General features: G+C 43.5%; 2 protein-coding genes across 2 annotated transcripts; one reads left to right on the forward strand and one right to left on the reverse strand.

Annotated features, from left to right (window-relative positions):
- Positions 1 to 19728: 19728 nt before the first annotated feature.
- Positions 19729 to 85955, forward strand: sh3pxd2aa (SH3 and PX domains 2Aa). Its single transcript, XM_084565744.1, has 12 exons — positions 19729 to 20479; positions 22854 to 22930; positions 25277 to 25368; positions 40936 to 40961; positions 51369 to 51497; positions 65904 to 66017; positions 70236 to 70319; positions 75229 to 75346; positions 77812 to 78215; positions 78600 to 78649; positions 78988 to 79107; positions 79457 to 85955. The coding sequence occupies exons 1-12, from the start codon at positions 20404 to 20406 to the stop codon at positions 81464 to 81466; spliced, it is 3300 nt and encodes a 1099-aa protein (XP_084421870.1). The 5' UTR covers positions 19729 to 20403; the 3' UTR covers positions 81467 to 85955.
- Positions 85956 to 95148: 9193 nt separating this feature from the next.
- neurl1aa (neuralized E3 ubiquitin protein ligase 1Aa) lies at positions 95149 to 131914 on the reverse strand (the record flags this gene model as incomplete). Its single annotated transcript, XM_084567525.1, has 6 exons — positions 95149 to 95412; positions 96906 to 97055; positions 106495 to 107220; positions 119864 to 120185; positions 120337 to 120587; positions 131881 to 131914. 6 exons carry the CDS (start codon positions 131912 to 131914, stop codon positions 95171 to 95173), a joined length of 1725 nt encoding a protein of 574 aa, XP_084423651.1. The 3' UTR covers positions 95149 to 95170.
- Between the last annotated feature and the right edge of the window lie 12265 nt (positions 131915 to 144179).

A 144179-nucleotide genomic window follows, 5' to 3' on the forward strand; every position in this document is an offset into this window, starting at 1 on the left:
ATGTTTTGTATCTTGAATATATTTTATATTCCTTTTTCTCATCTTATTTGTTAGTTTTATCTAACTTTGTTTGCACAGGCTTGCACCTGTAATGCCTAAATTTCCCATTAGGAATCAATAAACTCCTACCCTCGCACAATCAGACAGAGAAAATACAGAGAAAAAAATACATCTACATGCAATACGATAGTCCTACAGCCAATCAATGCCCTTTTTAGTTGTATACAAATTCAACTCAATGTCGCTCAGATGATGTGTTTGACTACGTTGCTGTTACTCTTCTGTCCATCACCACATAAAGCCCATGCAATCGATTTGATTGGCTTTGCAGATCTTAGCATAATCTTTTCCCAGCACACTCCAAACCAACCTGCTACCACAAGAAAATGTACGTGCAGGGGAAGTCAGGCTAGCTTCCAAGCTGTTTGTTGTCATACCCTCCTTTGGTAGTTCTTCTTTTCACCTCGACCTCCCACAGCCAAGTTGTTTTAGTTCCCTTTATTTAATCAGTCATCAGTCTCGGCAGTGGCTGATCACACAGTGCTCACATGAATTGTTTCTGAAATGGTCATATGAATTTTGGGACAAACACCATTGTCCTGCTGATAACCACTGAAGCGCCTCAAAAGAAGCTTGCATGGTTTGTTTTACAAGGCAGAACTGTCTGTTTGACTTGGAGGGTTTTGTTTTACTGGATAGTTGTTTTTTTTTTAACGCTGATGAACATTTCTTTATATTTTAATGGTGTGCCCATTAAACCTCAGCTCAAGCTTGCAGCCTAATGTTATGCAACAGCTTATCATCTTTAGCAATTTCACATCCACCTCTGAGCATATCTACATATCAGCAATTGAGGGATCCCATCTGCTTTTAACATCTCTGATGAAAATTTCCTGGCCCCTGGATCTGTTACCTTGGTTATCTGTTTTATTAGATTAGAGATGATGGCGGCATCACTTACCTCCTCTTGACGGATAAATGGACTTTATTTCAATCTTATCAGTCCTCTCAGGGCTGCCGCATTGCTTCATCTGTAAAGACCAACAGGTCAGCGTGCTGACAAAGGAGGGATGATGTCAACATCTGGCATGCATAACAATGATGGATTTGTGACCGTGTGTCATTGCATAGTGTCCACGTTGGCAAGTGATTGTGAGTAAGCTAATACAGCCATTTAACATTTTAGCCAAAGCTGGTATGATTAGCTGAGTGTCTTATTGGCAGTGTCATTGATTATCTGACATTCATCTTATAGTTGAATGTCTTGCGCCAGTGCCATTTTTTGAGTGTTTCAATGTATGTCAATGAAGTGACCTCATGGTTTCATTGTGATTAAAATGGATTATTGTTGTTGTTCATTTTTGTTGCATCAAATTTGGACCTGAATGCTAATCAAAAATTTCCCAAGTTTCTTCCATGCATATCCAGTGTTGATTAGTTTGGAAAATACTAGAGGATTAAAATTAAACCAGTAAAATGACAAGCTGCAGCCTTAACTGTGCCTTTCTTCTCTTGGCAGGTGTATCTCATCAATGTCACCTATTCTGACAACACCTCCCACATCATCTACAGAAGATACAGCAAATTCTTTGACCTACAGGTAATCCTCCATCCTCCTGCATGCTCTGTGTGGACCGATTTACTCTGAAATCCTTCCACTATACAGTTGTTGCTGACGTATTGTATGCGGTTTAGACTTCTGCGCAGACCATAGCTGAGGTGCACTTCCCCAGAAATGTAACTGTGTGCCGCAGCAACGCAGACCGCAAGAGCTGTGACTGGTCCGCTTGGTAGTAGTGTGTTTCGCTTTAGTATTTCCGTCTGCTTCTCCATCTCCGCAATTTTTGAATTGATTGTTTTGGATCAATAAAGATGGAACACATCGAGGAAAGGTTAACTGAGGAGCTTCAGAGATACAAACATTTGTATGACTTTCTGTCGCCGTTGTTGAAAGTCAAGCTGGAAATAGCAAAAATGAACCCGACTGGCAAAAACGACACCGCGCCAACTAGCGTTTGGGTGGCGTTTTTACAGAGCAAGTCAGACTGACAAACGTACAAGTATAAATGGCTTACATGTGGGTAACTTATGCCGTCTATGTCCTGAAGTATTCTAAAAGAGCCTTTACTCACCAGGTCAAAGCTGTGAACCTGCAGCATTGTTTTGTATGTAGTAATGTGTGCTCCTCACAAGCGTTCACTGCCGCCGTGTCTGCCACACCTGGTCGCCTCACCGTGTGTGTTATTAATTGGCCAGGGAGCGGGGAAGACATGGTTCGTATTCCTCAGCCTCACTGACACTCAGCAATACACAGTGCGATTCTCTATTTCTGCTCTCTCTTTATCTCCACCCCTCCCTTTTTGCACTTCTTCCTTTCTTGTCTCATCCCTGCTTTGCCCTCAAAACGTCAGGGAGCTGACAGGCCTTTTTTATTGTACAAGCAAGAAATTCCCATGGAAGTCAGTTTAATGTTCCATGCTTTAGAGTGGGTCGCCGTTAGATTCTATAGCGTGGGCTGCTCTGATTGGTGGGTTCTTTAAATAGAGTCCTACATGGTGGAGGTCTTTTTCTGATTTTTCCTTGGCTCATATGCTCTGCTCTCATGTTAAAAGTTGCCGGTGCTGTCCTCAGGACTATTTGTTTTGGAATGAGGCAGGAGTTGCATGAAAACCTTCCCTGTGTCTCTCAGACTGACGAGTTCACACTGAGAGAATGTTTGTGTGTGCCCCTTGCTCCCTTGGTCGACTGCAAGCTGATACCATATGTATGTTGCTTCAGAGGTCTATGGGTCACCAGTAAATATAAAAAGGCCGTAGAGCGAAAGTTACACGGGGCACATCTCAATAGCACCAGTGTACTAGTCCAGCAGGAAATGATGTCTCAATCAGTAGAGGAAAGGTCCTCTCTGAAAGGTCCCATTGATGAGCAGTGGGGCAGTGTGAGGTGGAAAATAGACTCCCCCTGCAACTGATTAGTCCCAATGTGGAATAAAAGGCAGAGGTAGAATGATAAACATGGAAAAGCAGAACAAACAGGTGAGTGCGGTGGTTCGCGTGTCTGACATTGAGCCATTTGCGTACACAAGCGTGGTCCTCAAATTGCTAGGGAGGAAACTAATTAACCTTAATGGTTCATGGATGGCTTGGCACAAAATCACTCCCAGTGAGCAGCAGCAAGATTGATTTTGTTGGGTTTGGTAGATGGCGCAGGGCAAAGGTCACCTAACTCGTTGGGTGTTCTACCGAATTGTCAAATAAAGGAGCTCTCATGTGGAAAATTCTCTACTACATATTCCTCCGGTTTACCAAATGCCTCTTTGTCCCAAATGCATCAGCACCTCGTTGCTCATGTTGTTGCTGGTTCCTTGAGGTTTCCATTTGCACTGTGACACCACTGCCAGTACTGGCAAACCAGCTTTCTAATACTCAGTAATCCTCTCTCTCTGCCGGTATATGAAGTGAAAGTAAAGACCTCTCTGCCAGGCTTTGATCTTGCTAGACGGCTCTGATGGCCCCGTTTGATCTCATTGTTTTCCGAGCAACCCAGAGCCTCTGCTGTCCAAACATTTATCTGGTGCAGAGACGCTGCTGCTCTCAGCTAAACCTAAGGGAGACAAAACATGGACGGCCGCTACGAAACTGTTGGAGAGTGATTTAACCAAAGCTTTGGCAACGACCATTGGGGATTCCAAGACAGTTTCCTAGTAATACCCGGTGATGTCTTCCTGGAAATACACTGGCCCTGTTTCTAGGCTCGCATCCAAATTGGAGGGGCCACAGATGTTGTTCTGGCCGACTTTATTTAGGTTTTGTGCCGAAAACCAGCTCTTTATGTTCTGTGTAGAATGGAAAGTAAATCTTGCATGCTTTGATGCTGGACTCACATGAAGAGTGTTTGATGTGCTGGATGTAGTAGTGCTGACCATTCAATGTATATTTGTCTCTTTCTGCATCGGCCGTACAAAGCGTTATGCTCGCTTTCCTTGTGCAAACAGATTCAAGATGGATCTGAGCGAATCCAATCGCATATCTTTATCCAGCAGTGAGGTACTTCTGTCAGAGTATTAGTATACAGCATTGGTGTTATTTAGTGTACCTTCAGAACAACAGAGTGAGTATGCTAATACAAAACATTGTCAGAATCGCCCTGCAGGGACCCATTTTGTGTTTGGGGAGAAAGTAGCACCCTTCTCTCTGCTGTCCTTCCATTACGATTTTTTGATGGTTATTTCAGGTAAAGCTGTCCTGCTGGAGCAATTGACAAATTCAAATCGTAAAGGCATATGCATACCTGCTGCTCGCATAAAACACTGCGCCCATTGTTTCTTTCCCCAGATCATCCCTTTCGCCAGGATGTGAGTAGCTCTCCCCGGCTGCTGTACACTGATGTGGTTTTGTTCCAGTGTCACTGACGAACGAGTCAAACTGTTGTGTCAGAAGTGAACCAGGTCAGAAGGAAGGCCGGAGAGGAAAGGAAATGCAAAATCATAATAATGAGGGTGATAATGAGGCAACGGAGGACAGCGAAGAAAGATGTGAAAGCTATGATGGTAACGCGAATGACTAGCGATGGCGATTAAGTTTCAGGCTGCGGATGCTGACGCCACTGATGATGCGGATGGAAGAACTGAATGATATTTTGATAATCTGGGGTTCTTCAGGGTCACTGCTTACAAAGAGGCTTTCATAGGCATGTTTCAGGAAACTGTGAGGAGTGGGTGATTGTGCCCTGAGTGTCCTTGGACCCAAAGCGAAGTTTATATATTTAAAGCTGCGGCATGGCTCACCATCTGAAAGAAGAACGCGCTCTGACTCACACTTTTTACGAGGGCCTTTGGTTTGTATTCCGTCCGCACGCTCGTACACAGGCCTCTTTTTCTTTTTCCAAGTCTGCCCTCGCATGAGCCTCCCTACAGCAACTGAATATTTAGTTTGTGGACGTTTTAATGCTACAGCTCACCAACAAGCCCCTCTATTAGTGACTCCATCTCAAGGCTGATATTCAATCTTTTTGAAAATAGCTTTACGGACGCTGGCAGCAGGCTTTTGACAAACAGAGGCTTGTGTTCATTTATGTGGTCAAAACGCTTAAAAGGAAGGTCACTGAATTGTGAATCTCTAACCTCCGTGTGCGCTGTTTGATGGAAACATTCGTCTAGACCACAAAGCATTATCGGCATGCCATCCTGAGGACAAATTAGTGAATAGCCAGACCCCTATCTCAGTCTCTTTGTCCTTGAGGCATTCTGTTGACTTACAGTAGCTCGAATGAGGGACCCCTTTGTTTCAGGTCGAGGATAAAGGCCTGTTTTACTTTATGTATGGGTGTGTCCCAGAGAGAAAAGAAAGGGAAACATGGTTTCAAGCCCCCTGCACGCCAGACACTGGACCTGTTCTTGTGATCTACAACGAGGCGCTTGGTAGGACGGCCCTGGCCTGGTCTTCGCTGGGCTGGGAGCAGAGTGGGGGAAAGTATGCCGTGTTTCCCACAGCCACAGCGAAGGGATCAGGAGTCCGGACTAAATATAGGATAAAGGAGCACAGTTCAGTCGTTTGTGGGACATTTTCATGGCTCGAGAAAGTCCCAGTGTGACTGGAAAGTGTCTCAATAGGCAGACAGGAGACTGAGGATGTGTGGAGAGCTGACTGGAGCAATTTCAGGTTGAATGTGGGTTGACAGACTCTAGGAAACGACCTATTTGATTTCAGTGGCCTAAAGAAAATAATAATAATTAAAAAAAAATTAGAAAGAAAGCGGCCTTAGAGACGACACCCTCATTGTATTTTCTTATTTTAATGGTACAGGGGTACAATGGTTCAAGGAGAATATAGATCTGGGTTTGCAGAAGAGAAGGCAAAACAATGTGATGACAATATGAAATATCAAACTAAAATGTGCTTTTTTCACTGCGATTTCCTGAGTGAATTTCATCTTAACCAACATAACAAACAGCCAAAGTGTAAAAACTGCTGGGGTCAAAGCCACAGCGCGGCATAACTATAGGGATCAGTTAGGAGCTCGGGTTCTTGCCGCATTGATGCCATATTTTTACACACATTGTTTAGGCTGGTCTCTTTGTGTGTGTGGAGAAGAAGGGTGTTTCTCTCTGTGTTCTTTATGAGGTGACTGGCAGCCTCTGCATGTAAGGGCAGAGGCAGAGGTGCTGAGAGTGCATGAAAAAGTGTCCGTCACTTACTCTCTATTTTCATGTCTTTTTCTGGCAGAACTCTGAAAAAGGTCACTGCGTGTTTAAAGAGCTATTTTTACTGTAGAGTCTTACGTGTCTGTGCAGCTATAGCATCCCCCTCTTGTTTCCATCCATCTATTATGTGGCTGATACATTATATTAAACGGATGCGGTATCCATATAGAAAGCCTCTCCCCTCTCCCCGTGTTTGCTTGTTGACACTGCTGCCTGTTATCAGGAGACGTATGTGGCAGCTGACAGATCTCCGTCATTGCTCTCTGTACATCTCCCTCTTGTTTTCTTTCTCCCTCTTCCCTCTGCGCTCGGCCGGTCTGTTCAGATTGTTCGGCTCGACTGAGACGGTGAGCCGAGTCTATGAAAATTTTACGGCGTTCCGACGGCTCCGCCTCGATCAAAGAGGAAGCTCAAGGTTTTTGTTTTTTCTTTTCTGTTGCATTTCTGCAGAAGCCTTGTCTGCCTTTGTCGGCCATTCGATAAATCACACAGTATTTATTTTATATTCCTACTGTGTATGTTGCTCAGAGAAGGATGGATTGTGTTACATGTGCGGATATTGTTGAAGGCTGAACAGCTTGCACTGTAGAGTGACTGAAAGAGCGAAGTTATCAGCGACATGTGATAAAAAAGGAATATGAAAATATTTAAAATTAAGTCAGGCGCTTACTTCTTTTCCTCAGCTGTTGGCAAACACATTAAGTATCCTGGCATGTTCTCTCTCTTATACAATTCCGGCTTGATTATTGGACCCGCTTTAATAATATGATCATAGCCTCGTGTAGCCGGACTTATTTCTCATCGGAATATGAGTCTGGTAACCCGCTATTTAGATTTAATTATGGGGCGGGTTTCAACTCACACAGAGAAGAAAATACTTGTGCACCCAAATGGATAGTCCTCCAACCAATCAGAGACATTTACTTGTAAACATATTCAGCTGCATGGTGCTAAGGGGACTCACGTTGTTGTTACTCTTCTGTCCATCACCACTTAAAGCCTGCACAAATGATCTGATTGGCTTTGCAGATCTTTGCCAGAGCATAATCAGTTCCCAACAGAGAGGTTCCTGTGCACATTCAACATGTTCTTGTCCTAAATATTCACTTTTCAGAGCCACTCAATGTAAAATTTTGCAGCCTAATAATGATATCATTAAAAAAAATGGGGATTATTTGTGTCAAAACACAAATCGACAGATGCAGATGAAGTCCATCTTATTATGTGTTGCAGATGCTGCTGCACAGCCCCCCCAAAAAACAAACTGTAAGACCCTGAATGTGCTATGTGGAGACATCATTAATTTCATTCGCAGCAGCAGCATCATGTAATCTCATGAACATTTTGAAGAATAACCTTGGAAAAAATATCCAGACCATTACTTTTGAACCAACAAATTTGTGATAAGAATGAACAAAACTATGGCGAATGGTAATACATTTATATACTGCTTTTCTACCTATTGGTACTCAAAGCGCTTTACAGTCACAGTGACACATCTACCCATCCGCTCACACACATTCACACACCACTACCAAGCACTGGAAGCAACTGTGGGGTTCAGTGTCTTGCTCAAAGAGGTTTATAAACAGAGATCATGTGGTCTAAAAAAAAGGTTCTGACGCAGAGATCTGCTGTTTGAGGTCCCAGAGTAGAAGTAGACAATACGCAGCCTAATTTATATGCTCCACACTAATAGATGCGCCTGTCGCTCACCAAAGCCTAACACACGTGTCCATTGTATTTCCTTCTTATACAGATGTAAAATCATGTTTGTTATGCTTCTATTTTCTAACTCTGTTGTTGTGAGACTGCTACCACACAGACTACTTTTAGGATAGTGGTCCATGATAACCTCATGAAAGGAAAATACACCAGCTTGAAATTAACTGGATTTATCCTTTAGGTGCACATAGGCCTGACTTGGAAACTCTGAGAATGAGTGACAGATGAGCATCATTACTACGATTATTACACTTTGATGTACAAATTTAGTGCATAAGAATAATTTGATAAAAAAAAAAATATACTGTTTGTGCCTTTAAATATTGGACTGAAATATGCTTGTCCCATATATTTGAAAGTAAATTCACCCAATGTTCTTATTGGTAACTATCTGATGCTGTGCTGTGTTCTTCTGATGCTTGAATCTTCTCCCATCACATTGTTCAAACACAAACTGCAGAATCCACCACTGAAATTCACACGCTACCTCTGCTTATCTACAGTATCGGTGGCCATGGCCAGTCGCAGTCCAGCCAATGTCCTGCTGTGCCTCTGTCTGTAGGTTAATGAACAACGACTGGATAAACATTGGGCTGGACAGGACACATGGGGCTCAAGCTTTTAATGCCACCTAGTCTGGTAGAGACTGATGAGTGAAATCCGGTTCTTCTCATCATTGTTCTGCCTTTCACTCTTTACCTCCCTGCACACTCCAGGCTCGTTGCATCCTCCATTTCATTCACATCGAATTCCTTCAATCCTCACTCTATCCCCCCCCGCTGCTTGTATATCTATCCCCGCTCCTCCATCTGTCTCTGTCTCTCTTCAGAAACCCTTCCCTGGCTCCGACCCTCACCACCAGCACCCCCTCTCTCCTGGCTCCCCGGCTAATCCGCCACGACCTGCACATTCCCGGGGTCAAGTGCATTAGCTCGCTTTCTGTTATTGGTTTCTTAGGCTGTTCTGCATGCATGCATTTTATCAGTTTGTATGAGTGTGTAGGAGTGTGTGTTTTGCACTTGTATGTGTGTTTTCTGTGTGGGTGTATGTGTGATGCATTGCTGCTGTATCTCCTGATTACCCAGGCAGTCTTTCTATTACATGATGATCCAATTTAACTCCACTGGGGCCTCTCCATCTCAGTCAGATTACCTTTTATACTACAGACACCGGAGGAGCTTTAAAGGAAATAAAAGATCTTCAAATTAAAATCCTTTAGAAGGCTGTGGTGCCATTTACACTGATAAAGTTGGTCTCTCGGGAGTGACCCCTGTGGAATTATTTATGTCAAAAAAAATAAAGAAAGAAAAGCAAAAAAAATGCATACTTGTGACAACAGCAACCCAAAACTATTAGTTCTGCAAGTTTTAGTGTGAAATTCACAGAAATAACTGTCCATAAAGTTTTAGCAGAGCTGTCTCACATTCCTGAAAGTTATTTAGTATTTCTAGTTCTCAGTATTTGTATTTTAATTTTATTGTTTGTGGCATCCCTTCCCTTCTATGCTAATTTTAATTTAAACCAAATATCCTACAATATCAAATATTTGTGCAGTTTTATTTATGCTAGGATTTCTGCAGTACTAAAGCAAATTACTGCCAGCCTATTGATTGTGTGTGAATGCTGGCTAACATGCTAGTTGGTTAGCAAAATTGCTGGCTAAAATAAACAAAATATGAAGTTTATATGTTGTTATGACATTTATTACAGCACACTTTCAAAAGAAAATATGCAAGCTCAAGGTGGACGTAGCAAACATGGTTGGAACTGAGCACAATGACGGTGCCTGCCACCGGAGCAGACGCTGGTGTGCATTAGTGCTTCTTTTTGCCGGCTTCACCATGGGTTTACACTCAGCCCTCACTTAGTTTTCTAAATGTAAATCCTGCAAATATAAAAATTCTTTATAGAACGAGTTTAATGCCACCAACTCCATTACCCACCTTACACCTGGTCCACCTTTGCCATATCTGACAATAATCTGTGCAATTCAAAACCCTGTATACTCTTTGTATATATGCCAGTACTTGTATTTTTTTTTATCCTATTTTATTTTATTATTTATCTTTTATACCCTATACTTTTTACTCTGTATTTTTGCTGCTCTTTTGTATGCTGTTGTAAACTGCAATTTCCCCACTGCGAGACAAATAAAGGTTTTCTTAATCTTAATTTGTGTTGCAATACCACAAGTTACCACTGGGTGAAATTAGCGGCGGCTGGCCTGAATTAGGTCTTAATACGTAAATGGTAGCAAGTCTCTCAATTTTTGAAGCTTAGTTTTGCGTAGTACAGAATGTTTGGTCACTCATTAGACACTTTTTTAACGTTACTCTTGTTTCCTTGTTAATTTGGTGTTACAGGAAAGATAACATGTTATTGATCCCCAGGGTGGAATTTGGGTGTTACAGCTGAATAGATAAAAAAATTAAATAGAATTGGGTAAGAAAATAAAAAGCAGTGTGTATGTAGGTCAGTTTTCTTTTGTCCTTTGTCAGTGTGAACAACAAAAGGTGCTGCAATGATGAACAGGTAATCCAAATAAGTAATAAATCCAAAAAGGGAAACAGATACCAAGGCACTGGGAATACAGTGTGGAAACACTGGGGAAGGAATTATACCAAAAACTAAACTCAGTAACATGACAGTACATGAGATATATGTGTATCACTTGACAAAAGAACAAATATTGCACACAATGAAGTGATAAATCAATACATTTCTTCGGATCCTTGGTCCTTTGGGTGTGGGTGCAGCAGTCTATGGTTGAAGGGGCTACCTGAGGTCCCACCAGTCTCATACAGAGGGTGATGTTTGACATTTCGGCCAACATCCTGTCCAGGTTGGAGGTGGCCTTCCTTGTCCGTTTGTCCAGTCTTTTTTTCTCTCTTTTGTTTTTGTCACTTTTTCTCTCTCAGCCCACTCATGGTTATAATCCAAACCTCGGTTCTCATTTCCCTTCCACACCCTCATAAGTGATCTGATCTCCAACTCTCTCTCATAAACACTGCCATCCGACTCAACCCATCTGTGAGAGAATGCGGTATAGTCACACGGCCTGAGGTTTGTCCTGGCTGTCGGCGTGGAAACTTCAGCGATGGCTAAATTAGGTTGTACGCGCCCCTCTGTTACCTTGGCGCAGGTGAGAGCGTTTCCTTCCTGCCTGAGCCTCTAGTGTAACTGTACGTTGGCTGGCCTACTTACTAACCCAAACTAAAGCAGCCCGTGTGTAAACCGACACTGTCCTCCTCCTCATAGTGTGGCTACGGCTGCTCTGGAAAGGTTTCTCACACCGATACTCTGCCAAGCAGCTGAAGTGGTAAATGGCCTGCAAGAGGAGCATTTAGCCTCTATGAAGGAAGGCCAAACTTTGGGCACAAATGAAGGTCAAAGTTCAAAAATATGAAATGATCTGTCACTCTGATTAAATTATTGTATTTCATCCTTTCAACACTGTTTGTCATGGATTAAAAATAATATTTCACTGTGAGCAGACGAGCAAACACAGACTTGAGCCCTATTGGTCCGGGACTAGTTTTACCTGGGAACCAGTAGTAATGTGTAATAGTTGCAGAGGTCGTCTGTGATCTCAATCCCGTGCAAATTGACCATGTCCGTAAGTTGTAAAGTAAAAATGACACTGCAAATTGCCCTATCGCTATTTCTCCTAACACAGAGGTCCTGCGATAATAATAATCCAGTTTCTTTAATTTGCATCTTTTTTTTTTTTCTGCTTCTTGTCACTTAAGAATTATGAAGGATGTGCCATTTGGACAGATGTTAGGGTGCAGTGTTAAGATGTTTTGATGTGTTGGGTTTTATCAAGTCAAGCATGAATGCATTCATCACATTGGTAATGGTGGGGCTGATTTAAATACTCGCGTGCAGTTCATACATTCTCCCCTGGGATCAATACAGTCTCATCACATCATGTTTTATTTTTAAAAATATATTTTGTATTATTTCATTCCGAATTAGTAGTAACTAAAGCTGTCAAGAAGTGTAGAGGTATAAAATCTCCTCTGACGTGTAGAGTTTATCCCTAATGTGCAACACCAAGCACAAACGTAGAGGTGTAATTTCTAAATCACACAATGTCCCCAGGTAATACTAATCCTGTGCGAATAGGGCTTTAATTTTCAATCTCTTCTGCTCATGTTTGCTCACTGGACCTATTCAGTCTTCGGGGTTTTCCCACTATCTCTTTCATTTATGCATTTTTAATGGCGCGCGTGTGAGTGAAGCACCCACTTGTCAGAACTTCAGCAGCACTACATCTGCTGAACTCAGGAGATTTATGGATTGTTCCAGTGATTAGTAAACTCTGCATTTGTGAGCTCCTCCTCCAGCAGGCGAGGCTTTTCTCTGGTGCTGGAGTTAACGCAATCTTGACACACAACTGGCAAATTGCCTCACGAGTCTTTAATTCATTTTAGCGTGTTTGCTGGATTACATCATAGGACGTTGCTGCATATTCCATGGTCATTTTTCATCCTTACCAGAAAATTGGTGTTGAAAAAAGTGGAAGCGTTAACCCTTTCCGTGCTCGAAGCCCCTGTGAAGAGGCCACCTGGCACTACAATGATTACATTGGATGCAGCGATGTCGTGCTTCATTTCTGTTGCATCGAATTTGGTAGAAAATGTTCCACGTTCAGCAACATTTTAAAACGTTTTAATTACAGTTCCAGCCTGGTACAGAGACCTAGTCTGGAAGCCAGACCAAAGTCCGTGCCTACATATTTTTTTTTGCGGCGGAAAGTTGGTTTGGAACCCCTCGGCTGGGAACAGATTATGCTCCTGCAAATATCTGCTCGGCCAATCATATCCACTGGCTGGGCTTTATGTGGTGGTGGACAGAAGGACAGTAATGTAGTCAGTCTCACTGCTGGGTGACAGAATGGTTGCTGTCTGAGGAGCGAGCTGTTTAGAGTCCACTATCTAAGTTATTGACAGAGAAATGACTTTAAAGGGCAAACAGTTAACAGTTATTAGGGCATTTGTCGAGAATGTCCAGATCACTTATGTCACATGTTATTGCTCTGATTGGTTGTAGGACTATCCAGTTGCAGGTATTCTTTTCTCTGTATCAGTTAATGATGAAATCTAAATGAAGTGTTACCAGACTCACATACTGATATCAATTCTGCTATACGAATAGGACACACAGAGGACTGAAATTACTACTGAAAAGATTATATAAATAATGCACATATGGTATGACCTATATAAGACACTCTGCAAGTACAAGAACAAAATGAGGCACATGAGGGTTCGACAAACAAATGTTTTTTTCAGAATAGGAAATACTGAAAATAATTAACAGTGTTCAAAGCACTGAATAGGTTTGTTCGTGTTAAAGGGGAACTACCGTTTTTTACAACCTGGACCTTATTTCTGGCATATAATACGATCGTTTACTCACCCATATAACTTTGGTGTCATTTTTAGTCCTTCGAAAGGTATTTAGCTCCAGTGGAGCGCCGTGTATATCCATATAGTGAGAGTGATAGGGGCACCGAAACGCAGTCTCTATATAACGCATTATCTGCCGCGAAACTCGTTCATTTGTTATGATACGCTCGTGCTATTCCCCGTTGAGTCCGTAGTTACCTGTTCACGAGGTTTTTTTTGAGAAGACGTTTCAGACAGACCTATACATTGGGGAAGCTAAACAACCCATCCACAAATGCATGTACCGACACAGGAGAGCCAGCTCATCAGGAAATCATTCAGCGGTCCACCTACAAATGAGGGACACTCCTTTGAAGATAACAACGTCCAGATCTTATCCAGAGAAGACCGATGGTTTGAAAGAGGACCATCTAGGTCAGACTGGAAAAACCTTCTCTAAACAGAGGAGGTGGCCTGAGATTTAATCTGCCATCTATTTACAATACAGTTTTAACTTCTGTCCCCAAGAGATTTCAACCCCATTCACACCTTGACACTGGAGCCTCCGACGGACAAGGGTCGTTAGAGCACCATTCATAGGGAAGAGGACAGGGACAAAACAGTCCCCACCCCCTCAGCGACAGGCAAATATCTAAAAAAGGTTCAAAAAAGGCAACTGGGCCTGTAGATACCATGACCTGGATGACTGAGAACCTTCACAGACGACAGGCACCCAAACCGTTAATGGAAATTAGCTGCACCGGTTTCTGGTTGTTAACACAACAAGCAACTTTCAGTAGGAGTTCCTATTTAAACCCTCAATCTTCTCACCAGTCCCCTAGAACTGAAGAAGCTACTCGGATGAGTGGTGAAACAAAATAACTCTACAAGTTCAGTTGCCTTTTGTAAACCTTTTTTGGAAGGGCCCAGGGTGTAAAAAACAGTAGTTCCCCTTTAATACAAAACAGTCTTTACTCATGTGACCACAGATACTGTAGGTTTTAAGATAAGCTCTGAGTTCCGGTTCATCCCCCAGAGAGAACAGGATCCCATTCCATTGAGGGAGTTTCCCAGTCAAAGTCCATCTCTACAGCCTTGCTCCGGAGGCCACAGCAGGCTGCAGCCTGGGACTGTGGACAGACAAATGTTGCCACACCCCTGCACCTGTTGTTCTAGTGAAATTGAGGGGAGGCTGGCTCGCCACATGGGTCATAACACCCAGCAGTGTTGACATACATTCAAGAACATGGCTCTTGATTTTAAGACAAACTGAACCCCCTGCCTCACTCCCACACATACTTTCACTGCATAAAACATGCAGGATATCATGTTCCATCCCAATAACATGTGCCAACCATGGGCAGGGATCTGTCCAGATCTGGTGCCAGGATGCCGGTTTATATTTAGAGCCACAACTGCCAGTGATTGTGGTTGGAAAGGAACGCCTTCCCCTCTCAAACTCATCTCAGACATCTGCCTCTCTGAAACTGAATACCGCTGGGTGCTAATGCATGTTCAGACTTGATTCATGTGCTCCATTAGTTTCTATCCTCAGGATTTGAGCTGTGTTAAGAAGATAAAGAAATAAAAGGCTGGATTGCTTACATGTCATAGACTCCATGTTAAACTATCCTTCCTTAACTTCGTGAAAAGGATTAAGCCTTGAATCAGTCCCATGTGTAAAAGTGACAGGTTTACATCATGCAGATATATAGGATTTATTGTTTGCTGCCTTTATCCTTGACTCGATGTTTGCTTGCTGACACTACAGCAAGAGGAGTGACCTTGCCTTGTCATGCCCCGAGTCCACTGACAAGAAGCATGTTGAGTCTGTGGCCTTACTGACTTCTCACCACGTTGCCGTGGAAATGGTGGTAAGATCACATGGCTGCCTTGTCATGCTGGTCATGAGTTGTTCCAGGGGTTCAGTGAGTTTGTGTTTATTTCCATTCTGTTCCACCACTGTGAAGCCCGGGGTAAACCCTCGCAGTCACATGACCACCAGCAGGCATCAATCCACTGCACTGTAACAGTATGGCATCCCCCACGTTCATGCCAACTGACTCGCACAGCTCCTTATAAAGAGACTCTATTCTTAGCACATGTGCATGATATGAAAGCGCACAGTTACTGTTGTTCCTGTGTGGCTCCATGTTTCAGACTGAAATGATCTCAGTAGATGATACTGAACAAATATTGTTCTTTGGTTCTTTAGATTAGACCCAACTTCATTCAGGTTCATTGTTTAGGTCTTTCATGAGGCAAAGAGGTGAGACCTCTACGGGTTACAGGTACTGACTGTATAAAAAGATGCACAAACCCTACGTGATTCCTAAAGAGCGGCTTTTGAAGCTCAGCGTGGTGTCTCCTGCTGTCTCAGTCTTGGCATTGCCTGACTCCACCGAATACTCTGAGGCAAGCTGCCAAGGCAGACAGCTAGCAACTGCAGTGCTTGGCAGTTCAACCCATAGACTGTAGAAAAAGTGGGCGCCATCAAAAGCGATGCCAAAGCATGTGGAGCTCCCCCAGGTGGCTGACTGCGGTATAGGTCCCAAGCTCCACCTCCTCCATATTAGAGGATGGGACTTGGGCCGAAATTAAAACACGTCAAAGTACACGTGTAATACCTTTCTTCAAAGATGGTCTCTGTCATTTTAAGTAGTTTATATAATGCTAATGCATGTTCAAGTGTCCATTTTCCCGAGAAGTTTTGTTTTAGTTAGTTTTAGAAAGCAGCGCTGTAGGCTTGTGAGAGTAGGAAAAAAAAAACAAAATAAGTACAGTGTACAATTACAAACTTCGCTTTCCAAACTCTGTGCCCTCTGACTGACATCAAAAACAGGCAGAGGAAATTAGCAGCTACCTTGTGCATTTAGCAGCTAAAGAGCTAGATATTTCGATCAGTATTTGGAGGGCACCAAATTAGTAGGGTTGGGTATTGCTACTAACACGCATATCTTTGGAGGGTGGGAGGAAGCTGGAGTACCCAGAGAGAACGCAGACTCAGGGAGAACATGCAAACGCCACATAGAGAGGCCTCAGTCAGCTGATGGATTTGGACCCAGAATCTTGTTGCTGTAAGGCATCAGTGCTAACCACCACACCACTGTGCCGCCCCAGATTAGAGGTAGAGCACTAGAGTTGCATTTGTATTGGCTGATTGGTATCAACTGTTTCTAATTATTCCGTTGTGTGGCTGTTAATGTCCAATCAGAACAGAGATCAGATAGCATTTCTTGACGGACACATAACATGACTGAATGGACAGCACGATGAGATAACACGAGGGGGGGCATCTTGCTCATCTGTATGTGTCCTTCCACAGATGCACACTCAGCAAGAAAATAGTAATTTCCCTTGAGAATTGTTGTTTAGTTTTGTTTCTTGAGAACAAATGTCAAACATTTCATCGCAGTTCCAAGTTTAAAAATGTTTTATTGCATTTTATTTATTGCATTTGTGGGCAAAAATGCCATGAATGATTATTTCAGTCAGTCACCGCCAGCTGCACTTACGCCCCAGCCCTCTGCTGTGGACCCAGCCTCCTCCCTGTGTGCTGTAGTTTTGGTATAGCTGATTAAACTAAAACTGATGGTGATGTATGTTAACTGAGGAGGGATTAGCGATCTCAGCAGGATATCATTTGCTGCTCGGATTCTTTGGAAGCTGCGGAGCTTTCTGCAGCGAACCCAAATCGAAACCTGCGTAAGATTTGCAGCAAATTCCTCGATGCTGATGATTCTGACTGACGCAGTACAGGAGTTATTTGCCTTAGTTTAATTGGCTATTATGTCCCTCGCAGATTTCCTCGTCGTGCTTTGCTCAGAGTAATTCAAGCAAGCAAACACAGGCTTTTGTCTACAAGCGTAATGGGTGAGAGCTTTGCAGAAAAGCTTCAGTCTGAGCTGGACTGTAGAGTAAACATTACGTCATAGCAAACCTGGATTCAGTCTGACAGAAGAGATAAAAGAAGCTATTTTTATTTTTTTTTTTCACCTGACTCCCAACATTTACACCAGTGGTCCAGAGCTGCACAGCATCATCCAATCACGTCTCTTCACAATTCTTCTTCACACTCTCTCTGTGCTGGTTACCAAGGAGACAGTGAAGTCTGAGAAGTGGAGCAATGGTTTGGCATGAATGTTTTTTTTTTTTTTTTTATTTATTTAGTTTCTTTTCTTCCTCCCTTGGCATCCCAGGAGTGGAATATTACCACCTGGACTAATGATTGTGTTTGTTGTACTACAAGGAAGCAAGACTTCTTGCGTGTCGGCGTGCATACCGGCTGTGTGTGTGAGTGTAAGCTGCATGCATGGATGTAAAAGAACAGTCATGTCGCATGCTGTGTCACCTGATCCCTGCCATCCCACCTGTTCTCACCACTTTCTCTCGGTGTTTCCACAATCCCTGAAGGGTCGTGAGCATGCTTCCTCCTGCCAGGAATCTGTCAGCGGCGAGAAAGGAGAGCGTGTATTTTAGGGTGAGCCTCAACCGACCGGAGACAATTTTGAATAATGAGCTGACCTTGATCCAAGTAGGCCGGTTCGGGCCGCGCTTGTGGAGTTTGAAAAGAAAGGCGCTGTGGACTCATCTAGTTTGTTTTAACTGATAAAATCAAGACACGGCCTGGAAGCTGTCACGGTCAGCTTCAGAGGTGTTTCCGTCCTATCCAGCTCTTGCACCTGTGCACACATGAACCCACACACGCACGAATATGCTTACACAACTGCGCACTGTGGGTTCCGACTTTTCCCTCGCCTCACCTTCCAGCTTATCATTCACTTTTGTTAAGAGAGTGGGGAAAAAGCAGTGCAGTCATATTTTAACTGCTGCACATTCAGCATCCGCCAAATGTTTCGCTGCCAGTCCATCATACATGCGTCCTTGTGCACCTTGTCGGTTAGTTCATAAATTCAGCAGGATTTTTTTTGGGTGGGGAAGCAGTGGTGGGGGCATTTTTTAAAAGGCTGCATCTGCTGCGAGTTTATTGCTGTCACAGCAATGGATGTTACACTGCTACATGTTTGACGTTAGATATGAATGCAGAACCCAGGCAGCTTAAGAATCGTCTTTCTTGGAGCAAAAGGAGTAAGAGACAGACCATGAATCTGGATCATGACCTCTCTAGTGTTTCCTCTAAGTCTCCAGCTGGGTTTATGTGAGTGAAAAAAGACATGAGTTCATTGACAAGGTGGATGCAGATTGATAGACGCATGTTGGATGTTTCAGGAGTGGGCCCTGGGGATTGATAGATACAGACACAACTCATGTCTGTTTCCTTGCGCTCCTTTCGGGCCCTCCATCCCAACACGCATTCACTCATGCATTTTTTTTCCCTCTGATTTCTATAGAAAACTATTTGCTGCAGCGTCGAGCAGAAGGTCTTCATCTGTCCTCGGCTTCGCTTTCACTCTCCCTCCAATCCGTCTCTTCAGTATTTATCTGAAGGTTGAAACCGGGCAAACACAAAAGCTGGCATCTGCTACGTCTCTCTCTTTGTCTCTCCGTTCGTTTTATCCCATTTTTCTCCCCCGTCCTCACTCTGCGTCTTTCTGTGTGCACCTCCGGCTCCAGTGCCAGTACTTCTTCCCTCACTTTGTTTGTGTTGCCCCGCTTTACCGATAGATCGCTGCTCCTTTGACTCCTGTGAACCCTGCAGCTCGTCGAGCCGCCGCTGCTCTGCACCCCCCGAGGAAAAAAGACGCGTTGGCAGACGTTGATTTTCAGAATATGTGTTATGGTTCCCTGCAACTGTCAGATGGAGTGTATATGAAAGGCGTCAACCCCAAAATGCTGCACATCCAGACTGAAGAAAGAAGGTGTGAAAGAAGGGTGATGTGGCAGAAAAAGTAGAATTTCTTATGCTCAAGGGAAACTTCCTTACAATATAATTAATAAGGAATCAAATTAAAGCAACACCGGGGAAGCAGATGTATGAAAGAGGCAATATTTGCCCTCCATATGATCAGTAATGCCAGAAAGCCTTTCTTCTTCTTCTTGTCATTCTTTCTTTGGGTTTTTATCAATACCAAGTATGCAAACTTCAGACATGCGTACGTGTAGTTTTGACTTGACAAGTTCAGCTCTGAGTTTAGACTCTGAAGGACGGGAGGATTGATACTTGCCGTCCTCAGTCTTCTTTCTTCCGGCATTTCTCAATATGTCTTCTTGTCTGTACTTGTGATCTTAAAAAAATGTCATAAAGAATGTTCTTCCTTTGTTCTCCGTATATGTACCGCGTGCAGCACGTGAGCACATGATGCACATGGAAGACTGTGTGACTGTGTGAAACTCAACTCATTCATAAACTAAGTGGCGCTTTCCCAAAACTTCACTATGAAAAGCCACAGCGCTCCAAATAAGCCCATGTATATGAGATGAGACTGTAGTTTAGTGGGATCATTTTTATTTTTATCTCTTACTCGGGGTCCATTCCAGGTGGTATCAGGTTACTACTGCAGGATTAAAAGAACAATACCACACAATGAAATACTTCATCTGTGAATTTTTTTATGGCCCAACTTATGCAAATCCAAAATTCTTGCGTGTGAATGGTCAGGGCAAGCACACAAACCATGTGGTTATACAGTTACATATTTCTTCACTTCACCAACAGATGCAAAGCTCTAAAATATCATATTGACATGTTGTGTGTTCAGTCACTGAGGCTTCTGATGGTCATTACACAAACTGTGATACTATTAGCTCAGCATTTATGTTCGTTTAAGGTGTAAACAAACTGAACTGAATGTTTGTGTGTGTGTTTAAGAGCAAATTCTCGATAAATATATCCGCTACAGCAGCACCTCTGCAGCATGTCACTGCTTTCAACCAGGAAACCGTAAAAAACAAAAGCAAATAAGCTACAGAGTATCAGGTAGTGAGCTGGCAGGCCTTTTTCAGAGCTTTGAAAAGAGCCAGGTTAGCTGTGTTTACGCTAAGCTAATTGCCTCCTGGCTTCAGGTCTCTACTCAGCATGATACACGACACTGATAACGATCGTCTTCTCTCACGCAAATCCCAGAATGTTGAACTGATCTGGACACAAATCTAAAGCGGTTTCCTCTCCTCGTGTTCCTACAGATGCAGATTCTTGACAAGTTCCCAATCGAGGGAGGGCAGAAAGACCCAAAGAAGAGGATCATTCCATTTCTCCCAGGTAATAGCCTGCTCCTGAGCTCCAGTTATCTGAACAGTCTCTCATATTAATAATGTATGACTGGCACTCGCGGGGCGTCGATACAAGCTGGTTACTGATGCCTGCCTGTGCTTGCTGCATGTGCGTGTGTGCTGACAAAGCACTATGTGTGACTTTCAGACGTGAGCGGCGTTTGCGAGACAATGCTTGAAACGTCTCTGACACAGGTTAAAGTTATGCATGAATTTGCTCATTTGCTCACATGAACAGTACACATGTGTGCGTCCTGGTATTGATTCGAGTCATGCCGCACACACGTGCTCCTCTGCCCTGACATTCAGGTTCATGGCGACCTACAGCACCGTGCAGCCGGAGATCAATGGCAGTGTTTGTGGCACTTCACTGTCCCCTGCAGAAGGGCTGATAATGAAGTTGCACATCACACCGATGTCTTGTGTGTCTGTGTACGCCTATACACCGATCAGCCACAACATTAAAACCACTGACTGGAGAAGTGAATAACATTGACCATCTTGTGACAATACAGTGTTCTGCTGGGAAACTTCTGGACCTGGCATTCGTGTAGATGTTACTTAGACATGTACCACCCACCTAGGCCATAACAGGCACCCGCACCCCATAGCAATGACACTCCTTGATGGCAGCAGCCATCCCCAGCAGGATGCAGCCTGGCACAGGCACACACACATACAAAAACATGAAGAACATCATAATGTGTTGACCTGGCCTCCGAATTCACTAGATCCCAAACTGATCAAGTATCTCTGGGATGCACTGTAACAAGCCTGATCCACAGAGGCTCCTCCCCTCAACCCATAGGACCCAAAGGCCCCCACTAACAACATCCTGTTGCCAGACAACACAGGACACTTCTCAGAAGGCCCATGTCCATTCTCTGATGAGTCACAACTGTTTTCGAGGCACAAGGGAGACCTACACAATATTAGGAAGGTGGTCATAATGTTATGCCTGATCGGTGTATGTTTGTTATGTAGATTTCTGTAGATTCATGCGTGCTGATGGAGCAGGGTACGTTTGTGTGTTTGCAGCAGTTTGTTTTAGTAAATGCTCGGTTTAAGCTCGCGGCCAACATATGGTCCGAGCATCAACTGTAAATGCTCTCGATCTTCCCTCAAGCTCTCTTCCTCCTCTTCTTGGTCTCTCCATCTCTTTCACGCTCACAAACAAAAACATTCTGTAAACCTGCTAAACACCCAGCGCCCTCTTTTCTATCAAGCCAGTGGTGTCATGTGCAAGTGTTACTGACTGTGGCAACGTATTTTTTAAAGTCCATGACAGTGAATGGACAATATCAAATTTCACCTTATAAACATAAGGAATTCCCAGAAGGAATTTCATTTTCAAAAGCAACTGAGCACAAAATTTGAGTTGAAACGGAAACTGCTCAACTCACAGCACTGAAGTGTTTCAACCTCAGCTGGTCTAAGATTTAAAAAATTCCTGTTGGTCACCATTGGCTTGGTGAAGGTTACGATAGCACGGTTATATTTAGTGGCAAAAACTGAGCTTCCCTTCTGAAGTACTAAAAAATCAGATATAAAATATTAAATATATATAAAATATTTCAGTGGTAGGCTCCTGTAGGAGGAGTCAGTACTTATCAAAATATGAGTCACACTCCATTGGGATTTCATTATGGGGCGTGTTTCAACTGATAGAGAGTCTCAGTTGGTTAGTCCTCCAACCAATCAGAGCCGTTTTGTTGTAAGCAAATTCAACTCCATGGCGCTCAGATGACGCGTATGACTACATTGCTATTACTTTTCTGTCCATCACCACACAAAACCTACCCAAATGATTTGATTTGACTTTCTGCCACACCAGGTTGTGCGCAGGGAAGTGCGCAACATTTAACATTTTAAATTGTTGGTTTCTTTTACTAAATAAAAAAACCTTATATTCCTCTAAACCAGGCAATGCTAACAGACAAATGAAAATAAGATGATTAAATGGAAAAAAAAAAAACTCACAAATTCTGAAAATGGATGCAGCGTATTACTGTGACTGTAAAGGTTGGTCTCATAGTCGTGTCACTTTGCCTGTGTCTATAAATCTTATATGTGATTTAGAAAGCCAGGCCGTGGGCAGAGGTCATGGATGCATAGGGGGACAGCTGGGGCCTTGAGTGCAGGACCTAGCTCCATGAAGGGTTACGGCCCCTCAGTGCTGACATCTCCTGGTGGATTTGTGTATTACATGAGGCATTATCAGCTGACATTTGTCTTTTAGGGAAGGCTGTATGCATGTGTAAACTATTTACTCTTCTATTTACATTGGCTGATTTTCCATCCATCATCACACCTTTACCTTCTTTATAATTTATATTTTTTCTCCCTTTCCTCCCCCCCTCTAGGCAAAATCCTGTTCCGGAGGAGTCATGTGCGAGACGTGGCCATGAAGCGGCTGCGTTTCATCGATGACTACTGCAGGGTAAAGGGGCCTCACTGTAAACATCCCTCACTTCTCCATCCAACTCTGGAGAGCTCTCCCAAGCCTGTCAGGGTTCAGTGGTCACTGTCTGTGACGTCTTTTCTCATGCTTCAAACATGGGACGTGAAGTGTAGACACAGTAGGGGACACTGAAAACTTTGCAGAGAGTACTCTCAGTGGAGGTCTCTCTGAGGAGTCTGTAGTGTGCTCCGGTGCTTCTGTTTCCTGAGGCGTCTGTTTGGAAATGTTTTAATCTGCAGAAGAGGCAGGGTTGAGCTAATTGTGACTGACTTCCATGATTTCAAAGCTCCACTCATTAACTACCTTATCCCCTCATCTTATGAAAGAAAGTTCTCCTCCAAATTTTCGCCTCCTTCCCATTAAATAACAAAACAGAACTTTCAAGTGACGGCCTTTTGTAATTCTTCAGATCAAGGTCAGCTCAGCCTTATCACTTCCTGTTCCCACTCTTATTACTTTTTTTTATTTATCCTGCATTCAGATCTTTTCCTCCAACATGCCCCTCCACCCCCCATTTCCTTCCTTCCTTCCTTCCTTTTGGCTCCAAGCCACGCTAGCAGTAGGGAAAAAGAGCATTGCAGCAGATTTGGGCTCTTATGTTTGCCTCTGTGCACACAATTAGGGAGCGGTATTCTTGGCCCTACATTAGGAAGGGTTAGCCACGGTATCAGCTCAGTAATTGGGGGCAAAAGAAGTTTAAAAAAGAAATCAGCAATACAGAGGCGAAGGTTCATTAAAAAGAAATCGGCCTCTTCATTATCCAAATAACCTGGAGGCGCTTTAATGTGTACAGTTGCTACAGCAGGCCTGTCTTTCTCAGCCAGCTCTGAGGAGTGTGCCACGCTGTTTACTTCCTACATCCTGTTTATGAGAACAGAGAGGAAGCGTAATTACCCGGCATTCTCAAAGGATCTGCTCCCTGGAGACTGCAGGATGGAAGTCCAGCCAGCTGTGGGTGCACAGCGTGATAGGACCCCCCCCCCCTTCAATTGCGACGCAAAACTCTTTTAGTATATAGGATCCAATGAATGAAATGTTAAGGTAGATGAAAGCACTACTCTTCATATATTGTCATATATCTTCGCTGCTGTGCACACATGGGCTTTGCCTTTGCCGGAGCCGGTCAGGTGATTAAATATTGATGCTTAGGCAGTCATATGATCCTCTCTTTGACTGGTGGCGTGGCTCTGCCTGTGAACATGCACAGAGAGAATAGTGGAGGAAGGTTAGCTGAAATGTGGCGCTGCTTGGTGGGAAAACTAAGCCAAACAAAGCTTTTCCACAAAGCCAGAAGTCAGTGTGATTCTCAGAAGTTATATTGAAATCTTACTCATCACACAGTTCCTGAGAAAAACTTTTTAACTTGTCAAAGCTGCATTTTTTGGTGCATTTCCAACTTGTTTTGCAAGAAAACCCATTGAATATCGTCTCCACTGGTGCTTGAGAGAAAATCTTTTTGGCTTTAGCTTTTCCCTTTTTTCCCGTGCATGGCGGTAAGTCCTTCTGCTGTTTAGTGCCGGGAAGCTTTATCTCTGGAATGGTTTGCTTCATCAAGAAACAAGCTGAAAAAAATCAGAACAGTCAGCAAAAAGAGGGGCCGTGATTCACCAAGCTGGCAGTCTGCGTTTTATTTTTCTCAGCGTTGGGCCGTTAGCGAGCATCTGCTAGTCTAGTTATTGCCGCGCATCCTGCACCGCTGTGACCAGTTGGACTCCTGACTGTGACTTTTCAGCCGATTCAGCGCGTTGAATCGGCTGTCAGAGCGTATCGGTTAGAGACGTCTCATCGATTGGCTGTTCGGCTCAGAGAACCGGAGCACAAGAAGAGAAGCTGAAGTGACGAAAGTAAAACGATAAAGTTCAAAGGAAACGCAGAGGCTCTTTTCAGGTTACATCTTCGCCTCATCTGAAAATTCAAACATGTAATTACTTTCCAGAACGACTAAACTATAGAACAACTGATCGGTATGTTTGAGGAGAGGCTAGCTTTGTATAGTAGCTCTTCCTGTTTCCCCATTTGAACGATAAATACCGACTACTGCCACCTGCGCAAAACACAAAGTATGTGCCAGTAGCTGGCTGTAAATGTTGTGGTGTGTTCAAATGCAAGTTGTTGGTCCAGACACAGTTTTCTTGAGGCAATATCACAGTTGGCCTTCGTTGTAGATCAGTAGATCTTTGATGACTGAGTTGGGCTGTAATTCCCTGTGGGTTTGTCAATCTGAGTAACCTATTTTAATTTGTGACATACTGATAATAATACTGATAATAATGCAGCTTTGAAACATACTTCCAGTCACACTCTGTTTTCCCTCCCTCTCTGTAGGCCCTGGTGCGGCTCCCCCCTCAGATTTCTCAGAGCGAGGAGGTGCTACGCTTCTTTGAGACAAAAGCCGAGGACGTCAATCCCCCAGTGGAGTGAGTGTCACATCCCGTGTTCACACACACACACACACACACACATGCACAAACTCAGTGTATAGACTAATCCGCTGGCTGATCTGTGTTGTATTCTGTAGCAGCACCATCATTACTGCGGTGGCTGAGATGTGCACGGTTGATAATGGCCTCCCCAACCGACAATGGGAGCAGATGTGGATGTGGGTGTGACCTCCTCCCAAAACACGAGTCTGAGAATGGTTTCGAAATTAGCTTTGAGAGACAAATAGCACTGATTTCACGTTTTTATCCGTCTTGCGCAGGATGGATGTGAACGTGTCACGTAGTAATACATGACACGTAACGCATAAAGGAGGAAATATAACAGTCGTCCTCCACAAAATGAAAAAAAGGATTAAAAGGTAATAAAACCTACTCTTTCTCAGGGGTTTTATTGCTACAACTTAACTGTGGTATAGTTTTTATTGGCTGAGGTTAGCTAACTCAACATACCTAGATATTTCAGTGTAGCTGGTATCACTGAGCCAGGTTACTGCAGTATGTCGCCTCTCCACTCGTGATATTTTTATGTTTTAGAATGTCAGGTTTTGAAATTCATTCCCTCAGCACATTTCCAAATTTGAATCAACATCACAAATGATGGAGAGGCAGCTTTGAACTCCATCATTTATACCGAGTCTTGTTATACTGTATTGATCCCACATGGGCAAGCAGTCGGGCTACCACCTGTGCAGCACCTGGGGAGCAGTTTGGGGGTTAGGTGCTTGCTCAAGGCATCTCAGGCATGGATGTGGTGGGATGCATACCTGTGACCCTTTGGCTCTTTACAACAAGGCAACAACAACAAGACTAAAAACAAGTTGAAGTCCTCTGTGGTTTACTTGTACTGACATGAAGATATATATTTTTTAATACTCACCTGTTTTTCAGTTTACAAGTGAGGTGCTACGACAGTAATGGCACCCTGCAGCCTGGATTACTCTATGCACTGGAATACACACACATGCATAAACTCGCTGACACGAATTACAATGCTCGGCGCACAAACTCGATGCTGACGTTGAATTCAATCACGTGTCGATGGATGGTTTTTTCACACTCAAGTCCATCCCAGAAATCCTGCATGGTTGCACACTGGCTAAGGAGCCCATTGCATCTCTGCTTGTTCTCACTTTCTAGTCTATTCCCAAATCAGCTCTTCTCACTGAGTTTGTTAAGACCTCCTACCAGGCCAGGCAGAGACAGGGGGTGGGGGGTTGGTGGGGGGTTGGTGGGGGGTGTGTGGTACAGAGTGGAGTTGATGGATGCGAGAGTGGGAGGAGGAGAACGACTTGTTTCATAGCAAGAGATAGGCCCTTTGGGTAGTTTTTAATTAGAGAACACACTCTCCTCTCCAAACCTCAGATGCCAGCATCGCACTGTTCATTTGTAATGTGTTCGTGTATGCATGGAGACAACTGCACCCGAGGCGATGGAACCCAGCGCTCTTGCTAGGCACAGGCTATATCTTATTTTGTATTTTAATTACTTTTCTCAATATTTCTCTTCTCCTCCTCTCCTCTTCTGTCTTAGTGACCTCTGTCTTCCAGCAGCATAACATCCCTCCCTCTTCCTCCTCCTCCTCCTCCTCCTCCTCTAATTCTTTGTATACAGCTCACCCTCATAAATTCAAGTATGTTTAATTGACAAGACAGCTCAAGGTTACGAACACCACCACCAACGCAATCATTCTTTGATCAACCGTGTTTGCTGTCCGCACAGCTTTCCTTTTCACCTGCGCTCTCATCTTTCTTTTACTGTCTTTCCGTCTCTCCGCCTGCCTCTCATTTGACATCTGCCCTTCATCTTTTCTCTCACAGTCTTTTTTTTCCTCTAAATATCACTCTTTCTGCCTTTTCTCTCCAGCTCTATTTCTATGTTCTGTAAGCGGCAGTGTATTTTGATGCATAGAGAAATTGCATTAATCTTGTTGTCAGAAGATGTTGGAGATGAAGCTGTACATGTGGAGCATCAGTAATGTGTGTAAACCCCCACCCACACAGTGGTGCCCGCACTTATCTTAAATACTTAAATTAAACAGATACGTAAAGTTGATAATGAGGAAGAGCCCAAAAGGAAACATGCGGAGGTGGAAAAACAGAGGTCCAAACATTAACCCTTGAGGAACTCCACACTCCCTAAAACCATCAAAAGACCTCTGTCTAATATCCAGATACACTAAGTTCAACGAGCAGTACTTTATTCTATCAACATTACAGTACATTTTCTCTACAAATACCAAAATTTACAGGCCTTTCTAGTATTTCACAAGTGCAACATAACACTGAGACAGGTTTCTAGTTCTGGAGTGAGCATTATAATGTGAACTGTCAGTTCATGGGTTTAACCATGATTAATCACGGCTTTTGTTCCTGAGACGAAGTGAAGCATGTCACAAAGACAGAGGGGAAGAATGAAAGAGTAAATATATATGGAGATAAAGACAAAAACACCAAAACCTTGCAGCACAGTTTTTCATTATATACTGTGATCCATGAAGGATAAGAAAACATCTCCAGTGTCACACGGGATCTATTATAATTTGCAACACCGTGGCACACTTTGATCAATTAGAATGCTTAATAGGATTGGATGTGATAATCCCTCTGATGACCAGCACAATACTTACGGAGGTGTCATCTTGGGTGGGGTTGGTCTGGGATATGATGTCTTGGGTGGAGACGGGTTGGGCCGGGAGTTGACACATCGGCAGTTGTGTACCTTGGCGTCATCAGGTTTGTCTGCCTTTTAACTACAAGATACACAAATTGAGGCAGGCCCAGCGCAGGCTGATCAGGAATGGGTGTGTGTCGCACTGGAGGCCCCAAGCGGCCACCCATCAGCCCAAACTGTGCCCTTCTGACCAGTGACTGCCCCTTTCGGCTGCTCTGATTTGTCCTATGTGGTGTCAGAGCATGTTGGAACCGTACAGCAGAAGTGAGCTGCTGTCCACCGAACAGCTCTGACATCCACATGGCCCCCTGGCAGCCCAAACCGTCTCCTTCCGCTTTCCGGAATATTAAATAAAATAGAATAATACAAACAAAATATGCTATACTTTAACTGAAATAAGAGGTCAATTAATTATGTGCTATATAAAGCGACAGATGCCGAGTTCAGATACACGAATACACCTCCTGAATACAGGAGGTACAAAGAAGCTACACTGAAGCTGTTATACACATTAAAATGTCATAGTTTGAAACTAGAGGTGATGCAGATGTGGAGACCCCAGCCCAAGGAAACGCTGCACTCCTGTCAGATTCAGATCAAATGAAGCCACAACCTCTGCTGGCCTCTCTGTATCCCTACAGGCTCTCACTCCATCTTGATAACCGAAGAAAATACTCAGGGGGTGAGATGTTAGACGTCATGATCCTGAGCACTCGACCGGTGTGTCAGCTGAATTGGATGGTTCCCCTTCCGTTCCCTACCCATAACGTATCCGCTAAATGAAAGTGAATCATGCGCCGGGAGCCATTGATTGGCCATTGATTTAAAGTCCGGATTGGAGTGTGCATTGTGGAGGAAGAGAGGTGATTTGAAGAAGAACAGACTGCTGAAGACTAATGCTGAGCCATTGCTTTTGTGTGTGTAAAGTTTGAACCCACCAACTTGTGTTTCATATTTTTGTATTTTTTGTGATTGTCTTATTAAATTAAAGACAGAAAAACCATCACATTTGGATATGGAATTTGGGGAAAGCCTACTTTTGTTTAAAGATACCTTGAAGGAAATAACCCTAACATTTACTTTTTGGTCTTTCTCTACAAAAAAAAAAACAACAACAAAAAAAAGCAAAGTATAAATAGACTAAAACATTATCATGAATGGGTCACACATGTTTGAAACAAAACAAACAAATGTGATGCCAGAAGAAACTATTTTTAAATTATAATCACACTTCCGTTGAAAAGTATTTTCTTATTGCCACCTCTGGCAACCCTTTTAACAAGTATCCACGTGACTGTACAATAGCTCCTCTCTGCAGTCATTACAGCGGCTTGTTTTTTTTTTTTTTATTGCATGACTTGCTGCCAGAAGGTGTTGATAATCTCTGTATATTCTGAATATCCTGTATTTATCTCCTTTCCCACTTTTCCTCTGACCCTGCATAATAACAGGGCATCTTTTGGATGAGTCAGCACAGTTTACTACCAGGTGTTAATTAGAAAAGATCCTCTGCAATTTTGAGCCACAGAAAAGCAGAACATGAATGTGTGGAAGCTGATAATAAGTGTAAAGAGTCCAGCTGTGGCTACAAGTTCACTTCACTCTTCACTTCGCCTGATTTCCCAACTCCATAATAAATGAAGGACCTTCGGGGACTTCCAAACAAGATGTGCAGGGTGTTCTATATCACACTGGAAACGCGGACCCATGTACACAACAGCAACCATTGGACACTTTAGCACTGAAAGTTATTATAATTAAATACAAGCATTAAACAAAAACTGGTGTTACTCAATAACCACAAACACAGCAGAGTTTGATATCTCCTTCATGCCTTAAGAAAAACGTTTATGAGTGAGTTTAGGAGCCAACTGTAAAGAAAACAGCCACAGACCAGCAAGGAGACCTTCTGTTAACTTCATGAACGGAGTGATAATTTCCCAAAAAGAACACACACACACACACACACACACACATATATTTGAATATTAGAAATGTAGTTATTGATACTGTCTTGACACTTGACTATTCCTGACTTATTCCTTGTGATAAGTTGACAGTTTTTGGGGCTAATGATGTTGTGGAGCCAGCATCTAGCGGCCAGCTTTAGGATAGGTTCCCAATGCCTAGGGCCTCAAGCTGTTGTAGTTGCGTCTTGATGATACCTTACCTGCAACTCATTAGTGTGCCGTGCCCCAAGGTACTGCACTGGGTCCCATTCTGTTTGCAGTTTTTAAAATATATACACTATACTTTCCAGTGATTTTCCTCCTGCTTATCTAATTAAAAGTTCTTTATTTATCATGCTTCTCTGATCTGTGGATTTCCTCAAGGGTCACTCTTTGGGGCCTGTGTTTGTCTTCCTCCATATGCTTCCTTTTTGGCACTACGTCAACATCAACTATTCTTGAATGTCATCATGGTGAATGTCTACAGTGTATGCTACTCCTGGCTAGGCATCCATTTAAACTTAGGGGATGTTAATAAAGTATTTAATGTAAGCCAAGATGGTCTAGATTATCTGCCCTTGACTGTTGTTGTGTACGCGAAAGATGTCAACAACACAGCAACAGTAGTGCCTTGCTTTATAATAAGAGTTTATACATCATATATTGTGGGCATGCTGCTGACTCACTAAGTTCTGCATGTCAAGGGGTGAAAAATAAACTTAAACTTCTTAAAGTTTAGACTTTTTTTTATTCCCTGTATATTTTGCTGTAGTTTATGCCTTCATCCTGTATTAAAGCATGCTGCATTCTGCTCAGAAGAGTACATTTACTTCATCTACTCCTCCACTAACTCCTTCAGTGTTTTTTTTCTCCACACTTTTTAACTTCCTGTCTTGCACTCATCCATTTCTCTCGTTGTCCAGGTGTTATGAAGCATCCCTTTCCTCTGTCCTCCCCTCCTCCCAGTATCCCACCTCCTTTTCTCTTGCCCCAGTCGTCTGTCTGTTCCACTCCATCTGCTGCGAGCTAGAGGCAGGCGGCAGACTCACTCAACCTTAATGGATAAGCTTCTTCTCTCTTAGGATCAGTAGCACTCACTGGAGATTGCAGTAAAACACGAGCAGTGAGCCATGCTGGCATCGATGGGGTTAAGCTTTTTTTTAAATTTGTCAGAGTGGTGAGTGAGTGGCCGGTGGGAGGGCTTGTATGTGTGTGTGCATGCATGAGCATTTATTGATCCGTCTCAAATGAAGAAGTTGTATACTTTCAAAAGGTTAGTGTTCGTACCTTAAGTGAAACGGATATTTTTTCAGGTCTAAATTTTGTTTTTTTTCTTGAAGTATGCAGCATGTTTGTAGTTTCCAGGTTACTCCAGTGCTCATCTGTCTCTATTCCACGGTCTCAGCTCTATTTTTTCTTTCACCATCACCTTACATGGATGCAGTGATTCTCGCAAATGCGGTGTCTGACTCACTTGTGCTGTCTTTGCTCACACACTTACTCACTGGGTGTTGTCAAGCCGGGGCTGGGCTCGCTACAGTAATAGCTTTGGGAGGGCCAGACTGTGCATGAGTGTGATGAATAGAGCGGGCCATGACAGCTGTAGCTACCAGGGTGATGAAATGTGTACACTTTATCACTTCCTGGAAAATGAGGAAAGAGAGGGGGAAAGAAAGAGGGATGGGGGTTCTCCTGGGAGGTGAGGAGGTCAGAGACGGGGAGGTAAAGGCCAGCGGTGCACTGACCATCTGCTGGTTTCTCTGACGCTACAGGAGACTTAAAAATGGTCAAAAGCAGGTGGAATATATTTGCAGTGTAGGTTAATGCAAGGTGTATGGTCTGACCATAGCATCATTTTTATGATGAATCCAACCGTGACATCTTATTTTTTACACATCTGCCATAAAATCTCATCACAGCCTCAACGATATCCAGTGTGCTCCTACTTAGCCATGTATGATCGAATTTTGTAACTACGATGTGATTAAAAAAAAGGAGCCACATGCCTGGCAGTGCATTACAGGAGTCAATCTCATTAATCTGAGCCCACAGACCTCGAGCAGATCTCATCAGAAACAGTATTCTCTCCCCTCTGTCTGTTTTTTCTGCCTCTGTGTTGCGATGTCGACCCCTGTCTGCCGAGAGAAGTACAGCAGCTCAGGGGAAACTGAGCTGATGTCACTCTCATGCAATCAGTTGAAGTCCAGCATGTTTAATGAATGGACCTTCGTCTGGATCTCTGGTCTTTTTATTTGCCTTTTGATGCGTTGAAATGTCCTGCAGAATACAAACTACAAAAACAGAGTTTGCTCCTGTCGATGAAAAGCCTGAAACCAAAGCAAAGACGTAGTCACTGCAGCATGGTTACATTTTTGTGTATAGAAACACGCACTTTGTGTGAATTCAAACAGTTTTAGGCACATTCCAACGCATGGTATCTGTTTAATGTAACTCATGTATACAGGACATCCTCAAACCATCACAAAATGAATTAAGGGTTCGATTATTACTGGAGGAAGATAAGAAAAACTGGGCAATATCAGCTGAAATCTACGTCATAGTTACCCTTGGTAACGATTAATGAGTGATATCTTATTGAATAGACAGACCATCCTCACACTGGAGCTCGAATTCACTCTCTGTACTGAACAATAAAGAGATTAACATGCCATATTGAGTGGTTAAGATAATTTTTAAGTATTTATTTTAACTAGAATCTGCTGTCATGTGCCTTGTACTATGTCCAGTGGGTGGGTGGGTGATGTACATTCATAATTATATGCATACTGCAGCTGCAATCTGCTGGTCAAACTATTTAGACTGGCCTTATAAAATAGACCTACATCCATCATTTTGTATTTAGGCTTGTGGAAATGCCACCATTTTTAGAGGGTTGCTGACAGGTTGACAGTGGGGAGGCTATTGGTAGGTACTGTATGACTCATTGGTATAAGGCTGTTATTTACGGTCCAATTTCTCTTTACTGGAGATTTACTGTATTTTTTCGGGTTTATAGAGCGCAGGTTTGTTCTCAGTAGTTGTGGAGCTGTTTCAATGTGGGGATGCAGGGATGATTTAATAAAATAGCCATAATCAGCTGGAGGAGACACCGTCCGAGCAAATGGAGAAGATTCAGTGTGAATGTGCTCTGTTTTTGAAAAATACGCACATAAAGTTGCGAAGGCTCACATTAATGTTGGATTACTGGTCAGAACAACACATATGGAAGAAACATCAGTGAAATCATTAACAATGTTTATTGTTCATTCGGTCGTGTGAGTGTCACTTAAGGATAGACTTTAAAAATCTGAATCTGTCCTTTAAAGGATCACAAGCAGACAGACAGGCCTAAAATGGCATACGCCATTGACGGAAATATAACAAATCCCAGTTTGTCGCCACGCTGCATTAGTCCTTAATCTACTCTCCAATAAGTCTCCACATGGTGGCGTACTTCACAATGCAAACATGTCTTAATGGTGTTCTTTGCACCCCCAGTTTATGTGTGCACTTCAGCCACCGGCCTAATCTCGAGTTGCTCACATAAACCTCCTCAGGGCTTAGCTTTATCTATAAAAGTATCCCATGTCTGGACTCACAGCCGAGCTTTTCTCTCTGTGTGTGTTTCTATCTTTCTGTATTTCTTTCTCCCTGCTCTTCCTCTGAGAGATATATTTCCACTGCATGGAATTTCTCCCCCCCCGGCCCTCCCCATCTTGCTTCCCTTTTCCTCACTCAGACATATATTTTTTTCTATTCTCTTACTTAGCATTTTTTCCTTCGTCTTGCATTTTTATCGAGTCAATTTGCATGGGACGTGGGCAGTGATTTGTTTTATCTGTCTGGGCCCACGGTTGGTAATCATATAACTATCAGCCTAAATGGAATTATCTGTCCTCTGCAGACCACAGCGTTGACAAATTCCACCATTAATATGCGCATAACACATTTGAGCCATGATGAAAGTATTGGCCGCTGCCCCTCCCCACCTCCTCCATAGGCCACCGTAGTGTTAGTGACGGGTGATGTTATCATCATTCATCATGCCCCCTCGCAACACTCCCCATGAATAACAATAGGCTCTGACCTTGGCTTGTGCCTGTAGGAGAGAGATGCTGCAAGATTATCAGATTATTACCGGGATAAGACATGAACTCGTGCGATTGGTCGGCTTTTGGGCTCTCGACAGGGGACTTCTTAAGGAGCAGGGTGATGGGGTGAAGACAGATTTGGTGTTTTTGAGCTAATCAGGAATAAGTGGGTGATAATGTGTTTGTGTAACTGAGTGCGTGTGGAGCAGCAGGTCAGTGTGTGTCACTGATACTGACAGAGCACAGCCTTGTTTCTGACATGTTTGTTCACACCGTGTTCCTATAATTTATTGATATGAAATGTGACTGTGGCTAAAAGACGCAGTTATACACAGAACTGTAAGGAGAGGTCAGCTGAAGTGGAGCAGTGAGTTAATATGACTCAGGATCTGAGTTTAAAATTAAAGAAAAGGAAAAATGATTGCATGAATGCAGAAATGACTAACATGCGGGATTAGAGGAGGTCTCAGACAGCGGCTGTCTGTCACCTTGTGAAATATACAGATTGTGATTGGTACCTGTAACCTGTAGCGGATGGTACACTCCGCTGATTGCAGCACCCTCTGGAGAGCTCGCCTCTCCTGCTTGGTGCTGCCATATTTCATAGAAAACTGAATGTGCATTGTGGGTTTTCAAAGAAAAAATTATGAGACCAGTTGAAGGTATTGTAATCACGAGGTGCTGTCATGCTGTTACCTGTTGTTTGTGCTCCACGCTCCTGTGATTTTGCATAGCATTCGATAATCAGAAATAGTTTGGGAGAAATTAACTAGTGCTGCTGCTGCAACTGTTCATTTTCTTTCTTAGCTGTCTTTTCTTTGGCAGCTGCAATTATGTGCGTTCGCCGAGCGTGTCTGCGCTCCTGTGTACAAAGTGTCGAGGTAAATTGATTCCTTGAACCCCATCTGGGGTGTTAATGTGCACAGTGGGCCCTTAGTCTTGTCATGGCCATGAGGCCACAGAGACAGGGGACGGCTGAGGGCAATTTGGGGCTCCTAAGGGGCTTAGAGTAGGGCACGTGGGTGTTAAGGTTAGGGCAGAGGCTTAGATTTGACAGTGCTCGGGGATGACTTGGGGTGTGGGGTGCAGGGATGAAGGGGAGGGAGGGGCGTGGGCTAAGGCAATAATCTGGGATAGTGTTTATTTACTTGCTAGTCTAGCGGGAGGCCACTGAGAGGCATTAGGATGCATCCATTATGCTAATACTTGTAAACATATTGATTAGCTCCTTATCTGGCAGCCCACTCACACATGTACTTTTAATTAGTAAATCCATTGACTTCATGTGCCGGATTTGACATTTCAATAAAGAATGCCATCAACAGTAAACAAATCAGATACTAATAATAAAAGTTTCGCATTTTTTTTAGTTTTTAGAATTACTTCGGTTCTTTATTTTCAAAAAGTAGACAGACTCAAGTCTTATCAGAATGTGAGTCTGTCAAGGTTTTCAGGGTGAGGTAGGACCCAAACACTGGACACTAGTCGATGAGGCAGGAGTTGGCAAAAACGAATTTAATCAAACCGAAAGTAACACAAGGCGCTGCACAAGGCAGAAAATCCAAAAACAAAAATCAAAACCTTCAAAAAAGACAAGAACATAACAGGACAAGACTAGAGACTGAAAACACAGGGAACACAGAGAAACAGTGGAAAACAGTATGTCAGAGGACAAAGGGAAAGGCAGGGCTATATATACACAAGGGCAGAGGAGACACAGGTGAAAACAATCAGGCAGGCAATTACACAGGTGAGAAGATACAGGAAGGAACACAAGACAGGAACTTAACAAAATAAAACAGTAAACTGAAAAAACATGAAACATGAACGAAAGCAGAACCATGACATCTCCACTGGAATTTCCTTATGGAGCGTGTTTCAACCAGTAGAGAGGAAAAAATACCTCTGCACACAATTGGATATTATTGGAAATATTATAATTATAATTACTGGATATAATAATATATATCCAGTTATATATATCTTAGCTGTCTTTTCTTTGGCAGCTGCAATTATGTGTGTTCGCCGAGCGTGTCTGCACTCGTGTGTACAAAGTGTTGAGGTTAATTGATTCATTGAACCCCATCTGGGGTGTTAATGCGCACAGTGGGCCCTTAGTCCCGTCATGGCCATGAGGCCACGGAGACAGGGGATGGCTGAGGGCTACTTGATCAGTTTGGGATCTAGTGAATTTGGAGGCCAGGTCAACATCTTGTGCTGTTCTTCATGTTTTTTTTAGATGTTCCTAAACCGTTTTCATCTGTGTGCCTGTGTCAGGCTGCATCCTGCTGGGGATGGCTGCTGCCATCAAGGGGTGTCATTGCTGTGGGGTGGGGGTGTCTGGTCTGGTCTAGGTGGGTGGTACATGTCTAAGTAACATCCACAGGAATGCCAGGTCCAGAAGTTTCCCAGAAGAACATTGTATTGTCAAGATGGTCGATGGTATTTACTAATCCTGTCAGTGGTCATAATGTTGTGGCTGATTTTCGTGGGTGTAATTGAGAATTCGAGGAACTGGCTTAAAAAGATTTCTCCATTCACAAAAAAACCTCCTTCCGTAGTCATCTGACAGCAGAGCTGACCTGCCTGACCCAAACATCACATGGCCGGTCTCAGGATGCTCACATCTGTTTTGGCTTTGACAATCAATGTCGAGAGTTCAGAGCTCTGGAACTGATAAGATGTATGCTGAAGTGCTGCTGCTGCTGCTGCTTCATGGAGCCGTGCTCAGTGAACACACTGTGACGAAACGTCAGTATGTGATGAAAAGTGCGACAAAATGTGAGTGAGTGTTGTGTGTTTTGTATGTAATGGGCACATCTGCTGATGTTTTTGTTCAGGGGGCGCAGGCCTATTTTTGTGCAGCTTGTCAGACGGATATATGAACACACTCTAACAGGAAGTTGCCATTTGGTCACTTCGTTTATACTTCGGGCAGGGTGTAATTAAAACATTGTTTCTGCCACAGTAACATCCATTTTTAATTGTGCATGTATAATCGACAACAGCATCTGTGCGTACAATAATCTGTCACCGCAATTTTTTTCTCTAAATTTCTGGAACACAGGAAAACAAAGTCTTTAGTAAATAATCTGAAACATCCTGCTGTTGTCAGAACCAGAGTAATACGTATTTACTGGCTGCAGAAATTCCACCTAGCCACATAAAACACCTTCTTCTCCACCACTGCCGTGTGTATTCTACACATCGCCTTTCACCCCTCGCTTCCTCCTCTTCATACCTCTAGGAGATGGAGGAAAAGAGCTGGCAGCCAGAGTTGGTTGCTCAGTCCTCGAGGGAAGAGTTTGATTTCAGCCTTGGGGACTTGGGTCACTGGCGAGACTCTGGACCCTGCATTTCTGCTCTGTTCCCTTCGTGCTCCCACCCTTTCTCTGGATTCTGCCCCACTCTGCCCCTCCTTCGCAGCCTAATGCTTTACAGATGCCTTCAAACCCATACCTCTAAAAATAAAGCCAAAAATAGCCAACTGTGCTCCCACCGGCTTGTCCTAATGTCATGTTAAAGGTAAGCTGCTTTGCTAACAACCTGAGCCTTTGTTAGAGGAATATTGCCCCTTATATCTTAATTTCGCTGCTAATGAGTTGCTCCTGTAAAGAGCTGCTAATTGCTAATGTGGCTAGTGTTCATGTTTACTGACTGATATTTGCCCCTTTAGTCATTTTAGTGTGCTAATGCCAGGCAACCTTCAATTCTTAATTATAAAAAATACCCACACATGAAACAAGCTAAAGTTAATATTGACCTGCAGCAGTGAAAGAACATGCTGGTCTGATCAGTAGTCACTCTGTGTACCAGGAGCAACAAAAGGCTTAACAGTTCTGACTTTATGGACTGCATCAGATCATTAATCAAGAACAATTAACCTCAAACAATCAAATACAGCACAGCTACGCTTCAGGCCTTCAGTTGGAGGCTGAGTGATTTGTGTCTACAGTTGGACCAGAAACTGCTTACGCGTCAGCTTCTTCCCTGATTGGAACTTGTTTATAGAGTTTGGAGGTTGTGTTTGCCTTTCAAACCAAGCACAACATGAACGGCTTAACGGGCTCCCTGGGAGCTGGCTATGGCAAAGTACTTTTCATGCTGCTGCTGTTTTCCACCAGACTAAACTCATTCATTGGGCCCTGTCCTCACCTCCTTGATAAGTTACAACCAGACATTTCCAGGTCCCCACACTTGCACCTATTATAATGTCACTCTGTGTCGATCGTTTACTGTTAGGTTGTTCAATTAAGCCAGCTGGGATGCAGCATGCATCTAAAACTATGTTTGGAGTCTGGCTCCTGGGAGGACAATCCTTTTTCCCTTCGGATCTATTTGTTACAAAATCCTCTAGCATTCCTGCACTGCTGAAACACAAACAATGAGAAATACACCGATCAGTCATAACATTATGACCTCCTAATACTGTGTAGGTCTCCCTTGTGCCTCGAAAACAGTTGTGACTCATCAGAGAATGGACATGGGCCTTCTGAGGGTGTCCTGTGGTGTCTGGAAGCAGAATGTTAGTGGGGGGCCTTCGGGGAGGGGTCTCTGTGGATCATCCCGCAGATACTTGATCAGTTTGGGATCTAGTGAATTTGGAGGCCAGGTCAGCTGCCATCAAGGAGTGTCATTGTTATGGGGTGGGGGTGCCTGGTCTGGTCTAGGTGGGTGGTACATATCTAAGTAACAGCCACATGAATGCCAGGTCCAAAACTTTCCCAGCAGAACATTATATTATCACAAGATGATCAATGTTATTCATTGTACCTGTCAGTGGTCATAATGTTATGCCTCACTGGTGTATATGAAATGTTGTACTGTTTCATGACTGTTTTCCTTCTGTTCATTTATTTAGTGTGTGTTAGTAAAGCTTGCTGGTTTATAAAGGGGGAAATAGCTCAGGGTCTTCTTGACCAATTGGCCTTAAGCCCATAAAGGTTAGGGCTTAGATACACAACAAGGATTAACTTGGATGTAGTTTGCAGGTTCAGGGCAGAGCCGTTTTGATGTTTGGAAAATAAATGAGTAAACAGCAATACAAGGGGATTAATGGGATAGATTTCTGAGGAACCAATCGTGTCATCTCCAAAAATGAGTCAGATCTGGAATAAAGCCAGATTTTGTACATTAGCTTACCTAATTTGTACGTCTGAGTTAGTAATATGTTGAGATTGGGTAAGGGAAAAGTAGTGGGTAAACAGAAATGTGAGCACAGCAGCTGACATTCAGTGGAAAACTCTGATGCGGGACATCAGCATCTTTAATGCCACTGCGGCAAGCCTGGAGTGAAAAGGACAAACATCCTGACAAACATCTTTCTCACTCCGAGGCTCGGTCTGTGTCCACGGCATAATTTCCACTGAGACACATCCAGACACTCTGAAGTACAACCAAGTTGCAGCTGAAGTTGTTGCCCATGGACAGAAATAGAATCCATTCCTTGTGTGTTGGCTGGGGATGGATGGGATGAGGCGGGGGGTCAAGTCCCGCTCTGTCTGACAATGAAACACATTCTGGTTGCTAGCGGTCACAGATCTTGGTGGAGAGGTCGGTATAAAGGCTTTATTCATCCTCTGTGGCCAGTCACATCAGATAACAGAGGGGACAGATGGAGGGATGGGAAAAGAGAGCGCAGCGGCACAGCTTGTGTCGGGGCACGGCTGGCGAAGGTGTGATTTAGCAACCAGAGGAGGTATTCATTAACCTCATGCAGTGAGAGCATTACCTTGACAAGCCAGACCCTGAATCACGGGGGAACAACTATCATTTGCTCACTTGTGTGCACGTATTCATTGATTTTATAAGAGCACAAGAGATACTTAGCTCACACATCCCTCCATCGGCTGCTATCTCTTCATTAAAAATGAGCCGATAAGTCATCCGCAAACTCAAATTCATCTCTCTCTATATTCCTCAGTGCTGCCTGGGGGTCGATATATAACACCTTTTTAAGGAAAACGCTTTATTTGGCTTCATCTCCCGCAGCATCGTCCTGATGTTGTAACTGCGTCTGATTTTCAGCTGTGCTGCAGCAGGGATGACGTGGCTAGATCAGGGGTTTGATTAGTGTTTGGGACAACTGAAAAGGACACCCTGAGTCTAGCAGAAGAGAAGAAATGGGAGGAGGAAGGTAGGGAATGAGGGAGAGCGAGGGGTGGCAGTGGACAGAAAGTCAGGTCTGTGTTTCTATAAATAGACCGTCCTGTCTTCCCCTGATCTCTACCTACGTCTGTCCTTTTTAACCCAACTGCCACGCCGCCGCCTGAGTCCAAAAGTCAGTATTGACAAGCAGAAGCACAGAAACCTCACACACGACTCTGTCATCCCCCCTCAATCTATAGCTCAGCCTTGTGGCGTAATCCCATTAGGATCCATTAAGCAAGCCATCTTGAACTGATCCTCCTTCTTTCCGAACGTGGGGAGAGGTCGCCGTCTTCTCTAGCAGGGCGACGGAGGGAGGGAGGTAAGGAGGGAGGGTAGGGCGGAGGAGAAGAAGGAGTATAGGAAGAGGATGGTGGTGCCGCTTTAGAGTCACATGATCAATTTGTGTCTGTTGCGGGGAGTACGGGCAGCTGGCCAGTCATCCCTCCCTCTCTCTCTCTCTCTCTCTCCCCATCTTTCACTCTCTGTCTCTCGCCCTGTTTCTCCTCCTTAAACACATGCATTTGTTAGTGCGCTAAAGCCGATTGCCTGCATGTGTTTCTGCATGAGTGCAGCTGCCAGTTTAGCAGAATCAGAATCCACATGCGGTGACTGTATGCCTTGTTATTGATCGAGCCGTATCTGCTGTCACTAACCATGTCCCTCTTGTGTTGTTTCTCCCTCAGGGACTATGGCTCCAAGCGCAAGTCGGGTAAGTCATCTGTTTTTCTTCACTATCCTTCCCAAAGCTTCAGCTCCTCTCCTGAAACTTGTTGCTCTGACAAAAAAAAAAAAAAAAACCTCCCTAAGGGGCTATGCTGTGTGACATATGAGTCTTGAATACGTCTCTGTTGTCCATGTGATGTCAGTGTGTGGTTTGTTTACTTGTCACAATGTGGGACCCTGACTTACTGTCGACTTGGTGTGGGTTCAAGAAGCTGTCAAACCTTTTTTTTTTTTCCTCTCTGGCCAAAGTTTTGCTTCACATTTCTGGGTGGGGTCTCAGAATTATCTCGTGGTCGTTTCAGATGTCAAAATAGAGTCATTAGATCTTGTTGAGAGAAGGCGTTACTCTATGATGTGGCAGTCTTGACATTAGAGTGTTGAAGTTCGAGGCAGAACGTTTTTTACAACACATGTTTATTATTCTTAATAATTCAATAAGGAAGAATTTTTTTCTCTTTAAGGGAGTTCATTTGAAGGTATGTGCTTGTAAAAGGTTTGTTTTTATCGTGGTCTGTGTGGCTTTATTTTGTAAATCCATACAGAAGTTGTCATACATCCATTGGATGCAACGCAAAATATGAATGCATTATGGTCTAATGCTGTTTCCAGCATGTGAATCTATGGGCCAGTAAGCTGGAACAATGCTAACAACCTTGTTTGACTGGAAGACTATTCATCCATTCTTTACTGGGAAGGATCTTTAGCCTTATTAGCCATCTTAGCAAATGTATGGCTTTTACACGGTATTAGCTGCAGAATAGCTGCTTAACAAAAGCAGCGGTACATGTGAGTCACTAATATATGCATCCTGGAGCCCTGCTTGTTTAAGGCTGGGTAGACTGTGGAAATGTTGGGAAATATCAGTCATACCTCTTATGAATTATTGAAGAGAAAATTTAGTAAACAGCTTGTGGTTTATGGAGAATGTGATTGTGTTGCTATGGATGCCTTAAAAAGCGACTTTGTCCCAATATTCAAGTGTTTTGAATGTTGCTTTTGGGACTGGTAATGAGAAGGGGAATAGCAAATGTCTTTGTATGTTTCAGCTTCTTGGTTTTGTCCTCATTTATAAAAGTTTTGAGTAAAGTCAAGGTGATTTCCTCTGAGTGACTCGACTAAAAGCGCAAGAAGTCTTTGATGGTCCTGCAACCAATCCCAGAGAGAGAGCGAGCTCACTACCAATTCAATTACATCCACATTCCTCAAAGTGATTTGATTTCTTGGAAGCTGATTGCTTCTGCAGATAAGCCAGCTAGTGATGTTTCACTGCACCACCCGACAGTGGAGCGCAGTGTGCTTTGAAAACAGGTGGCTGTCCGTTGTGTCAGCCACCCTGAACCTTTGGGCTGTTGTCCAGTTGGACGCCGCCCCACTGACACACTGATCTCTGCTACGACCTCAAGTAACGTGATGTCAGTCAGTGTAGCAAGAACCTCTTTGAATCTCCATTTTTAAATGTCTGCAGTGTCTCTATGAGCCAAAGTTATCCAGCAAATTTCCGGTTTAATGATCCATCTCTGTATTTGTGGCGTTTTCATTGAGCTGCGTCTCTCAGAGCTGCTTTTCAAAGCCTTCCAGTCGAGTGTTTTTGTAACCATTACAACCACCACACTATCTGCTGTGCACTGAGAACCTCATCTATTTCTTCTCATTTGATTAGAGTTTGATTAAACTGTGCATTAATGCCAACACAGCAGCTTCTTCTCTTCTGAAAATCCTTCTGGTCTTATTGTTGAAATCTGAAGGAGAAGTTCAACATTTTTGTTGACCTTCAATCTAGCTAGGTCTGTTCAGTCTTCAAACAGCATCTCACTCATTAACAGGGCTCTTTAATAGACAGTCTGTGATTTGAAGAGTTTCATGTCGTAGCATTTCCTCGATGTGTTCCATCTTTATTAGGTGTACTTCAGGCAGGGTCTGGGCTATGAACATACCTACAGCGTCAAATTGATGCAGAAGCATAAACCGTGCATGACTGGTGGGGTGTTAGGGATTTAATACAACGGAATTGACTGGGGTCTAGATTTCAGCTGTTCCTAGTAACTCCCCACTGGAAGACGCAAGAAGTTTTTTGGATGTATTGGCCAGCTAATTTTAACTTAAGATAGAGCTATGCTACCTGAGTTTAGTCTTTATGCAGCGCTAGGCACACCTCTCCACACTTCACACACGGACATAAAGCTGATTTAAATTTTCTCATATAATCTCATTAAATAAGCTTCGTTTCCAAAATGCTAAACTGCGACTGCTGTTTGTCGGGCTGTTTATTTTGTGTCTTCAGTTCTGATGGTTGTCGCTGATGTCAGTATAACTGCCCTTCTGTTAGTTTGAAACAAACTGTTTGTGGTGGTTCTAGAGTGTGGGGCAAACATGTTCCGAAAAAAACAGATTTATTGCAACCAGAGCTCCAGTGTTTTCATGGTTGTTAGGACATCATGTTTCTCTATTCAACAGATTGTCAAAAGGTTTACACCACCCCTCTTAATCAGAACCTCCAATCAGTCCAGTCTGTTCTGATTGAGGTTGTTACAAGAGGTTGATTTATTCAGATTATTAGTTGAATACTACTGTCCATGTAAACACAGCCACTGATTTATCTCACCTCAACTTAGCAAGGAACACAGATGTCACACGTGTTTTTTCTTAAACATAGGGTCAGGTACAGGGAGTATCAGGGTCACGGATCTTTATCCCTACTTCCCATCCCCCCACCTCCTGCTGCGCAGGGTGCAGATGGAGCTCGTCCTCCTCCTTGTGAAAGCCAGATTCGGAGGAGGGTGCTGTTTGGGCTGCAGAGGCCACGGGGGTTGAGACTGTCAGACAGACGCTAGTTTGTTTACGTGGCACAGTGGATAAGATTTCAGACTGACATCAGGAAGGCCAGTCGTATTTAGCTGGAGGAGGGAGGAGGGCTGTGTCTTTATGTGTGTGTTTTAGTGTTCTTACAAGTGTAGGTGCACTGGATAGGGGCAGTTAGTGTGTTTACAAATCTGTAAACATAGCTGTCAGTGCTAATAAGGATCTTAGAGGCAGGCTGCTGTTTGTGGCATCAGGAGTTCGACACTTTTATATGACACACCCTCTGTTATCTGCAGCCGTACATGAAGCCATAAGAATCTTTCTCAGTCCTGACTTTTACACATTTAACATGGCAGTGACGTGATTATTGATTGAGGTTGAAAATTTCTAATCATCTTTCCTAGCTTTGTTGCTGCCTTGTCTGGAAGTGCAGCAAGAGCAGGGAGGGTTGTTCCCTGAGGGGTGACGGTGTGAAACTAGAGAGCGAGGTAGAGACTGAGAGTGACAGTCCTCAGCATGGAACAGATGTGGCCTGCGATGTGATCTGACTTCACCCGGAAGGCAGCACCCACTCTGCATCGCTGTCCCGGCCAGGATTTGGAACTGTTTGTCATCGCTAACAGGCTGCAGTTGGCTAGCACTGGGCCACAACTGATGCAGAGGGTCGTTCACCCGCCGCTCCTCCCGCCTCCCTGTTTCCACACAAATGTCATTTGTCACCGCAGACACAGTCAGAGATAAATAGTTTATTCTTCTGTGCTTGCTAAACATGCCATCAATACTAGTTAGCTGCTGCCTGCGGTTTGACATTGTCTGCGGCGGTGTCGTGCTTTTTCACATGTGTCGAATCAATACTGGTTACCTGTAATTTGTTACTGGTCGCCTTTATCTTTGCGGCAAGGGTTTGTCATTTAAACTTCCTTTGTCTTCCTGTGTGGTGGCAGAAGCTATTGCTATCTGTGGAAATTATTTAAAGACAGTTCCATGCTGTGGTTGGAGGTTCAGTTTAAATTGTTTATCCACTCATAACAGTCAAACATTTCTTCTTGCTATGTGTTTGCCTGCTGTGGCCAGACTCAGCTCTTATCAGAATATGAGTCTGGTAACAATCCATACTACTCCACTGCCACTCTTCTGTCCATCACACCATAAAGCCCAACATCAGCCCAGCTTCCAGGTTTTCAGCTTGTTGATGGTCTGTCAGACGGGATGTCTGGCAAAAGTTGCTTTTGCTGACAATACCATTTTTCACCCTCCATAGTTCCTTCGTAAAGGACTCTTGGCCCCTTACTGAAAATTTTGGCAGTGTAAGCAGAAAATTAAGACGCACACCTTAGATAGACCTGCAACACAAGTATTCACATTTTCCCCACTTTAACTGTATTACTGTCTAATGCTTTGGTAATAAATATACATAACTTACAGAAATTACAATGTGGCATTTTATTTTAAGTTCACATGGATGTGGAACCACAGCGTAATGAATGTACATCCATAGGTCCAAGCAAAATATGTGATCAGTACAAAAAAACTACTTCATTCTTCAAGCTGCCGTAGTGTGCCATGTTTGAACTGTTCAGTGTCTGTTGCCATGGCAGACTTGGTTTTCATCCACATTTCAGACCACATCAAGAGCATAAAATACAGTCCATGGTGTTGGTGTTAGTTTCTTATCCTTATTATAAAAGGCAGTTTCTGTTTTACACATTAGCTGCTTTTCACAGTTCAATGTTCTTCCCAAAACCATGTGCTATTGTTTTTAACATTAACCCTGGAAACCAGCGTCTGGCAGATGTGGGTTTTGCCTCCAAACAGTTTCTCTCACGAACTACACGCTAATGCAATTAGAATATGTCTATGACAGTTTATGTTCAATATATTCCGCTAACATAGCAGTTAGCGTACATTTTCCAGCAACTTCCCCACCCCCAGTTGGTCTGGAGTCGCTCCGTTAGGAACTGATTACGCTCCGGCAAAGACCTGGTGGACAAAATCAAATGGTTTGGGGTGGGCTTTATGCAGTGATGGACAGAAGACTAACAGACATAGTCAACAACGTCACCTGAAAGTCATGCCTCAGTTAAATATGTTAACAACAAAATGGCTCTGATTGGTTGTATGACTGTCCAATATGCTGTATCGGTTGAAATATGCCCCATAATGCTTTACTGGACTTAATTTCTGACAAAAATTGATGCCAGTCTGAATGCCAGTTTACTGCAACTCTGGCATTGTCCTTTCTCATAGTGTAATCCAAGAAAAAGTTTTGAATAAAGTTTCTGACATTAGCATTGACACATAAATCTCATCTGATTGGTTACTCTGAACCAGAGGAAACTGTCTGATTTGCCTACTTCACTGTAAATCAGAACTTCTGTTTTAACCCTTACGTGCTGGTTATCAGACCGGTTTTCCACTTAGACTGGCCGACGTGATCCATACTCATATTTCAAAATGAAAAAAGCAATCCAAATTTGCAGGTCGTGCTTGCGTGACTAATTATAAGAAATGGTCACTCTGTCTCAGAAAACTGTCGCAAACGTTTTGTTTGCAGTCTGGCGCTGTGTAATCACATAGTAATGGAGATGTCTGGGATTCTCTGACTATTACCCGGAGCAACAAAAGGACAGAGGAAACACTGCTGGTGTGTGGCGTCATCACCCGAACCTGAAAAGAATTAAGCATCCGCATGTGTGTGTGTGTTTTTTTCTGAAGAGGGGGTGGCTGCTCGGTATGGAAGGCCTGCAGTGGAGAGGAGAGTTAATATCAATCAGATGTTTCAAGCTACTTTAGGAGAAGGCGGGTGGGTAACAATCACGGTAGGACGTTAGTGCGCAGGACTTGACCCGGGCTGACCTGGGACCAGCATGTATCCCTCCCTCTGGGGCTAACATCAATCCACCAAAGGTCCAGAGGCTCTGGAGGATAGCAAGATGGGGATTTGGCTTTTATTATCTCACGTGAGTCAACCGAGGGGAGCTGTCGGCCGCACAGCGGGGGCACCGCTCGCCAGGGTCCGGTACAGCACGTTGCTCATGGAGAATAAAAACACGGACTCTAACAAAAGTTAAGCTGATTATTTAGGAAGCAGTTCAGACTGATGACCGTAAATTCCTGTTTTTATTTACACGAGGGGAAATGAAACATAGACACAAACTTGCAAAACTTCTTTTCAGAAAAATCTACATTTCTACCACTCTCAGTTAAAGTATTGGAAACATCTTGCACTTTGATATAGCAAAGATGTCGCGGTTGTAAATGGTGTGAATTATAATTCAGATGAGTTTGATGTTCTCTCCACCACCATTATGTCCTCTATGTTAGGTCTGAGATGTTTTCACTCACATCCATATGTGAACCAAACCCTTTGAACAGAAGATTAGTCGCTTTAAAGCAAGTACTGTGTCTTTAAGCAAACCACTATTTTAAAACCAAATACAGGTGTATTGTTGCAGAGTACGCTCGTGTTTATTCTCAGTAGCCTCTCTGGCTCGTTCCTTCATATTGTTACGGCTTGTTTCTCTCACAGTGCTGCACTTTAAATTCCGGCTCGCATCCAGGAAAAGATGAGCATCAACCACACAGACACTGAAAACTTATTTCGCTCTGATGGATCTCAAATCAACACTTTTGAACTTCAGAACTTGGTCACCGCCACCTCTGTCCCCGTCTTCCCCAACGCATGGGGTTTAATTTCCTGGTTGGGCGCTGATGTTTTTTCGAAGGGGGGTTGGCAGGAGCGTCGCCCATCTCGGACATTCCAGGAGGTCCGCATAGAGGGATGGAATGAATGAAGAAAGATATGAAGAGGTGGAGGAAAGGACAGCTCGGGAAGGGTGGAGCGCTCTGAGATGGGGAGGGGTGGTGGAAGTGATTGTGAGTAGAGGGATGTGTTTGTACAGTGATAAAACTCTGGCCACTTACTGACCTCAGATGCACTTATTCACTTCAGCATAAAGAAAACACAGCCGTGGAGTTTGAGCATCACTCCCCGATGAGCAGGAGTCTTTATATTTGTGTGCAGTGGGTGTGTTAAAGGTGTGCTCGACCATACTGTTGCTTCTGCATGCTGTCAGACTGAATAATCTCTCTCTGCTTCTTTTATCTCTTCTCTCTGTCTGCAGTATGGATGTACGGCTTTACAGACAGCCCGAGGAAAGAGGCCTCAGGTAGCCTTGTGTGTCTTTGTCAACACGTTGAATATTCATGTGCGAGAATGACATGTCAGCTGCATCCCTTTTCTGTTTTCCAGTTTATTTCTTTTCACATTCCAGCTTTCTCTCGACATCTGCTTTGCATGCACCGCCATCAGCCTGTTTTTCCTAAACCCATCTGCTCAGATCCAGCCTCTCTCTGTCTCTCCTTCTCTCTCTCTCTCGCTTCTGCATGCTTTTCGATCCATCTCTGGAAGGATAGACCTGTTCGGCATACACAGAGCTGGGCAAAGTGCTACAGGGCCAGAACGTGGGCTTAGACTGAAAAGAGGAGTCAAGTCTCCACATTTGTTTTGCTCAGTGCCGGTCCGCTGGGCTGATGAGTCAAGAGAGTCAAGTGAAATGTTCTCTGTTGCAAATAAACATCCCAGGTTCTTAAAGATGTTTAGCTGTAACTTGAGCCATTGCTTCCATTAGAACGATCAGTGCATCAGTCCGAGTTTGGAACAACAGAGAGGAAAAAATGTTTCTGTACAAACTGGAGCAAACCTCCAACTCTCTGATAGGCAGTTAAGTCTGTGACAGGTCTTCAGGATTCATGGTATTTCTCAACAAGGCATTGACGCCATTACCCCAGCATAGAGCTCTTAAATAGCTGGATCTGTGCTGCTTTATTACCTCAGACTTGCTTTGATTGCTCTCTGCACTCAGGCTGCTGACGTCCTCCCCAATATGTTCCTTTTCTTTATCTCTTCCTTCTGAATCCAAAAGGAATTCAAAAGGAAGACAGAGAGAAATATTCATTCCCAAACATTTGGGAACTCAGATTATGAGCGTTCCCCCGGTGTTCACTGCCACTTTACTTGACATATAGAGTTGTGTGCACATGCGTTTTTCAATTTTTGCAGGCTGCTTAAATGCATGAGTGCGCTGCCACCTGTTTTATTGTCACAAATCAAAAGGTGTCTAAAGGGGTCTAATCCCATTCAGAAAATGGCAATGGGGCTGAATGCAGAGAAGCTACTATCTCTGTTTTCGCTGTACGAGTTGCTGATGAACTAAAGGAGCTGCCCTAATTAGACCAGCGTTTTTGCTCACAAGACTCCACATTGTGTCTCATTGTGCTGCTGCCGACCTGCTTTTCCCCTTTTATATATGGTGTGTTGCATTGCCATGTATCTTTATTTTTGCAGCATCTTCCATAGTATGTCGAATCCTGCCCGTTTATGTCTAATAAGGGTCGGCAGAAGGCCAGCCTCCGCCTGCCTAGTTTCATAAACAAATTGCCGACTCAGCAGGATCTGTAGCTGTCCTCCGTCCACTGCATGTTCCCTGTTTTAACAGTCTCCCCTCTCACCTCCCTGTCTATACATCACATCCAACTTAGCAGAAACCTTCGGAGGTATTTTTTGTGTTAACTTTTCTGCTGCAAACTGGAAGTCAGAAAGTAGAAACAAAACAAAACACTTCAGAGTTTCTTAAATGACTCTTAAATGAAAAGAAACAGTGTGATTACACTAATATGTATGAGGCATAGTCCTAATGTCCTAATGTACAGCACAAGAGATACAAACTGCCCACCTACGAATATTTTGGTGATGGTCTGGAGTCGCTCAGTTGGGAACTGATTATGCTCCTGCAAATGTCTTATCTTTACGTGGCGATGGACAGAAGAGTAACGGCTCAGTGGAGTTGAATTCGTTTACAACAGCGACCTGTTCAGAGTCCACTGTCACCTCTGTTGTAAAAGACACTGACAGCGATTAAGACTTTTTTTGAGAATGCCTTAATCAATTAATACCACATACTTGCTGTGATTAGTTACAGGAGTATCCATCACACCTCAGTACCACCTACAGCACCGTCTGTCCTGACTTGTGAAAAGAAGTCATTTTGTAACTCAAAAGTTTGGACACACCTTCTCATTAAGTGGTTTTCCTTCATAGATGTCTTCATAATTAAAAAAAAAGAAAGAAAAACCACTGAATGAGGAGGAGTGTCCAAACTTAGGACTGGTACTGTACATTGAACTGTTCGTGTGACGTGTAATGCAAAACTCCAAAGTCAGAAAACAAGCTGCCTTTTAACGTACTCCTGAAAGCCAAATATACATGTTACCAGAAAGACACTGTCTCTGCTTTCAGATTTAGCCAATAGGAAGACTTTTTGGGTTGCGCAAGTGAAACATGAGCCATCATAGACATTTAAATGAGAGTTACACATGTAGCTGTGGTCCAAGAAAGGCAGCTGACTGTCAGATTTCCTGAGTATGTCTGGAAATGTCAAGCTTCATTACTGCTTCTGTAAGTCATCTCCAATGCTTAGCCATCTTAATTCGGCAACCTTAAGCATTTATCCATTAACATCTTCATTAATATACAGTTTTGAGTTGTCGAATATCAGTGTTTGGAGACTGGTTTGCTTTCATTTAGTGATTTGTTCAACTCAGCATTCAGTTCCCCCCTACAGTTGTTGCTATGGAAACAGGTTTTTCATTTCTTAACTATTTTTTGACTGTTTCCTGATAATGTAATGCGACCGGTACACAACAGGATGTGAAGCGTATTCTGCAGAACAGTCCCCCTGAATATGAGTGGGTCATCTCACTGCGGCCAAACAAGCAAATAAGCATCTCAGATCAGATATGCAACATGTGAAGTCAGTAAATGAAATCACTGCTGGCGTCTGAAAGGTTAAACATGAGAGAGAAGGAGAGAGAGAAAACAGAGTGGCCTAACCCCAACTGAAACGCTTTCTTCTTTTGTTTCACATAAACATGCACCCAACCTCCTTCTCTCTCCCTCTCTCTCCTCTCTCCAGTCCACTCATATGTTTCTATTTAAGGCCAGCAGTGCCGACTACCATGATTGGTGTGTTCACCCCCCCCTCCGACTCTGTGTCCAACGGCTGGCTCCCAAAGGCAGTGGAGGGGAGGCCTTTCCTCTCAACCGCACTGTTGATTTTCCACAGGGAAACTTCACCATTCTTCTACTCATTCGCTCTCCAGTCTCCCACTCTCAGACCTTCAGCAGCTCCTCTGTTTCCCCTTCTTCTTTCCCCTCCCTGTCTTTGGATTTTCAATCTTGGTTCTGGTCATGGATCCTCAGTAGGCGCGAGATGAAGCCCCTACAAACGGTCTCCTCCCGCTCCCTCCTTTTGTTTTGATTCCTTCCGATGCTCCTCAGTGTTTCGCTGGGCGCCGGGGCTCGACTCAGCTATATGGCCAGACGTTTGGAAAAATGCAGCCGAGACGTGAGGTCGCTATCTGATTGGTCAGGGAGGCACAGCGGCGGCAGGGAGCGGGGGTTGGCCCATGGCGGCGCACCGGGTGCACAGCAGCAGCAGCAGCAGCAGCAGCAGCAGCGGCGTGTTAGGGTGCAGCGGGCGTTCGCGGGGTGCCACGGCAGGCAGGTGGCTGACAGCCTGTTTCTTCCCCTCAGGGATTGACAGCTCGGAGCCCATGGTGCTGGAGCAGTACGTGGCCGTAGCCAACTACGAGAGGCAGGAGAACTCTGAGATCAGCCTCAAGGCCGGAGAAACGGTGGACGTGATCGAGAAGAGCGAAAGCGGTGAGTGGTTTTTATTTCTGCACTGTGGATGTTTGAGTATGTCTGAGAACCATCTACACACAGATCCATACCTCCACTTTGTTACTCACATGTGTTGTTGTTGTGTGGAGAAGTGACACAGAAGTGTTCTTGGAACTTCTTGACATTCAGTTTGTTTCTTTCTTTTTGTGTCTCCTTCTCTCTGAGTCAACTACAATAGTATAAACACAGCCTACACACAGAGTCATGCTCTCTCAGCTCCTCTGCTGTCTTTTCTCTTTCTCTTCATTTCACTGCCTCCTTTTCTAACCCCCTGCAAGAGTCCCCCACTCTGCAGAGCCTCCCTCCCGCTGCCTGGCTCTCCCTCCATCTCTCCCTTCCTCTCCCAGTCTCCCGGCTGGGGGCTTGGCACCACCTGGAGGTGCTGTTTGGCTGACTGAAGCCAGGGTCCGTGGAGGAACGCGAGTGGATACGGATGGAGGTCACTGTTGCTTTTATCGAGTCAGACTTGATTGATTTTGACTGGACACACTAAACGGCAAAGTGCGTAAATTCAACATTTGTGAGGGGAAATACACTAATATTCATAAACAGTATTCTGTAAAATGAGTAACAGTATAAACAGCCGAACCCTGATTGCATTTCATCAACAGATGCTGCACTTCAGTTTTCACCTTCTTTTCGCCCCTGTTGAAATTCCGTTTAGCAATCTCCACACTCAGCCTTATTTTACAAGCTAACAGCCGCTGACAGCCAGCAGCTTTCACAACTCCAGAGAGCTCCGCAGAAAGTTTGGCACAAACATAACCGCAACGCTGTCGTTCTCCCGTCTCTTATCTATACACTGATTACTCATGTGAATCCTTTTATCCGAGTTATCTTGGCCCGCACATCTTTGAGTGATTATGCGCCTTAATGGGGCGGTTTACGCGTCAAACCTGCTCGTCGTTTTGATGTTGTTTCTGTGCATTATTCACACGGCATTTGGTACGCACAAACGGGGATGATTGTGAAATGAAAAGTTTTGATTGAGCAAATATGTCCCATGTGAAATTATTTCCTCTGTGATGTGGCTGTTGGTCAAACTCAAGGAAGTCAGTTCCAGAAATTGGCTCCACTCTGCTTTGTTGTTTGTCAAGTTTTCTGGTTAACTCTTGTCTATAATCTTTAGTGAACGTTCACAATTGCGTCCAAGCTACGCAGTCATTTTCACATGCGATACTATTTCTCCATATCCGGCTTGGCAGCATCTGCTCACCAGACTTGTTTTGAATGTTCACATTTAACGTGGACTGAAGCACCAAGAGCAATATGAACAACTTCCGAACTCTGAGGGAGCTGGATTCGTGTGCTGTTGTCATCTACTGGGGCCAAAGAAGTGAAGTAACAGCCGTGATGATGATGATGATGATGAGGATGATGATGATGATGACGTCACTCGAGGCTATGCCAAGACAAACACATCTGAGAGCTTGTATAATATCTCACAGCCTCTTTCCTGCTTCCAAAGCTTTTGTGCAGCCTCCCGGTTGTTTTCTATGTTTTTAAAGACACAGACAGTCTGGCTGTTAATTTGGGTGCCTTTTTTTTAATCCTCCCCTGGAGAATTTTACCTCTTTCTTATTTACTTCTTCAAATTCAGATTGTTTTTTCCTTTACGTATTGAGCACAGACGCTGTCATACAGTACATTAATATGCTGCTATTTATTCCTACACAGAATATTTCAGCTGGTTTTGGCAGGCTTGACCTGACATAAATATCGGTTCATCTCCGTTGGATGTTGTTTTTTTTTGCCCCTTGAGAAGTTATTGGCCTCACACGTCAAGATCCAGCTGTTTCACTGAACCGGTTAAATCATAAGCTGTACATGCGGGGCAGTTCTTGTGGGTGGTTATATCCTCGCGTTCGTTAACTCCATGCGTCGCCGCACAAGTATCCTGCAATTTAAGAGCTGCTGTCGCGTACAGTGAGATTTACGAAGCACCGAGGCGGTGGGGGTTAGCCGGAATCATCCCTGAAAGAGGGCTAGAGGCCTCGTCTGGGACACTGTCCTGGTTTTCTCCCTCTGGTCCCTCCTCGGACATGGGAACCCAAGAGCCTCTGGAGGGAGGAATGTCCCAGCTGGAGAAAATAAATCTGCATATGTGGCCAGTTGGATTATATGGTGTGTTGGACTAAGGGGAGGCAGGAATGTGAAGGAGACAGAAAAAAAAACGTAGCATGAGGTAATTAGCCACAGATCTGTATTACTTGATCAAAATCATAAGCTCTTTTGCCGTATTAGACGTTTAAGGTACATAGTTGTTTGTCTATTATTCAGAATTTACCTGATGGCGTTTAGATTGGGCCATTTCAATCAACTGTATTCATAATCCAAAGTCTATGCAGAGATAAACAAGACTCTGTTAAGAAGGCACAACAATATTTTGCACTAATTGCCCGTGTTAATGTTTTAACTGAGGTAGTGCATGTTAGCACGTTACCAAATATTAATTAGTACGGCTAAGTAATTAATCACGAACCGAAATCCAAATTTAGTTCTATGTTTGGGAGACGGAACTGTCTTTTGAACCTCTGGGGGTCCCACCATGATTTTTGATGAAACATTTTTCACATACGCTGCGAAACAAAAAAAAAAAACAAGAAGAAAAGTCAAAAGATCAGTATGTTTTGTTGGATCAGCTTTTTTTCTTTTATTTTACGTTTGTTGCATGTAATCGCTTCCCTTGTCTTTTCATTTTCTGCTATTGCACTAAAGGCAGAGACCCCTGATGTTGTTTAGGTCACATGTAATTATACAGATGTTTTTTTTCCGACACTTTCTGATATCATCTCAGAGGCACGGTGACAGGAGTGGAGAGTATATGTGGAGAAAAATACCCTTTCTTCCCCTGTTTCATCAGCCGAGACTAATGGATCTGCCAGCAGGACCTTGCCTCCATTCTGCAAACAGGATCCTTTGGGTTAGTGTGCCGCCCGAGCCGCAAACCCTGCCGGAGAAGTCATTTGTCCAACTATGTTGCACCCCCCACCCCTTCCCTGTTGCCAGGTTTCCGGGGGCATTATGTCACAGTTGATTAAAGGCGATCACACAGATTTGCTTGCCTTTATGCGGACTTGACTCTGCAACCTCACGCAGCATATGACCTCCTGCTGTGTCCAGATAATGCTAATCCCCATGTTTTGGAAAATGATCCAGTCTACATGGAAACATAAAAGCCACCACACTGTTAAGTGACGATGCTTGTCAACTCAAGAAATGCTGTCAGAGGCAGAGTCAGTCCCGGGATGTTTGGCAGCATTTTTTCCGCCTCATCTTTCCCAGTGCCCAGGGGATCTGATGAGGCTGACAGCAAAACCTGGTCCTCCGTTCTTAGTCAACCAGTTTTGCAGGGAGAAAACAATGCGCTAAAGTTTAGTGCCATAACCTTGCCCAGCATTAGATCATCTGGAGTACAAGCTCCTGTTGGCTTCAGGCTATGAAATAATTGCATTTACCTGAGAAACGTCAAGAAATTCATGTGGAACTCAGCACTGATGTGTTCAATTTTTCCAGTATATTGGATTGGATGCCCCTTAAGGCTTTAAGCCTTGTATTAAAAAACAACGGGCCAAAGGTGACCATCACACAACATATTAAATTTGCATCTATATAAAATACTACCATTTCTGCACGTTATATGTAATATTTAAATATTGAGTGGATATTGAGCTCAACATGCGCTTAGCCTTAGGATGTCAAATGTAGCCTATGTCTGTAATCAAGGTGCACCAAAGATAGCTTAAAAGATGTTCAGGATTAGAAATGGCTGTATCAGACAGAGCTCACAAGGGAAGCTGGAGGCAAGCCTTAGCATTGACAGCCAGCATCAGTCAAGGTTAGGTTAGACCTGATCCAGGAAATGGCTTGCTATCATTCTCACAACACCCTAGCTTAGCTGCATTTGCTTAGCTTCACCCTCGGGCAGTAAAAAGGTGTTAAAGCGCTTCACTCGGTTCATTCTTCAGAGTTTAGCTCAGACAGTCAAGGGACAGCGGAGGTTTAGAGGTGATGCTGTACTTTAAGCTTGCCACGGATGCACCCTCGGGGGTCGAGGTAAAAAAATAGCCTGTTTGATTATTCGACGTAGAGGCACTGGGAGGTAACTGACAGGCTGCCGTATCACAAATGTGGTGTGTGGCTGCGTGTTTGTCATAGGAGGCTATTTTAGCTGACACGTGGAACCATGCTATGCTAGCACTCACACAAACACCGTACTGCGTATAGGGTCAGTGCAGAGGTCTAGCTCGATTCCACCTAGCGTGATGTTTAGTGAAAACCGGTTATTAAAAAGTCCCACTGCCAGCTATCGCCTTTCACTTGTAACCGGTCTGACTCAATAACAGGAGCTCAGCTCTTGGAAACATCAAGCAGGTAACATGAGCTTCAAACTTGGATGTAATGCTTCCATCCTAGAATGTCAGTAAAGACTAGAACCTTGATGTTGACTTTCTAGGAAGAAACTGCAAGAAAAGAGTTGCATGCCGCTCATATGGCTCATTTTAACACCGAGACAAGGCTTTGAATTGTGTTAAAGTTATACTTCACCAAGGCTCAAAAAGATATCCCAGCAAGGACAGAGAGGAGGAGAACAACACGAGGAAGAACATTTCCATCCCCTACGTGGCTGGCGTATCGGAAAAATTTTCAGGAAACACTGCATTCCTATTTATTTCAAACCCAGGCAATACGCTTAAGCAAAGACAAAGACAAAACACCCAGGCAAAAACAGAGTAATGTAGTTTATGCTGTTCAGTGCAGTGAGGAGTGTACAGACTTGTACACTGTGGAAACCAAACAACCCATCCACAAACGCATGTCCCAACACAGGAGAGCCAGCTCATCAGGAAACGATTCCTGAAGGACAAAGGACACTCCTTTGAAGATAACAACTTCCAAATCTTAGCCAGAGGAGACTTATGGTTCGAAAGAGGAGTAAAGGAATCCGTCTATGTCAGATTGGAAAAAATTCTCTAAACAGAGGAGGTGGATTGAGATGTAATCTGCCATCAATTTACAACACAGTCTTAACGTCTGTCCCCAAGAAGTTTCAACCCCATCCACACCTCGACACTGGAGCCTCTGACTGATAATGTTGTTAGAGCACCATTAATAGGGAAAGAGGACAGGGACAGTCCCCCCTCAACGACAGTTAAGGATCTGGCCGTTAATGGACACTAGTCGTGCCAGTGTCTGGTTGTTTACAGAAACAAGTCAAGCAAGTTCCTGATGGGCTACACTCACAGATGTTCCCATTTAAACCTCAACTTTTTCCGTTCTACAAAAGTTAGTAGTTTGGTACTTAAAGTTTTAAACGTCACACATGCTGAATGCAGCTGACACGTTTTCTTAAGGTTTAAATTTACACAAGCTTGGACATTTTCTGTCACAGCACCGGGTATCTCTTAACACAGTTGCTGATGTTTTGTACTGGGGACTAATCTGGGCTAAGCTGGGACTCTTGGCATCGCTTTAACTTAACGTTTTTCAGACACTTGAGAAAATAAATGTGACTTTTGCCTTGTGTAACCCCAGTGTTTGAAATACCTTCTCCGGTTTCACTGCTTTAAAAGACTGTGTGGAATATCAAAGTATTTTTTGACAGAGGCGATTTGCATGGCCATTGTTGGCGTATGAGATGTGGGAAATATTAAAGTTTAGCAGGCTCCCGGTGCGTATATTGAAATCCTGCAAATACATACACACTTTTCACATACATAATGGTTATTGCAACACTGCTAACATTTAGCATGTCCACTGAATGGATCACAGGGATATTTTTAGGTGATGATGAGGAAGATCTGGTTCAGAAAAGCATCGCTGCTAATTAATCCCATTGATGAAGCTTTTGCAGTCCCTGGTGAAGATAAATACCGTGGCTAATTTCACATCTGGTTTTATGCAGCACCAATTGTTGTCCTCCTATTTTAGGCATATTCTTTGAATCTGCTTACTCTGCAGAAAGATAAGCAGGCAATTCAGTACGCTGCCCTGAAAAGCAGTGCTGCGTTCCAGCGCTCGCCGATCTCCAGGAAATCTGTTCCTAATTAAAAGTTGAGGGGAAGAAAGGAGAATGACAGTCACCTTATGGGTAACCCAGGCCCCTCATATTTCTAAAAGACATCCATGTCAAACCTCAGGGCCGTGTGGACAACTCCAAAAGGAGAAAGTGAAAGGAAAGTGCTGGGCTGTTTTTGGATGAAGAATTAACGTGGAATACTATGGCTTTGAAGCCGCGGCCAAACATCTGCTCTCTCTCCCCCTTCGTCCTCTCTCTGTCTGTCTTTCCCCATACCACTCTTTTAATCTCTTTTTTCCCTCTCTCACTCTCTTGCTCTCTTTCTCACCTCTGTCTGATTTTCATTGCTCTTCAGAAGTCACTTCACTTCCCGCACCTCACATTCCTTCAAACCTCTCCTATAGCGGCCAGCGCTGTTGCAGTCAGCGATAAGCTTTCTCTGCTCGGCTACTGCACCACTCTGTTTACTGTGACCTCCGCTTTCCCTCTGCAGGAGAATGCAGGCAATTATTGCATGCAAACACATCATGTAGCTAGAAACTCCAGTTAGAGCTCAGTGGTGTAAGAAATGCCAATTACAGCTGCTGTCCTACATGTTCATATTTTGAGCCGTGTTTGTGTGAATAAATGTGGGAGACAGTGGGTGTTGCTGTGTAACCTTTCTCAATATAAGTTATTTGTCGTTGAGCGACCCATTCATCCATTTGGGTCGGTTATGTCAATTTCTTTTAAAACAAAACCCACACCTGTTGGACCTTCTCTATTTTCAGTATTTATGCTAAGAAAATAGATTGGGAACTTCACCAAACACCTGGACAATAAAAAGTCCTGACACCTAGCAGAAAATTAGCACTTATGTTGTGATTCTATTGAATACCACACATGAAGCTCCGGTTGAAGTCGAGCAGACCCACAAAGCTCTGGAATTGCTCAGCGCATCGGTGTGACTCACTTAAACACACACAGACACTCATGGAGCAGATCCAGGCACCAATAACATAGCATGATGAATCCAACCTGTTAAAACAACAGTCCACCCCTGCGTTCGGCTGCGTGTGCAGAAGTCCTGCAGTATGCATTTCATTACCTTTACAGACACCTTTTATTTGTCTTGTTCTGTGGCGGTTCATTTTCACAGCTGCCACTGCTGCTGAAGCCTGCCCGCCCTGCCAACTCACTTTAGCCAGCATGACTTGTTTTTTCATGGCGGGCCTCCAACATGTACATGTTTAGTTATTTGTCACGTTTCAGAGGAAAGGTGATATGTTTGCTTCTATGTGAGGAAGTCTTTGATCACGACTTCAGCCACATCAAAGGTACACTTGGTGGTTCTACATCTTTTTGTGTTTTCTAAGATATACTCTAAAATTATGTATGCTGTAGTTTTTGCTGTGACTCACCCCCAACTAAGAGAGAGTGCCATGGCCTCACGCACCTTTCGTACATGAGGCCCCAGTTGTCTCGGGAAGTGGTTCATGAGTGACGCTAAAATGGAGCAAGAGACGGGCGGACGTATTGGCACTCTGTAGGTGGTGCAGCAGTGGGGTGAAGTAGTGAGCAATTTTTATGAAGAAGGAGGCTTTTGATTTACCAGTCGATCTACTTTTTAACCATTAACTATAGTCATGATCTTTGAGTACTGACCAAAAGAATTTCAATGCAAGTGTCTGAAACGAGGTTCCTCTGTGAGGTGGCTTTGCTCAGCCGTAGAGAGCTGAGGAATTCACGTCACATCAAGAGGTGCCAGTTGAGGATGTATCCTGAACACCTCCGCTAAGAGGTTTATTGGACACAGAATTATATATCTGGTCTGGCCTGTGAATAGCTTGGCATCTTTCACAAGGAAACTGTTGCTAGGGAGAGGGACTGTATTCTGTTACCACTGTACCCAACTTGGGATAAGCAGACAAAAATATGTGGTTGCATGTGTTTATATTTTCATGTCATTACTTGTTCTAGAGGTTTGAGTGTTGTTTAGAATGAACAACATTCAAACAATATTGTTTTTCTTCCTGTGTAGGGTGGCCAACATTTTTCCATGGAGTTCGCTGTGATGTGCTATATAGATGATTGTACAATAGGATGGATCTTGATAGTTCTCGTGTACAAGACAAAAATGTCATCACCAAATACACACGATCAGACACAACATTAAAACCACTGACAGGAGAAGTAAATACCATACAATACAATGTTCTGCTGGGAAACTTTTGGACCTGGCATTCGTGTGGATGTTACTTAGACATGTACCACCCACCTAGACCAGACCAGACACCCCCACCTCATAGCAATGACACTCCTTGATGGCAGCAGCCATCCCCAGCAGGATGCAGCCTGACACAGACACACACAAAAACGGTTTAGGAACAACTCAAAAAAGATGAAGAACAGCACGAGGTGTTGACCTGGCCTCCAAATTCACTCGATACCAAATTGATTAAGTATCTGTGGGATGCACTGGAACAAACCTGATCCACAGAGGCCCCTCCCTCAACCCATAAGACACAAAGGCCCCCACTAATATTCTGTTGCCAGACACCACAGGACACCCTCAGGAGGCCAATGTCCATTCTCTGATGAGTCACAACCGTTTTGGAGGCACAAGGGAGACGTTCACAATATTAGGAAGGCGGTCATAATGTTTTATCTGATTGGTGTATATTAATATTCATCTTCTGATGACCATGCATATCAAATCTGTGAAGTTATGAAATATAATCTAGAAAGGCTGATTTGAGGAATGCATCCACGAGTTACCAGGCAATCAGGTGTCAAAAGCACTGCACGGAAGACTATGATGAAGAGTGTTAGCCAACCAGTTCTTTGTGTTTTTTTTGACAGAATCCTCTGTGTTAGCATCGCCAACACACAGATGCAATGGTTTTGCCTTAAGTGGTTGGTATGCTTCAAAACAAAGTGTGTTGGAATGCTGTCTGGGTCCATTCTTCGCACTACTACCTCCATGATTTGCTGTATGTGACAAAAATGACCTAAGTGGTTACTGTCCACAGTTGGCGTTTTTGCTGGTGAGCAGTATTCCAGCCCACCACACCCTCGCTGAGCTTCACTGGTCAGTTTATGCATCATACCACGCACATGCTGAGCCAAGTTATGCTTTGCTTTAATTGACTCTGAGTGGTTTTTCTCCATCTGACGGCCAATCTTTGGTCCAGATCTCCTCCTACGGGACAGATTTTCTGTCAAAGCTGTGATCTGTCTACAGCCACACGAGGGTCAGCCCACTTCTGTCAGGGTGCAGGTTGGCCACGCTGCCAACTGGCTGCTGAAGAGTTTCTTCCTTTTCTATCTTTCTTATTCAATCACTCGGGCTCACATCACCTTCTCTGCTTTCTTTTCCTTAACCATTGTCTGTAGTTTGTTCTACCCTTTGTGAGTCAGAGTGTATGTTTATGTTTGAGGTTGGGTAGCAGTCACTCTGGTCCTCATTTATCTGCTTTTACTGTGCCCACTTTCTCCAGAGCTGGATTTATAGGGGAGCTGGGTCCTGTCAAAGCCTTGCTTTGCGCTGCCATGTGTGCACATGATGGAGTTTGAAGTTTGGCATGTGTGAGTAAGACTAAGAGGCTGCTCCACTGTTTCTGGCCTATGGGATATATTGTGTCACTGTGCATATGTGAAGAAAACACATGCAACAAAAAGATATTTCCCCTCCTACAACGTGATTTTGTTTTCTTTTTTTTTACCTCAAATCACATGAGGTAAAACTTTTGATATTAGCTCCAATCAGCAGGGCTGCTACAGAGAGTTGCAGTCTGTCTTTATTCATCTTTAGTGACTAAAACAATTTCTGTCATTTAGTGCTTTAGAGGAACCGCTTCATGCTTATAATTCCTCACATTTAGACTTCTGTAGCCCTCTGGAATCTATCAAAATGTTCATCTGTGTTTTCACAGAGGACAAATCTGCAGTAGCTGTAATGTTGCACAGCTGCTGTATTGTCTTCACCACTCCTTATATTGTTCTGCTGTTCATTGTTGTTTATGTCCTTACACATTTTCAGCATTAGTAGCATTAAAAGTAAAAAAAAAGTTTATCCCCCTTTCTTGTTTCGTTTCTACACAATCACCTGCTCTTATCTGCTTCAGCTATTTAAGGTGAGATGAGGTACGTGCCAGCTGGGGAGCTCGCACCTACCACTGTTGAGAGCAAACAGTCATCTCGGTTCTCTAGTGGTGTGGGAGATTTATTATTCTGTTTTTCAAACGCATACCAGGTGGGATGAAGCGAGGAAAAGCTCCCGCTTTTGTCTCTGTGCGGAGCATGTGCTCTGCTCTGTACAGGTGGCTCCAATTCTTCTTTAGCTTTTTGAGTAGCTGCAATGAATCAGCCTATGAAAGCCCTAATGTGTTTCATATGGGCCAAGCTATTCTTGCTGCCAAGCGGACTGTTCACTCTACTGTAAATAAACTTTAAGATATGACAACACAAACTCGAAAAAAGGATGATTCCGAAGCCTGTACGGCTGCGTGGACAGTACACATATGTACACATTCTGCGATATAAAGTACGTCATCCCTGGCATAAATCCAACTCTAGATGCTCAGATGTGACAGCCCCTCTTGAGTCTACAAGTCCTAACAGTCTACTGATCACAGTTCAGTGCAACACCAGGCTCCTTAAACCACAAGCCATGGTGTAAGATTAAATTAGCATATGATTACTGCCATAATGTCAAGTTCAATTTCATATGAGACTGCTACCTCCACCAGTCAAAGCAAAACAGGCTCCTAAATTGATCCGGATGGGTCCAAGTTGTACTACGCTGACCTCTCCTGAAGCCTGGCTGCACTGTGACGTCTCTGCAGGAATCAAAGCATCGACAGAAAGCCAGTGTGACTGTGGGGACGCTCGGGCTGGATGAGCTTCACTGCAGCTACTGTGCTAAGCCCCCATGTGTCTGCTGGCCTTCAGGTTGAATTAACCCCTCTATTCACTGTGAGATATGACTTACTGCGGGGAAGATTGAGGGACACAGTATTTCACTACGATTTTGTGCGTGTGCTGGATGAAGGTGTTATTGTGGTGCACGTAAGCTGTAAAATTCACATTGGCTCAGGCCTCACTGCGCTTATATGGGTTTAAGGCCAGATGCAGTGAGCTGCCAGGTGTGTCTACTGTGATCTGTTCAGTGACAACAACAAAGCAGACCATTTTTCTAAGAAGGGAATTCTTTTTTTGGTGTGACTGTTTAATCTGCAAATACACCTAAAATACACATGCAAATCCGTTTAATTCTGGACTAACCGTACCACTGATTATCTGGTTAACACAGTGGTCCCTAAAGTACAAGATAGATGTAGATATTGTTGGCATATTGTTTGTTCTTGTCTGGTGTTTCTAGGTTTACTAGTTGGGAATGTCCTAATTGTATCTATGCGTACTGCACCCTAACAGCTGTGCAGTTATAAAACAATGCACACTCTTTGTTTGAATTTCAATCAGAGACTATATGTCCTCTCTCGACTATGTTTTAGTTTTGAAACACCCCATTTCCCTTTTTACCATTACTGTTACTTTCCCTATGATACAGCTCAATGTTGCAGGCATATTTTCCACATCATTCATATGTGTTAATGCGATTGGTGTCTTGCCGGGTAATAAAAAAAGGGCGTGATGGGCTGATTCACCCCGGCTTCTCCGACCACATGAGAGAGCCGAAGAACCATATGGTTGTTAATACGTTGGAGCAGCGATGACTTCATTTTGGACTCATTTGGAGGAAGAAAAAAAAAATAGTTTGTTTCCATTTTTGTTCCACTTTAACATCCATCTCCACCCATCTTTGTTTTTATTTTGTTACTCCTACTGTACTTCCACGTTCAGTCACACTTCTATCTGAAGACAGTCACTTCAGACCATAGAGCTGGCAATTTAAGTCACTGGATATTGGTGAAACTTTTACTTCTGCAGCAACTTCCTAAAGAGATTCTTCTCCACTTCTGTTGTACTTTCAATGGTAAGAAGTAAAATTCTGTGACATAAACTCTCACTCTTGCCTCGGACAGAGTCAGCTGTAAGTTGAAAGAATGTGTCCTGAATTAGCAGCACAGCAACTACATTAATGAAACTACATCTCGGCATCTTTTTAAGACAAGTGACATGTTCTTTGGTCCTTTTTCAGTTCCACTGATTTGATCCGAATTGCTCTGACGAAAGTATTTCTGTGGAACATCGAATTCAGTAAACATACTCTTCGCTTAATGACACACGCTAGCTGCCAAAATGCGACTGATGAATTGCCTTTCGGTTCTTTTGGTTTTGGTTGCGGCCCAAAGTGACATGTGTTTCTGCAGTTGTGTCAAGTCAGCTCAGCCGTTGGTGTAACAGAGTTGTATAGATGTGACCACAGACTCCTCATTAGTCAGTAGTACTCAAAGCATGATCCCTCTCCTCCACTGCTACAGGGTCGCTGAAGCGAGAACAGCGTATTTCAAATGCGGTGAAACAGTGTAACGTTGGGGCTTGGTCTTTAAGTCATTTGGGAGTGGAGACCCTTCAAATTCTTGAGACACCTAACCCTAAACCTTAAAGATTTGGGTGAAGGAACAAATGGTAGGAAAAACATGGATAATCCAAGAAATTTCTGAAATAGGAAATGTCTGTCTTAAAACAGGAGCTGTTAATGAGCAGAGTATAATTAATTAATTAATAAACTAATACTAATCAATACTAATTTTAAGCCTTACAAGTAAAAGGACTCTGGGTTATTCCAATGCTGGTTGGTTACCCATTCTGTCCAGCAGTTTGAAATATCTCAGTAGCTACTTGATCAATTGCAGAGAAATCTACTTGAGCTACCAGAGGTTGGATCCTAATGACTTTGGTGGTCCACTGACCCATCTTTTACCACCATGAGGTTGATGGCTATGGTTTTAATGCAACTCAAACTATTAGATACATGAGCATGGAATTTGGTAGAGACATCTAAGGCCCTCTGACTTTTGTTTGGGCAAAGTCCTGAGGTCCATTTCACCACATATTCAGTGATTGTCAAGAAGGGTTGACGGGCAATGGAGGTAGGACCCAGAGCAGGTTGAGGCGGGTGTTGGCAAAAAAGGTATTTCATTAACTAAAACAGACAAAACTAAAGGCACTGCCGATGCTGCAGGTAAATCCAAATCTTGGCGAGACAAAAACCACTAACATGAGCAAGGCAGGGTGACAAGAATACAGACAAGAAAGCTAATCATGGCAAGACCAAACTATGAGACAAACAACAGGTAAGCAGACAAGTGACAAGCACAACCTAACAGACAACAAAGGGGAAGGCAGGGCTATATATACACACAGGGCAGGGGGGTGACGAGAAACAGGTGAAACAAATCAAGACGGGGAAGGCAATCACAAAGGCGGGAAGATACAGGAAGGGACTCAAGACAGGAAACCAAGAACTTAACAAAATAAAACAGGAAACTGAAAACAGAAAAACTTAACACCAAACCATGACTGTAAAAAAAAAAACAAGAACTTAACTAAATACAAGAAACAGAAACCCAGGAAAACTAGTCACAAACCATGACAGTGATATTAGTTTAGTAGTTTGATCTCTGAATCCAATTAACTAACTGAATCCCTGGTCATTCATCTAGGGTCAACGGCAGGTTGACGCAACTATCTCACCAACTGTTGGATTTATTGCAAATACACTGGGCTCAGACGTACATGGTGATCCACTCAGTGATTTTTATGTTGTCAACCTCAGCCTTAGAGAGCCTGGAGATCCTGACTCATGGGTAATCCTACAAATTACCACATGCTAATACTGTAAGATGCTGATATTATCTTGTTACTCAAAGCATCATTGTGCTTAAGTGCTGATTTGCCAAACTAGGGGTTGCTTAACTTGGGATGTTAAGGCGGTTTGACCGACAAAACAGCAGTAGAACATGTTTCATAATGAGTAATCCTGAACAGTCATTCTTTAAACCTCCTACAGGTCGTAACAGATTCGTCTTCAACAGCCCCAACAGGTCTTTTTTAAACCTCTGCTTCGGTCCAAGCTGCAACTCTTTCCTTTCCTCTGTAATGTTGTTCAGTTTCTGGTTTAGTGATCAAGAGAGCTTTCCAAGTCGGTGAAACTTTCAGAAACTCTCTTTCACACTGACAGAGACGAGGTCTAGCATATTAGATGTACACTTTCACTACTCGCGCATAGGCTGCATCAAGGACAGTGGCAGTTCTGGCTTACATACAGTCACTTTGTACTACAGATGAGAGATGAGCAATTGATGAGTCATTTTCGTCATTTGCTGTGAACCTGTACGCAGGAAGAAAACTCCCTTCCATCCTCCAGGCTTTATCTGTGATAACATGTTCATCTTCCTTTCCTCTATCTTCCTTTCTAGGCTGGTGGTTTGTAAGTACAGCAGAGGAGCAGGGCTGGGTCCCAGCAACATACTTGGACTCTCAGAATGGAACCAGAGACGATTTGGATCTGGGCACTTCCAGGACTGGAGAAGGTTAGTGCCGACACACAAAAACACAGTGTTATTAGATTCATAAAACATGGAACGGCATAAACGACACTTGGCTGAGTCGTTATTTGAGAAATGTCTGCTGACCCTGACTTCTCAATCAGGGTTCTTTTTTTTTTCTGCGTTCACATCCCAAAACAGTGTGCAGAAGTTAGTGCTAAACACACTCACATTCACAAACACACTTCCAGTCACACATTAGGAACCTTGGAGACCACAGTCGCAGGACCATGGTGAAACGGTACCAGACCGCAGCCAAAGGGGTTGCAATATTTTGGCACCACAGAAAATTCCTTTCAACTCCCCTGGGAGGCTGCAGCTCTTGCAGGAGCCTCGTTTTGTTGTGACCCTTTCCTCCCACATGTTTAGTCTGACTGCTCTGATGGAGCATTTCATCACTGTGTCATAACCCCTTTTCTGCTTTTAGACCGAGGGAATCCAATGGAGATAAATAACGTGCAAACACACAAGTGTGCACACATGTCTGCTCACAAATGCCAGCAAAACTCTTCTGTGCATGCACGCAGCTGATTTGTAGCAGTGTGAAGCAAGGAAACAGCAGAATCCCTCTGGAATATCTAACAAACAATTTCTGTGTCTCATGCGAGACATGCCTCAGTGGACTGTGCCATTACGGCACACACAAAACGCACTCTGCTATGACGATGACAGCTCTTGCACAGCTGCTGCACTTACTGTTATTTGCTGGTCTTGTATTTTTATTATTTTTTTTTGGGAGTTTTTCATTCTCTTTTCAGCACACACGCACATTTAATAGATGTTTCCAGTGACAGTGGAATTACCTATAATGTTGGAGGAGCTGCGGATGAAATAACAGCTCGGTGGCCTGTTGAATTGATGTTGTTTATTGTTCAGATATACTTGATATGGCGTGCTATAGAAGATTGAAATTAAAACTATTTAACTCCACCCGACCTTTAGCGAATAACTCTGCTTTATTACAACTCATTTTCTATCTTCGCCCTTTGGGTCTGTCAGTTACAATTAGATCTTGTTTTTTAAACGGCACACACAAAGCAAACTGAAACCATTTGCTGAATTGTGCCTTTTTTGTTTTTTAACCTGGCGTGTTTTCCATTAATATGGATGTTGTCAGTCCTTGGGCCATGCTAACTTTACCCTCCATCTCCGTTGCTTTCGGGTCAAAACGCCATTTCAGGTGGCCTTTGTTTTGCTTTCTTGTTTTGTGTGACTCTTCATTTCTGCTACAAGAGTGTCAAGTTAGCATGTTTCACAGAGCCACTAAGCAAATCTTTGCATCTGAATGCACAAAGGAATTGGCACGAGCGTGTATTTAGCCTCCAGCCTTTGTTGGTAAGCAGTTTAAATGATTTGTTTATCAGTGCCTTACAGTAGATTTGTCAAAGGAGGCAAAGATTACTATATTTAGAAGATTTACACATTCAATAAAGAGGTCAGCTGGTGCCAGAGTGACTAAAATAGATGCAGTATTGTTGTCCTTCACTTTTGTTGTGTTTGATTTGGTAGAGCTGCAGCTGAGAGTTTTCTGAACTGGTTCAATAACATCAGTGTCACTGATTCCTTGTTATAGGACTTTAATTTACTCTCTAATTTACAGTTTTGTTCAAGAGGAAGTAAAAATGTCCGTTTTTCACGGAGACTTATTGGACCAGTGTTGCTTATCTGTGCCTGATAGTTGTAGAGCTGTGACTGAATTTAGCTAACTTGTTTCGGTCTCAGGCAGCGTACGTGGAAAAATATGTACAAAGCTTTTTGTGTTCCCACAGGAAGCTTGCAAATTCTAATAAATTGCCTGAACTGTCAGTGACCGAGCTGCATTTTCTGTAATGTAGGCTCCGTGTAAAAGGGCAAGGAAGGAAGGAATTAATCTGTCATAGAGCAGGAAGTTAGGTAGGTCAAAGTTGAACTACATCATCAGTTTACCTAAGTACAACTGGGTCCTTATTGATAGGAAGCATGGTCCCATCTACAGACAGAAGACCTAGAGTAAATTGTCAGTAAAGCTTAGTGGAATCTGGCTCCCGTGTGACAAGGATACACATCGTTCCATGTCTATATACACCCCGCACCCCACCCTCTGTCAGTAGTCCCTGTTTTCCCATTAGGCCTGATGTCTCTGTGTTTGCACACATCGTCACTTCTTATTGCCGATCTCCCCCTTTCCCGCTTCCTGTCGTCTCTTACATCTCATTATCTCTGCGTGGTCTGTAACCTAATTCCACTGACAGCTCAGCGGAACCGACAGGCTCTGCCCGGCCCCGCTGAAATTACCTCGAAATAACATTTCCCTTTGTGCCTTCCCTTAGCTGATATTTCAATTAGGAGGTCAACGGGAGCAGGGTGATGCTCAGTGGGATGGATAGATGGAAAGGCAGGGAGGAATCAAAAGGGAGAGGAAGCGACAAGTAGCAGAAGCACACAAAGGGAGGCGGCCGGGGGGAATGATGGCGAGATAAGAGAAGACAGAAGACGGAGAAGGAATTTGATTATCACAGCGTTGTTGCCATCTCTTCTTCCCCTCATTAATGTGTTTGCTCCTCATGTGTCCCCAGACAAGACAGAGAAATGACTCACCGTGGTTCGGCTGCTGCTTTGTCGTACAGACTTTGAACTAATAAGGAGTGAAGAGTTCCGTCACTCAGCAGCTACATACCGTGTCCCGACTGGTTTGCCAGTTATCGTTAGCATAAAATTCTTTTTTATAAATCTCCACATAGAGTCATTTTCAAACGCTCTTATTTCTTCGATGTTCTATAATTTCACAAAACTCTTGAAAAGTTGATTTCACAGAGGTCGGTTCTTGCAGTGGCAGGTTCATTTGAAGGTTTTTGGTCCAGTCTGGTAATATGTAAGTTTAGCATGGATCCTTACGCAACATTATGTTTAATGGAGTGCTCAAAACATGCACCTTGTTCATGCATCTGTGTCTAGTGTGGAACAGAAACTTAAGCGTTGGTTTCACCAAGAAAACTGCAGCGGTGCACCAGATGTTCATCGGTTATCGTCTGTAGCATGCTAACATACCAAATCTGCACAGACACTGTGCCAGTTTTTTCAAACATGTCGATGTGTTAATTCTCCTCACACATTTCAGTCTGCCTTCCTGCACTTACAGAGAACAACTGTTCATTTTCTGACGTTTGTAGTAGGAAAGTAGGCCTTGAAACACCTCCCTATTTAACTGGAAATTCTTTTTTGTCACTTATTCTGCCTCGTGGGCTTGTGACAGTCCACATGTCCACTGACTGATGATCAGTGTGCAGAATGAAATACCAGTGTCAGCTAGAAGGCAGCGGTGATTTTTAGATTTAGTTTCACATGCAGAGGAGGTGTTTGGTATGTAAATGGGTCTGAGTGCACAGCAGCTCAGCAGTAATCATGAAGGCTGTGCAGGTTTTAGCTTTTACACTGGTCGCACCACATATACGCCGTTATGCTAGTTGCTGAGCCTGAGCAGATGTTACTGAAAACGTAAAATAAAAACGCATGTCCTGTCAAATCCACACACACGACATACAAAAATCAACACAAACCAAATTGATTAGATGTTATTTTGATCATTTCTCCAAGAAATAATGTTCCTGTGTTGCTTTTGGTGCCCCCTTATTCGCTTTAACGCGCTGCAACTCGAGAAAGCCCATGCAAATTGACAAAACGCAAGCAGAGTATGAAAATGTCTTCATCGGTTTGACAACACAAACATTCACACAAATATTCACAACCAAGTACAGAAACACACTGCAAGTAGTGCAAACAAAAATGGAAATATTTCCAGTGGACCCCAAGAAGGGATGAAAAATCTTCAAATAAATTATTAGATATTATTAAAGCTGTCAATGTGAAAGTGTTAATTGCCAAGATAATAAAAAAGCAAAATAATTTTAAGGAATCATGTGATCAGGATGTTAGAGTAGAAAATAAACAACAGAAAACACCACTGAAGCCGTTTTACTTTGCTTCTGTTTGGTCTATTTCCATGTGGTTTCTTGAGCTCTTTGAGCCTGAATATTTAAGATATATATTTAATTAACAGCCTTACCAACCCTGTTACTGGCTTCATACAGAAGTTTGAAACTGTTTTGCTCCTGCTAACAACAGCTTCTTTTCTTCAGTTTGCTAATCTGTGCTTCTTACACTAACTCCTGATTTGTTTGTTTATCTTCTCTTTTGGTTGCTCTTCCTCCCCCGCATCGTCATCAGTTACTAAAAGACGCAAGGCCCACCTGAAGAGGCTGGACCGCCGCTGGACCCTCGGCGGTATGGTTAACCGCCAGCAGAGCAGAGGTGAACATGAAACACACGCAATACCCACACGAAAATATCAAATCCACACACGTGCTCAGGAGAAATCGATTGCTGAGATGCTTTCTCAGTTTTCTTCACGCCAGACAGCAAACCAGCTCGTGCTACTCCCAGATCACACGTCAGTGTTTTATGTCGCCTGCAGTAAAATGCGCTCCTTTCCCACACGGTGCAAAACACAAACATACAGTACTACTTATGAACCCCTCTCATGGCCCCTCACTGCTTTCACGTGTTTTGCGGCCACATTGTAAACAACTTCATTTACATCTTTACTACTCAGCCAACAATAACAACAACAACAGGCCCTCGGTGTCTGCCAGGAGCAACATATTGGGTGGCCATGAGTCAGCCCTGACAGTAAAATCTGACTCCATCAAACGTGACTCTCTTCAGCTCACAACGGGCAACGAAATAATTGGGCTACATTAAACAGATTTGGATAATTAAGGTTATTTGGCGCTAGCGCAACAACCTTAACAACCACTGAGCTCCTGCGAATCTAAGTGATTGGATAACAGTGTTGCTTCTCCATTTGAGAAAGCCTCGGGTTTAAAAACCTGTGAAAGGCTTTCACATTTTGCCTGGTCTGAAAATGACAAACTTTGAAAATGTGCCTTTAATTTTTACCTTATACCCGCGGTTTGGTCGAGTCATTTTTTTCTTTGATGCTAAAAGCGACACCGTGTCTGAGAACACAAACGTCATATTTCTTGGGGTGAGTTGGTGCTTTGTAATCCAAACTTTTCTCAGACAGTCAGTCAGTTAAGTACATGTCTGTTTCCAGGATTAGTCAGGGCTTCCAAAAGGCGCCTTGTACGGTAGTTATGTTTCATTTTTTTATGAAAGCTGTACCAGGACCTGTATAACCGCTGCAAAACCTCTAAAACCACACTTTGTTTCTCAGTCTCATAGTTTAGACTGACTAGATTATGATTAATTAGACGAGATCAATGGAACGCAGGTCGAATGCCATACTTTCCTTCCTAAACAGTTCATCATTGTTGATCAGATTAGTTTTAACTGGCAGAATAGTGTCAGAAGTTGGGCCACTGCTCATTCACTTCTCCCACAAAGTTGAGCTCGACCTGGATTCTGAACATCTGAAGCTCTTACAGTAGAGCGGAGCAGTGGACAGTTGGTCAGCTGTTTAATCCACTATCGTGTCTTTTGTAGATGTTACTGGCAGTGAAATAACTTTAAAGGATGAACAGTTAACAGAAATTAAGGCATTTATTAAGAATGCTTTAATTGCTTAATGTCACATACTTAGTTGTTCTGATTGGTTGTAGGACTACCCGACCGGGTGCAGAGGTATTTTTTTCTCAGCATCGGTTGAAACACATCCCACTATGAAATCCAGATGCTGTGTTGCCAGACTCATATTCTGATTAGCAATCAGGACAACAGTGTTAGCCCCTAGGAGCATTACCTACCTAGATACAGTATGCCTCTTAGAACAACGAGGCTTTGCCCGAATGAGCTGATGGAAAGTGTGAAAATGGGGCAGCAGCCCAATCTGCAGACTGGTTTTAATCACACAGACCTCAGCCTCTGTAGATGAGTCACCCGGCTAGCTGTCGCCACCGGAGAGTGAGACCATGAAACCTCTTTGGAGGCCATGTTTTTAATTTCCAGCACACCTAGCTTTTAAATTTTATTGGTCGGAGGTTATTTCAGCTCTCATTTTTGGATTTCTCAATACCCTTAAACATGCTGTGTCACTTTCTTCACAATGTTTTTTAAAAAGATGGGAAGTTTTGCAGTGTTGACTTGAAGGGATCCACTGCATCAACGTTCATGTGTTGAGTATTTCCACACACCCATACTGGGGCCAGGTTGCATCCCAGCATAGACACACTGTACAATGATAAAGAGAGTTGGAGGAATAGGGAGACTAACAAGTAGGGATGCTCCAAAACAAGCTTTTCTGCCCACTGATTCGTTCCCGAACATTATATGTTGAGTATCCGAGTCCGGATCCAATCATAGATAAACTGAATTTCCTCATATGGACAGGAATGTTTGGGGCTAACCAACCATCATTAAAATAGAAGAAGAAGGCTTGGTTTAGGTTTATGACAGACCTAAAACAAATAACTCCAAAAGATCAGCCCTATCCTTTCTGATCATTTTAAAAATGCCTAGATCGGCCTGAATGCCAATCTCCCAGTACCAGTTGGGAAATCCCTACTAACAAGTGTACAGTAGCTCATGTTTACAGCATAGACCATTAGCTGTCATTCTTAGTCATTGTTAATTGCCTAAAAAGACTACATATGTCTATTAAATGTAAATTTAAAGCAATGTTTATGCTTCGTTCCAGTCGTACGAAGCATAAAAAGTACATAGAGAAACTCAACACAGCTCACTAGCCACTGGTGTTTGGTTGTTATTTACAGAACGATGCCAGCGATACACCAGCACCCTAGTATAAATGCTTACAATGGTGCAACGCTTGCACTCATGTAAACTAAGATTTAGGCTCACTGTTGCCAATGTTTAAAACAAGTTTAAACACGCATACCTTTCAGGCATGACTTGGGATTGCAGATGTCATTATATTAACCAGAAATCAATGTTGTCACATACAGCTGAAGGTTTCCAGCCCAAAATCTGTTTCAAACTTCAGCCAACCAGATTGCTTACAAATGCAATGCAAATCAGCATTCAAAAGTAATTTAAAAAACAAAACACTCAAATGATTCCAAACCAGCACACATTTTGTTCGCCATCCCAACTTTATGTTAAAAACCCGCAGATTTGGCAACACTGCCAGAAATTTAAATTAGTGTCTAGAAAACATACCAGTTTCAGCACATTTCTAGTTGAAAGGATCATCGGAGCCTCGATGGTGCAATAATACAAACAACGGTTGGACGCTACAAAAGCGGTTTCGGGAATTTCCTGTACAGAGCATTGCTTTGTAAAATATTCGATGAGACAACATTGGCATCGCTTCAAGAGAGGCTTTTGGACACTTTTGTGGTTCCATGACTCATATTGATAAAGTCACAGTGGACTTGAGGGGCACTGAGGCGTTTCACATGGCAGTGAGCGTCTGCAAACAGGCTTAAGGCCCTGGACTCTGTCTTGACTTTGTAACTGTATAAACATGCTGTTCAGTTACTGTGCTACCTGGATCAAATGCCTCTGTGTACAGGTAGAGGTTTGTGTTGAGCTTCCTGCTGCACCAAATGGCTTGAATTTACTATCTGGAGAAATAAGTGCCAGTAAGTTACGACAGCCAGAAGAAGATGTAGAAGACTGGTCTGATTTTGTCTTGATACTTCTGGCTCTGTTCTAATAACTAATTCCAGTGTTTCCACATTTACTTTAATCCTTATCCTCTCCACTCTCTTGTCATTCCCATTTTCCCGTCTTTGTCTCGTGAACGGAGGCACCGCTGTCCCTGCCTGATAATGCATTGCTGAGCTAGCGATAAGAATTGGGTGAGTGAGGTTTTACAGCTCCGCGCAGACACTTGAGATAGGGTTTGATTTAGTAGGACTGGCAAAGGACGAAAACAAAGATCGCGCGCGATTTATGTTCTTGGAGGCTGTAATTTGCTAATGGAAGAAAGCGGGTCGTGTACGTGCAGCTCTTTTGCTGACGGAGATTCCTTTGTCTTTTATGTGACACTTTGAATCAGAGATCAAATTAATTTACGGCACGTTTTCTGCGGCTGATTCACATGCTCTGACACGAAGCCAGGTCACGGTGTCCTGACCTCTCCGGGGGGTTGAATGGCTACTGACGGCGAAGTGACCTCAGCAGGGGTGTTGTCTCGTGCTCAGATGTTTAACGTGAGCTGTCCTCTCTCTGTGCTCTGCAGCCAGCTGCCTGTGCTTTCACAGAGTACCATCATTTTCAGCTGGTTCCTAATTTGATTTATGGAGTCCTGCTGGCTGCCCACTCAGCTCATGGCGCTGTCCCTGCGCTGTGACGCTGGACTCTGAAACATGTAGACAGGCACATGCGTCACCATGATGCATCATGCTCTCCGTGCTTCCACACAGTGCCGGAGATTTTGTGGGTTTATCAGTACGCACCTAATAAACTCACACGTTTATGTGATGTTACAGGTTTCTCTGCGAGTGCAGGTTCAGGACCAGACATTCCACTCTGCTCCACATTACTGACCTCAGCTGCTCTGCAATGAAAGGCATGAGAGTTACCCACCCACTAAAAAGCATGTGTGTGACAAGTGAGCGCAGGCGCACACACCTTTGAGGCATCTTCTCCTTTAACAATTGTATTAACACCATTCTACGTATATTTTGATCCCACTAAAGAACAGCATATTTAACGTTCTCCGCTGATCATTTCACACGCTACTGAAAGCTGATGTTTTTCAGCCAGTTCTCCTCCTTCCCCCTTCTATTGCCTTGGTGTCTGCTCCCCATTAAACCCACTGGAGGATTTCCTTCCTCGCAGGGTCTTGGAAGGCTAGCAGAGCGTGAGAGAGGAGTGGCGGTCAAACAGGAATCTGTGGAGAGGGATCTTGGTCCAAACATCTTATCATCTCGAGGGAGGCCCTGATGCAGGCCTGCCTCTCGTAGAGGAATCTCCTTTTCAAGAGAGATGAATGCTGGAACTTTATTCAGGAAGGAGGAAAAGAACAAGCAGCCAGGGGAAGAGATTCTGAGCCAGCAGAGGGAGCTGTTTATTATTTTTGTGTATGACAAAGGGGAGAGGGATTTGTTTGTGTTGGTAAGGAAATCAGAGGAAGTCAGAGCATTTTAAGTAGGTCACTCTCGACATTTTTCCCCTCAAAAAAGCCCTCTTGGAAGACGTGAACTGTACAGCAGTTTAACCTTGCAGACTGTTAAATGATAACATTTCACTCACTTTGTCATTTGTTTGCTTTTCTTCTGTCCTTCACCTCCAGAGGAGAAATATGTGGCTGTGCAGCCGTACACCAGTCAAGGAAAAGATGAGGTGAGCTTTGAGAAAGGGGCCACCGTGGAGGTCATTCAGAAGAACCTGGAGGGCTGGTGGTACGTCAGGTAAGCAAACAGGAAACCAACCGCACACGTTTTAGATACATTAGAAACGTTACTTCTTTTAGAGAGAACAAGTCCTCAGAGAACAGTGAGAGGGGTTGTTGTTGCTCAGCACCGTGATCGAGGCAGCAGTTTCCTGCAGCTCTAATTTGCGTAATGATTGCGAAGAACCCATTAACACGTGGCGCTCTCCACAGATCGACTGGACGTCCTGCCTGCGATATCTGACGTGTTTTTGTGTGTGTGTGTGTGTGTGTGTGTTTGCACATGAATACGAATGTGTGTTGTTTACTCACGCAGTGCGTACCTCCTGAAAGCTGTTTGTTTCCGTGTTTCTCCGGGGGCGTAAGATTAGAGCTCCACTGCACAGCTGATTACTATCACATGCTGCCTTGTGGCATCTCACATACGCATAGGAGCTTACATGCGTACATATACAAGCAGAGTCCCTGTTAGAGGTGTAAAACTTGTTGTGTATCGCTAATACACTGCTCAAAAAAATGAAGTAACACTTGATGGAAGTCAGTGTCACTACTGGTCTACAGAGGTCGCACAGGCAGTCCAACTCCTCCAGGATGGCACGTCAATATGTACCATTGCCAGAAGGTTTGCTGTGTCTCCCAGCACAGTATCAAGAGCATGGAGGAGATTGCAGGACACAATCTCTACTGTAGGAGAGCTGGACAGGGGTGTAGAAGTCCCCCGACCCATCACCAGGTCCGATATCTGCTCCTCTGTGCAAGGAGGAACACTGGCAGAACCCTACAAAATGACCTCCAGCAGACTTCATGAGGCCTAAGGGCCTGACGTCCTCCAGTGGGCTCTGTGCTCACTCTCTGGGCACCATGGAGCTCAATTGGTGTTTGCCACTGAACACCAGAACTAGCGTTTCACAGATGAGAGCAGGTTCACCCTGAGCACATGTGACAGACGTGAAAGGGTCTGGAGAACGTTATGCTGCCTGTAGCATCGTTCAGCAGGACTAGTTTGGTGGTGGGTCTGTGATAGTCTGGGGAGGCATATCCATGGTGGGATGCACAGACCTCTACAGACAACGGCCATTAGGTATTGGGATGAAATTCCTCTCTGACCCATTGTCTGACCTTACGCTGGTGCAGTAGGTCCTGGGTTCCTCCTGGCGTACAGTGATACCCAGGTTATGTGGGAGAGTGTGCAGGCAGTTCCTTTGATGCCACTGACTTGCCCCCACGCTCGCCTGACCTAAATCCACCTCTGGGACATGTCCCAGGAGCTCCATGATGCCCTGGTCCAGATCTGGTAGGAGATACCCCGGGACACCATCTGTCATCTCATTAGGAGCATGCACCAATATTGTCAGGCATGCACACAAGCACGTAGGGGCCATACAAACTACTTAGCAGCATTCTGAGTTGCTGCAATGAAATTTCAACAAAATGGACTGGCAGCCGCATTACTTTTTCACTTTGTGTTTAGGGGTGACTTTGAATTCAGCCTTGGTTGATAAATTTCATTTCTATCGAACGATGTGGCATCTTTTTGTTCCTAACACATTACCCAGTCTGTATCAGTATGGATATCCAGCATGATTTTCTTTTCCCATGGAGATCTGATGTGTTTTAAAAGTCTTTTTAATCAGTGTATATGCAAATAGACAATCAGCTCGTTCACTCCTTGGCTCTCGCGCCAGTGCATAATGAGTCATTTTAGAGCTGGCTGTCTGACGGCAAATAATCCTCTAGAAGTACAGTACCCCTGAGTCACGGTGCTCTGAGTAGGTCCGTGTTCTTTTTAGCCATGGGAACTCCTTGTGGTCACAGGTGAAGTCACATGGAAACAATAACACCTCTTCATGAAGGAAAATGACTCAGAATTTAGGACATTACTTATTGTTTCACAAAGCACTCTAAATGAGTCATTTAGCACCACAATGAATGCTGGGATGTGGGGAAGCAGGGTCTCTTTGCTTCTATTATGCAGGCTGTTTACCTGTAATTTGCTTCTTGCACAAGAATTGAAAAGCTGGATTTTGTCAATAGATGGGATGTCATATGGTGGCTAGCAGGGCCACCGCATTAAGACAATCAGCCATTCACTCACACATGCACACCTACGGCCAATGCAGAATCACCAATTAACCTGACAAACATGTCTTTGGACTGTGGAAGGAAGCCAGAGCACCCAGAGAAAACCCACGCAGGCACAGGGAGAACATGCAAACTCTGCACAGAAAGGGCCTGGTCGTGCTAACCACTGCACCACTGTCCTAATATTATTGTTTAAATATCAGAAATTGTCTACATTTTGTGCTGTTTGTTCATTAGCTTACATTCAGTCACTATATAATATATGTTTCGAGGGATAATTATTAAAAACTACATTTCCCACAATGCAGCTAATCAGTTTCTCCAGTGCCACTTTAAATGACAGAAACCTGGGTGACATGCCAACTAGATACATTATTAAGCATTCTGTATTTTTGCCTACAGATATTTAGGTAAAGAGGGCTGGGCCCCGGCCTCTTACTTGAAGAAAATCAAAGAGGACTTCTCACCCCGCAAGAAGACCCTGACAGGCCCTGTGGAGATTATTGGCAACATCATGGAGATCAGCAACCTGCTGCAAAAGAAGTCGGTCAGCGAGAAGGACATCCAGACGGACGGAGAGTGCAGCACCACGCCGGAGCGACACATCTCCAAGAGCGAGATCAGCCTGCCCATGCCCTACAATTCAGAAATCAACGCCGAGACGGGCAGGAGGTTGAGCGCGGGCCGCGACACCAACAGCCCGTGTCTTGGAATAGCTGCGAGTGCTGCGCTAAATGAAAATAAAGGGAGAGGCGAGTCAGGGTCCCCAGCTGTTGCAAGAGTGGCACCGCACAGAGTGGATATTGGTGAGTGTTTGCTGAGTGTTGGGAGACGGTCGAGTGTTTAGCACCGCTGAATAAATCAGTGAAGTCATTGCTGCTAACGCGGGAGTAGTTTTTTTTTTCTATGAAACATTAAAATGTGTACTTTTCCTTTTTGTGTAGGCTTTGATGCTATAGGTAAGCCACACAGTTGTTGATGTATCTAACGTCTACTAAGCCCAGTGCAGTCTATTAACATACACATTGTCTTTCTAACCAGTGTGGGGATTTAACATGGGAATTTCACATGTTTGGTGTGTGGATTTTCCTTTTCACAAACTAAGGCCAGTTTGTGTGTTTGCTGTGTTATTATGCTGTAGCTCCATGTTGGACGGCTTCATTTTAATCAGATGTTTTGTTGTTTACCAGGCTCTCCAAATCTGAGGCATAAACCTCCCCCAAGAAGAGAAACTAACCTGGTAAGGCACTTCATATCCAAGAAAGTAACATGAGTTCAACATGTGTGGAAGGTTCTAGCTGAAAAACATTTTTAAAGCAAGTATGAATACAGTACACATGAATAATACCAAAATACTGATTGGCTCCCAGGTCACGACCCACTTTGATAATCTGAATGTATCACGCTTAAATATTGCACATTCTAAAATGTATGCATAGCCTACTATCATGACACGACTGAAGATGTCTCACTTCATGTGCCCTTAGTCATATTTATCATAGTCATTCTCACTGAGTCAGATACATTATGGCTGGACATGATGTCAGCTGCTCACCTCTCTCCTCATTCGCTGTGCAGGGTTTCCAGTTACCCAAGCCACCAGAGCCCCCTGCTGTGGAAGCAGAGTATTACACTATAGCAGATTTCCAGTCCTCGATCTCTGATGGCATCAGTTTCCGTGGAGGACAAAAGGCTGATGTAAGTCGCCAGGAGGACAGTGCTGTTGATAAGATAAGATAGGGCTTATTGAATTTATACGTCAGCTGAGCACTCCCCCGACAGCCAGGAGAGCCGAGGCTGTAGAGATACGACCTTGAGATTTTTTGTTTCAGTGTGATGATGTGGACAGGCTTCGCGATCCAAGTAGAAAAATAAAGATAACAGCACGGATTCCATTTTTATTAATTTTTTTATTGAGCCATTTCTAAACAACTGCAATATTAGATGTGATAATCAACTTTTGTTTTATTAAACATCATGCTCAACAAATTCAACAAATATTTAAGAAAGTATTCAATTAAATGGTTCTTATGTCCTTGTTGTGTAGGTAATAGAGAAGAACCCTGGAGGCTGGTGGTATGTACAGATTGGAGAGATGGAAGGCTGGGCCCCTTGCTCATACATCGACAAGCGCAAGAAGCCCAACCTCAGCCGTCGGACTAGCACCTTGACCCGTCCCAAAGTCCCACCACCAGCTCCGCCTATCAAAAAACAAGACTCCGAGGAGGCTCCCCCTCCTGCAAGCTCAGCGTCCAAAGCCGCAGAGCCGCCTAGCAGGCCTGTGTATGAGGAACCTGAATATGATGTTCCTGCAGTCGGATGCGAAGGTGAGTCTGACACAGATTCTGTGAAGGATGAGCGTTCTCTGGAGGCGAGGATGAGCAGCGTGGTCAGTGATAAGTATCGCAGCTCCCCTCCTTCCAGCAAAGCCTCCCCACCTGTCTGCAAGGCGCCCCCTGTGTTTACCCATCGAAGAGCATCCCTGAGATCTGTAGAGGATGTTGCTAAAGAGGAGTGTATCTATGAGAACGATGGCTTCCGGCCAAGCGTTGCCGTTGAAGGAACCGTAGCTAAAGGTTCCAGTGAGCCCAACTCCCCAAGGAGCTACCATTCCTCCACAGTTCCACGAAAACCCTCCGGATCTTCACCTTTAGCTGGCAGACCGATGAAAACCATGACACCAGACATGAATCGTAGAAGCCAGACCCTGGGCAGACACATAGATATCAGCCTCAGGTCCCAAGACATCAGCCCCCACTCCTCATCAGATGAATTGAGCAGAGGCCCCAAGAAGGGCTCTACCTTCAACCGTGATGTGGAGCAGAGAATAGGCCAGAGCCCCTCCACCAGGCCCAAGCCCTCTGTACGACCGAAACCCCTCCTGACAAAATCAGAGCCCCAGAGCCCTGAGAGGATGGACATCAGCTCTCTGAGGCGCCAGCTGAGGCCTACAAGTCAGTTTCGACACAGCCTCAAACCTTCTCGTGGGGACGACTCTGAGACAGGCTCGGTTATCTCTTCAGAGGACTCGATGTGTTCGCGCAGTACCTCAGATCTTTCTTCTGTTTACTCCAAGGGGAGTCATGGTGACTCAGACGTTGAAGGCCCCACTCTCTACCGCTCCTTGGATGCCTATAAGAAGGTCCAGGACTCAGAGGTCAGCTTCCCAGCTGGGGTAGAGGTTGAGGTTCTGGAGAAGCAGGAGAGTGGTTGGTGGTACATCCGTTGGGGCTCCGAGGAGGGCTGGGCTCCGTCTTACTACTTGGAACCTGTCAGAAAAGTAGGTAATGCTGGTGTGTTAGAAACTGATGGACATGGGAGTGGTAGGAGTAAGTCCAACAGCCTGGAGAAAAACGAGCAGCATGTTTTGGCCCTCAATAACATCAATATTCAGGCTCTGCCCCAGCAGCATCAAGGCTTGAGGAGGAACACTCCACCGATTCCTTCCAAGCCTCCTGGTGGCTTCTCGAAACCATCTGGGGTGGTTAATGGAGGTGTACGGATGAGAAATGGAGTCCGCCAGGTGGCAGTGAGGCCTCAGTCTGTGTTCGTGACCACAACACAGCCAGCTAAGGACACGCACTATATGACAGGGTCTTTAAGGAGAAATGACTCCCTTGGCAGAAGTGATCACTATGGCTCTGGTTCCGCCACTCTCGGCGTCCGCCGAAACGCCTCTTTCAGCACCGTGCGGCCACATGTAGTCGTCGAAAGTAACACACGGCCTGCCGAGCGCCCCAGCCTGGGGAGCGCATACAGCACAAGCAATGTCCAAGATGCCCTGAGCAGAGTTAACCAACGCAATGGCATCCCCGTCTCCACAGTCCGGCCCAAGCCCATAGAGAAGAACCAGCTGATCCACAATAACCTAGGCAGGGATGTGTATGTGTCCATTGCTGATTATCGTGGCGATGAGGAGACCATGGGTTTCACTGAGGGCACCTGTCTGGAGGTGTTGGAGAGAAACCCCAATGGATGGTGGTACTGCCAGGTGCAGGACAGCCTAGTTCCCCGCAAGGGCTGGGTTCCCTCCAACTACCTAGAGCGGAAAAAATAAAACCAACCCCACATCCTTCTGCTACCATTCACCACACCTCCCTTTTTGATGTCTCCAAAGATCTGGGTGGCATCACTCCTAAAGAATGTTACCCACAATCTCCCATAAGCAATATGTCCTTGAAAATGTACATTTGAGAAGAGACTGTGTGTGAAGAAAGATGTTTTAATCTGATAAGGAAAGACACTTTTAGTGCTGGTTTACTAAAATGTATACAAAAAAAAAAGAGATTTTAAATATTTTGCCTGGGAATGACCGAAACAGAAATGTGGAATTGGTCACCTTTGACATAGTAAATTTGAGGAGGACAGTGTCTTTTAGATATAGAATGGTATGTGTGGGAGCAATAACCTCTTAAAGAGGTTTATATCATGGAGTAGAGAAGCTGAGCAGGGTAATGGTGACGCTCATTCCTGCCTATCACTGACTATGATGGCCGATAAGTGCCTTTTGTATTTGACCACCTGAATGGAGGTCCTCAATGGTGGATGGCAAAACATTAAATCAACCAAACCTTTGACGAGTGCCATAGTCCTATGAACACCACCATGTCCATAGCCAGTTACGAGTTCCACTATTGAGTGCAAACAAAGTGCAAAATTTGGATCTCAAGTGCTATAATTGGTCCACTGCACAGATCAATGAGAGAAAAACAGATTAAAGGGACTCAAGTCACCAGAGGTTTTATTAGTTTTAAGCCACAAATCATCAAACAAAGACAATATTTAAATCTTGCTACTTTTGTTTAGTTTAATTGTTCATGTTACAGTGTCTTGTGTTAGTGCGAGTCTTCCTTAGAGAATTATTTCTGCTTTCTTGTGACATCCGTTTTCCACCGACAGCCGAGAATTGGAAAAGTTAAAGCTCCTTCCTGCAGTGAATTTGGCAAATAAATGAATAAGTAAAAAAAATAGCGCAGGCACTCCAATTTAATAAAATAGCACAGTTTTTTTTTTTATCCCACAGAAATATGATAATGTTCATGTTTTTATTCCCAGATGTGTTTCTCTGGGATAGCAAATGCATTGAAAAAAAACAAAAAAACAACAACCCTGTGAAGCTTGAAAGAGTTGGATATTTTAGTTTCTTCGAAAATCAACAAAACCACCTCATGTCCTCAGAAGATGAAAACATTTAGTTTACAAAAAAATCAGGTTTACCATGTTTTTTTTTTAACTCCTGGAACAATTGATTTTGTACATATTTTGTTTTGTATGAATATAATAAAACTGCCGTTGCAGCGATATATTGAATAAAATACTGGAAATGTGGTGAAATAATTAAATCCCAGGGATATATTTGCTTAGCATTTTGCCCAAAATGTGATCAAACCAAAGAGAAATATCATTTTATTGGCAGTTCATTTTGTGATTTTACTATTTATTAATGGTATAAATAATACAATATATTCACCAAAATGCCTGAAACAAGGTTTTCGAACCGAAAACGAAAATCCTATCAATACCTGGAAGCACTTGATACATGTTCTTCCCTTGAGACAAGAATTAAATAAGTCAATTGTAATCTTAGATATTGCTGTGCAGTATTGGTCTTGGCATTAAATAGAAGACAACTAAACTAAGTTTATTATTGTGTTTCGTAGTTTAGATTTTTTTAATACATCTTCTAAATTGTAGTTTTATATCATTTATATAATCATAAAAAATAAGATCATGAAAATAGAAATTAGAGAAACCGTTCTCCCACAGTACAGAAGTTTCATGTGAGAATTTGAAATTCAGAGCTGAAACTTTCAAAACTCAAATGGCTGATGTTCAAGACTGCTGAAATATTTTCTAACGAACGGCGCGAGCTCTCTGTTCAAGGCCCAACACTAACTCTTCATTATGTTTCTGCTGGACAGTATCATAGTATTAAAGTACCGTACCTGCTAGATCGCAGTTATCTATTTGAACAAAACCATGTTTGTTTGTTGTTTTTTTTTTTTTTTTTTGATGGTTTGTTAATTTGTGATCACACTGTGACAATAATGACGAATGAAGTGGTTCTGTTTTGTGAGTTAGTGCACTTTAAACTGATTTATGGTGCATTAATGTAAAGGTGCAGTCGATACTCAGCATGTTATTTATTGAATATGTTTTTTTGAATAATTATTTCCTCAACTCAAAGGAGAGGTTGAAGCCTTTAACAAGAGTTTCTCTCTCTTTGGGGGTAGAATTGGAGAAACAGAGACCTCTTGTGGAGGCTAGACGGTACTACAACAGGGTTTTAACCCCATCCACAAGGTTTACCAGCCACCCTACCTCAGTGCAACAAGAAATGCACTGCTGGTCAGTGAGTCTCCCCAAAAATTGTACAGAAATAAAATAAAAATCTTAGTGCAGCTAAAATTATTTTTGTTTCACATTTTGTTTTGTATTGGGCATTAATTTATTTTTTGAAAATTCGATTTTTTTTCGATGCTGTGTGCTGCAACTTTAGCAAATCATGGGCACTTCCTTCATCTTTATTGAGCTTTACATAATGCCTGATTAAAGCATATTTATTACAAATAGTTCTATTATCTTTTCATGATTTTGACAATCATTGTTGTCCCCCGTTCAAATATTCCCCTCTCGTTATACGGCCTCATTTTTACACGATCTGGCCTGAATGCCAAATGCTGCCAGAGCAGTCAACGACACATATATCATCACTTATTTAACAGACGTTTCGTAACGGATAATAAAATGATGCATATTATATGGAGCTATAAATAAAAACATTACAACGTTGTCAAACCCCAGTCAACCCCTCTCCCACGGACCCCATTCCCGTCAGACGAAGGCATTATGTAAATGTGTTGAATCACTCTTAACATTTCACTCTGTATTATTATTGCGTATCGCTTTGTTTGATCGAGCTGAACTTACTCGCAAGGGAATCTTTCTGTCAGGCATACATTTAGCCGTGTATCTTTGTTTATGCTTTTGCTTTATTTTTCTGATTTCCTCGATTTTGCTCTTTGCTGACAAATTCTGAAATGAACCCATGAGGAAATGTGCAATAGGAAGAAAATAAAAAAGTTATCACACTTTGACAAGAGGTAAATATAACAGGTGTCGAGAGAGAGAGAGAGAGAAAAAAAGAAGATGCCATTACAGATGTTCCTGGTCAAACTGCCAGTCACGAGCTTTCACCATGTGTCATATTTAAGTGTGTCAAAAGAACGGACGGACGTGTAAGGCCCTGAACGCATCAGAAAACCGTTGGACCAAAAGCAGCCGTATGTGACACCTCCTTATGTCCTGACGCCATGAACTCTGCTCCTCCTGCCCTCTGCAGCGGAGGACGGTGATTTTGAATGGCATGGCAGAAACCCGCTGACCCGCTCCGTTGTGACACTACAGCCGTCTGGGGTCTTCTTCTCGGATGGGGAGTCACGCGGGGCCCATCATCAGGGGCCCCCGGCGGCCCCACTCTGAGCTGTCACGTTCGTGCCTGATAGTTCTTGTGTTGTTTTCTTCTTCTTCTTCTTTTTGTTTGCTTGTTTTTTTGTTTGTTTTTTTCCTCTGGAGTGTCTCCGCCCCTATCGCCCCTCTCATCCCACCACTGTCAAACCAAGTCAGACTGCTCTCCTCACTAATCACCACGGCGACGGAGGGAAGAGTGACGTAGACGGGAGAGTCTCCGCGGTAAACAAGAGACAGAGGAGATGCAGGCTCCTGCGGGCCATTTCGGTTCAATCCGTCAACTTCCAGGATGAGCACTGAAAATAGAAAAGCCCCTGTTATTTTTATTTATTTACTTTTTTGTTCAGCTTGCTCAGCTTCGTGCAGGCCTCACTGACATGTAACAGGTGAAGACGTCATTGTGCTAAAGGCTTGTTCACAGGCCAGGACTCAGAGTTCCCTTGCCTTGTTAGGAGCTTGTGTCCCTAAAGCCTTTTTTTTTCTGAATGGTTTGTAGTTAAACTCCACCTTTAACAAATAGTTAGACGTTGTGGGAAATGGATTATTCGCTTTGTTGCTGGGAATTCGATGAAAAGATTTTACCGTCCAGTGTGACATCTGCAGAGAATTTTTCAGAACGGTAGGCTGGTTCCACGTGTACCTGCTGAAGGTGGAAGGCCTCTCTCTGCAAAATCTGGGTTAAGATATAGAATCCAATTAGAATCCAACTGGAATCCAATTGTGGTTCAAGATGTGGTTCAAAAGCTGCAATGCATAAGTTTTAAAGTTAAAGCATCTTTTAATTCATCCCTTCATTCATTGTGTTTTAATGATGGATTAGATTAGACAAATAATACCATCAGAAGGCTGTTAGCATAGCTTAGCATAAAAAAACTTCATCTCATGCAAGTTATTAATGTTCTCATCCAACTCTCAGCAACAAAGTGAATATGCTCTTTTTACATTTCAGGCTATTTTATTTTCTGCCTCTCTCTCTCTCTCGTAGCAGAGTGGGAATGGAATTGGAGGAAGCCATATGTTCTGCCTTCCACCTGCACAAATGAGCGAGCGTGTCCACATTCTGGCGCACTTTCAGCAATGATCAGGAGCCGTTCAAGCCGAGGGGGGGGGGGGTGAGTTTTCCGACATCTTCTCTGAGGTCAGCCGGGTGAGACGGCCCCTCTGTCCCCCATTCCTCTCCCTTTTTTTTTTTTTTTTTTTAACGAATGCGCGGCGCCTCTCAGCCGTGAAGCAACTTCGGCTGTGGCCGCACGTCCTCTCTGCTCCCCAGTTCTCTTTCTTGCATATTTTCCGTCTCTCTGTCCTTCCTCGACACAGCCGGGCTCGTCTATGAAACGACTGGGACGTCTAGGGGGGAGGGTTCGGGTGGCGCGGTAGTGTTTTAGAGCGTGTGTACTAGCACGGCGAGATGGATTGTTTGCAGGTGCGCTCAAGGAAAGAGTAGTTGGAGGTCAGGGAGGAGATGTGCGAGAGCAGGATGCGGGGAGACAGGAGATGGATCAGACAGTAGATTGTAGAGGACGAGGTGACGGCGAGGTGAGGGGAGCTGTGCTTCAGTGGGAGGGAGACGGAGGCCTGGCTAGCCTGAAACCTCTGGAAGCTCATTTTATCAAACAGACCCAACAGGCTCTCCGCTTCCAGACCTGAGCTGCGGAGTCTCATTTCATCAAGCTTAGTTTTAAATGTAGCTCTTGCAGCCTCACAAGAAACGAGTTCAGCGCGCAGCAGCTCCTCTCAGCCTCCCTCTCCGTCCGATTCGACTTCACAACTGATCCTACGTCTGATTCTTGGCTTCTTTTACTCTCCTCAGATCACATGTAGCCGTGTGGGCGTGATAGCTGAGCTGAGCTGAGCTGAGCTGGGTGCGACGGGGAAAACAAGGCCTTTTGTGTTAACGTTGAAAAAATAAGTGAATGTTTGAAAAGTGTTTGAAGGGTTCAGTCATGTGTAAAGAAGCAATCTTTATTAAGGTAATCAAAAGCACCCATCTCTGGAAAGGATTGATTGCAGGAGTTAATAGAGGCAGCTGTTGGTTATTAGAAAGAGGAGCAGGTTTGAGAGGAAAGTTTCGGCAAGTGTGTGGGAGCAGGTGGGATGTATTCAGGAGGATGATTTAGTAAGTTTTTTTTTAAAATTAATATCTAGTTTTTGTTTGAGTTGACGAACAAAGGGAAGAACGAGTGAAGCTGCAAGGGCTTTTGTCTCGAGCAGTTGGGGGGAGGAAAAAATAAAAAAACGTGTGAGTGAACGTGGGAACGCAGATTATTTATGTGATTCTGAAAAACTTCCTCGCGGTTGTTTGAGGCGCCAGCGGGCATCAGCGGGAGCCGTCTCCGAGCTCCAGAGGAGGAGGCTGTGTCGAGGAACGAGGTGCGCCACTGCGTCTCTGTGGCGCTTTTCTTTGTCTCTGTTTGAATCCCCCTTTCTAATTAGCACAACAGTGTGTCTTAATTAACCTCAGCTAAGCCGCACACTATTCCAACGCTTAAACTGCTTCCTAATCAAGGGCACTGCTGCCTTTCCTGCGTGGGAGCAGGATCCCGGCGCCGGGTCGGGGCTCAGCCATACTTCTGCGGCGGAGGCGAGACGTCGTAAGTGACGGATGCCGAGTGACAGCTGAGGTAGATTCACGGGAAAGGTGGAGCCTGTTTTAGCCTCAGCGTTGCATTTATAGAATAGAATTTGTCACCGCCCTGCTGTGGAGAAGCAGCGTGCCAAAAAAAAAATCTTGACACCACTGAGCTCTTGATCTGTAAATTCTTTCACAAATCAAACGATCTTACCAGCAAGCCAGAAACAAACACACCAACAACAACAACTGCAGGCCCTGAGTTGGACCAAAGGAGGTGCTACTCTTTCATTTTCTCTTTTGATTTCTTCTTCTTCTTTTTTTTTATTACCATGGTTGTTATGCAAATTGTGTTTAACCCTTGCTAACTGCTTGTTTTCAAAAGGCATGCCACGAGGATGCACAGGACGTTTGAATCCGCCTCTCTGGTGATGAATCATATCCAGTGTCAGGGTCACGCACCCATAAAAATGAAAAAGCAAACACAGTCCTTCCTGATTGGAGACATCCCGTGCATTCCCTTTGAAAACGGGGCATTTTCTTATCTACCGTTTCCTTTTGACAAGTCTTGTTCCTCTTTTTGTATCTTGTACATGTTTACATTGTATGTCGCATTGCCCAGAAGAGAAACAATATTAAATGTATTATCTCTGTTGTTTTACTCCGGCCTCCTCTTCATTTGTGTGGCACGTGCTGCTGCAGACAAAGAACAGCGGAGCCCCCTCCCCCTCCCCTCCACGTCGTGACCTGTCAAGATAGCATGTGACGGTGATATTACAGATTGAGACATTTGTCTTTATTCGCCTTATTGTGCGGGCCAGATTAAGTGAGTTTAGACGTGGAGGAGCAGAACAATACGGCCGCGGTTATATATAGCGAGACATGAGTTATGAGAGGAAAGTGAGGGGAGGCTGGGGGAGCGATGAATGAAGACGAACGAGCCCTCGCAGCCCCCGTTCCCCACTAAATAGGAGGGACAAGAATTTTGTTCTCCTGCTTCCAAATGAACGTGTGGAGAGATTTATCACGTCTGTCCTGAGGAAATATGTGAAATATACGCTTACTCCTCTCTTAACCTCTTAAAGTAAAATGCTGGTTTTTAAGAGGAATTGGCAATAAATTACGAGGTCAGGGTTTTCCCTTTATGTATTAATAATTGCTATTTATCAGCTACTATATGGTAACAAGACAGAGCTGCAATGCGCAAATGTTGAACATTTAAAGCAGTGGTATGTTAACTGGGACATTGTTGTTTCAGCAATTGTTAGCTAACAATCCCATTTAAACACCCATCAACATAAAATATGTGTTGTGTTTTATTCTCCCTACAAATGGTGTAGCGTTTACCATATTCACGCAGAGTTCATATGAATGGTGCCCTCTTGCGGCGTTCACAACCTCGTAAGTGGAGGTGGATGGTGAGTTAATATACTGTAGTTTAGTCGTATAGAGTTTGTTTTGTTGTACTATTCCCAACGGTCCTATCCGTTCATTGTGCCTTAACCCGCTTGTTAGCTTGCTAAACTGTTAGCCTTTGTACTTAGATGCTTAGTGTTGATGCTACCACCAGCAGCATTTTGTGTACACGACATTGAAAGACATAAGAACAAGCTCATGAGTTCCATTTGACGCAAGCATGACGTAGCATAACACTGTACGTAACACCACACCACCTGACAATTGATGCTAATTCCACAAGGCCCAGACTGTCTCTCTAAATTAGCAAAAAGCCAAATATATGAGAGCTCAGCTAAGTTCAGCAGCTAATCATTAAACCGCTGCCGTTTGCTTCAAATGCTGATGAGAGCTGAGAGAGTCAACCGAAATGTTAGCGTCGTGAGGCCTTAAACTAAAACACTGCACTAAAACACACCGCATCGCATGGAGGGAAACTGATCATAATCCTCCAGTATTACTACATAAGACCCCTTTCACATTGCTATTTGAGCCACAGCTAACAATAAAAAAAGATAAGTGCAGCTTTAATCAGTCACACTTAGTAAATTAGCTTGATTCTTGACTTTCACAGTTAATTCATTCATTCATTTGTCTGGGGCTGGAGCCTATCCCAGCTCTTTCACAGTTTCAGTTTCATCAAAAACTCAAAGATTCAAGGTAGACTAAGTGGAGTTTTCTACCTCAGCAGATGTTGTCACGTTCTCACCTGAACAAGAGTAAGTACGGAAATTTGTTCACCGGATAACAATTAGTCATACGTAGGGGAAATACTTCAGCCCTGTCCTTGCTCACGCAAGATCTCTAATCAAACTGTTTGCTGAGGAAGATCAAAAGATCAACATAAACCACCCATAAAAAGATGACAGTTGACTTTAGAGATACTTAGTAATACTTAGATAGTATCCAGGCAATCCCAGTCAAAGAAGACATACTAAAAACTGAACCAAACAAATGCAAACAGTTTGCTATTCATTTCAATTATCAGAAATATGGCAAATGGAGATTTTTAATACATACCATTCCCTGAAATGCATGTTCACTCAGTCACATTCCTGTGCATCTCCACTAGATGGCTCTCTTGAACCAGCCTGTCTTCAGTCCCTCCTCCAGTGTCAGTGTCAGTGTTGACAGATATTTTCACATGAATAAAACCTGCCCATTACAAACTCAATATGTATGCTGACACTGGGTCCTGAAATGAAAGTCTATTTTGATCTGTCCTTTTAGCTATTTCATGCAGCACATCTAATATATTGAATGTTAACATTGATAGAGGATGATGATCTCTGGCAGGGATATGTATGCAAGGAAAAATATTAAATACGATTGTCTGGGTTATTCTTTTCAGGGTATTATTACTCATCTTATTCATATCCCTCAGGCGGTTCTTTTATATGGAGGTCGGACACACACGCAGGCAGACAGATGGCTATCAGGGAGCTCTGAGGAGTACATCCTGTGAGGTGCTTCACGAAGTTATAGTGCAATAATTTGGCAGGAGCACATCTTCGACTTGACTTTTAAAGTAGATCTTCTAAATGATTTAGCACTGCTTTTTACCCCACCTTAGAGTGCTGGATGGCTATGTCTGTGTCAAAGGCTAAGTCACATTTCTGTTTGAGCCAAAGGTTAAGTGTGCACAACTAACAGCACTCCATTTGGGAGGTCTAATGTTTCACTGGTAAAGAAAACAACATGTTTGAGGAGAAGAATTAAAGCTTCTCCGCATGCTTCTCCTGGAGCTTTTGAACAATTCACCAGCAAATGTAATATTGACATGGAGCTGCAGATGTTCCAGATACTAACAGGTTATTATCTTGTTATCCTCTTTTAAAAGCTCCAAGGAAATGTCTGTTGGCTGTAATAGTTGGCTAAGAGGCACTTTGTGATTATAACTTAATTTATATATCTAAAGAAGTGATGCAGGAAAGATGCTCCAAAACAACGACTGGGCTTTCATTTGATTTTTTTTATCTATTGGTGTTAGGTAATATAGAAGAAACTTTGAGATATTTTCCACTTTCCAGTGTCCTCAGCTAATGAGCTAACGTAGTAAAGTAACTGTGATACTTTACAGTGGATCATAACTTATTATGACGTCTCTTGTGCGTCCCATCTTCTCTGCCCTTATTAGTTTCACCTGTGTCCACTTATCCAGTCAGTCCTTCAATTGTCAGTCTGTGAATCCTTCACAGTGTGGTTTTGCCTTTGTTTGCTCTTTGCGTGTCTGATCTTGTACTTTTTGGGATGCGGTTTTGTCACGTCGACATTTTTTTTTCCCCCCAACTTTAGTTCACATCAAAACCTCTGAACCAAAATGTTAACGGCACTAATCACAGTCACGAATGCACAGCCGACCCCGGCTGTTCTCATTAATCCGGCCTCCAGCTGCCAGCGGAGGTGACAGGAGATAAGTGTGAGTGGCTGCTTTTACGCGGACACTATTATATTAATAATGAGAGCAAAACCAGACCAGTGTGTTCAGTCAGAAAGAGTTTTCAGTCAAATGTAGAGTAGAGATGTTAACCTTTGATAAACTGTTGAATAGGAATAATGATCAGACAACCATGATGGTTTCTCTCTGGTTGGGATGTTAACGTAACAACTGGCCACATTTACATATTTCTTGGACACTAATGCTTAGCTGACATGGACTCTAAATACAATGATCTGATCAGATATACCGTATGTGTTTACATGCTCCAGAACATCTATCACAAAAAGTTTTCCCTCAACTTTATTGACCCCACTGAATTGACTCAGTAGAAGATGACCAAGATATTTCCACCTTTTCAACGTTGCTGTCCGCATGGATTCTGGTTCAGTTCATCTTTTCAAACACTTATTTGAACAACCGGTTGTTTTCCTACCTCCGTGTTTCTGTTCCTTCTGGAAACTCATCACCTGATGTTTACCCCACATGGAGCAAACATGCTCAGAAAGAATGGATTTATTCCAACCAGAGAGAAACCATCAGATCAAGTGTTTATGTCCTATTGAACAGATTATCATTGGTTCTCAATCCGATTGAAAACTCCTTCTAATCAGGTCAGTCTGTTCAGATTGAGGTGGTTACGTGATTCATTTTTATTCTGATTATTAGAGGAATACTGCCATAACATAGAAACCTGGAGGGGCATTTTACAACTTTAAATGCTAATGTTGCTTGTAGGTAACCAATGCAATGATGGTGATATTGTTAAATATTAACACTGATGTAAATGTTCCATATTCACAAAATCCGTCTCCACTGGTTACTTGCAATTGTCAGGGTTTACAAGTAAAACAGATAAATAAATGCAGCTTTAGGGTGCACAACCTCACTCCACGGAAAAGAAAATGGGTTTTTATAACTATTATTTTGTCCTTCCCATGTTATTTGTTGTAATATTATTTCAATTACGAAGCAAACCATTTCTGCTCAGACACATCTGGAAAGTTTATTAACCACAATCATCCGACTCACACAGAACAGAGGTCACAAACAAATGCTCGTTGCTTCAAACGAAAAAGAAAGAAAATACAGGTTTGCAAAAATACTTCAGCTGCTGTGTCACAATAATGGCCAAACTGAGCACTAAATAGTCTCTGCAGCCACCGAGGCCAGCCTACACCAGCGGTAACAGCGTTCCGCTCCGATGCTCGTCTGCTGTTGGTCCCGGCGTTCACGCTGGGTGAACAGAAAACTCATGCATGACAACAGGATATGCAGCGAGAAGGTGTAAATGCGCCGCATGTGTGACTGGCCGCACGCAGACGAGCCGCATCAGTGTAGTCGCAACGGAGAGGAGGGCAAACACACAAGAATAACCAGGAATTAGTCCACACATCAGTGACGGACAAATAAATAATACATTACAGGTTCAGTCACATTCAAGGAGCCTGTGGATAACAGAAAATAATAATAATAATAATAATAATAAAATGGTATAGTTTAATTAAAAAGTGTGAATGAAATCATTTACAGGTCAAAACCTTCAACCAAATCAATTAATGTGGTCCAAAACTGAACGAATGAATAGAGGGGAATTACATTTACACAATGTAAAAAAAATAATAATAATAATAAAACAGAATTAAAAACATTTGGGGTTTGGTCGGAGTGTCTGCACAAAATAAAACACACCATGGCTGAATCTCAGAGAGCAACGCCGGCCTAAACATTTACAAGATTACAATCAGTAGCTTTATAAAGTGACATTTATCAATACCATACGCCGATGGCTTTCTGACTACGTAATGATCAGAGCTATACATACAGACAGTGGTTATGGGGGGGGTCTAACATGGGCTCACACATGATAAATTACAAAAAAAAAAAAAAGAAAAGAACAACACCTGACATTCAGGGATTGTAATAAAACCAAGAGTTTATATCTCACACCCCAAAGCAAGTTTTGATTGTGTACTGCAATATCTCTTTGCTGCGAGGTACAAGGAACCCTCAATTTTCTCACTATTACAAAAAAAGTAATTAAAGAAGAAGAAAGAATATTAGAAGCAAGGATGTCAATCCAAACAAACTTTTAAAAAAAACGGGTAATTTTTTTCTTATTTTTTCTTTTTTCAGTCCAAGCACACTGATAAAAATCATTTATCTCTCTAAATACATAAGTTAACATTCAGATGTGAATTAACACTTCAAGCAGTAGCGTAATCAAACTGTAATGGGGGGGGGGGGGGGGGGTTAAACATCACTGTCAGCTGGCTGATGCCGTAGCAGCATAGGTTTGAGCCCCATTATCTACAAAAAGAAAGAATCTCAAAAATACAATTAGCTATGGCTTGACTTGTTTTATGTACACGTGACATTTGTAGGGGGACATATTTTATGCTTACATTAGGGGACAGGAATCATACAAATACTCAAAATCTTTTAAACCTCTGCCCCTAAAACTGATTTCTGTAGAGAATCTGGTGAAAGTCCTGTCGCAAAGATTATTAAAGGATTTAATAAGTTAAATACTGGAAATGTGATGGACTTCTGTTACAAAAATAGCTTTGAAATTTTGTGCTTTTTCTCCTCTGAGTGAAGGTTTCGTGACCGCCCGTGTCACGCGACGGCATTATTTGGTAGTTTATCCGGGGTTTTTGTGAAGCGCAGAGCAGGATACATGTCGGTGGCTCTGTGCGACTGTGTTAAGGCAGCAGGCTGATACGTACGTTCAGCAACAATCCTTTGACTTTTGTGTTGTTATGAGAGCTGTTTTTGAGGACTATTGGTCAATTGGTCATGAGCGATCACAGTGTGTCAGGTGTGTATATACTTCAGGCAGATTTTGGGAAAATAATTATATAAAAAGAATGTTTTTTAAAAAAACTGCCGGCCCTGAGGAGTATCCAAATTAGAGTCTGTCGGATGCAGGTTTGTAGATTATTTATTATTTGTCTTTACCCACTCTGTCTGCGACGGGGGGAGATTTCTGAGAGGACGATGCTGGATTTCAGTGCAACATACCACATTGCAGAGCAAGCAGCTAGCTAGTACAACAATATAGCTACCACCAACGATTGCAATAGAACTACCATAAAGGTACATTAGATTATAAGAGTACAAGAGGTGTTACAATCCTACTTAATATACTCAGCACCGCCTTGCTTGTCTAAACACATTACTCACTTGTAATCACCACCACAACAACAACAGACCCATCACTTCAGCACGGCGATGCCACGCTGACGTCTCCCCTCAGTAACACAGACACAAGTTGTGACATACTGAGATGATTACCTGCTGCTGCTTTTATTCTTTTTTTTTTTTTTGCTAAGTCCTAAATCCTAAGTCTAACCCATCAACCAGTTCTAAAACAACAGAAATCCTGTTGACAACAGTATTCAGACCTTCAGTCGTCCGTCTGAGAGATATTATCGAGACATTCAGCCCCAAAGGGAGTCATTTCCTTGGATGCAAATTGGCGAATGTTTCTAAACCTTACACCATGGCTCAGTTAATGAAATCATTTTAGAATCGGTTCAGTTTTTCCTCCCGTTTTCAAGGTTTCCATAACACCAGGAGAGGGAGAACACTTCTGGCAAGAATCTAAAGTTCTTGGTGGAACTTCCTGCCACTTCAAGTGCCAACTGCTTCCCGACAAAGAGGTACCGGCTTTGGAAAAAGTCACATTAGAGAACAAGCCGACCGTATTTGTATTATAATACCAAATCAAAGTACCGGAGCTCATATTCCCTGAACTTAATCATTACTTTCCTTAACTCTGGGATTTTAGCTGATCAATGGGAGGGCGTCCACTCGCCTCCGTTCCCTTACGTGCTGCGATAGGTCTTGATAATGTCTTTGATCTGCCTCCTGCAGATGGGACAGCAGGCATTGGACATCTTCTTCAGTTTGAGGCCGCAGGTGTAACACAGACACATGTGTCCACAGGCGTAGATGACTGTGTCCACCGCGTTCTCGTAACAGATAGAGCACTCGTCGGACCAAGGCCCGCGGCCTGATGGGAAAGTGGGTGACTTGGGGAGACTGACCGGTGAATTTGGGTTTGTTCCTGCGATAAAGACAGAAAGAAAATGTTGAATGTTTGAAACGAGGACACTGAATTCACAGAATAACAGTGAATGATGTGACAAATGGAAAAGAACAGATGTTTTGTTGCATTTGTTTCTGATGGTCATACAAACAATAAGACGTTTGGAGCTCATTTAGGCAATTTGACCTTCCGACATAATGCATCCACATTCATGAGAAATGGCCACAAAAAAATGGATGCATGTATGAGCCAGGCCCAGCTGTTCAGATTGTATCAAAAATATTTGTTGACGACCTGTTTTTCACGACACAACCAGACTAAAATTGAATAATTCATGACAATTTGCTTAGAGTTAGACAAGAAGTGCCTGATTTAAAGTACTGACAGAATGTGAAGATGGTTCCCAATACTGAAGCCACAGTATATTGATCAGCAGTGTAGGTCATTAGCCGCTATCATGGCTTCAATTAAAAATTTCACAAACATGGTTTCTGTCGAGTAAGTCCTTATTATCCCACTGATGTTTGCTCAACTGCTGAACTTAGTTCAAAGTATATGTTTAATTTGTTTTTTGATGCTTTGAACAAAATAGTGCTGTTTAGTAAGTGAACATAAGAACATAGAAGCTGTGCTGTCACCGTAGCTTCTGTGTCAACTTAACGGAGAAGTCTAAACCGTCTATAAGGCACTAAGGCAAGATGGCGGAAGCCAAGTCCACAATATTTTGCTTCACTTTTGTCCAGTGGGAGGGACTGGTGACATATTTACATGCATAGTTTAAGTTCACATGTCAAAACAACAGACCTAATGCTCAGATCAATGTGTTTATCTTCTGGCTCTAACCAGGCACCTTCACCATCCATTTTCAGTTTAGTACATGGTTTGTTTGTTTGTTTTTTTCTTTTATTGATCCCTCATGGCGAAATTCTTTCTCTGCATTTAACCCATCCATTTGTTCACACAGCAGTGTGCAAACTGCCTGTGGGTGTATGGCACCTGGGGAGCAGTTTGCAGCTTGGCTGCTTGCTCAAGGCTCCTCAGCCATGGACATAGAGGGATGAACCTTCTGATGTTACTGCCCCAAAGCTGCTTCTCTAACCACTATTGCACAGCTCCCCCTTAAAGATGAAGACCTTGACGTGATTTAAGATAAAAGATCCCTCCTTCCACCCAACATGAAATGGGCTAGTGTGAAAACAATAAGCAGCTGAACAAAAAATGGGAAACTATACTTTTTGTATCATGATTATATCTTGTCTTCCTCTATTTCAGAATGGAGACTCACTGCATCCGTGACATTTACATAACTGTACCACGTGACATAACACGTGCCAAACATTCTTCCTATATCCAGCTGCAGCAGCAGTGGGACTACGGAGTGCTGGCCATTGTTTCGAGCTTACTGCAGAATGACATCTGTTCACCGTCCCATAACGGCTTCCCCTCGGTCCTCTGCGGGGTGACTGATTGTGTGCCTCTGCAGAGCTGTCTCTCTCTCTGGGTGTACCTACCTCCCGCTGAGCTGCAGTAAGCGGCCGAGCACAGGCCTCCGTTCAGGACCGGATCGGAGCTGCCACTTCCCAGGGCGCTGGGGGTGTGTGGGGAGGAGGAGGGCGAGCTGGGGTTCGATGTGGCCCGCGGATCACCGAGATGAGTGGAGCCTTGTCGGGGGAGAAGAAGCCAGGGGGTTAGATAAATGACTTAAGTGGTCAGTTATGGCAAATGAACTAGGATTTGATGTTGATATTACAGGATATTTATAAAAAGCACAATACCACATAGCACAAATGTTATGACATATCTGGGACGGTGCTGATGAAATATGTATTGAAAATCAATAGAACAAACTGCAGACTTAATGACTAAAGTGCAGCATTGGAGATAAAGGAGCAGAGGACATTGCATTAGGAATTCTCATGGACCACTGTTCTTTATTTCCACCTTTATATTTCTTCTTTGGGTTCATCTTTGGTCTGCATAGGCACAGACAATGCACAAGAGCGGGATTAACTTCTTTCACACTATTCTGGTGTTACATTTACAGTCATGAAAGCAGAGAGAGAGAGCACTTCAATCTGTGAGGGCACATTCACCGCAGAAGAGAAGGGCTCTTTCATTCTTTCTTTTTTGGGAAAGAGTATTTCGAAAGCATTCCTCCTGCATCCTATCTTTACATGGAGAAAAGCAAATGGGAATTCCAAGTACAAGTTTAGGGAGCACGTGTTGGAATGCCAGTAAGGCCTATGAAAACATGCAGGGGTGACATTCAAAGTCCAAATCTGCGCTGGACAAATTAGCTTAAAGGGGCACAGTGTTTCTATTTTTAAAATACGATCCATGCCAGATGTGATGTCTTGGGGTGACAGACCCACTGGGATTTTAACCTCTTTCAGCTCTTTGTTTTGGTTGGAGACAAATGTAGCTCCTTGTTACTCTACCTTCCTAGCACCAGATGAAAGGCAAGGCAGGCTATGCTAACAGCTAGCTAATGAAGAAAAGTGGTAGATTTAGCACCTAAAAAGTTAAATATATCCCTCTTTTTCTGTGTGCTGATGCGAAAGAAGGAAATTGTAAGCTGACATATTAGCCACGGCAGATTTATATGGTGACAATCTGTTGCATTTTGTGTTTTAGAGTGTTCCTCTAACCTGGCGTAGCCATATTCAGATGAGAATATGAGTTTGACTGGCCCAGTAAATCTTTGCCGGAGCATAACAGTTCCCAGCACAGGGACTCAACTTTCAGCAACTTTCCACCGCAAATAAATTGTGGGCAAGGGAAGTTGGGCTGAGTTCCATGCTGGTGTCGCTCTGCCCCGGCCAAAGAACAAATAAAGAAGGCATCTTTAACATTTGCATTTTTACTAAAAAGGTGAAAACAAACAAAACAAAGAAAAAGATTTCCACACAGAGAGATTAAAATACTTGAATGCACATTAGCTGTCCTGCAGAGCATGTAATCACAGACGGTTTCCATCAAATGCTTTGCTGCTTCTCCATGTAAATGCAGACTGCCTAATTACTTTCCCTAACGTGTGCTGTCAAAAAAAATATCACACAAAAATGACAACTACCTCAGAAATCAGCTGCTGTATGCTCATGAAATATTTAGCCATACCAATTTGGGATCTGTTTTTCTAAAGCATCACATCACTATGTTCATTCTTACTGGGGAACAATTTAATGAGTGTCCGCGTCCCGATGGCAGCTCCACACTAACCCATGCCCCCGTCTGCCAGGATGCAGATGGCAAACAGAGACATCGTACACAGAAGTATTTCACTTCAAGGGCCAAGCCAATAATGGCTCATTGGAGTTCAATGATACCGTCCCATAAGAGCCGGATCATAAACCCCACAAGAGTATTTGTCTCTGCTGGTTTGTCACCATATCGCTGTTGCTTAGGACTCTATATCAGGATCTGTTTGATGTGGTATCATGGAGGTCGTGGGTGGGCAGGGTTTAGACGAGGAATCTCCTTTGTTTGCATTCCCGGGGTTACCCTGGTGGTCCCAAGGCCTTTGGTGCCAACCAGAATGTATGTGGGTATGTCCTTTTGTAGTATGTACAGTGTGTGACATGAGGTAACAGGCCATTGTGAGCAGCATGAGGGGAAACATTTTTAGGAGGAGAGTCATGATCCTTAACCAGCCAGTTTGCGTGAGAGGGCCAAGCCACTGAGATTTATTGTCTAGCTAGAAGTACAACAATACACTGTGCCTAAATCTTGCATTGAACTTGGATCATTCATTGCTTTATGTTAAGATAAAACCAAAAGGAAAACTTACACGTCTATGGCAAGTATAGAAGCTCAAAGTTGAAAAAGGGAATAAAGCTTTGAGATGTGCTGGATGTTTACGACGCATTGTACACGTGACAGGTCGTTCTCCTTAAATTAAATTAACTGTCTCAGTGTTGGTGCACCTGTTAGGCTCCTCTTGATGGATTTTGGTGAGTAGCGTGTTACTGTATCAGATAAAACTGACAGCCAGATCAACATCAAGAAATCATTTTTCATTTGGATACAAAGCAACCAGACGACAGCATCTTACTAAAAACACTACGAAAGAAGTCCATTATCTTTTCCTCAACCTAAAGCCAAGGAAAGACACCTGGTCAAATATTTTTAGGATTTTTTTTGGTTTTCACTTTATCGGCTTAGCCTGACATCTGATATGATCGGGAGTTGCTCCGTTGGGAACTGATTATGCTGTGGCAAAGATCAGCATAGTCAAATGGGTGGGCTTTATGTGGTGATGGACAGAAATGTAACAGCAACTAAATGACTCTGACAGGTTGGTGGACTATCCAACTAATGTTGATATATATGTTTTCTCTGTATTGGTTGAAACATGCCCCATAATAAAATCCAAATGGAGAGCTACCAGACTCATATTGTGATAAGGACTGAGTCTGCCTACACCAGCACACTAGCATTGTTATGCATTATTTAAATATGTAATTTTAACTGAAATGTCTGAATGCATACTAATGTGAAGACCATAGAGAAATATATATTAAAATGTTTATAATAATTCATCAAACTGAATTATACTGCAAAGCACTTGAGGAAAAAGGCACTCAGGACGTTGGTCTTCTTTTTGAGCACTCACCACACACACACACACACACACACACACGATGGAAGTAACCGTGTGAAAATGAAAAAAAAAAGAGTGCATATCAAGAACTCTCTCAAGTCTCTTTTTCAGCACATCTGACTAAAGTCTCCCACTGCAGAATGAAAATGTCAGCGTGTGAACTCTCTGTGTGCAAAATCAAACCACGGCTCCGTGAACACTGATCAGTGACACTCCTACAAGGTGCTGCAGCACTCGTCATGTTTCACCTTTCATCGGATTACTCAGGCCTGATCACCCTGCGGCCCTGTAGCATGGCTGGCTACCCTGTGGAACTGAATCCTCTTTCTCTCCAACTCCCTCCCTCCCTCCCTCTCTCCCTCCCTCCGACCATCTCTCCTTCTTAATCCCCCCGGCAGGCGGACACCTCCCATCCAGGGCATCTGAGGCAGGATATGTGGTGCCCGGCCCTGATCCCGCCTGCTCACCACTAGATTAAACCGACCAGTGTGAACAGCTGTGAGAGGCAGGCTGCACATCTCTGCTGCCATCTACTTCCATCCATCCATTCATCCAAATAGCCCCCTGTCCATCCTTCCATCTTTAGCACATAGCAGTACATCTGTGGAGAGATCCTCTTCCTTTAAAGCACGAGAGGTATGCAGGGTATGTGATGAGGGGAGGTGGGCGGGATTTCGGGGTGAGGTCTGCAGAGGAGCGTTGGGAGCTATCAGGATCTCTCTGACAGAAACTAATTTCCCTCTCTTTTTACAGCCTGAGGGAATGGGTTTAAAGGAAAACCTCAGAGCCCGTTTATAGACCGAAAAAGCAATCGAAAGAGGGGAAGGAAAAGAGGGAAAGGACCCTTACAAATAGTTTACATTAACATTTTCATGGTGAAATGCTATCTTCAAACACAAAGCACTTAAAAAATGGGTGGCCCTTAATTTAACTGCAGAGCAGCTCTTGTACTGAGGTGCTATCAGGACGAACGTGCACTTAGGCCGTGATGGTTTTTAGCTTGTGTGTGTGTTCATATCAGATGAGCGGAAAGCTGCTCGGTATATTTTAAGGTCATGGCTGCTTTATAAAATGTTAATAGTCTCTCTTTTTTTTTTTTTTTTGTCCGTGGTAGAGATACTATCTTAGGAGACAGAGGAGCTATTTTAGAGGGAGGACACGGTCATACATTCCTGACTAGTTTACGTCTGCATCAGGTGTAGTGCGGCGAGTACAGGCATCCACAGGCATCCACACGTCTATGCATGAATGCATGCATCTGTGTGTGCACGCGGCGTCAAGAAGAAACTGGGATTTGATATACCGTTAGCCTGCGGCAGCACCGAAAAAGAAACCCCTCACGAAGAATGAAACAAGCAACATCATTAACATGTATCCTCAACAGAGGTGTGAAAGATGGCCTGCTGCAGCTCTAAGGGAGTCGAGGCGGATTTAATTGTGTTGAATCTTTTTATTTTAGGTTTCAGTTTGCCACTAAAATATTTTAAACAGAATATTTGTACTGCACCTTGTGTTAAATGGTACTGACTGGTGAGGGCTGTACCTGCTGCTTGAGAGGAAATCCAGCAGACGACACTCTGGGGTGTAAAACCCTGCAAACCCCTCTGCATGTTTCTCCAATTAGGAAACTATGTGATGCATGTTATTATTTATCGTCACTGTGTTCCAAAATAGAAAATATTAACTTTAGCATCAGTCAAAAAAAAGACAGAAGAAGAAGTATCGGGGTAAAGGAGTCTTTTCAGCAGTTTACTTATAATACTTCAGATGACCCACTTCTTGCATTAGACTATTATTGATTTGGAAACTCCCGACTGATATAAAGCCAATGCCGGTGCGCGCGCGTGAATGTCAGTATGCCTTTGTGTCAGACGCTGCTGCAGGGATACGAGTGTGCTAATTGGAGGGGTAAAAACAAAAGATGCAAGGAGCAAAAAAACAAACAAACAAACAATGAAAAAAAAACTTTGAATGAGGAGAGGAGAGCAGCTGAGACGACAGAAGATGAGAAGAGGAGGAGAGAGGAGCGTGGCAGCTGCAGTGCATGAGGATGTGGGTGGTGAGACGCTTCACTTGAGCATGAGCGCGCTGACATTTTAATGGAATCTATAATACATGCGAAGCGGGATGGGTGTCCTATTTCCACACCACGAGGCACGAGGTCCCCTCTGCATCTCTGTGAAAGTTCAGCTGTCAGCCGGTCAGTTTTCCGCTCTTCCTGATAGAATCCAACTAACCAGAGATGTTTGGGCAGATACTGTGGTCACTGATGTACATCAGTGAGAAAGTGTATATCAGACTAAGCCTGCAGATAGTGTTTGGCTGTGTAGAGGTCAGTCTGCCAGAGAAGCCCTCAGTTTGTCCTTCACATATCTGTTAATGTATGGCTGGGAAATCTACACACATTATTATTATTGCATTAATGACACTAATACTGGTTTGGCATGCCCCCTTCAGTTACACTGGTTAAGGTCAGCATGTTATCACTGCCAACAAATTAACATGCATCAGCTATATCTTATACTCGTGTTTGTATCATGTTTAGATATGTAATATGATACACGTTTAGCAGCTACGTGAATGCCTTAGTCAGATCTATCTATGATGGATGTATGTATCATCGTGTTCCGTCTGCTGCTCTCTTCTCTTTCTGTCCTCTCTTCTTTCTCTCTTTTCCGTCTCTACCCGGCTGGCCTCAAGCAGATGGGTCCCTCCATATGAGCTGCGTTCTTCTCAGTGTTTCTTCCTGTGAAAAGCCTTTTTTTTTTTAGCGAATGTGAACATCTCAACAGGATAGCATAATGAAACCGTACACCAAGGGTCTGTTAACATCCATTAAATGACAGGAATGCTAACGAGCATGGTAATGTTAGCATTCAGATTAAAGGTCAGCAGATTCTGTTGCGTTCACGCTACAAAAGCTACAACTTGGTTAGCATTGCATAAGCATTAGCATTAGCGATTGTGACGATGAGCCGCCGTTGGAGTGTCAGTCTAGTGCTCCGTGACGTCACTGGCAGGGTACTTTGGGGCGTGCACAGATTGTAGCACGTGAATGGCTGAATCAAAGGTAAAAGACTTCACTGATGCGACGCCGTGTCAGAGGAGCAAATAAAAACGCTCAACTTTCGTGCTGTGCATCCCGCTAGAGACTGGTCGCTTCAGATCGCTGGCATCCATTGAAAATGTGTTGTAGCTTGTTGAGCGTGCACTGCCTGTGTGAACGCACCATTACCATACGCCCGCATTAAGAAGAATGATTTTGTGAATGCAACTTTTGATCTCGGGTTTCAGCCCTTCAGTCCAAGAGAAAAGCAAAATGTTTAGCCCTGAAAACTGAGGGTTTTTTTTCTTTCTTTTTTTTTAAAAAACGGCCTTTCAGGTGTTGCTACAAAATTATGACATGAGTCAGTCCATTGATGATCTGGACCTGTTTGAAAGTGAAGTCAAGACAACCTTTCATTGCCTATAATTTTGACCACTAGTGTGGCTGTGGACCAATGAATTTAGAATGTCTGATTTATTTGTTTCGTCCATAAGGATGCACTTGCACAAGTACGTCACTCTTGGACGTGGAACTGTAGCAAAGCTCCATCAGAGGCAATGAAGAAGAAGAAGACCAAGCCAAGGAAGCAAGATAACGCCACTGTGTAGCTTTAATTATGTTATTTTGTTTGTAATATATCAAGAGTCAGACACAAAGTGATTTATGTACATTGTTAAAAGTGCATTTCCTCAAATATATTTAAAATAGCAATAAAACCTTGTCAGGAATGACTCCCACTGTCAGCACTACAGATGAAACCGATGCCGTATTGATTTCCTCCAGTGTCACTGACTTGTCAGAGTACTCTTGGCTGACCCGAGACAGCCTCGAGTATTTGTTTGAGTTCCTTTTAGAAAGGTCCATTACTTCATGCTTTGTTTGAAGTGATGACTACTTTATCTTGCCCTCCTGAAGAGCAGGGGCCCACTGGGACACATCCCTCACACCGACTAGACGGCAGGGTCCCAGTTCAGCAGGAATGAAGCTACGTTTCCCTCCATTCGACATAGGTCAGGAGTTACAACAGCGGGATAAGAGGCGCTTCCTAATCCGAAGCAGCTGGAAGGTGAAGACGGTTTGCACCTTGGTGGAAATTCCAAGATCAGACCTGATAAGCAGATGAGTCTTGGACTTTCATTGTTCTCCAGTTCCTGTTTTGATGGGCTGCCAGGGCTTTCTGTTTTCAGCAAATGATTATTAGAAGTGCACACACACACACACACAAAGAAACCCGGTGGTCCGCTGTGCACATTTGCCAAGTAATTTAACAGTAAAGCAGGAGATTTCTTTGTGTGATAACACGGAATCAGAGAGAGGAAAACAACCCAGCCCAAAATCAGCCGAAGCGAATGTTCTTTCGGCATTTGTTGGATTGATCGCTGATATTTTCTGTCAGAGCTTTATTGAAGCTCACTGTGATTTGTATCGACGGAGCTGTCATGGTTGCTTTGTTGTCAGTTGATGTAAGTGGGTCATGCTCAGAAAGAACATTAACCCACTGTGAACACAGTGAGGCTAGAGTTTAACAAGCCTATAGAACTACTATAGAAGAGGAGGTCTAAAATTAGTGTAACATTATATGTTAAGGCTTTTGATGAGACTGGCTCTCTGTCTCTTGCATGTGAAGTGAAATTTGTGTGGTGCCGTTGTTTAAATATGAAACTGCTGATTTGTTTTGGCAGAAACAGACACACACACACACACACACACGCATATGCTACCTGTAACTTCTAGGAAGGCCGTAAGCTTGGCAGGGTGAAATGAAGTGCCAGAACTGCCACACACCTTCCCCGCTATCCTTTTATTATCAGCATTTAGAAAAAGGGTAAACAAGCCTCAGGTGTTCCGACACACCACTGACAGGCAAAGTGTCCGCCCCGCTGAGACATCATGTTGTCCCCGCTGTGTGCAGGTCACAGCCCTGCCGATCACAGTCCCTTTCCAGCTCTGCTTGCTCACTTCCTGTTTTTCATCTCTGGCGGAGCTTAAGAGCATCTACATTTCATACTGCCTCATATGAATGCGCATAAGGTAGATGCTTCCTGTCTCAGGACATCTGCTGTAAATACTCTGACAAACAAAGAAACAAAGAGAGCCCCTAGCATGACCGTGACGATTTCAAGAGGGTGAGACTGGCATTCAACACTGCAAATAGATTTTAACCGCAGGCAGTGAGTGAATTAAGCACAGAACTCTCACCAGTGGCATGCCCAGCCCAAATGAAGATCAATATACTGATCGGTAAGTTCCTCACCCGTGACACATCACTGAGCTTTCCACCATCGCTTACTCTTTCAAGTGGGATTATTCACAAGATAAAGTGTGCGGTCAAAGAACAAAGGACGCTCATTACTCCACTTAGAGGACGTACAGGAGTCAGATAAAATAAGAGTCTGACTTTTAGTGAAACATAACTCGACTGTTAAGTGGCCAAAGTCCTTCTTAACCACATAGATTAGTTTTATTTTTGCATGCAAACATTTATTAAAGACTCTGTAATGTAGTTATGAGCTCATTTTCAGTGTGTTATACATTTTTCAGCTTTAAATAAAACTGCATCTTAGCATGTTGTGGGTGATTTTGTTTCGTAATACAGTTTGTATCCACTCAGAAATGATAGCCGAGCTAAGTGCTAACTGGCAGCAGAGTTTGTGAGGCTGTGTTCACACTAAAATTAGCGCTGTGCGAAAGAGGAGAAAATCTAGTTTTGTTCGGTTTGAAGAATGTAAAACACACACACACAAAAAAAAAAATAGTGAAAAAAGGATTTCACAGTTCTGGAAAAACTGTGATAATAACAATTATTGTGCCTTTGTTATTTTTGCAGGCGCGCCCTGAAATGATGCTGCGTTTTGTGATGCATTGCAGCCAATAGAACAAAAAGTTAAAAGGTGCACTACTCCTGAGAAGAAAAAAAAAAAAAACAATTCTATGTCTTCTTGAGGAGCCCATCAAACCCAGACAGTTTGAATATTTGAGTGATATCAGTACTTGCGAGTTTAGGATATTTGTTTACAGTATATCAGCTGTCATAGATGTGGCCTTGAACCTTACATTTAATCTGTTTCATGACCAAGATAAATGCAAAGTAGTCGGCGCTCTCACCTGGAAAACACTCTGGTTTTGACATTGTTTCTCACTGATCTCACACCTCGTTTCTCTTCCGCTCTTTCTTGGTACTTATCAGCCTACATACCATATACATCATTGCAGATATATCAGTACTATCGGCCTGGATGATTCATCTGTCAAGCTCTACCAGACAGCCTGACAAACTGTGTGTGTTTGAAAGATGCAGGCATGGAAGGTCTAGTTGGAGTTCATGGTTGCCTTATTCAAATGTACTGAACACTCAAAAACACTTCAACTCCATTAAACTCCTCTTTCCTCTGTTCTACATATTGTTTTGTCGACCACAAAGTGCCTTTTGTGACGTCACGTGTTGGTGACTTACCCAAAATCTTCAGCTGCGTCACGGCTCCATGCAGGCCGAAGAACATCCAGAGCGGCCGGGAGTTGTCCACGCACACCTGCATGCCCACATTTGTGGCGTTGTGGCTGAGGATGACCTCCCCTTCCTGGTTGACCAAGAAGCCCAGGATGTCGCTACTCTGTAGAGGTGTTGGCACCCGGCACACGGCCCAGAACTCCTTCCTGTCCACCAGAGCTTCGGGGTTGTAGGGTAGATCGCTGGGGCGCAGCACTGCCGGATCGCAGGAGGTCACGCCGTAGGACAAGGAGCCTGAGCGCGCCGGACTGGACTTGGTGACTTTGATGAACACAGTCTCTCCTGTGCGCAGAGGCCGGTTGGTGAAGACCAGGGTGCGCTCCTCCCGCGCGTGCTCAGACCGCGCCACCGTCTGCTCGTCCAGCGTCTTGATGTGGGCGCCGCGCAGCTGGTGGAAGTGGAGGTCGCTCTCCAGGGAGGACGGCAGCAGGGAGGACTGCTGGGAGTTGAGGGAGTTCTGGGGGATGGGACAGGTGGAGGAGGAGGCGGAGGCCAGGTGGAGGGTGTGGCGGTGGGAGTGGCTGTGGGTGGAGCCTCTGTCCTCCTGCTGCAGGTTGAGGTCGCACAGGCTGACGGACAGTCGGGAGTCGTCTGCTTCGCGTCGCAGAGAGGAGGAGCGGACGGTGGTGAAGGAGCGTGGGCGCAGGCAGTCCGGAGGAACGATCTCGCTCTCTGCAAGGGGAGGGGAGAGGGAAAAAAAGTGGGAATGAGACGCAGAGGGAACAGCAGTTAATAGTGCCCTTACTGTGCTGTGTTTTGATTAAAATTTGCCTGAGGCGTGTGGAGATGAAGTTTGCAGTCAGCTGAATCCCAACAGTTCTAAGAAGGGCTGAATCTGCAGCTACTCTGACAACAAGATAATGATAAAAGAGAGAGAGCAATTTCAGTTGCACGAGTTTTATGCTGTGAAGCGTTGTTTTAATTACTCAACGCCGGGGCAAACGGGAGCGTCAGGAAGTGTGCTTAAAGATAAAGAAATGAAAGAAAGCAGTCGGTTGCTTCTTTATCTGCACTGAGCTGAATCATCCAGTTTTAGACGAGAAAATGCTGCATGGTGTCGTTCCTAACAACGAGCAACTTCCCGTCCCGAAATAACATTTAATACAAGTGTGGATTTGTGTGCGTCCATTTGAGTGCACTCTGTAGTACAGTATCACTCGACAGAAATCCTTTAATATCTGCCAATTTTGTCTCTAATAGCAAGAGCGGCGGTCACATCCGTACAAATGCACCCTCCTCCTCAGATGCCCTCAGGTTGCTCGCGGTCTCATCCTACGTCCTGACACAGCTGCTTAAAATATCACCTCTTAATGTGCCCTCCCTCTCTATCTCTCCCACATGACTCCCTCCTGGCCTGGCGGAGGGGGTAAAATTAGCTTGCTTAGAGAGACTCCGTCGCTCACAGTCTCGGTGGGATAGCGCCGTCTGGGTTTGTGTGTGATGTGTGCACATGTGTGCTTTTTGGACTGGAAAGCCAAAAGACAACGAGAAAGAAGATGACGATGACCTTCTTCTCGTCTACGTCCTCTTCAAAGCTTCGACGGATGAGCGGAATACAAAAAAGAAAGAGTCCGAGGGGGGGTGGGGGAGGATGGAGGATGAAAAATAGCGAGATCGAGGATCTCTCGAGCCGTGGTCAGCTCCGCGCCCCTCTATCTGACCAGGGCCTGACAGGCCTGACTCCAGATAAACCTCTTAGCCTCAATTACCAGGGCTGTGGGACAGGCCGCTAACTGTAAACTGTAGCAGTGAAAACAGAGCAGCCAAGCCTCTTATGAAGCCCTCCCATGGCTGAACAAGACTCAAGCCAAAGGAGGACAGATTAATGACTTCCCTAATAAAAGGAACCATTTGTGTTGCTTCTCATAAAGGTTTTAACTTGATTTAGTCGCTAATCAATTATGGTGCTGTCACTGTGTCATAAGGAAAATTGTTCATTTACACACAAGTAGATACTGTTGGGTTAGAATGATACAGGGGATGGGACTCAACATTTTTCCAAGGATGAAAAAAAAGAGTGTCCTTCAAAGGAAGAAGATGTTTAAATAACTAATTGTCAACCCTACACCTCTTATTCAAGAATTTTGCCTGAAACTTTCATTCCGGGCCCGTCTTTGTGATGTGGAGAGAGTTGTCATAGTAAAGTGTCCAGAATTTCAAAGGTCTTCTTTGCTTTCTATTTCATTTTATATCATGGTTCTGGGTTTTGTTTTGTATCTGGGTGGTCTTTTCCTGTTTTATTTTGGAATCTGCTGCCTCTCTGGCCCTGTTCAGACCTTGGATCAACATCCGTCCTGGGCAATCTTGGACCACAACAGGAGTTGTTCTGGGACACATCTTGCTTTCATTTGATAGTGTGAACACACAATGAGTCCTAGGCCACATTAAAGGGCCTATTCAGACTCTGCATTAAGCCGATCTGGGCTATCCGATCGCATGTCCCCAGCTTTAGGTACATGTTTTCACACCTGGCGTTAACATGTGTCTCCAGATCTGATATCAGTCTTGCGCTCTGTATGCAAATAAATGCCGACATAATCTGGGACGCATTAGAATGTTTTAACAGTCTCTAATGGATCTCTACCGCTGCTCCGGATCCTGGGGGTGTTCACATGTGCTTTACGCTGGCCACTTGTGATCAGATCCCCCAGATCGGATCTTAAAGCAAGGTCTGAACAGGCCCTTAAATCTGTACTCGGTTTTCCGTATTCCGGGATTCACGCGGCATCTCCACATCTCGACTAAAACACCCTCTATGATGTTTTCTAAGAAAATACTTCAGTCTTCTTCAAAGGCTGCGTCTGACATGAAGCATCACACTGTGAATGTGTAAAACTGAAGTGGAGACGACAGCAGTCTTGTCAGTGCTTGATCCCCGAAGAGTGACACGTCTGATTTTCTGCCTCATCACTGAAATGCTCTCTGATGAGGCCTTTGTACGCTGAGGCGCTATCGCCGCTCCCTCAAAGTCATGTCAGTCGTCAATTAATATTAGCTGCTAACCCGGATCACAACACTTTGTGATTAATGTTTAATGGTACTACGGCGCTGTAATTGTGCTAATTGATTTCTCAGAGAGGCATCAAATGAAGAGGACAGTGCCTCTGGTGCAAAGGGCAGCTCCCAGAGACTGCTAATCAGCCATTAAACACCTCTCTGCTCTGAAGTGTGCAGCAGTTAACTGAGTCCCCGAGGCCAGCTGAAGATGACTAGCATGCCCGCTCAAATTTCATCCACTATTTCCCGTGCTATCAATTCCCCCTCATGGCCCCCTCAGGCTTCATGAAGAACCTCACCAGAACTTAGAGGACGGATTGCGGAAATGAACAGAGCCTGACAACATATGTAATTGAACGGCGCAACTTGTCTTGGAGTTCATTTCCTGATTTTATCCAGTTTCCTCAGGCAGAGAGCCATTTGCTGAAGGGAACGCCTTTAATAAGAAATCTTAATTTGGCAAATCTTGCTCTGAGATGATTAGGGAAGGCCTCTCTTATTAGCCTCAGATTGGAGCACGTATGCTGACCAAAAAGCGGTTGTGGTGCCGAGCCGCCTGCGACCCGCCGGCTCTGAATTACATCACCAAACAAAATTATGTGCGTGGCTTGCAGAGGCAGCCATTTCTCTGCTGCCCATCACTCCATCCTAAATTGGATTACGATGGGACTTTGTCACAAGACCTCTGGGACATGAGGGAGGACTGGATCTGCGGTGAGGATGATGACATGTCCCGGGGGAGGATAACAGCGGCTGGAGAGAGAACAGAGGGGAGAGGTAAAGGGGAGGGGTGGCGTGGCCTGTGACAATACAGGATCTATATTGAAAGGAGTCGATGGAGGCTTCCAAAGCCACAAATCAACTCACTCTCTCTCTCACTCGGACTCAAACACAGAATGTGTGAACACAAACCCGGTAAATCAATTCCTGCAAAAAACATGGTCTTTTATCAGCTGCGCTCAAAGCTTCTCTGAGGGTTTATGTTCCTTTTTACATTCTCTTCCTCTTCCTCTCTCACTTTTCAAAGAGTTGTCATTTCAAACCCATATTGGCTCGTGTGCCAGGTATTCTTCTTTCTGCTTCTTTATTCATCAAAGGCCGGTAAGACGGAGGCGCTGACGTACTGTATGTGTGTCTAATGCTCGCTGTTAGCTTGGAGGACAGAAAAAGGAATGAAAGGACTGAGGAACATTTACCGCGCATTTGAAAAAGTGTGTTTGTGCACTCAACCTGTGTGTGTGCCCGTTTGCGACCTCACCAGCTGCTGCCCGCTAATCGTGGTGCACCTGCGTTTTAGACGATACAATCCCTTTGTCCTATTGGTCCCTTTCAAATCCACCACTCACAGATGCTCTCTCCCATTGGCCGAGGCCAGAGTTTTGCACCCTGAAAGCTGCGTTTAACAGTGTGTACTTGTGTGTGTCCATGTGTACTCACTTCTCTCTGACATTGTAATGGGGCCATGGAAGATGCAGCTGCTGTCGCTGCTAGTGTGGGAGGGGTGTGGGGAAAATAGAGGGGATTCATCACCTGATTCTTCAATCTTGATTGAATTTCAGACCAAATGTAGCACCTGTTGGGATGAATCCTTAAATAATTCATAGGGGGAAGCATTAGAAGTACGGGTCAGCTCTTTCATGGGACTTTTTAAAAATTGAAACCCATTTGGCTTGCCTTTTCTCTTTTTTTATTTCTACGGTTTCTCCACGGAGCGTTTTTTGATTAGAATAATTAGGCACCTGTTGGGCTAATCCGTTGCAAATACATGGACAAGAGTGCGGGAGGGGTGTGGGGGAGGTGGTGGTGGGGAGAATGGCAGCGTGTCTGTTTTGGCCCGCAACGGCTTTGGCTCACGCTGTAAATGTTTTTGATTAGGGAATAGCCGAAAAGCAGGTTAGCTAATGCTGTGCATGGGGAGGTGGATGCAGGGAGAGGCTGGCTTAGTGGCTTTGCTAGCCTGAGCAGACGGAGCGTGCCAGGGGTTTGAGCCAGTGCTGGAGAGGGAGGGAGAGAGCGAGGCTGTGGGGGTGCGGATTTACTCCCCCTCACGCACACAGTCTATCTCACAGAGCTTATCTTTATCCATGGTCTCTGCGGGGTTTCATCTGATGTCAGCAAAGGTGAAGAGAGAGCTGGAACCAGGAAAAGGGAAATCTGGAGGGAAGGGGAGAGGACACGAGGAGAGTATCTATAGATGTAAGGAAAACTGTTCAGCAAAGAAGGCTGGAGGTAGAGATGGATATCCGGGGAGCTTTTGCTCAAACAGATAGAGCAGACAACACTGGGTCTTTGAGGGAGAAAGAGGCAGCATATAGCCCGGCAGTGACCAGGGGATTAAGAAACTCAGACTGGCCAGCCAAGCGAATGAGCAAGCGAGCTATAAAACAAGCAGAAGAGAGCGAGAGAGGGATACTAGAAGGGAGGGATGGAGTCAGAAGGGTCTTTGTGCTAGATGTTTGGGATGTTCTTTATTCCCTGGCAGTGGTCCAAGCCAGGCCCTGATCGGGCTGGGCGGCTTTGAACCCGAGGCTTTTGGAAAGAGCAGCATGCTCCCAGGGCGACACATGACCATAACAAAGAGCCAGGCAAAACGCCCGGTAAGTCACAAAAGCCCCGTCCGTGAGGTCATCGGCAGAATTCAGCATGTGCCGCCCCTTCTCTGCCAATCAGCATGCCAGGACCTCAGCGCTAATAACCTCCATCATAAGGTTCTTATATTAAAGCTCCCCTGTTTTATTCCTGTGCTCAAGCACAGAGAAGGGCTAATTATTTATGCCTGGGAGCAGATGGACACGCTAACGAAAAGCACGTCCACCTCCGTCCTTCATGTGCAAAGACTCAACTTTCAAAGGTGCACCAATCAGAGTTTGACATGTGTTTCTCGTAGTAGTGAACTACGGAGCGGTGTAGTTTAGCAGCTAGCTAGTGAACACAATGGAACATTTAGCAGCTAAAGAGCAGGATATTTTCTCTAAGAATGTAGTGGAGACCAAAATGGAGCTAAAATAAATTCATTTGCAAAGATTCAACTTTCAAAGTATTAAATAGTATTAACAATGAACAACGTGAAATGTGTTACTCGTAGTGGTGAACTATGAAGCGGTGCAGTTTAGCAGCTAGCTAGAGAACACAATGGAACATTTAGCAGCTAAAGAGCAGGATATTCTTTTATTTCGGTCCCCAAGTTGGTGGAGACCAAAACAGAGCTAAAACAAGAGTGAATATTGGAAATTAGGAATGTAGGTTGTCTGAAGTTGCTCCATATCTGCTGACGTCCACATAGGCAACTGGTTTCCAACATGTTGAGTTTTGTATGCTAATAATAGGTCTGCAAATTCTACTTTAATCATAACTTCACATTATTCCAACTTCTTGTACTTTCAGTGGTCATTTTTGTTATAATACCTCTAAAGTAACAACAGTAGACCAGTTCTCAAGCAATCAAACTCAGACTTTAGACATGTTACCTTCACTAAGGCAGTAACCAGTGACAAGTTCCATTACTGATTAATCTACCAATTAGTTTTCCTCCAAGTAGCCGACTATAAAATGTCTAATGGAAGCGGAAAACCACTTCTTCCATCGTTATAAAATACGTGCCAAAGTAAAGTGAATTCTCACATTTGATAAACTGGAACTGGAAGAATTTGGGCATTTGTGGTTGAAACTGAAACAATTCATAGCTAGCAATCAATTTTATGTCAGTGACCCAAACTGTCAAATCACTCCAGCTCGTTCCCTTTGCAAGTTTAGGTTTAAGCGTGCTCCAGGTTCATGTTCTATCAAATTCCAGTTTATTGAATTTCATTTCACTTCTTGCAATCGAATTATTATAATCAGGAATGATAAAAAAGTAACATAATAATATACAGTAATATAATGTAACTAATAAAAGAGAAAATATAATAAAGTGGGATTATACTTTAAATAGGGACATGGTCGTAGCCATCGTGGCTGCCTAATTTTAGAATATAATTTCTGATCCGGCACGCTGATGGACTGAACGTTTATAGAGGAACATTTATGCACACCCGTGACTCCTGTTGTTATTCTGTCTTGGTCTAAATGTGTATAAGCAGGGCACAGTAAATATAGAGTTGATTCCCCTGACGATGCAACAGAGGATCACCAGGATTGCATGCTTTGAATGTTTGGTAAAATCCCTCCTTTGAACAGGAAAGACACAGAATACAGGAAAAACAGGAAACTCCACATAAATCTTGAAGAGTTACCTCTACTTTACCTCCATTAAAAGGATTCTCGGTTGTGCTGAACTGGTCACGTCTGATAAAGGATAAAATGAGTGTACAGGAGTACTCAGCCAAAGTACAGTAATTTAAAACTGATTCCTAATGCCAAATCATACAAGTTCCGTTTACTCCTCTTAGTCTTTTCAGCTCTCTCACCAGCCGCCATCATAAATTATATGTAGTTCCCCTAAGCCAAGAAACACAACCTTGCTAAATTTGCTTTGCTTGATGTCTAGAGGTCTATACAACACTGCTTTTGCTAAATGAGCACAGAAAAAAAGGCCAGATTTACATCATCTTTTCTGCTTTGTGTATTTTTATTGGATGGCCTGTGTGACGCATCAGGATTCGTAAGTGTGCTGCTATTAACTGGGAGGTTGAGTCCTGCCAAGCCAAACAGCGGTGCCAGTCAGTTGCTCGCAATAATCAAATCATCATTTCACTGAAAGCAGTCGGTTTCTCCCAGAAGTATGGGAACCCTGGCCTACATCTGTCTCCGTGCTGGATAACGCAATGAACGTTCCGTAGCTGAAAGACTTCGGACAATCCAGATGACTTTATATTAGTAGGGTGGAGCCAGAGCCTATTGCGGAGAGAGCCAGAGCACGAACAGAGACCAAAAGTACAAAAAAAATGCTCAGAAGTTCAGACTTTTTAATAATGTCTTCGTGTCACACCAGAGAAAAACAAAAACCTACTTTTTTTAAAGTGCTGTTAAAAAGTGTTGGTTTCTCTGAACACTTTTGGAATTTTCTAATTAGGACTGTGTTTTTAAATTTGTCTCATCTCATCCCTCGGTACGTTCAACTCATCATTAGCTATTCAGAAAGTTTTTCATGGTAATTAGTGTCTGTGTAGCCTCTGGCAAAAGAAAACATCCTTCTGTGTTCTTCTTTATTCCCACTCTATTCTCAACCCACTTTCATTATGAACCCTTTTGAGACATGTAGCTATTTACATTCGTTTGCCCATAAGTTGTTGAGGAGATTTCTTCTCAGATCAGTTCATGGAGACACAACCATCATACTATTAAATACTGTTAATCTGACCCTCATTCTGTATCTTGGTTGAACTGATGAGGCAGAAGTTTCATCTTGGTTGTGTTGAATGATGAAACTGATGTGAATGCATCAGTGGATTTGTTGTTAGAAATAGGTTATAGAATTTAGATTAGAACTGAAAACACTCTTATTGTTGTTGCATTTTCAACTAACCGCTGCGCCGGTTCCTTCTGGATATGTGTGAATGTGAAAAAATGACGCCACAAATCTGAAGACATGGTTTTGGAAGCTGCTCTGCACCTGCATTCAGATCAAAAGCTACAGCCGAACACACGAGAGATGCCATCTATATCAGAGATGGCGTCCCCCACTTTAGCCTCGCCAACACTGACAACGCTGTTGTGAAAGGTTCTGATGGGATGACAGTGTCTCATGAGCTGACGCGCTGTCAGAAATAAGCTAGCTCTTTTGTCTTGTGTAAGACGTAAACAAAAAGGCCAGACCTGCCACGCCTTCATCCATCAAACCTTCACGCATGGTTTTACTTTCACCGAAGCACTTAGGTTTCCAGGATAAGTTTTCAATGCACGTAGCCCACAGCTGTCATCTTCACACAAAAACATATTTCGGCAAACGCTGCTGCTTCGTCCTGCAAAATAAACAATTGCTTGGTTACGTAAGAGAGATGAGAAGATGGTGGTATCGCATATACAGGAGATACATCTCAGAGAGCAGAGTTTCCTGCACACGGCTGCACCATGTTTTCTGGTTGAAAATGTCCATTTTCAATCATATCTTTCATAAACATTTTGCTCACTGCTGCCAATCATTTAGAGTGACAGCCAATGTTTTTGCTTATTTTTTCCCACTGGTACGTCAAGAGCTACCGAGTAATTCAGTCCGTCCATCACCCAAGGACAGCCTCTGCAGATGTCAAAGGCTATTTAGTGCTTCCACCACAGAGTATAACAGCAGTGTTCCTGATGGTCTATAGAGATAGCCTCTCTTCCAGGACACTCTGTTTTGTGTGAACTAAATTAACTGCTTTTCTTCTCTTGGGGTGATGGCTCGATTGGCTTACTCCTTCTCTGAGCCAGCCCGGTCAAGAGGTGTTTGCGGACTCTGGGATTTGCAATCAGACTTTCTTCTCCCGTCCTTCAGGGAAGTCCCACAGAGGGCCCCTTCTTGATTAAAGCTCTGCTGTGACTGACTCACTCAGTCTGAGTCCAGCTGGCTTCACAACAGCTGGAATTACTCAGTTCCTCAGCCCCCTTCTTGATGTCAAGTGAAGTCCTGCTGCGTGTATGAGTGTGTGTGAGTGTATGTATGACAGTCGCAGCTAACGTTAGAAACCAGGAAATCGGTATATATTGAAGAGCTTTTGTGGCTCGTTGGGTTTTCAAGCCTTTGGGGACAGCTTGAGTCTGCCCGAGAGATTATCCTGCCAAAGTTCCACAATATTATATTCGCCCTGGTACAGTCAATCACCTGCTACCTCGGGCAGCAGAGACATCACCTTATCTGAAACGTTTTCTCTGCTGCGTAAAATTCAGAAATGTGCAAGAATCCAGACTTTGTTGCAGTAAAGAGGAATGCAGCGGAAAGAAAGCATGTCTATGACAAAATTGCTTACGTCTATATGTACTTAGTTTGTATTCCAGGCTGGTGTTTGTGGTGCAGGATTCATAGCCCATCATTTGTTTGCCTCTGCTTCATTAGCAAGTGGCAAGATGGGCGGGGAAGATCTTAAATTGCTGTCATCCTGCTTGCAGAGGTGTGAAAGCACTAAATCAGCCCTGCCCTCCCCCAGTGTTCCTGTCATGTCTGATGTATCCCCATGGTGATTCCAATGGCTTGGATTATCGCATGATACAGCTCCTATTTCAGTCTTTCTACATCAAAGGCGTTCCATATGTCGCCCAGGGTCATCCTTCGCTCATCTGCTTCTGCGCTGACCTCAGAGCAGCCGCGAGATATTGAACAGATGACACATTGCAGCCCACAAAGGAAACTGCACTGCACGGTACATTAGAATGCAGTGCTATGAAATGAAGGGCCTGTAATCTATATTTTTAAATGACTAGTGTGTCAAATTAGACCTTGTATGTGAAAGAGAGGTCAGAGGGATTTCAACAACTAGTGAATTTAAATTGTTAATATTTATATAAGCCTACTGATTGCATTTTGTAACATTTTTAGTGACCAAACCACGGAAAATGATGATTTCCTCATTATACTTTATATACTGAATTGTTCACATCATTTGCCACATCATTATTACCAATATGATTATCAGCGAATGCTAATATTGCTCCTTATCCGATGACCAAACTGTCAGTGGCTTTATTTAAACGGATGCTTGTATTCCACTATTCAGAATAAAACTGCCTCATGTAACCACCTCAATCGGAACAGACTGACCCGATCACAAGGAGTTTTCAATCAGATGTAGAGGGGTGGTGTAAACCTTTGATAATCCATAGCCTGGTGCAGCTAGATTAAGTTCTTATCAGAATATGAGTCTGGCAACATGCCATTTGGATTTCATAATGGAGCGTGTGTCCTACAGGTTCTACAGTGACCGATGTCTTGGGACATGTAGAGTCCATATAGACAGTAAAGCTGGAACCTCTGATCAGATATATGTGATATCATTTGATGTAGTCCACTCCGGATTAGTTTTCTATTTGTTAACAGAAACAAAAGGATAAAACTCATTGTCTGTGAGTTGCAGGTAGAGAGCATGAGGCAGAGGCAATAACAAGCTCCTACAACAGGACCTTCACTGCGTTTGTCTAGACATCACTCATGATCGACCACAGCACCCATCTAAGTGTTCACATAAAAATAAAAACAAAAAAAGTCAAACATATCACGAGAGAATCGTGAGAGACCAGAGGAAAAGGACCCATTAAATAAACGGATGACAGAAAATGTGCAACATAATGAAACAGCTAAAACGACGAAGCAGCTGATCTGTTTAGGCAGCTTTTGGAGGTGTGTGTGTTTGCATGAAGCACTGTTCCCACTGAACGGACACACCACCACAGGCCCTCTGCTAATTTACATTATGAAAGGACTTTGTGCGTATACACAAGCCGCACAAAATGTCTTGGAGTGAGAAACCTAATCCGCCGTAGAATTTTAATTCAATCTTTATGTAGCAAATATCATAGTATTTTCAGGGAGGCCGAATGAATAATCTCACTAGCTGCCGGAAAACACTTAAACTGATATAATATAATGGTATTGATCCCTGAGGGCGAATATGGTCATCACAGGCGCAGAGAATAGTAGCGTAGTTTAGGGAGAATTGGAGATTTGAGTCAGAATTTTATAGAGGATCTAAATTAAAGTAAAATGGGGCTTAATGATAAAATATCTGCAATTAAAACAAAACCGCTTTCTGTAACGTCTAAGACGGTTATTTAGGCCCCAGAACATTTAAAAGGAACAAAAAGGAAAGAAAGAAATGCTGTCTTTTAGCCGCTTCTACAGCTATTGTCTCCCAAGCTCTGGGTTTAATTGAAAATATAGCAGGAAGAGAAGAAAAGCTCCTCAAATGCCACATGAAACAAGGAGTGAAAGCGAGGAAAAAGGCCTCAGATGTGAAAGCCCAAGGGCTTATCTGGAGATAGGGAAAGGTTCATGGAGCGCTGCGCGTAGAAACACGATGCACTGAGCCGACACAATTGGCCATTCAGTGTCACAAAGGGATGTGTCTAGTCTAGATGATGTATTTCTATCTCGACCTTCGGTAGTGCTCCACCCCTCTGAGGAGGCCTCTGTTTGTGGGGGCAGATGTCAGTCAGAAAGCCCCCTGAGGAAAAGGAGCCCCTGCTCTGTAGGCTGCTCTACGTATTGCCTGAGTGTAAAAAGACAGCATAGATGACACAAGTGCGTCCAAGGAGAAGACGGCTTTTGGTTACAGTGGTGCTTGACGCAGTGTTTCAGTCTCTCAGAAACAAACATTACAGAGTGGTGAGCTCAGTTCAATATTTAAACTTAACTAATTGATTTAAGACAGATGTCCAATATGGTAACTGGACTTACAAAGAGTTATAAAGTGCTACTTGTCAGCTTTGGTGAAGCCAAGACAGAGAGGGGAAAAAAAACAAAGCATGTGGATTCCCTCATGCTCAAGACATTGAACATCCACCCCCGCCCCGCCTGGAGATACCTGTGTCAATCAACACAGTGCACGATTACAATCAAATGCGCTATCTACGGGACATGTGACCCCTGGTTTATTTTTACAGCAGCAGCGGGGACGACAGCACTGAATCTCCAGGGAAAAGAAGAATGTGTGTGCATTCTCTCCCATCAAAGCCATGGCTATAGGGTCCTGCACTACGGCTGTGTGGTATGTATGCTAAGCTACCTAGCATACCTTGATAATTCACTATGCAAATTATGTGGGCCAAATATTGGTCGGATATAGACAGGTTTTGTTCACCGTCATGCCATTGCCTTCAGGGATGGCTTTACTGTACGCAGGCTATTTTAGAAAGGACCTGTTTACAGTAAACAAGGGCAATGGGAGAAAACCTGCTTTGTCAACTGCGGCAATGTTGAAAGTAAAAGCAACAAAATGAGAAGTAGTCTATAAATATCTTCACACCTACACTGTGTGTGGAGTTCCAAGACAGAAAATAATACTTGGGAGGACATCATTCAGGACCTGCCCAATTTGATTGAATGGATATGTATTTGGGAATATTCATCATGTCTACATTTTATCAACTCAAATGTTAAAGATGTTAAAAGTAACCAGATGACTCATCTCCGGACCAACAACACCAACCTAGCATTCTGTTTGCATAGCTTAGCTGAAACACCAAAAACAAGGGGAAATGGCTCACTTGACTGATGGGATTATTTTTGGCCTGACGTTGCCAAGCAGTAACTGCACCAAGCCAAGAAATAGCTCAGCTTCTAACCATATTACATGCTATTTCTTTAAACGTCGAAGTTTTTAGTTCATATTAATCCGTGTGGTCTTTGTTTGGACTTTGAGCAGCCTGTCTGGTGAATTAGCATAGCCCCTTGCTCCTTCTACCGTCTTACCTAGCAGCTGCACTCCGCGGGTCAGACCGTAAACATCAATGAGGGCCCAGAGGGGCTCAGCTGTGCGGACTCCGCTGAAGAACAGCATGGGACTGGACTCGTTAATGCGGTAGAAAACCCTGCCTTTCTTGTCAACCCAAAAGGCGATGACGTTGCCTTCGTTGGCGAACTCCTCCGGCAGTGCCTTGGCCCAGAAGCCGCTCTGGGACACCAGGTCTGGACAGGCGTACTTGGGCAGGTTGTCCGGGTTTATCCTGGAGGGGTCTTTGGAGGTGAAACCCAGACGCAAAGCCCCGCTCCAGCAGCACTGCTTTTTAGTAATCTGTGGAGAAGAGAACCAGATGTGGCCTTATTGGCTAATAAATTACAGAGCAGCATTGAGTTTACTTCATGAGACTCAACATTTTAAAGGTCAAGCTAAGGTAAAAACAGTACAATAGTTTGGCGGATTAAAAACATTAAAAAAAAAATACCTTGAGGCGGACTTGCTCATAGAGCCCAATGGGCCTGTGGCTGAAGGTGATGGCATTGCAGAAGCTGGCCTGTCTCTTTACTGTCTTCTGGGTGAGGTCCATGACAATCTGGGATCCCTTGGCATTTGGATGGAAAAGAAGAGGGCTGATAGGAAGGGGCCCACCGACGCTGCCACACTGGATAGGCAGGCATCTTTTGGGTTTGTGGTGACATCGGTGTGATGTGGACGGGAACGGGCCACCGAGAGAGTCTAGGGCAAAGGGAGACAAAAGGAGATCAGAAGACACAAATGAGGAGAAGGGGGTTCAGTTCAGTCTTTGTAGTTAGTATCCAAGGTTTTTAGTTCACAGAAAATAACACTGCGTATGATTGCATAGTCTAGAGTTTCTGAGTATAATTAGGTCTTTGTTGATTATTTGTGGACTCCAGAGTTAGAAGCTAATCAGTGATTATCACACTCAGACCTGCAGGGAGAAAAAACAAATCTCCATGCAGTACAAGACTGCAACACAAGTTACAGATGGAAATGATGCTCTTCATTCTCTTTATTCACAAAGTGAACTGTTGCCAGACAAACACTGATTCTGAAATCCAGTAGGTGTAAGACAATGGTCCATGTTGACTATGAACCATATAGCTGGCGAGATGGCTGCGGCAACACAAATTTTCAAAATATTACATACTACAATATTTTCCATATCTACGCACATACACGACATTATTCATTTAGCCCAATAAATACCAGCTACCAGCTGAGGCGCAGCTTGTCAATCAGCAGGGCAAGCAGCTGCTTGGGGCCCCAGGCCAGTAAGGGCCCACAATGACAAACTTTAAACTACAGCAGTGGCAATGTGCTAACTTTTTATTTACATTGGGAGACCTCCCTTAGGTGGGGGCACTCAACCCCTGTTACATGTCTTGTGCATGAGTCTTTAAAGTAGTTAGGAATGACAACAGCGCCAGGAGTCAAGACATCGCCGTCAGTCAACTTGTTAGCTAGGACGTTGGAAGAACATGAATCAGCTAGTAGTTAAAGTATTAACACTCTATAATTAGTCAGCTTAGGTGCCGGTCCTGAAATACACACGGTTTACGTCATTTCCAGAGTTTTACCTGTGGTTTTATACAACATTAGAGGGAGGAAACACGCTAATTTGGACAATACTTTAACCTTTAACTGGAAATGCTCGCCTAAGGCCAATAAAAACCAACAACCAGATAATTCCATCTCTAGTTCCAGTTAAGGCTAAATCACTGATTCATCCCGAAACCCAGACTCTCAGTGGCCTGCAGAGGGAGGCTTGACTGACTTTATAATTAAATGCATGAGCACTAGAGGTGTCTGAATGGAGTCCGGCTGAGAGGGGAATGAGCGCAGATATTCAGCAGCTACGAGAAACAACATGTACTGCAGCAATTTTCACTGATTCTCCAGAGGGGCTGAGTGTCAGATTAAAATGATTAAATTAGTATTCTGTAGCTGAACTGAGTGGAAGTTTTTGGTCTAAGAAATACACTATCTGACACTCAATATGTTACAATTATAGGATGTTATATGATTTCCATAAGTTTCTGTATTTGTGTTTGAACATTCCAGTGTTTTGTGGTATATAACTGTAATATCTTTCTGATAGATCCACTTTACCTCATTTTGTCAGGTCTCCTTTTACATTACTTAGAGATTTGGCTTTTAGCTTTCACCTGACCATTTATATGTGGCATGATTTTACTTTTTACAGACTCTGACACACGCAAGTTTAGGAATCTAGTCCTTAATTAAAGCACTACATGTCTCAACGCTGTGCATTACAGACTATTCAGGCTTCTGTCAGCGCAGAAATTGGTGTGTCTCTTCTCAGAGATTGATTTCTCCTTGTATGATTTACTGGCAAGAAAGAAATTCCATCTCTTCAAGTCTGAGATTGATACATCAGCATATACGCCAATAAAACCTAATGTTTACCCTGTATGTCTCAGTCAGTTGACCCCCCCCCCCCATAAAACTCAAGTCAGCGATGCAAGAAACATTTCAACACCAAATATTTGGCTGCATATCTATGGGAAAAAGAAAATGTAGGCCATCAATCAAGAAGATTAAATGCTAGACATATTTCTGCCTCTATTACAGTATTTAAGGAAGTGATAACACTTCACTTCTGCCCTGTGGCAGGTGTCTACTTGCCTGTAATTGAAAATGTCACTGTAAAATGATGGTTTATCTTCAGTTAATTGCACCGTGAGATCTCTGTAGACCCACTGTCACAATCACAGAGGACTGCTTGATTTTAAGAGACTCTGAACAGATGAGAGCTAACACGGCAGCAGCAGATGTCCTGCAGAGTCCTGATAAGAACCTGCAGCTAACAGCACACTTTGTGTTCCCTCTTTCTTCGTGTCGGTCCGGGTTTATCTAGTAATGACCCTCGCAGTTTTACGCCTTGTAAGCGTGTCTACAATTCAATCTGGCCCCAACATTAAGGGCTTCGTTGGGGCCTTTTGTCTTAGACAGCGCCACAGAAGAGCAGTTGTTGAATGTGGAGCACGTGGTCCAAGGCAGATTGAGCTGAATGCATTAGTGGGCTCTAAAGAGGCGCAGCTGCTGCGGAGGGAAACAGGCTACGTGTGAATTCATGTTCCTTAGCAACCCCTTGTATCTAAAGGTCTTGATCAGCTCACTCTTTCACTCAGCGGCCATCAGCTAGGAGACAACAGATGCCTTTTGTTTATCCAGACACAACAGAATGATATTTATAGTCTCAGATCGTTGCTTTTTGCATTTCGGCTTGCATCTGTCATCTATTAAAAAAATCGTTTCTTTTTTTATTTTCCCTTCTATTCTCAACAACAACAAAGCCTTAATGAGCTCTGCAGGTATTGGGTCAACATAGTGAGCTTTGAAGTGTCTTCAACTGCTTTGAGATGCTTTTCACTCTTCTTGATATCCAAGGGAACATGCGGGAGAAGCAGATTGCAGTTTCCACGGCTGATCTGACCTTTTGTCTGATTCACATTGTGCTTGTACTGATATTGCTAGGGAAATAGTGAACCAAGTTGTTTTCTCAATTCGCCTGTTGTGGTTGTAAGTTGCATCTCTTGGGATGCAACTTTTTGACACAGTGTGTTGCACTGACACAAGTATAACCCTGGACTTTTCTGTTCAGATTCACTCTCACCTCATTTCCAGCCACAGCAGGGAGGTGCTTTTAGCAGAAAGGCTCCGATAAAACCACTACCTGCCCAGCACCAAACAACAGGGACGCTCAGCAAAGTTGGCACTTAGCAGCTGAAGAGTCAGATGTTTCCCTCCGGAGCTGATGGACACGTAAGCAGAGCTAACAACCAAGTGGACAGACATGCACAGTGTGTGACTCCAAATGAACACTAACGAGGTTATTTAAAGACTAAAGGCTACCATGCAGGTACATTGAGATCCTTACTTTATATGCACCGATGAACCGGATACCTTGGTTTGTATTTTATCTTCTCACAAATATTTTGCCTCAAGGCTATAGTCTGTCTGAACAGGGCCTAGGTGCATATGACAGCAACGAATGAGTATAGCTTTAATATTACCGTATGTACAGGCTTGTGCAAAAACAGACAGACCAAAGATGCCTCAAGCCCAACAACTAAGTGCTAGTCTCAGTCCTCCAATTACCTCAGAAACACAAATCCTGGAGAAGTCTCATGTGTTCGGAGGCCGAGATGTGACCCCTTGATGTTAATGGCTTGAGCGCAACGTCAGTCTGACAGCTGCCTCTTATAAACCTGTGTTTGGGCACACAGCTTTATGCTGTGTTATCTGGGAAAAGGCAGTTTTAACAGGCTCTCTAGAGTGATTTTGCCAAAAGGTCAAGGATGTTTTATTATGAACAAACAGGGTGAAAAGCTTTTATTCCTCAGGCCCGCAGTGTAAGAGGTCTTTATCCCGCGAATAACAACAACACGCACAAGACAGCTCCAATCTCTCATCATAATACGCAGACTTAGCGTGCAGCTAATACCTGTCACACCGCGGGGAACATCTCTGTGCAGCAGCGAGCTAATCTGGCACCATTTCATGTGGTTGATGATGGTGAGTAAGAGGTTACCTGTGTGTGTATGTGCATCCGTGTGTAGCGTTACTCTCCAAGCGTCAGCTAATTGGTTTACCATGCAAATAGGATTTTAAGGGACGGGAGAAAACTGTTCAAATATTTGCTGAGCACTGTTTGGTAGGCAAATCACTTCCTGGTTCTACGGCGCAACGGTTAAAGTTACCCTCCAAATGTAATGTTCTCATATTGTAGCCAATTATTATACTGTATTAAACTATATGGAAACCGGCAGGCAACATTGGGACTATACTGATTCATGCACATGATTTATTATATCCCGAGTGCGAAGAATCACTTTGTGTTGTGGTCTAAACTAGCTATTGTTCTGAGCAGCAGACACACACTGTGTTTCCAAGGTACAGTAAAACAAGCCTTAACTGATATTTTCTGATACCATTGACCCAGATCTCCACCACAATGCCTAACTTTAGCACCGTGGAAACAAGATGAGTCCGTAGCAGTCATAACAGCCTCTCAGAGCTTATGAAGCACAGGTAGCCCACATACCCACCCACTCCCTGCACTTGTTGCTATGTAAAGCCCGGCTCATCCTAGGAGACTTTAAACACAACACACACACACAAGCATGCCCTGTGTGTATTCATGACAGCAATCTATCTTGGATATTTAAGCAGGCAATTTAGTGTGGTGGTGCAATGTCAAATAACAAATTCGTATGTGTTTACATTCCAGTGAAACTTCTCACGAGTATTTATTTAGCCATTAAAGTTGATGTACTGCTGTATTTTGGAATGATTCGCTGTGAAAGCATAATGCAGACTTTTTAGCTTTAATGATAATTTACTTCCCTTTGAATAATAGAAAACATTACCATCTTAGGAGGGAAGATAAAATCATTAATTTCCTCCTTTCCATAGCGTTACTTGTGTAAAATGTTGCCACTCGCTGTTTTTTTTATTAGATTTTTTCTGTGTAGATCAGTTGACAGTGTCATTTACAACGCCGCCAACAAGCCCGGAGGGCGATGACAAACAACTTCTTAATGATGTTTACATTGCAGTGTCTGGATGATGCATTCAATCCCACTGACTCATGACAAAATGGTATTTCAGCCTGATGTAACACCAACTGTGAAATGAATCACACTTAATAGCGACAATTAATCATGTGCATTATCGTTTTAGGCTTAAAAACAGCTCAGGGAAGAGGACACGTTACGGTGTGCGCACGAGCTCGCGGCTTATGTGTGGCGTAGCGCACGGGGTATTACGTTTCCTCTTCTTCTTCACACGTGTGGCCGATGCTGCAGTAACAGGCAGAACACGAGAAACCCAATAGGTGCTGATAGTAACTGTAGCTGCTGTTCTACCCGTGGACAGGTACCGTGAGCTCATGCAGACTCATCACTCATTACGCTGGCGGCAACCACAGGGTCTGATGCTAGGCAACATTGTGACGGATCTATTTGTCAGTGCTGGTGCTCTGATAAATGACTCAGGTTTCGATGATGCGACCGGCCGGAGCTGCATCAGGAGGTCCTGCCATTTAAACTTACTCTAAATAACCTCCATAGGCAAATCAGTGGCGGTTTTATTTACTTTTACTCTGCAATAGTGTCATAATCTGACTGAATCAACATTGTTTGGGTGTGAGTTACAGATTCTTTAACAGTATATTCGAGCTGCTGCAGCAATTTCCATCCAGTCCTCTGTCCTTGTTTTCAAGGATGTAGCTCGGTAGTTAACCATCATTTGACCGGAATGGAGTCAGAATTATCTGAGAGTGATTTTGACAACAGAAACTAAAAGTTGGACACATTCCATCAACACAACAACCACTCTCTGTTTCTCTTTTTAACTGAACTACTGTCATTGAGTATTTTCATTTGTTTGATTAAACTTGACACTTCCTGCAGACTTTCAACCAAAAGAAAACCTGGAACACTTCAAAGCTGAAAGAAATCTATACTTTACAAGCAGGAAGTGCTGAATCGCACTGGAACCTGATTCTCTTGTTGACTAATATAAAATAAAAGCAGCTGCTACCAGGCTAACTCTGTTACTGTTTAATTGGGTAAAGCTTAGTTTCATTATCGGTTCATTTTAACCCGCAAAAATGTCATCGCGCACAATCGTGTCTTAATGATGAGCGTTCTCAGTTTGCTATTACGTGCATATATGAGAAAAAAGTTGCTCACAGCTAGAGAATCTGCAGCCAGCTCCTGTCGTCTTCCTTGAAATTAATAAATTAATAATGAATGCATTATTTAATCTGTAATGCTCCATTATCTGACCTGAAGAGAATCAGGTTCAAGTGCAACTCAGCACATAACGTACAGATACATGTTTTCATTTGTTGACGTTTAACCTAGTTTCAGGCTATGGGCTTTGTGGGACAGTTTTGGTTATTGGTGCTTTATAAATAAACCTGAACTGAAACCAGCTCAGGTCTGAACCCACTGTAGAGACACTTTGTGTGGCCAATCAATAATTCACAGTGAGATGACCTGGCAGTGAAAGGTGAGACAGTGGATATGATGAATTCGGGCTGACGTCATCCACTATGGCCCACTAGTCTTCCCGCTGTCACGAGCAGGATTACACAACAGCGATCAATAAATAATCACATCACTAGACTACATACAGTGGAGCACAATGTAGCGCAAAGATGCTTCTCTGGCAGCGGACGACAGCAGGCTGGCGGGGAGGCGTAACGATATGCAGTGTGTATAGACTGAGAGCAGGCAAGATGCTTTTCAGCTCTGACTGGAAGTCATTATGTGGGCGCTGTTTTGAAGGTGACCGGTCACGGATGCACACACACTCACAAAGACACACACACGGGATTTTGCATGCTAGCTGGACAAACAGGAAGGTTAGTGCCGCACACGTCTACATGTGAGCAGATCTACGCCCTGTGTGTCAGTGTAAGTGACAGACGGTTGCCCCAGGACACGCTGCCTTAAGTTTGAAGAAGTGACAATTACATGGAAGACACTGACGCATGCTTCTAACAATGCCACTTGACCCTGAGACATATGTTTCCTTCAGTGCATAGCAACATTCCAGGCCTGATTCATACTGTGTTCTAGCTCTCTTCACAGACACACAAAGAGAAAGAAAATGCAGAGGAAGTAGAAAAAAGGAAGTAGAAGCACAGTGCATGACCTCTGCACTGACTTTATTGGGCATTCAGTAACTTGAGACAGATTCCATTAAATAACCGAGACAAGGTCTGTTTCAATTAAGTTAAGAATCTATACTTTGTTATGTGGCATCTCTCGCGCTCAGTACTGTCTTTGAATTTGGATACTGAATCAAATTGACTTCGAATGGAGCCAGACGCTCCATCGAATCATCCGCAGACACTGGCCCACTTTGAGTCAATCGGGAGCACAGAAGTGGAGCTCCCACACACTCAGCAGACACAATTATGCAAGCAGCTCTGCAAACACTGTTTGGATGTGCTCTGGTGCTTCACACCTGAGAACAGCCGCCTGCAGAGGTGCAATTTTAGAACGCATAATGCGTTCCCCTGCCAGTCTCTCTGTTCTCATGCGAGCATATTAGGAACAGTGACAGTTTTAATGGATTTAAGTTTAGGAAAATCCATTGCCAGTTGCCTTTACCCCCAAAAAGCATAATCACTATAAGACTTCAGATAGGATTATCCGGTTCTTTAAAATTAGCTTCTCCGTCCCAGAGAGATGCAGTTGAAGAAATCAAATGCTTTCTATCAATGGCTCTCCGTTGTCATAGCAACAGTTGTACTTTGATATTAAATATAGTTTAACCCTCTTCCTACTGGGACTAACAGACTGTAATTTAGTAGCAATCATCACACAGACGCCTCTATTCTATTCTGAGGTCAGCATCTTTATCGCTCTGCAACAAGGCTGCACAGTTAATCGACAACCTGATCAATACGTTTCAGAAAATAATAGTCAGCCTCCCAGTAATATTCTGCCATAACTTGTCTCTGATGGATCACTGTGTACCTCGCTAACAAACAGCCAGTTGCTGTGAGTTACCGTGTACTCGCCATCTCTGCTTGTGTTGTAGTCAGCAGCCGTTTGCACCGTTACAGATGCAAGCCAACTACTAAGGAACGAGGATGGACAACGTCAGTGTTGGAGAAACAGGAAAAAACAGAAACACAACAGGAAGGAGCTATTGGTAAATACTACAGGAAATAACCACGGGTAAATGTCCAGTAATAATAATTAAAACAAAATCAAACAAACAAACAAAGCAGGAAATCACAGCTCTGCAGACTTTTCCGACTTAGCAGCCAATTACGCTGTTTTTTCTAAGGCTACATGCTAAAGCTATTAAATGAACTTTGTTAGCAGAGGCCTGCAGTTGTTTAGTTTATGATAGCCTGAAATATCCGGAGATGTGAAACATTCTACAGTTCCATTTTTAGGTTCAGAAATTGCTTGGGGCTTCCCAACGAGTCAATACAACCTAAAATGCTTTCTGGGACACACAGTCTGATACAATTCAGACAGTAGAGGACTAGATTTCAGTTTAATAAATAACCAAAACATGAAACACTTCGCTCAGAGGAAAGACATTTAACTAGTGAATGATAAATAAATGAATTTGTTCATTGCATAATTTTTAATCAGTTTCAGGTTGAACATACATATTACTTTGAGAAATATGAATAGTTATTTTTGTATTCTGTTACTCAAACAAAAAAAAACTTTCTAACCACTCTTTGAATCACTGATTTTATTCCAAACAGTTGGTGTGCTCATATTTTATACAATAATAACCAGCTCCCAGTTGATGTACTATTGTATACTGGTGAATTAAATCCAAACTACGCTGACAGTTCCAGTCATGGCTGCATCGCTGCTTGACAGAATACTGTAGGAAAAAAATGAACAAAGTCTTCATTTTAAGAGGTGCAGTTAATACTAATGTTAACCAACAACACTGGTCAATCCACTAGACTTCAAATGAATTCACACACACATGGTTTTTATTTTATTTAAGAGTCTGCCATGAAAAGGTTCTGCTGAACTCTGCTTGGACGGATAGAATATGCAAGGATCAGTTATGTTGCTGACATACACGTTCACAGAGAAGGATCTTATGAACAAATGAAAAGATTAAAATACTTAAATCCTAACTTTAGAGTGTCGCAGCCAGCCTTATTTTCTGTCAGTCCGTCCTGTTTTTGTCAAAAGTTTTTGCCAGTAAAACATTTCAAGAGGTTTGAGACACTCAAGGCTTTCTCTTGTCCAGTCACTGACAATGACACATGAATGTACTTGAACATTCATTATTCATTATATTAGTGTCAGAAACATCTAACTGTCACTGTGTTCCCAAAAACACAATGTTATATGATATGGACCTTTAATTCAGGTCTTTCTTTTGAAAGAATAAAACCAGGGAATTGTGACTGTTTGTGGCAAACTGGTACATTTTCTAAAAAACCAAAAGTCTTACCATTAAAGACAATGATTATATGGAATGGATGCATGATTGAATGGTGGTACTGGTAAAGAATAATAGAGTCTATATTGGAGTCTGTGAAGGTTTGTCAGCCATCCAGGTCGTTTCCTTTCATCCAAGTCTCCTTCTGTACATGACAGATGGATGGTTGTGGTTCTATTTGGAACATCTGTAAGTGGTTCCCTCCTGAAGCACACATGTCCATGGTCTGTAATGACCAGTCACTAAAACTGCACTTGGAGGATTCTAATTTGATCCTGTGTTCCTTCCCCAGTGGATGGCACTCTTAACGACCCATTAATGCCCAGGCTCCAGTCTCGTGTGAGTTTCAGGTGGGCACCACCAACAGATGTTCCTAATAAAACACCAACGCCTCAGTATTTTAGAACTGAAGAAGATACTCGGATGAAACATCTTCAACAAAACCCAACATCCCCAGTTGACCTTGTTTCAACTTTGCTTTTTGGAAATATAAGTATTTTCCATCATATCACGATGTAATGGTACACCAGTCAGCCACAATATTAAAACCACTGGCAGGTGATGTGAATAACATTGACCATCTTGTGACAATACAGTGTTCTGCTGGGAAACTTTTGGACCTGGTGTTCGTGTGAATGTTACTTAGACATGTATTACCAACCTAGACCAGACCAGACACACCCACCCCATAGCAATGACACTCCTTGATGGCAGCAGCCATCCCCAGCAGGATGCAGCCTGACACAGGCACACACACAAAAACGGTTTAGGAACAACTAAAAAAAACATGAAAAACAGCACAAGGTGTTGACCTGGCCTCCAAATTCACTAGATCCCAAACTGATCCCAATCAAGTATCTCTGGGATGCACTGGAACAAGCCTGATCCACAGAGGCCCCTTCCCTAAACCCACAGGACCTGAAGGCCCCAACTAACAACATTCTGTTGCAGACACCACAGGACACCCTCAGAAGGCCCATGTCTATTCTCTGGTCAGAACTATTTTGGAGGCGCAAGGGAGACCTACACAATATTAGGAAGGTGGTCATAATGTTATGCCTGATTGGTGTAACTGTATGACTGACAAAGTATGTCTATTCTGAGGCAGCAGGCAATACGCCACGTAACACTGTGTATTAAAGGTGCACCTGGCAAACACTAATTGCATGAGGTGTTTGACCTTGATCCCAGAGACAAGGAGCTCTTCCTGCTGTCTTAGTCTGTCCCTCTTTAGGTAATTGGATTAATCTCGGGGCTTTAATTAGAACGATCAGGTGGCTGCAGGAGCAGAGACTCGGCTTAACTCCCACGGGTTCACACATACAGTATATATAGCTGTAGATTTCACAATAATGCTGTGGAGAAAGGGGGGTGAATTTGTCAACATTGGATTGGCACTTTTCAGTTCCTGAGTTTCTCCTGCTGTCTTACTGTGTTGCCATAGCGTTGTTGCACTTTATTGTTGTTCATTGTGAAAGGTTTGCCGTTTGTTGCCACACAAGGCCTGAACCTGACCTACATTTTTTTGCAAATAAACCTCTACAGAAGCCACAGTGTCAAGTTCCACCGTCAATGACCAACGGAACAGCCCTCAGCTAGTGGATTCTGCACATTAGTAATAACCAAAAAGCCACCAAAGCTATCCAGGCGCTTCGACCTCAGTGTGAACATCCCGGACAATGCAGATCAATGTATGGATTCCCACAGCTGCACACGCTCCGTTTATTAATGAGGGGAAACCATGGCAGCGCTCAGAGCAGAGGGGAAACCCCACAACTTTCACATCCTGAGGAGGCACCGCTTTAACGCCTCACTTTGTGGGACATAGGTGCCCGTTAGCGCGCGGGCAGGTGAGGCGGTGGTGACACCCTGTTTCCTGTTAATCAAAGGGGGCCGCGGAGCGTCTCGAGACCTCCGCTCTGATCACCGGAGTGACGTAACTGTGAGCACCGAGTAGGCTGTAGCTGTAAAACGGGACGACGCATGAATGAAAGCGAACCGCACACGGCGGCGATGCATCTCGAGTGTTCCTTACCGTAAAAGGCATTTCGCGTTATCTGGCCCCCCATTTCTTTTACTCCTCCAGTGTCCGCTTATCGCCGGTGTGGGTTCACTCGGATGCTCTCGCGGCACAGCCCAGCGCTCGTGACATGATCGCATCCAAAGGTAGCCTATCCCCACTCTCCTCCGAATGGATGCAAACACTGGAGCGGAGCGCGCACACCTCCTTCTTGTGAGCGCAGGGGACACACATCCGTGAAGGCAACCTCCTCCTCCTCCTCCTCCTCCTCTCCCCCCCCACAGCCGCTCATTCACCGAGCGCTCTCTCCGCCTCCCTCCCTCCCTCACCCACTCACTCACACACACTTGTATTTGCATAGAAGGTGGAGACTGTTAACGCTGTCACTGCCGCACATAGCAGCTATTTCTGGGCCACGAGGCGGACAGACGGCGAAAAATCAAACATTCAGATATGTACCATGGAATGTGTTGACCTGTTTATATAATTTATAAGTAAACCAATGAAATGAAAAAATGTCGGCAGGAAGCTTGACTATTTAAAAATAGAAACTCACACAGCAAGCGGCCGCATTCTTCACTCTCAGCACTCAGTCTTTCACCTTCCATGCTTCCTTATGTGCCTACGGCCCCTGGCAGACAGGCTGGGTGACCCCTCAAGAGTCAGGCCTCGACTGGAGCTGTCATCACGTATCCGTGGCGACCTCGCGGCCCTCTGCCTCAGACACCGGCGTTTACTCCCAGCCTGAAGCTGCAGGCGCTCAGATAAGGACGGGGTGGCGTAAACAAGACGTATGAAGTGATGGAACAATCAACGTTTGGAAGCCAAGAAGCCCCAGTGGTGTCTTGCATTTGTCCGTTAGCATTAACAGGTTCCATCCTGGAGGCGCCTGGTGGTGGTGGTGGAGCAGGGATTTGTACAATGTGGCTGCACATTCATTGCCTGGAAGCCACACCAAACAGCTCCGACAAAGACGCGGCGGGCCTTAAAGGTGACAGCGAGCCATTTCGGTGCGATCCCCCTCCCTCCCGAGAATGAGCTCCCGTTACCCCGGCCCTCTGGTAGTGTTGCCTTGGCAATCGTTCAGCGCATCGATATACTACGACAGCGTGGCGCTCTGAAGCCACATCAGTCCATCTATTTGTACCGGAGTTGAACCCAGAACAACGGGAGACCCCGGAAGCCGTGTAGGGATATGTCTTATGTTCAGAACAAATGGCTCAACTTTGACACGGCACATTTTCACTTTTAGAACATTCTGTACTGGCAGACATGACACACACCGTACTAAATCAGCATCCAAATGAGTGAATTGCATCCGATGTCCCCTTTAAAATGGATGTAGCTTTTTTTTTTTCCATTTTGGTTGCATTATATTTGGAAGAGCCGACAAAAAGTTTATTCACAGACTCATTGTAAGACTGTTATTTACTCTCCCAGTTCTCCAAAATGTTGATACACCCCAGTGTGGTTCATTTTGGCCTGACACTGTGTTACAAACACAGATCAGGCTATGCTATTTTGGTGTTTAAAAATTGAGTGTGAAAAAATGACAGCAGTTTTGGGAGGTTACTGGAAGTAGCTGCTGGTGCCGGGAAATTTTCTTCTCTAAAGTTGATCAAAGCCTTGCTGTTCTTCTGTTTACAGTGTTTGTGCTACGTTAACCAGCGGAATAAGTGTTGAAGTAATGCTCTGAGTGGCTGGCTGGGGCCTTTCTTTGCGGGGTTTGGATGTTCTCCGGGGGTCCTGTCCAGGTGATCTGGTTTCTTCCCACAGCCCAAAGACATACATGTTAGGTTAAACCTGTGATAGACTGGTGACCTGTCCTGGGTGTGCCCAATGTTTCCTAGTGAGTGCTGGGATACGCTCCAGCACCCCGTGACCCCCAGTGAGGATAAGCAGTAATGTATAATGAATGAATGCCTTAAGTAGAAGTCGCATTACCTCAATATAGTACATTTCATTACGAGTAAAAGTTATGTATTCAGGTATATCAGCAGTTAAATAACAGTAATAGTTTAATCATCAGGTATCCACTGCAGTTGTTTTATTGCAGTTACTAAGAAGAAAAAGAAGAAACATGTCAGGAAGATGCATTGAGTGTAAAGCTGCTATACAATGGGCTTTATGTTTAATGGATTAACCACTAAATCCTGCAGATTATAATATTTACATGTCACATCATGTTCAATGATTACCACCATGTAACCATAACAAATACCCCATCCTGCCTGGGATGTTGATCCAAATGAAATCAGGACCACAACCTCAAGATTGAGTTTTCCAAATGAGACACTGCAGACCAACACATGGCGTGCACATTTGAGGTGAAGACAGTTGCCGGAGAATACTCGAGGCACAATGAGGGGCTAACCGCATTTGGTTTCGCGTATCACCTTTGCAGACTATTGTGAAAAATCTGGAGTCAGGATCGGAAAGAAGACTTTAGTCAGAGGAAGACTTTTAAGGCCGCAAACTTCCGCACACTTCATCAGCCTTCCTGACCGCATTTGTCAGCACTGATAGCTCAGATCAGTGGCACCTATTTCATTTTGATAAATTAGAAAAGAGATCCTGCCTTGCCTGTAATAAAAGTCACACCAACAAATCAGCTGAGTCTTAAAAGACTCCCCAGGGATGACACCATTGCACTAGGGTAGGAACAGCTCGTTGTCACGCGATGGACGCGACTGTTAGAGAGGCGCTGACTGGAAGCTGGCCAGACAAGTTCCAGGAAGAAACATTTGACTGGAGTGTAACCTTGCAGATACACAGCAGAGGAAAGGCCTGAAGAAAAGTGCACTTCCTCGCCTGACGAACATTGGTCCTGTACATGAATGCATCACTTGGACATCCTTCCTTTGTACGGTACCTTTCGCTTCCTGTTTTAATAATGCATCCTCCGCTCCCCTTTGATAGCCTTAACCTTTAAAAAAGAGAGCCTTCTTTGGCCTGTAGTCCTCTCTGCGACACCATTGAGGTGCATCTCTGTACATAAAATTGCATTACGTAACTTGCTCAGATAATGTGGCGCGCCTCACGGCTCACTGCTCAGCTGGTATCAGAAGAGACTATGCATGCAGACAACCTCAGCAGATATACTGCCTGTCTGACAGGTTGCATGTTTTATGTGCAGCGTTAATTCCATCCACATTCTCAGGCTCCGGGGGACGTCTTTGAATAATGCCAAAAGAATTATTAGCAGTTCTGTGACTGAGCCCTGGATAGTGGCCAACAATAAAGGCTGTATATATTTGGACGGGTAGTGATGGAATCAGCATATGTGTTTTAAATATGTGAAGAGTTTTGTCCAGACCATGATTGTATTCTCCTGAATCGCTTGACTTTTGAGTTTGCTGTGGAGGGATTGTAATGATGTAGTAGCCTACGTTTCCTTGAAATAAACGGTACCAAACCTTAACAGGAGAGCTGACAGGTCAGGAATCAGTCGGTCAGTTGTACACTCGCAGGTCCTGCCAAATTGCAAGCCTGCTAACTAGACATTGTCAAACTGCGCTGAGCAATTGTTTTATTTATGTTAAACTCGGGCAACATTGGGACTGATAATGTGCAATGGATTTAAGCATTTACAATTCAACTATTGCACTTAATACACCAGAAGTGCAACCGCAGACACTATTTAAATGACATTACTCACCAATGTTGAAACCTTGCCCGTCTCTCTTTCAAAGCAGTAAAAGGATCAGTTACTCTCTAATTGAAATCAGACATGTTGCTGACTAGTTCTTTCTCCTTGGAAAACACAGAGCACATCTTAGTTATTTAGATTTAAGTAAGGGGAGTGCCTCAACCGATGCAGAGATAAAAACAACAACCTGTGTACACTATTGGATAGTCCTATAACCAACCAGAGCCATGTTGTTGGCGGAGTAAGTCGGGTTGACTTCAAGGCTAGGAATGGCCTGATAATTAGCTAACTGGCTGCTCCAGTGGTCGAGAAAAAAAAAAACAGAATGGAAGCTCATTAGTGAAGGTCTCCCTGAACCCATGCAGTGAGGACAGAATCTGCAGATTGAAAAATGAGAACAATCTGGGTGATTTGCAGCCATGATAAAATCCTGTATTGGATTTGTAAGGCACCGACACCAGCTGCTGATAAGAACTAAATCAGAATATTTAGAAGAAGAAGTGCGGCGCCTTGATCTTCAACGGGCACTGCCTACATCTGTGCATTTTACAAGCACAAATTCACAGTTCAGCTCATTCAGAGTGGTAACAGGGGCTTTTGTTGCTTCTAATTTCTCAGTGACCATTCAGCTATCACCTGTCATCAACCTGTGCAACATGTAGATCCAAACTGATAATTTTATCTGCACATGAGCGGCAGCGTAACGAATGAAAGGAGCCATGAATTCATTTGTTCTATCAAAAAACGTTTGTCAGTGAAGTCAGTATCAGTTTGACCGCCAGAGGCTTCAGGCTTTTATAGAAAGAGTCATGAGACTGAGGTAAATTCCATGGAAAAGCTTGGTCTTTTATTAACTCCAGTGAGACACCATAAAATACGATAACAAACCAAAAATGCACCAACCAGCACCAGCAACTGACTGAGGCAACTAACGGCCTCTTACATCCTCTCTGCTCCAGGTGATTACCAGGAAGAGTCTATTTACAGGGGGACAATTTTAAAGCAGCTGATCATCCATGCTTAACTCTTTCGCACCGGGCAAGAGACAACCAAATGGAAATGAGTACTGACAGCAAGTGATGATTTTAAACTCAAATGAAAGTAGATTTAATCTAACAAAGAATATACTAAACCATACTGATAAAGGTTTTACAGGCGGGATGGCCAGTTCCCTCGGTTTTCTCAATCACCACTGACTGTAACAAAGTACTGCAAAAGAAAGAATTAAATGAATACGTGTATAAATGTTAATTGAATTACCATGCTGTGTCAACATTGTATGTGTGAACTGAAGGAACCCCTGATCTCCGTTGCACTGCGTCTATTATGTTAAAGGTAAGAGGATAACAATGGAAGGAAATGAAGAGGACACTCAAGGTGAAGTGAAACTCTTTCTACAGTTATAATCAGTATATACACAGTCACGTCACTGATGTTGCCTCACCCACAGACCCTCATCTTCATTCTACACAGTACATGGCAGGCTGAAGATGAAATACATTTAAATTCGGTGCCATATTTTCTCTCTGAGGAAAGTGTTCATGGGTTCAAACCTGACAGAGCGCAGCCGTCAGAGCATCATGCGGCTGCAGATGTGACATCGTGGCTGATGATTAACTGACCCCCATAACCACATCTCCCTGCATGCTTTAGTGTCTCACAGCAGCTGGAGATCAGACCTGACCAAGGTTACCTCGACAACCAATGCTCGAAAAGAATTATGTACTCCTTACAGGGCCATTAGTCCAATGAAGCACAGTGTTCATGAACACAAAGAGGGACAACAGACAGCAGGTGAGGTGTGCACCGAGTCCACCAATCCACAGGGGAAACGTAACATCCTGCCAGCAGAATGAGGCCAGCAGCCTCTTTCAGAGTAATTTGTATGAGTGAAAGGGAATCTGGCAGCAGGCTGGCCGAGCCGAGAGGTCAGCAGAGTGGGTCTCCTGCAGTTACTATTGTCACAGAGTATCGCTTGGCACGTGAGCGCAAACAAAAACTCCTATTCAGTAAAACTTTGGGAGCCCCTTCATGAGCCTGGCGAACACTGGTGCTGTACACTGTCTACATTTGAGAAGTGACTTTGGATCATTAAGTCAGAGCAAATGAGAAGCCTGGAACAAGAGAGAGGGGAAAGGTGAGAGATGGCGGGTACGAGGCGTTTGCACAGTCGCTGCAGCAAGCATTGGAATAATGATGGTCTACTCCTCTCATAAATTCAGCCTTACTGCAAATCTTTTTTTTCTGTGTATTCTGAGACATGCCCTCAGCAGGTATCCAAGATAACTACACACATAGTTATTAGCAAAGGTGAAACTTAGTTTGAGGGCATAGGATGTCTGCTGTAATGTAGTACTTTTCATCAGAGCTGGAGCAGAAGAAGTGGGGAGGTGATAATTAGATCTGTCACTCTGCTTTAATATCTCTCGGAGCTGCTCGGCCTTGGGTTGGATTGTTGCAAAGAAACGCCTTATTGTCTCTGGTGAAGAGTAACAGAAAATTCCTTTTTCAGCCTGATAGCCTGATGCGAAATGTGCTGGTGAGGAGTGATGGGCTTCAGTGAGCTATCGCTGTGGCTGTCGGCGGATTTGAATTATGAACGCAGCTGGTATTTTAATACAGCATGCATCACTATATATTTTCTGTTTCGCAAGCCATGCTATCAGCTCTGTGAGACACAGTGATTCTTAGCTCGATGCTAACATCAGCTGCTCATCTGCACAGAAGGACAAAGTTGAAGCGATCACGTTAAGCACATCTAACTTTAAATTCCTCTCAGTGTTAGCATGCCAATTCAACGCACAGCTCGGTTTTCAGGAAGTTATTTTACAGGTTTTAGATTGTAACTAAACTTTAATGACAATTTTGACTTTAGGATGCATGACTTGACAGTCTTTGTTTAAAGTTAGACAACTTGGAACTTGTTAAAACAACTCCAACAGCTTTAAGGCATTCTCTTGACAAACATAACATGTTATCTTGCATGCCAACAGGTTAAGGCCATCTCTTTTGCTCTCCATACAGGCAGCTTACCTGCATCCCACCAAAGCCTGCTCAAATATGATGTAAAATGTGACTGGCACCAAGACCATGCCTGTAGATTCTGTCTATTCATATGCAGATGTCTGGTTACAGAGAATAGTACCTATGTCTTGCACCGATCTCACCAAGAAACAGGCATAGTAACTTCTATAGCCATACCATGGTTAAACACATGTGTCCCAAAACAACAGAGTTTTATGAGGAAACTCATTGTTTCCTGTAGCTCTCCCCTCTCTTACGGGCAGCAGTACATGTGGTTGTAATTCCTCTCAGAGCAGATCACTGAGACTTTTAAATTGCAATTCCGATCATGATGGGGTGTTTATTGTTCATTACATTAGATTAATATGGGACAGCTGCTGCATTGGGAAACATATGAATCCGTTTGCATGGATTTTCGGCGCCATCAATCAGTGGGGGCTGCTGGTTTAGTGGTTTCCAAGCCGTACCGTCTGTGAATCAGCACAGTGTATCCTTCTTGACACCCACTGGCTCATGTCATGTTTGGCAAGAGGATGCTTCCAGACCCGGAGACAGATTACCAGGGGTTTCTTTTATCCGGGTACGTGTCTCCCACTTTATCACTCCTCTCATTTATCACATTTACAACCGGTGTTAGTCTTCTCCGTAGGTTTTTAGGCTGATCTCAAATGAGATCAAAAGAAAACGAGTTCTTGAAAGTGTTGTGACTGTCCTATGGTGCGGGTGACGCTTCAAATGAAAATCACCTCAGTGACTGCTTTCTATGTACTCACTAGAATGGTAGCCTTTTAATTAGACACAGGAGAGGCCACTAAAGATATTACCTGGGGCTAATCTGTGCTTTTCTCAGTTGGCATCATAACAGAGATAAGCAGACTGAGGTACTTTTTAGGGCATGTTTTCCTCTAGGTCCCACAGCTCAGACCTGAGTATCAGTTTGTTTTCAGCATGACAGAAAAACACATGAAGAAGTCTCATGCTTTGCTCTGGAGGACTGGAAGGGAAGAGGAGTCACAGGATACAGCTGGGATCAGGGAGCTTCGGGGTACAGAAGTATCAGCAAGTCACAAGGAGCATGGCGCTGAATGCGCTACAGCAGCATGCCTGATGAAACCACATTAAGCTTGTCCTGCGGAGGATTTGTGCAGGCCTCAGGAATAGCTAGGGAAAGGTACCTAAATCCAAAAATAGTTGACCTGTTATAAGTTCCTTAGCAGCAAAAACAATGAAAAGTAAATGCGTATGAGATCTTGAGGTTGAACCCACCGTTTGATGATTTGCTGATTTACTTGAAACATAGTAATGATATCTGGATGCAAATACTGAGCGATCATGATTAAAAAACAAAATAATACAGTCAGTATTTGTTGCCATGAATACAATCCCTATCACTGCAACTGGTGCATGATTAAAAAAGTACAGCAGTGTCATCAGGTTTAGACGTAACGTATGAATGTGAAGCCACGGTAAAAAAAACGTATATTCAGGAATAGATGTTTTTTTCTGATATGTAGATAAATAAATAAGCTTGTTAAAATGGATAGGTTAACACACAGTATGTTAATTAATGTGTTCTGTACAGTTGCCCACGTGTAAAAGCTAGCTTGTTAGCCATTGAGGCTTTACTGTGTCATAGCACGAGCATTCGCTAGCCAAGTGAATGGACTGTTGGTAACAGCATAGCTAACCCGTCTAACACCTCGTTGGTCCTCGTTTTCTGCACAAAAGTCTGGCTAATGTATTGGGGCTAATATATAAAATCTTCACTAGAGGTCGTCGTCTGCTGCTTCGGACTTCCTGGACCTGCTCCATGTGACAGGTGAACAATTCTGCACTACTATTAGCTCACTCTGTTACTTCTTCATACTCATCATATTACCATTTTGCACTACTTGCACAACATACTGTCTCTGTTTATTTATTTGTCCGACTGTACTTATAATGGCACATACTTTGTATTTCTCACTTTCACTGTTTTATAATATAAATATTGCAAAAATGTAAGAGTGTTTTTTAACTTTAACTTTTTTGATTTGGTATATACTTTTTGTATTTGTTTGAAACAAATTTTCTTTTATTTATTTTTCGGACGCTGATCAGTTTGACTGCGAATTATTACGCTCTCAAGCATTATCAGGCCTGCAACAGTTTTTTTTTTTATTTTATTTTTTTTTATGCTGGCTGTGTGTGTGTATGTGTGTAGACTTCTTTTTCTAGTAGCACTGAAGCCGCGAGGGCAAACACAGAACGCTCTATGTTTCATCTTAATCTCATCAGAAAATTGACATCTGGAACAAATAAACTGTAGACTAACTGGTCAGCATGATTCAGAAGAAGCTCTTTCTAGCCTTTTAGCTTCCTAGCTAGTCCTTGTTTTTTTGTCTCTCCTATTTTGAATACAGACTACTGCCATCTGCTGGTATAAAGTTATTTCCTCTCATGCTAGTGGGTGTTTGTAGCCTTTCCGCTGTGTTCAAATGCAATTTGGACTATCCAATAGTGTACACAAGACCTTTTAGAATGAGTCAGATAATGTTTCCGTTTATGATCTTTACAAATAAAGCCCTTTTCGTGACAGCTACTGGTATTTTAGTTACTAGTTTAGGGCTGTTTTTAAAAGTGAAACAAAAAAAAAATGTAAAAGATACAGTTCTACTTTAAAGCTGCTAAATATGACATGCAATAATACTTTGTTGGATACACAGTAGGGGTTGTACCGACAAGTTCACTTTTCGACTTTACTGCTGTGCCATAACGCTTTAAGCAGTTGACTAGTCACTGATCACAAGACAATAACAACACTGTGAGGAGCACAGTGGGTCATTGCAAACTAGCAGTGGAAACGTGTGGAAGTACTTCATTTAAGTTGAAGCCCATTCTACTGTGACATGCAGAATATGTAAGTCAGACCTGAAATATAAATGTACTACTGCAATACACACTCATCTGAAGACATCTGCTTTTATTCCCGCTACTTTATATAGGCTAAACATATCTGCAGCACACAATATTGATAAGCGCATGTATGTTCAGTTCTGTTGTGTTCTATTAGTTGACATGGTTGCTGTTGTTGTAGAGCATCTATTTTGGCCTGATGTCAGTTAATGCACCATGTGAGAGTTGCGACAGCTGAGAGTGTGCCGATGAGAGCTACATATTCTAAGTGTCAGACAATAACCTGTGTTCAAGCTTCAGTTACCTCTCAGAAAAGCCTCCGTAGCTTCTTTTGTGTAAGACACAACAATATGTATTCAGGTCAAGAATATAGATTTCATTGATGCAAAGCATTACTTTCCACTGTGTTTTACGCGTGACGTCATCGACTTGTCTACGGCGACTCGATTTTCACCGCATATTAGTCGACTTTAAAAAAATTGGAAGTAGTTCAATCCGTAATACACAGTAGTGTGTAAATTTTTTTGGACATAGTGTCAGATCCATAACTACATAGAACTATTTTCAGCCACAAAGGAAGGGAGGAAATTGACTGGCTGCAGAAATTCCTCTTTAATACACGAACAAGCTAGAGAATAAACCAAATTTTGTTGTTATCAATATATGCTTCTATAGTGAATATAACTTAGTCTTAAAGAAATAATGACGCTGCATTATATCATCAGTGCAGCAATGAAAGGAGACACTTTCTTTCTGAATGATCCACCCCGAGGAAAGCACATGCAACATAATAAACAGTGTACGGGACTGAAGCAGAACAAACAGGATGAAATCTCCTCAGTATATTTAACTCCAGGGCTGCTTCCTGAAAGTCAACCCAGAGATTAAGCAGGATTGTCCTGATTAACATAATCGATAATCAGCTGTTTCATGTAACACCTCTAAATGAGTAGATGATGTAATGCAAACACCACTCAACCCTGGACCGAAACTGATTGGAGACACAGTTTTGGCTCGACAGCTTTGGATGGCAGTCATGATTTTAGAGATGGGAAGATACACAGCTAAATTATTTCATTATGATGAAGCCAGGGTGCACTAGTACATATGCCGGAGAGGTGCCTTGGCTGTTCTGGCAGCCGTGTGGTATTTAAACTGATTAATTCTCTCATAGAGACACATGAGATTATCTTCTTTCCATTTCCTTGCTTCTTTCCTCCAGAAGAAAAAAAAAACAACAACTTGCATCTCTGAGCCATGAGTGAGGTCTGGTTCATTCAGAGATAAACATCAGTTGTGATAAGTGCTGGAAGCAGCTGTGAGATAAGTCCAGTGTCCTTAGGTATGCGAACCAATGAGTAAAGTCTCTGGCTTTAGAGCGCTAAAGACTTTATATTGTTATAGTTTGCAGTTAAGTTAAGTGGTCTTAACGTAATGTTCTTTGTCAGGTAAAAAAAAACTAACTACATGTATTCTTATGCCTTGTTCAGACCATCTGACCTGGGCACAAGCGGCCAATTTTAAATACGTGGTTACACCTGGCATTAAAATACATCTCCTGTCCTCAGCTCTTGAGGAAATACATAGCCTAACTACATGCAGCTCATTATACATTAACACGATGCATTGATAATTAACCAGCTACTGATACATTTTTCAATGACAGAAGAACACACAGTGTGCCCATTAAATAATTTCATTTGTTAGTTCTTGTTTAGATTTATTTATTATTCATTTAGTGAACAGCTACAAGGTTGGAATATTTTAAAAGGCTCTCATTACTAATGAACACACATCACTTACCATGCTCTTATCTTTTTTAGGTGATCATTTTTAATAGAGTGTGTTTTTTTTTTTTTTTTCAGATGAATGAAGCAAGCCCTGCTAACACGGAGCACCCCTGCTGAATAGGCAGATGCATTATGTGTTCAAATACCCAGACCACCTCCATGGCCCTGTTCAGATGGGGCCCAAATATCAGATCAGATCACTCAGTGGCTCCGTTCAGACATTGCATTAACATATGTCCTGTGGAATCCAATTACAACAGAGCAGCGTGAAGTGCAGGTGTGAACACCCCCAGGACGCACTGAGGTTGCATTTGAGAGATCCTATCTCTGACCACATCTGGAGGTGGTCTGGATCGCATTTGAATTTATTCCTTTTTAGTGTGAGACCACCTACTCAGGACACACAGGAGTGTGATTACGTTAGTGGAGTTTTGCCTCGTTCCTTCGGAAAAGAACACACAGCCACTACTATAATACAAACAATACAAAAATATATAAATATATAAAATATTCTGTCCTTGTAGCTGTGGACTATACAATGTCATCAAATAGCGTTATTGTAGCTAATTGTAAGTAGTTGTGGTGGTAGGCTGCTGTAGTTCCTTAGCCTGGCGTAGGTAACAATCAACTGGAAACCATTGGGATTTCATTATTTCAGCCCGTTGAGAAAAAAAAAAAAAAAAGTCCCTCTGTGCACAATTGGATAGTCCTCCAACTATCAATCAGAGTAGCAAAGTAGGTGACACTAAGTGATTAATGCATGCCCAACCAATGCTTTAATCACTGTTTGCCCCTCGCTGTCAATATCTTTTACAACAGATGCAGATATTACATAATCAACTCCTGATGGAGAGGTTCCAGAACAACTTTCCACTACAGCAAAAATGTATGCAGATACGTTGGCTTAGCTTAGGCATAGCTTAAGCTGTCCGGGTGGTTAAAGGACTAAATAAAAT

The sequence above is a fragment of the Chelon labrosus genome, assembly GCF_963514085.1.
Source record: "Chelon labrosus genome assembly, chromosome: 2".
Taxonomy (NCBI): domain Eukaryota; kingdom Metazoa; phylum Chordata; class Actinopteri; order Mugiliformes; family Mugilidae; genus Chelon; species Chelon labrosus.

Coding starts and splice junctions, on each gene's coding strand:
- sh3pxd2aa (XM_084565744.1), top strand. CDS start 20,404: ATGCAGATTCTTGACAAGTTCCCAATCGAGGGAGGGCAGAAAGACCCA. Junction 20,480..22,853: donor GATCATTCCATTTCTCCCAG/GTAATAGCCTGC, acceptor CCCCCCCTCTAG/GCAAAATCCTGTTCCGGAGG. Junction 75,347..77,811: donor GAGGGCTGGTGGTACGTCAG/GTAAGCAAACAG, acceptor TTTTGCCTACAG/ATATTTAGGTAAAGAGGGCT.